We start from the raw sequence: 138,356 nt of genomic DNA, 5'->3' as shown, positions 1-138,356 counted from the left end.
AGACACCCCCTTGACGGGGGAGAGGGACGGGGGTGGACCGAGACTCACGGGTGGGAAGGAGACTACCGGAAATGATTCCTCAGCTGATTTGTGGGCCTTGGGACTCTCCGTGTACAGAGCCCGCTCCACTGGGGTCTCCACTGGGTCCACCCTGACTAGTTGGGGCACCTTTTCAAATGTGACAGGGCCATTCCCCACCCTGGGGTGCAGGCGAGGAATGTACATTGTCAAAAGACTTATATGTGATTTTTTATGTGCCTTTGTGGTTAAGAACCCCTGTGCTTTGAAATAATTTGGTCCGTGTGGTGCCCCTCCTTTTTTTGAAGATGGAACCGGTAGAGGCCTGTGATTTAGGATGGAGCCATGTAGAGTCCGTCACTTTGATGATTTGGAGCCCTTTTTTTTTTTTTTTTTTTTTTTTGAGACAGAGTCTCACTTTGTTGGCCAGGCTAGAGTGAGTGCCATGGTGTCAGCCTAGCTCACAGCAACCTCAAACTCCTGGGCTCAAGCAATCCAATCCTGTCTCAGCCTCCCCAGCAGCTGGGACTACAGGCATGCACTACCATGCCCGGCTATTTTTTTCTATATATATTAGTTGGCCAATTAATTTCTTTCTATTTATAGTAGAGATGGGGTCTCGCTCTTGCTCAGGTTGGTTTCGATCTCCTGAGCTCAAATGATCCTCCCGCCTCGGCCTCCCAGAGTGCTAGGATTACAGGCATGAGCCACTACGCCCGGCCTGGAGCCCAATTTTAAGATTGGAGTTTTAAGCAGGAGAGCATGTAAAGGACCCTCTTCCTGCACCCCAAATGACTACTGGAATGTCAAGAATTTCTTTACAACAGGAGATTGCTAAGCAATAGCTGTAATCTTGATAGAACCTAGAAGCATCACTGTGAAAACATCATAATACAAGGTCAAAGCATTACAAGTAATTCCAGACAGCATTCTTAATAATAGTTCCTGTTACTAGGATGTCGGTTTTGGTTAGACTGAGATTTTAATTAGCTACTGCTCACTAAGGTCTCCATGAAGAAGACTTTCCCTTTTATAGTGTGATACAAGGTAGGAAAAGTAAGTAATTATTTAACAGCTGCACACTACTGCTTGAAGTAATAAAGCGTGTGTAAAATGTTTTATTCTCCCCAATTTTGTGCCTTAAAAGTTGTGTGTGTTAGTGGCAAAACTGATGTTAGGCTCAGGCATTAAAGTGGATAAAATTCAGTTTGTTTTCCAGAGAGACAGCTTAGAAGGGTTAGAGCTCAAGATGGAATTTGGATTGACATACAAGAACATAAGGCTCGGCCAGCGTGGTGGCTCACACCTTTAATCCTAGCTGTCCAGGAGGCCAAGGTGGGCAGAGTGTTTGAGGTCAGGAGTTCGAAACCAACCTGAGCAAGAGCGAGACCCTGTCTCTACTATAAATAGAAAGGAATTAATTGGCCAACTAATATATATTAAAAAAATTAGCCGGGCAAAGTGGCGCATGCCTGTAGTCCCAGCTACTCGGGAGGCTGAGGCAGGAGGATCGCTTGAGGCCAGGAATTTGGGCTTGCTGTGAGCTAGGCTGACACCATGGCACTCACTCTAGCCTGGGCAACAAAGTGAGACTGTCTAAAAAAAAAAAAAAAAAGAACATAAGGCTCGTTTTTCTCCTGTCATCTCTACCTGTCAAAACCATGCTACTAAAGCTCACCACAAATGCCATGTTTTCTACAAGCTCCACATCAGCTGGAAATGATTTTTGTTATGCCATTTGGTTTACAATACTAGCTATAAAACTATAATATTAGTTTCCTAGGGCTGCTGTAACAAAGTACCACAAATTGGGGTTTTTAAAATAACAGAAATTTGTTGTCTCACAGTTCTGGAGGCTAGAAGTCCTAAATCAAGGTGTAGCAAGTCCAAACTCGCTCTGAAACTTACAGGGGAGAATTATTCCTTGCTTCTTTCTCATTTTTGGTGGTGGCCATCAGTCCTTGGCATTCCTTGGCTTGCAGTGGCATCATTCCAATCCATCATCATGTGGCATTCTTGTTTTCCTGTGTCTGTGTCTCTTTCTTGCTTTCCTTTTTTTTTTTTTTTTTTTCCTTAGAGATAGAGTCTCACTCTGCCACCCAGGCTAAAGTACAGTGGTGTCATCTTGGCTCACTGCAACTTCAAACTCCTGGGCTCAAGCGATTCTCCTGCCTCAGCCTCCCAAGTAGCTGGGACAACAGGCGTGTCCCACCATGCGCAGCTAATTTTTTCTGTTTTTAGTAGAGATGTGGTCTCACTTTTGTTTAAGCTGGTCTTGAACTCCTCACCTCAAGGGATCCTCCCACCTCGCGCCCCCCCCCCCAGAGTGCCAGGATTACAGGCATGAACCACCTGACCTACCCAGCCTGTTTTGTTTTTGTTTTTTTTTCTCATATTGGGTTAAGAGTCTGTCGTACTCCAATATGACCTCATCTTAACTAATTACATCTACAAAGATCCTATTTCCAATAAGGTCACATTCTGAATTACTGGGAGTTAAGACTTCAGCATATCTTTTGGGGGGACACAATTTAACACATAATGACATGTATAAGTAGTTTTGATACTAATTGAATAAGTCTCCTTGCCTACTATCTTGTAAGGTTCTTAAAGTTAGAAAGTGGTTCTTAAAAAAAAAAAAAAGAGGCTGGGCGCAGGGGCTCCCACCTGTAATCCTAGCATTCTGGGAGGCTGAGGTGGGAGGATCGTTTGTGCTCAGGAGTTTGAGACCAGCCTGAGCAAGAGCGAGACCCCATCCCTACTAAAAATAGAAAGAAATTAATTGGCCAACTAAAAATGTATAGAAAAAATTAGCCAGGCATGGTGGTGCATGCCTGTAGTCCCAGCTACTCGGGAGGCTGAGACAGGAGGATTGCTTGAGCCCAGGAGTTTGAGGTTGCTTTGAGCTAGGCTGATGCCCCGGCACTCTAGCCCGGGAGACAGAGCAAGACTCTGTCTCAAAAAAAAAAAAAAAAAAAAGAGAATTTCTTGGCCAGGTAGAGTGGCTAACGCCTGTAATTTCAACACTTTGGGAGACTGAGGTGGGAGGATCGCTTTAGGCCAGGGGTTTGAGATCAGACTGGGCAATATAGTGAGACCTCTATCTCTACAAAAAAATTTAAAAATTAGCCAGGCATTGTGCCTCTAGTCCCTACTACTCAGGAGGTTGAGGCAGGAGGATCCCTTGAGCCCAGGAGTTCAAGGTTACAGTGAGCGATGATTATACTACTGGTCTTACACATCCTGTTTTCTCCACAGTGCCTTGCAAGTAGGAAATATTTAGTAACTAATATTAAAAAAAAAAAAAAAAAAACTGGGGTCAGAGTCTCACTATGTTGCCTAAGATGGTCTCCAACTCCTGGGCTCAAGCAATTCCCCGCCTCAGACTCCTGAGTAGCTGGAACTACAGATGAACACCACTACATCCAGCAGTAATTATTGAATGGAAACTTGTAGTTTTTCTATTATTATCCAGCTATTTCCTAACTTTTGGCACCACCAACCAGATCACATTAGTTTCTGATGTCTAAATGACTGCCACATGTTCTAAGAAGATGTTGACTCTTACATGTGAGATCTAGGAAATAGTCCTGATCTATCTCCTTGTCTCAAAGTCATTCCAGTGAGGACACATTTTGAGTAGATAATAACATTTTTATTCTGTTATGGGAATGCTTCTGTCTTAAATGGCTGCAAACATGAACTAGTTAATGTTCTTTCGCCCACAAGCAGTAGGAGGCGGCATATGGCGCGTTGGCAGTTGAGGAAACAGTAGAAACGAGCAGGTCTTTCTGCCCACCCTTCACCCCTGAAGCAGGCCCTGAAGGAATTCTGGCCTTGTCTGAGGTGGGCCACAGACCCTCATTTGAGAGGCGACCTCCCTAGAGCTGGAAGTATGTCCCGGAAGATGTCCAGAGATGCCAAGAAGAGTCCAAACACACAGGCCTCCTCGCTGCGCTGACCGTGAAATCCTTTTGCCTTCCAATCATACTTCTGCATGACTCACAGAAAATTCAAGTTTCCCCTGTTTTCTTTGGGTCTTCGTTTCCGAAGGCTCCCGTGCACGCCCAAAACGTCAGTAAACGCGGATGCTTTTCTCCTGTCAATCTGTCTGTTATCGTAAGTGCCTCAGCCATGAAATCTGCAAGGGTGAGAAATCTTTTCTACCCTCCACTCCCACCCACCACAATGTTCTCCGGGAACTTCGGGAGGGCGGCGTGTTGAGTTGGGGGCTGCTGCCAGTCCACGTCCTTTAGCGGGGTACTGGGCGGGCAGAGGAGGAGCGGGCGCAGGGCCGAGGAGGAGAGCGAGGGGAGCGCGCTGGGGAAGCAGAGGCGCCCCTGCGGCCGTCCTCGCCCGCCCGCGCCGCCCGCTCCACGCGGCCCGTCCTCCGTGCGCCCCGCGCTCGTGCGCAGACGGCTCTGACCCCGGGAACACAGGCGACGGCTGCCTTCGCTCTCCTTTGCTGTTTGCCTGCACACCGCGGCTGGGTGCGTCTTCAGCCGGCCGGATCCGCTCAACACGCTTGCACGGTGTGACTCGTGTGTATCGCGGCGCCAGAGGCCCCGCAGCGCTGCCGCCTTCCCAGCCCGCGCGCCCTGGGCCTGCCCGGCTTCCCTTCTGCTCCCGCAGCCGCTGCACACACCTGCCCGGGGCGTGCTGTTCCACGCGCGCTCCGCTGCAGCCCCGCCCCTCCCTCGGGCCTGGCCTCCTGCGGGGCGAGCAGGTGCGCACCCTCGCACCGGCCAGCCCCCCTCTCCAGACTGCCCTTGAGTGAGGTCGCTCGAACAGCAGAAATACCACCCGCGACAGTTGAGGCAGGTTTCAGCATAAGGTGGCTTCTTCCCCGACCCCCACCCTGCCCCTTTTCTTTTTGAGTCTTTTTATTTTGAAATGATTTTAGATCTACAGAAGACTTAGGAAGATAATACACAGAGTTCCCATCCGCCCTTCTCCCAGCCACCCCCCACCAAGTGTCATGTTACATAACCAGGGTGTCTTTATCAAAACTAAGAAATTCACGTGGGCACAACACTATTAACTCAGCTACAGAGTTGAGTAATTCGAATTTCACCTCGCTTTTTCCAGCAATGTCCTTTTTCTGTTGGGGTGGGGAGGGGGTCTCTTGTGTTTCGTCGTCAGGCCTCAGTCTCTGCCAGTCTCTGGCTGGAGTTTCTTTCCGTGTCTTTCCGTGTTCTGCATGGAAAAGCACTTTCCCAAAGTACTGGTAGGAGGCACAGAAAGACAAATATGGCCTGTCATCACTTGCATGTGGAATCTAAAACAATCAACCTCATAGAAGAGAGTAGAAAGGTGGTTACCATGGGTGATGGGGGGACTGGGGAGATGTTGGTCAGAGCGAACAAAGCTGCAGTGAGTGGGGGGCAATAGGTCTTAGTGATCTATTGTACAACAGCATGCTGCCTTCAGTTCATAAGAGCGTGGTGTACATTTCAAAATTACTGAGGGTCAACTTCAAATGTTCTCACCACAAAGAAAGATAAATCTTCAAGGTGATGGATCTGTAAATTAGCTTCATTTAATTGTTCTACTTTGTAGAGATACATTGTTACATCACTCTGTACCCCATAAAAATACACAATTATAATTTATAAAGATTTGAAGTACCCTTCAAAAGCCAAAGTTTGTTTAGTAAAAAATGCTTTCTTCTGTTATTAAAAAGAATGAGCTGTAATAAAGAACAGTTCCTGGGGAAAAAAAACAGAAAAGTACTGGTTAGGTATTTTGTAGAATGTCCTTCCCTTTGGGTTTGATGTACGTTTTCTGATGATTAGACTGAGGTTATAGACTTTTGGGAAGAAAACCAAAGAGGCGATGTGCTTTTCTCATGGCATTATGTCAGGGTACTTGATATCGACATGACTTCTTACTCATGATGCCAACCTTGATCACTTGGTTAAGATGCTGTCTCCACCGTAAAGTTACAATTTTTCCCTTTCCCTACACTATTCATTAGAAAACAGTAAGTCCATACACACTCAAAAGGAGAGGAATTAAATTCCACTTCCTGGAGAGAAGAATATTGAAGAATCTGTTTAACCATTATAGTAATTAACGAGTATTTAGGGAGGAGGAACTTTGAGGCTATACAAAAATCCTGCTTCTTTGTAGTTTCTAATTTTAGTACTCATCATTGGATCTTGACTGCAGCAAAGTCTTTTTCTTTTTCTTCACTGTGTGGTTGTCCAATGATCTGTTTCCTGACTAATGAGATGTAGCTATTATAAAAGAAATTTGAGAGATTTAGCTGGCAGAGTGGGGTGTTAAATAGATTCCTGACTCTGATTACTAAATGAGTTTCTCATTTGGTTAGATTTCTTATTTGTGCTCTTCTGGAAGTCTGTTGCCGAGAAAGCTTCCTGACTACTTGTTCATGGATCACTGTACCCATGTGTGGTTGACTGCATTTAGGCTACAGGGAAAGTCTGGGTTCAGCTGCTGCCCCTGGGAACACTGATTGACATCACAGGTTACATGGGAGGCAACGAGTTCAATAATCAGAGAAGAGCAGATTTTTACGGAACATTGTGTAGCTGCACAATCCCTACTGCTGTGATATTGCTCTAAGATCACTTTGGCTTGAGAACTGACAAGTTCCGGGTAAAAAAAGGCAGAGTGGACACGCCAGCCTAGAAAGTGAGAAGGGCAGATGCCAAGCTCTTGAGTGTGTTTGTTGGGGGGGAGGGGGCTGCTTTTGGAAAAGCCTTTGTAGTCAGGTAGCACCTCTATGTTAAATCCCTTTATAATGTACTTCAGTAGTTTTATGTATGATGCTTTAATTAAAGACTGTCATTTCCCTTCCACTGTAAGCTTTTTAAAGGACGGGCTAGTTCTGTTTTGCTTACCATTGTGAGCCCAGCACGTTGCCAGGTACATAAAAGGCACCAAATCATACTAATTGAGTGAATGAATGACAAGTAACTTGGAATTTGGAATGTCCATGCTTTCCATACGGTGTTATATTCTCTAGTATTAGAGAATGATTAGAGTAGTGTTATATTTTACTTGAATTATAAGCTAAAAAGACATTTGTGTATTAGCCTAGGGATTGAACTGTAATGTAGAACACAGTTAAGTATAAATTGACTTTGAGGTCTAAACAGATTTAAAGGCATAGGGCAAAAATATAGACTGTGGAGTCAGGGATATTGGATTCAAATCCCAGTTAGCACTTATTAGTTATGTAATATTGTAGAATTTAACTAACCTCCCTGAAACTGTTTCTCCTGTATAAAAGGGATAATAGTATCATTCTCAAAGCATTTGTTATGAGGATTGCATGAAATTTTATATATATATATATGTGTGTGTGTGTATATATAGGTACAGATATTGCATATGTAAAAATAGGCATATGTGTACTTACATGTGTATATATATGTGCACTTATATATACGTATATGCAGATACTCTAATGTGCATCTCTCTCTTTGTGTCATGTATCTATAGTGTCTGGCACTTGGTCATTGTATCAGTCAGGATCCACAGTAAGAATTTCAACAGAGAAAATTTAATAGAAGGGATCGGTTAAACGGGCATCAGAGAGCTGAAGAAGCAGAGGGCACTGTGGGAACACGGAGAAAGGGCAATGAATGCTCGAAGCAGCAGCAGCAGCTACCAGCGCCGGGCCTGGCGCGAAGGGGAGAGGGGGGTGCTAGCATCTAGGAGCTGGGAGGAGGGGCCCACCCCGAGCTCGGGCAGGGGCGCCTGGCGGCTGGTGTTGGTGCCTGGCGCAGCGCAGGGGCGGCGAGAGGGCACAATGAGGCTGGTTTGGGGAGTGTTAAAGAAAAAAGAAAAAAAGGGCCAGAGGCTGGTACCAACCGCTGCCAGGATGAAAGCTGGACCGCGGGAACACAAATAACACGGGGCCCGGAGGAGCAAGGCCCGCTCCCTCCCTGGAGCTCGCGGGCGCTCTCGACTGCCCCCTGTTGGCCGGGCCTAGCACGCCAGCCGCAGGCTGGGGCAACCCGGATTTGCAGGGGCCCGGACCGCCCCGGCATCTCAAAGCCAAGCCTGTACGGGAGGGGGGGACTGGAACCCAGAGACAATAGCTTAGTAAACAGTAGAGTCATGTAGCTCCGTTTATTCCTTCGCAATTTTAACGGATGCCCAGAATTCTGTTATACAACTGTAGCACAGTTTATCCATTGTCACGCTGCTGCACACTCGTGTTGTTTCCAAATTCTTAGTTGTTTCCAAATTCTTATATTTTGAAAAGATGCTGCAGTGAACATTCCTTTAATTCTCTTTGGGTCATAAAATTCTGTAGTTGGGAAGAGCTTGTACGGCATTCTGCAAAGCATAAAGGAGTTGTTAATATTTTCCTCCCAGTACTGAATGTTTAAATGCCATATAAATCCAGGTGTTACAAGCATTTTTTTTTCTTTTAGCTTCTTTCTCTCTTCTAATTATGCAAAGCTGGTGTAAGTATTATAAGCAAATCGTTTTCTCTCATTTCATCCTCCTGGGAAAGAGAACTTTCCTAGAAAAGAAGACCAGCACCTAGCAGAGAGCATGAAATAGTGAACACCAAAGAGAGATTTGGCAGTGATGATGCTGCAGAAACAAGCTGGCCAGTAATAAGGTGTTGCCTAGAGATTCCCAGGATTAATTTCCTTCCTCGCCGAATGTAACCAAACACAAGCAGGGGGTGCTAATGGCAGATGCCGTGCGGCCTTGTGCTCCTAGCTCTACGAGTCCCGTCAACAGTTAGCTGAGTTTTGTCAGTCCAAAGTCTCCCATGGTGCTTCTCCTCAGTAAGCAAGTCATTTTTGAGACATTCTGTGATTTTCGGTATATCTTCCTTATCACGCGCTTGGTTTTTCTGTTAAAGATCATGCTCGGTGGGCAAGGGAGGTAAAAAGACTTTGGAGAAGCAAGGGTGCCATCTTGTGGAATGTTTGTATTTAATTCTTTTATTTTAAATCAACTGTAGCACGACTACAAGTGATTTGTAGGATTCTTTTAATTGCTCTCAGTACGCTTTTCCAACCTGCATTTCATTCTCTTGTCTCATTTATTCCGTGGCACTGGGGTGGTATTAATGTCAGTTTGCACGCCGGCACAGGATTCAGTAACTCACCTGTCCTGCGCTGCCTTCATTTGCATCAAACTCTTGACTTTCTAGTTTGCCTTGTACTTCCCCAAGGAATATCACGGAAAAATTGTAAAGAAAATCCATTTAACGTTACAGTTTAGAGTTAAATATCTGCCACTTAAGAGGCATAGGTGAGGTTAAACAAATCACAGGCGATGATTTGTCTTCAGAAGTCAGGAATGCCTCCTTTGAGCATGGAAACTTCGCTCCCTGACTGGCTCCGAGTTCGGTTCAGCTGTTCAACACATGCACTTAGCGCTGGATCTTTCTTTCTTTGTCCCAGTGTTGGCAGGGGGGCTGGAATCTGGAGAAGTGTTCAAGGCACTAGCACTGCAGGGTGGGCACTGCTGTTTCTTCCTTCTTCTTGCCCTCTCTTTATACATCACTCGGGCAGAGGTGAGGGTGGGAGGAATTGGGGCACTTCTGGGCTCAGACAAGGAAAACCCAGGACTCAAAGGACTGACAGCTAAGGGCCTAGATGGCTCTTCTCTACGTACCCAAATCCCTGTCTCACCACTAGGCCCACAATAAAAGAAAAACATGCCCTAGGAGGAGAAAAAAATGAAATATATGAATTAAGTCAAAAGCTTTTACATAGTTCTTAATTTATTGCATACTGTCAAATGTATTGGTGAAAAAGGCTTAAGTATGTAGATTTTTTTCTAGCAACATGCTCAGTGGTATCCTTTTGTTTTAGCCAAGCAGCCAATACCTTGAAAATTCTCCTGAAATGTTGGCTGAAGCTGGTTTTGAACTCCTTGCTCCAGGCGATCCTCCCACCTCAGCCTCCCAAGCACCTACGCCTACAGACAAGTGCTATCACATGTGGCTTCTTATATGTGACTTTTACCCTGGTCCTTTAGTGTTGAGTATAACTTGCTCTGCATGCCCCTGGAGACACCTAAACTAGTTTTAGCCTATAGAATTTCACATTTCAGAGTAAGAATCTGCTGTGTGTCTGGCCAGCGCCCTTCCCTTCATCTTTTATTTATCTATTTATTTATTTATTTATTTGAGACAGAGTCTCACTCTGTTGCCTGGACTAGAGTGCCGTGGCGTCAGCCTAGCTCACAGCAATCTCAAACTCCTGGGCTCTAGCAATCCTGCCTCAGCCTCCTGAGTAGCTGGGACTACAGGTATGTGCCACCATGCCCAGCTAACTTTTTCTATATATTTTTAGTTGGCCAATTAATTTCTATTTTTTAGTAGAGACAGGGTCTCGCTCTTGCTCAGGCTGGTCTAAAACTCCTGACCTTGAGTGATCCACCCGCCTTGGCCTCCCAGAGTGCTAAGACTACAGGCATGAGCATTTTTTAGAAAATGCTCCTGCCTGCTACCCTCCCATGGAGTGGAGTCTTGGAAGCTGCCATGTTCTTTTAGACCCCACACTCCTGGCCAGAGTGGATTGTTCTGGGATGGAACTTGGTCCAGCTGATCAGCACCTTTCCCAGGGATTTTTGAATTTCAGGGAGAATAAAGTTAGACCTTCTCTGGTGCATATGCAGAAAAAGAGAATGAAATTGCTGCACAGACAGAAGCAGAGAAAAGCATGGGGAGAGTTTTGGTGGTTTCAAGTCTCTGGTTGGAGTTTTCCTACATCCCTGCTGCTCCCCTGACCGCCCCAACGTTGACCATGTGACACACCACTGGACACTTCTAATCAGCTCCTCTTTTGTCTAACCTATTTCAAGATGGTTTCCTACTGCGTGTGCCCAAGAATCTTAATGATCACAAATGGAGAAGACCACATCAAGGTCACAACATGGCCAGGAGAGGCTGGAATACCATAATACATAATAATGTGATCAGAGAGTTGTTCTGTTTACTTCATGTGCTCATCTTTTGACAGGGATAGATCTGTCACGAAAGGAGAATGCTTCATTTCTAGAGCTCCCTTTATCTGGAAATCTTTTCCATGAGCATTGACTGTTTCAGTGGCTTTTTTTTTTTTTTTTTATTGTGAGACAGAGTCTCACTTTGTTGCCCAGGCTAGAGTGCATGCCATGGCGTCAGCCTAGCTCACAGCAACCTCAAACTCCTGGGCTCAAGCGATCCTTCTGCCTCAGCCTCCTGAGTGGCTGGGACTACAGGCATGCGCCACTATGCCTGGCTAATTTTTTCTATATATTTTTAGTTGGCCAATTAATTTCTATTTTTAGTAGAGATGGGGTCTTGCTCTTGCTCAGGCTGGTTTCGAACTCCTGACCTCAAGTGATCCGCCCGCCTCGGCCTCCCAGAGTGCTAGGATTACAGGCGTGAGCCACTGCCCTCGGCCTTCAGTGGCTTCTTTTCTATGCTTTCATGACTGGCCCAAAGCTCTGAGTTATTTATTCAGTTACTCAAAATATTTATTGGGCATCTACTATGTGGCAGGTGTTGTTTCAAGCTTCAAGAACACAGTGGTGAATAAAGAAAAATTCCCTGCTGTCATGGAACTTACATTCTAATAGCATAAACAAATAATACCCAAATTAAAAATATATATATATTTTTAGGTGATGATCAAGTTCTGGTAAGAAAAACAAAATAGAGGAAGAGGATGGAGAGTAATGGGGATTGGTCTGTGACGGTCTGTTTGATAAGGATAACTTCGAGCAGAGACCTCCAGGGTGTGGAAGAGCGAGTCCTATGAAAGACCCACAGTCAGAATATCAGAGGCCAAGTGAATAGCAAGGGCAAAGACCTTGAGGCAGGAGACAGCTCAAGGGGTTCCAGGGAAGACGAGATGGCCATGGCGGCTGCACAAGGAGAGGGAGACATGGGAGGCTGGCAGAGTTGGGGCAGGGGCAGGGAGAGCCTGAGACCAGGGTAAAGGTTTGTATTTTATTCCTGCGAGAAGCCTTGGAAAGTAACCTCAGTAGGTTCTTCACTTTTTTAGTGGTTGCCCTCGAGTTTGCAATATGCATTTATAACTGACCCATGTCCTCCTTCAAATAACACTACAACACCACTCCACAGGGAATGTAGGTGCCTTGTAACAGGGTATCCCCAAGTCCTCTTTCCCGTCCCTTCATTTCACTTGTCCCTAAGCTATAATCACCCAATACAGTGTTGCTGTTATTATTTTGAGCAAACTGTAGTTATAGTAATAAGAAATAAAAAAATTATTTTACCTTAATTTGTTCCTTCTATAATGCTCTTCCTTTACTTACATACAGCCAAGTTTCTGACCTATATAGTTTTCCTTCTTTCTGAAGAATTTCTTTTGACATTTCTTGCAAAGCAGGTATACTGGTGACAAATCCCCTCAATTTTTGTTTGTCAAAGTTTGTTTGACTTTATTCTGAGACTTTTTGTCTCTTGAATTTTGAAGAATTTCATTGGATACAGAATTCTAGGTTGGTGGGTTTTTTTCTTTCTGCTCTTTATATATTTCACTCTATTCTCTTCTTGCTTGCATGGTTTCCAAAGAGAAGTTCCATGTAATTATTATTTTTTTTTTTTGAGACAGGGTCTCATCCTGTTGCCTGGACTAGAGTGCGGTGGCGTCAGCCTAGCTCACAGCAACCTCAAATTCCTGGGCTCAAGCAATCCTCCTGCCTCAGCCTCCTAAGTAGTTGGGATGACAGGCATGAGCCACTATGCCCAGCCTATTTCTCATGTTTTAAACTTAATGTTACCTTTTGGAGATCTATGCATGTTGCTCCAGTTCACAGTTCTAATTCTGACATAGTATGCCACAGCATGTACTCACTACATTTTATTTATGCCTTTCCTCAGTGATGGACATTGGATTCCTCTAACTTCCCACTACTGCAGTCATTACTGGGATGAATATCTTTGTGCATTTCCTCATGAAGACTTGTGCTTATTTCTCTGGAGGCACCTGTCCAAGAGTGAGACGGGGGAACACATACTTAATTTCATTAAAACTGACAGATTGTTCTCTAAACAGCAATTCATAAAGATCCCAATTCTCCAAGTCCACGCTTAAATTTGGTATTATCAGATTTCTATTTTTGCCAGTTTAAGTGTAAATCGTTATCTTGTTTTAATTTGCATTTCTCTGGTTACTAATGAGCTCAAACATTTCTTTCTTAGCCACTCAGATCTGTCTCCTGCCTACTATCTTACCTTTCCCTGGAGAACTACCCAAATCAGTATTATTTAATTTTTATTGAGTTCCTCATTTGTTGTTGTTGATGTTGTATATTCTAAATGGCACTGACCCTAGATGGTGTTTTAGAAATATATAGGGATTTATTCTGGGGGGGTCTTCTAGAAGTGACTGAACATATAATATTGATTACATGTTATTTTAAGCTCCTTTATAATTTATATATGTTAACTTTATATCATTAAAAAATAAGTGTGTAGAAAGGTTGTGTTACCTATGAATTTTATTTCAGGATAGTAAAAAGGATGTTACAAAATGTTTGTTAAAAATGGTGGTGGGGCTGGGCACGGTGGTTCACACCTATAATCTTAGAACTCTGGGAGACCTTATTCTTCAGAAGCTTATTCTTTTTTTTTTTGCTGGGTAATTTTCCATTGATGTATATACCACATTTTGTTTTTTCACTTGTCTGTTGATGGGAACTTGGGCGTTTCCATCTTTTGGCTAAGTGAATAATGATGCAATGAACATTGGCATACAAGTATTGTTCAAATTCCTAGTAGTGAGATTGCTGGATCATATGGTAATTCTATGTTTAGATTTTTTCAGGAACTGCCAAATTGTTTTCCATGAATGGCTGCACTATTTTACATTCTGTCCAGGAATATACAAGGGTTCCGATTTATCTACATCTTTGCCAACACTTAATATTTTCCTTTTTAAAGAAAATAATAGCCATCCTAATGGGTGTGAAGTGGTATCTCATTCTGGTTTTGATTTGGATTTCTCTAATGGCTAATGATGTGCTTAGTTGACATTTGTACATCTTCTTTGGAGAAATATCTATTCGTCATTTGCCTGTTCTAATCATGCTTTTGTTGTGGAGTTTAGAAGTTATTTGTGTATTCTGGATAGTAATTCCTATCAGATATATATATGATTTGTGAATATTTTCTCCTATTCTCTAAGTTGTCTTTTCACTCTCCTGATAGTGCCCTTTGATACACAAAAGTTAATTTTTTTTTTAAGAGGACAACCTCTGTTGTCCAGGCTGGAGTGCAGTGGTACAATCATATAATAGCTCACTGCAGCCTTGAACTGCTGAGCTAAGAGATCCTCCTACCTCAGCCCCTTGAATAGCTGAGACTACAGGTGCACACCACTGTACCTGGCTAATTTTTTAATTTTTTGTAGAGACAGGTTCTTGCTATGTTGTCCAGGCTGGTCTTGAACTCCTGGCCTCAAGTGATGCTCCCACCTCAGCCTCCCAAAGTGTTGGGATTACAGGCGTGAGCCACTGTGCCTAGCCCATAAAAGTTAATTTTGATAAATATCAATTTATATATTTTTTTTCTTGTGTTGCCTGTGTTTTTGGTGTCATAACTAAGAAATCATTGCTAAATTCAATGTCAGGAAGCTTTTCACTTATATTTTAAGAGTTTTATATTTTCAGCTATTTATTTTGAACCATTTTGAGTTAATTTTTATATGTAGTAAAAGGATCCAACTTCACTCTTTTGCATGTGGATATACAGTTGTCCCAGCACTATTTGTTGAAAAAGCAGTTCTTTCTCCATTTAATATTCTTGGCATATAAATTCAGAAGTGACAACTGAAAGGGTAAAGGAAAAAAGATAAAATTAAAAAAAATAATAAGAAAAAAATTAAAAAAAAATTCTTGGCAGCCTTGTTGAAAATCATTTGGCCATATATGTGATGGTCTATTTCTGGCTATTGTATTCCATCGGTTTATGTCTATCTTTATGCCAGTCTCATACTGTTTTGATTACTGTAGTTTTGTTTTACACTGTAACTAAGTTTTTTTTTTTTTTTTTAGAGTGAGAAATGATTTTGCTATGTAACTAAGTTTTGAAATCAGAAAGTGTGAGTCTTCCAACTTTGTCCTTCTTTGCCAAGACTGTTGTGGTTATTCAGGGCTTTTTGACATTCCATATGAATTTTAGGATAGGTTTTTCTATGTTTGCAAAAAATGCCATTGGGATTTTTTTTTTTTTTTGGCATATTATGGGGGTACAGATTTTAAGGTGCCATTGGGATTTTGATAGGGATTACATTAAATCTGTAGATTGCCTTATAGTATTGACATCTTAACTATATTGACTTTGGTATGTTGAATCATTTTTTTTTTTTTTTTTTGAGACAGTTTCACTTTGTTGCCCAGGCTACAGTGAGTGCCGTGGAGTCAGCCTAGCTCACAGCAACCTCAAACTCCTGGGCTCAAGCAATCCTGCTGCCTCAGCCTCCCAAGTAGCTGGGACTACAGGCATGTGCCACCATACCTGGCTAATTTTTTCTATATATATATTAGTTGGCCAATTAATTTCTTTCTATTTATAGTAGAGACGGGGTCTCGCTCTTGCTCAGGCTGGTTTTGAACTCCTGACCTCGAGCAATCCACCCACCTCAGCCTCCCAGAGTGCTAGGATTACAGGCGTGAACCACTGTGCCCGGCCTTGTTGAATCATTCTTGCATTCCAGAAATAAATCTCATTTGGACATGGTGTTATAATCTTTTAAATGTGCTGCTGAATTGTTTGCTAGTTTTTGTTGAAGATTTTGCACCAATATAAGATTTTGGCCTGTAGTTTTCTTTTCTTGTAGTATCTATATCTGGCCTTGGTATCAGGTAATATGTTGGCCTCATAGAATGAGTTTGAAGTGTTCTCTCCTCTTCAGTTTTTGAAAAGTTTGAGGATTAATATTAATTTTTTACATGTTTGGTAGAATTCACTAGTGAAGCCATTTGTTCCTGGGCTTTTTTCATTGTTGGGAGGCTCAATTTCCTTACTAGTTATATGATTATTTAAATTTTCTATTTTTTCATGATTCAGTATTGGTAGGTTATGTGTTTCTAGGAATTTGTCCATTTTATCTAGGCTATTCAATTTGTTGGTATACAATTGTTGATAGTATTCTCTTATAATCCTTATTTCTGTAAAATTAGTTGCAATGTCCCTCTTTCATTTCTGATCTTAGTTGAGTCTTCTCTATTTTTCTTAGTTGATCTAGCTAAAGGACTATCAATTTTGTTTTCAAGGAACCAACTCTTGGTTTCATTGATTTTTTCTATTGTTTTTCTACTTACTATGTCATTTATCTCTGCTCTAATCTTTATTATTTCCTTCCTTCTGCTATTTTTGGGTTTAGTGTGTTCTTCTTTTTCTGGTTTCTTAAGGTATAAAGTTGTTGATTTGAGATCATTGTTTTTTTGTTTAATCAGTCTCATTCTGTTGCCCAGGCTAGAGTGCTATGGTGTCAGCTTAGCTCACCACAACCTCAAATTCCTAGGCTCAAGTGATCCTCCTGCCTCAGCCTCCTGAGTAGCTGGAATTACAGACAAGTACCACCACACCTGGCTAATTTTTTCTATTTTTAGTAGAGATGGGGTACCACTTTTGTGCGGGCTGGTCTTGAACTCCTGACCTCAAGCAATCCTCCTGCCTGGGCCTCCCAAAGTGCTACGATTACAGGCGTGAGTCACCATGCGGGCCCATTATTCTAATATTTATCCCTATAAATTTTTCTCTTAGCACTACTTTTGCTGCATCTTATAGTTTTGTTATGTTGTATTTCCATTTTATGTTGTATTTTCGTTTTTATTTATCTCAATGTATTTTCTAATTTTCCTGTGCTTTCTTTTCTGACCTATTAAGACAGTGTTAATTTCTACGTTTATGAATTTTCTAGCTTTCCTCTGTTATGTTTAATTTCATTCCATTGTGATTAGAAAAGTATCTTTGTATGCTTTTAATCTTTTAAAATTTATCAAGCCTTGTTTTCTGACCTAACGTATGGTTTATATGGTCATATGCACTTGAGAAGAATGTGATTCTGCTATTGTTGGGAGGAATGCTCTATGTCTGTTAGGGCTAATTTGTAGTACTGTTCAAGTCTTCTGTTTCCTCATTGATCTCCTGATTATTCAAGTAATTGTTGAAAGTAGGCTTACTATTAATGTAGAACTCTTTCTTTCAATTCTGTCAAATTTTCCTTTACATATTTTGTGGCTTCATAGGTGTAATTATATCATTGTTATATCTTCTTGTTAATGTCTTTGTCTCTTGTAATCTTTTGTGATTTCAGATCTATTTTGTCTTATAAAATAATATAGCCATCTCAGCTCTCTTTTGGTTCCTATTTGTATAAAATATCTTTTTCATCATTTTACTTTCAATCTTTGTGTTCTTCTATCTAAAGTGAGTCCCTGATGGACAGCATATGAATTCTCTCCCTTTTTTCTGTTTTTAAACCTAGCTACCAATCTCTGTCTTTTAATAAGAGAGTTTAATCCATTTACATTTAAAGTGATTCCTGATAAAGGATTTACTCCTACCATTTAGCTGTTTATTTTCTATGGGTCTTATATGTTTTTTGTTTCTCGATTCCTCCATTTTTATCATTTTTGTATTTAGTCGATTTCTTGTAGAGTATCATTTTGATTTCCTTATTTCCTTTTCTGTATATTTTAATTTTCTTAGTGGTCACTTTGGAAGTTACAATCAACATCTTAAATGTATAACACTCTAGTTTGAATGATACCAACTCAGTTTCAATAGTATATACTCTACTTGTATACATCTCCATCTCTCCCCTTTATTCTGTTATTTCATAGATTACATCTTTATACATTGTAGGTCCATTAACATAGACTTATTGTTTCATATACTTACCTTTTCAAATCATATAGATAAAAGAGAGAAGCTATAATATTGGCTTTTTTTTCTTTTTACAATACTTTGAGTTGCTGTTTTAAAACCAAGAACTTGGTTTGTTTTTTTTTTTGAAACAGGATCTCATTATGTCACCCAGGTTGTAGTACAGAGGTGTGATCATAGCTCACTGTGAACTTGCCTAGAGTCAAGCAAGCTTCCTGCCTCAGCCTCTCAAGGAGCTGGGATTATAGGAACATGCTACCAAGCCCGGATAATTTTTATTATTATTTTTTGTGGAGATGGGATCTTGCTATGTTGCCCAGGCTGGTCTCAAACTCCTGGCCTCAAGCGATCCTCCGATCTCTGCCTCCCAAAGTGTTGGGACTACAGGTGTGAGCTACTGTGCTCTACCATAATATTGGCTTTTATATCTACCTATGAAGTTACCTTTAGTAATATTTTAAATTTTTTCTGACATCTTAGAAATACTGTCTATTGTTTTTCATTTCAGCACTTGCTTTAGCATTTCTTGTAGGGCAGGTACAACTCAGTCTTTATTTGTATATATCTTAATTTCTCCTTCATTCTTGAAGAATAGTTTTGCTGGATATAGAATTCTTGGTTCACAGGTTTTTTTGTTTTTCTTCCCAAGACTTTGAATGTCATCTCTGTGCCTTTTGGCCTCCATAGTTTCTGATAAGAGATCAGCTATCATTCTTATTGAAGATCTCTTGTACGTGATGAGTTACTTCTATCTTGCTACTTTCAAAAAAATTCTCTTTTTGCCTATGAAGTCTGACAATTTGACTATATGTCTCCGTGTGGATCCCTTTGAATTTTTCTCCCTTGGAGTTTGTTAAGTTTCTTGGATGTTTTTAATCAGACCTGGGAAGTTTTTGGCCATTATTTCTTCAAATATTTTTGCTGCCTATTTCTCTATTGCTTCTCTGAGATTCCTATAATGTGTATTTGGTACACTTGATGATGTTCCCTGGGTCCTTCATGTTCTATTTATTTTTTCTTCACTTTTCTTTTGCTTTTCCTCAGACTGGATAATTTCAGAGGTCCTATCTTCTGTTGCTGGAGTTTAGTATTCGCAAATGCTGTGGGGCATGAAGAGTCAGTGCTGGGTAAAGACACAAAACCATCCTAGGTTTTGGATTTTCATGCCCCTAATCTTCACCCATAAGGGCATCTGGGCAGACAGGTGGGTGGAGAGCCAGTTTTTGTGGCTAACAGAGGAAATGGTGGAGGATTCATGCCTATACTTTTTTGCATTGCCTAACTTTTCTCTTAGCTTGGTTTTATAAGGGAGATAACAAATTAGTTATTTTATACATAATTATTTCTAAAACAATAAGTTAGAGCAAATTTTATGTTTTTTAATTAGCAGCAAAATTTTTTTTTTGTAATAAAATAATTGGACAAAAGCTTTTGTCACTTGTTAGTCTCAAACATTAAACAGTAAGGAAGAGTTTTTCCACTTAGCAGATTAACATATTTCAGGGCCTTATTCTCTAACAACCATAAGGGAGAGGTTTCTTCTGCCACATTGATCAATCGATTAGTTGATTCTCAGTGTAAGCTCATGGATTCTTATTTTAAACATTTCCCACAACCCAATATATCCCATGAGACTCTGATTTTGTGATAAATTCTCCCAACTACACTAGTTTTCAAGAACATAAACTAATGAGGTTGACAAGGGATGACAGTATTTATAATTTTTTTAAATTTAGTTTTAAAAAACACATGTAAAATAAAGAGCACCTTCATATTTTCTGTATCTATGTAAATACTTTATTCTGCTTTCAGATAGGATATTGAAATTTACATGTTAAGACAACTAATAAATAGCCAAGCTACTGACACAAAATATACAAGAAATTTATGAGACATAAGACACAGATGAGAAAAATCTGAATTAAGTTTTTAATTTCATTTACCCTATTAGGATCAGCAGGACTTCTGGAATTGATACTGGCCTTGTGTATCAAGCACTTTTCCCCCATAAGTACTTATTTATCCTTTCAGAAAGCACATCATGCTATTGTGTCTAAGAAATCAGTGAATAACTAGGCTTTCCATCTTACCAAAGTATAAAACATTACTTCAAATCTAGGTCTTCTGGCAGAATCTAATTATCTGTTTGGGTAAAAGAATACCTTCTTTTCTTTTTGCTAAGTTCTTTAATCAAGTTATTAAATCAGAAAGCAAATAGAAGGCTTCGGACAAGACCATAGGAGGGGGAAAAAAAGCAAGCAAGTACAAGATATGTTTACATTACAAAGGATCTCACCGAAGACTTAAGAAGATAAACAGCTGATAATTTAAAAAAAAAAAAAATCACAAATTCTGACATTTGGAGCAATATAATTGCCATATTATCTTTTATCAAAAAAGACCTTTTCCAGCTTGTTTCCAGACTTCTTTTACTCCTTTAATGCTTTCTTTCTTCACACATTTCCAGTAGTCTTGTACAGTTGGATTCTGTGGTACCTGTTAACCAAAAGTAAAAATTAAGAGGTCATTCTCTTCAAAGTTAAACATGATTTCATGTGTACTGTTTCTGTTTATTTCCTTCCCACATTTCTCCAAAAGTAGCTGAGGGTGGATTATATTGAAGTGATTGCAACAGAACTGTTAAATAAGGGTAAACGACAAAACGTGTGCCGTGAGACTATTCTTAAGGTACCAAGGAATGGATGCAGACTAAGTATCCATTAGTGGAGTTTCTTCTCTAAGAAGATAATGAAGACTTTGGGGCATCTCTAGCATATACTGGTTTTAAATTTAGGCCAGGTGTGGTGGCTCACGCCTGTAATCCTAGCACTCTGGGAGGCCCAGGAGGGTGGATTGCTCGAGGTCAGGAGTTCGAAACCAGCCTGAGCAAGAGCGAGACCCCATCTCTACTATAAATAGAAAGAAATTGGGCAACTAAAAATATATAGAAAAAATTAGCCGGGCATGGTGGTGCATGCCTGTAGTCCCAGCTACTCAGGAGGCTGAGGCAGGAGGATCGCTTGAGCCCAGGAGTTTGAGGTTGCTGTAAGCTAGGCTGACACCATGGCACTCTAGCCTGGGCAACAGAGCGAGACTGTCTCAAAAATAAATAAATAAATAAAAGTTAATTATATGTTTTCCTTTTATAATATTTTATAATGTTTCCCTTTTTCTGGTGTACTTTAGTTATGTTGAATAAAAATTAAAAGCCTAAAACTTTGATTTTAACCTTGGCTAAAATTTAAAAAAAGAAACGATAGGTCACAACTTATGAGAGGGTTCCAGAAGAAATAATCTAATTCATATAAGTGTTTTGTGAATTATAAATTCTGTGTGGTTATTACTCCTCTCAACAAAAACAAAAAGTAAAGGTTAGAAAAATACTTCGGTCCTGGTGACCACTGGAGCACAGAACTGCGGGAAATCAGCCCAGGGGAAGCAAAAGTCTACTTCAGATTATGTATGTTCCTTTTCCTGTCGTACAGCTCTTCTTTTTAACATTTTCCAAGAAAGGGCAGAGAGTCTCCCAGGTACATTAAATTGTTAACTGCAAAGACTCTTTAATTGGTGATGACTACAAAACTTATAAAACATGTTTGCCAATGAAAATTGTACTTAATTTTTTATAAATCATATTTGTTCCAGAAACCTGAGTTGCTTTTCTAAGTTGTAAACAAACAACTTTGTCCTCATGAGCAGCACCATATTCTCTCTCTCTGACCCCCTCCTTCCCGTCTTCCAACCCAACTACCTACCTACCATGTAGGTTCTCTTTGGACCCTAGCTTTCCCCTTGCAGGCGTCTTTCATGAGAGCACTTCTAGCAGATTATAATCTACACAAAATTGATGTGTACTACAGTTATAGACTAATATGTGGATTTAAGTGAAAAATAACAGCTAACATTGACTTCATGTGTCTCAGCCAGCATACTAAGTATTTTATACTTAATTCTCACACTGATTCTTTCTGGTGGATTCTATTAGTTTCCTCATTATCCAGATAAGGAGGGTGAGACTCAGAAAAATTAAGTGGCTTTGCAAGATTCAGCAGTTAATAAATAGTGGAGCTGGGATCTGAATCTAGATGTATCTAACTACAAAACCCAAAGTCAAATTCTAGGCTATGATTTCTGAGCAGATTAAGACTTTTTAAAAAAAAAGCAAAGAAAAATGTTGACTCTCATTTGTAAAAGATATTTTACTGTTTCAAGCATAGCTTATGATCTATAAATGATAAAAACTCCATGTAATGACTCTGCTCATTTGCCCAAATTCTAGGTTTAATACCATTCAGTTAATTACATGTAAATATGTATTTAAAAACTCAAAATCTGTTACCCATAAACCTCGATGCATCCTGTTTTTTAACACCCCAAGAAACTCTGCGTGACTTAGACACTCATCGCCATCCAAATCAAAGATCTTGAAGACAGTGTCCAAAATATTGTTTGAGAGCTCCTGCCCTGTTGCTACTTTCACGGCTCTCTTAAACTCCGCTAAAAAAAAGAATACACATAAAACTCATCAACAACATGAAATAGTCTAAGTGAAATTAACCTAAATTTTCATTATTTGAGAAGTAAAAACATGCCAAAATTTTTATTATTTGGGAAGTAAAACAAAACCAAAAATACCCATCAAAAATGTATTCAAATCATAAATTTGGTTGAGAAATGTCATGAGAGTAGCCATTAATAGGTACACTATTTTAATTTAATCAATGATTTAAGGCCGGGCGCTGTGGCTCACGCCTGTAATCCTAGCTCTTGGGAGGCCGAGGCGGGCGGATTGCTCAAGGTCAGGAGTTCGAAACCAGCCTGAGCAAGAGCGAGACCCCGTCTCTACTATAAACAGAAAGAAATTAATTGGCCAACTGATATATATATATATATAAAAAAATTAGCCGGGCATAGTGGTGCATGCCTGTAGTCCCAGCTACTCGGGAGGCTGAGGCAGAAGGATCACTCGAGCCCAGGAGTTTGAGGTTGCTGTGAGCTAGGCTGACGCCACGGCACTCACTCTAGCCTGGACAACAAAGTGAGACTCTGTCTCAAAAAAAAAAAAAAAAAAAAAAAAAAAAAAAAAAAAAAAAAAAATGATTTAAACACACATATTTAAATATTTCCTTCTCTTTAGGAAAATGAGAAAATAAAAGCCAATAAAAATATCTGTTAAATAGGAGTGTTGGTGTTATAAATATAGAATAACCACATTGAATTAAAAGGCCAATCAATTATTTTACCGATAATAGGCTCTTTGGTATCATCTAGTTGAAGAATACAAGTGAAATTGTTTATAGGTAATAAAAATTAAATGATTCATATGACTTACCCAGTCTGACGGGGCGATGAGCTAAATTAAACATTTGCATGGCAATAGCAAAGTCTTCCAAGTGGGTTGTAAAATGGCAAAATGACTTGAACTCATCCAAACTAATGCTCTAATAACATAAAGAATTTTTATTACAACTTTGTAAATACATTAAATAATCTTATGACTATAACTGTGAGTCTATCAGAAAGCTTATGAACTTAGAACCCTCTATTCAAGTCCATTAAAAAGTCTGAGACACAGAGTAATAACAGAATTATAGGTTTAGAGATTAGGTGGAATCACAAGAGAGTGACTGGCAGGGCCACTATGCACAGCTATGCAGACTGTCCACGTGTGAACGGGCTCTGGGAGTGGTGCAGTGCAAACTTAGGGGTGCAGCAAGAATGCGCTGTGTGCAAACTCGGGACAGAGGCCTCGCCAACGGGCCCTGCTGGCTACCTTGATCTTGGACTTCCAGTGTACGAGGGGACTATGAGAAATAAATGTCTGTTGTTTAAGCTGCCCAGTCTGTGGTATTTTGTTATGGCAGCCCAGGAGACTAACACACTCTGATAACGGGCCACTTCTGCTACATGTTATCAGTGGATTAGCACTAAGGAAGCACGGGGTTCTGGAGTTAGATGGACCTATGTTGAAATTCTGCCATTTACTATGTGAATGACCGTAGCCTCTCTAAATGCTAGGTAAGTAACCCTTCAGGGGTTAAGTAGTTTGCCCAGGGTCTACCAAATGGGACAATTAGGATTTGAACTTTGGTCCATCTGACTTTAAAGCCTATGAACTTAAAAACAAAACAAACAAAAAATAATTTTAAAAAACCCAAGTTTTTCCATTAAAAAGTAAACAAAGTAGAAAAATTCTTAATTTGAAAGTAAATTCTTTCCTGCCTAAAAAAAGTTTCTCTTTGTAGGGACCTTTAGGATCATGCCTTTTGTACATGTGTGGTCTTATTCAAGTTTCACTGCTTTAAGCTTCTGTGAATTTATGAAATTTTTATTTTTAAAATTGTTTTTGAAAAAGTAATATATGCATGTGGTAAAAAATTCAAATGGTACAAAGGGTGAATGAAAAACTTTTCTTCTTCTTCTGATCCCTAGAATTCCCTTCCCCAGAGGTAAAACACTGTTAGCAATTCCTTTTGTATCCTTCCAGGAATGTTCTGCTCATATAAAAGCATGCACATGCATGTACACAAATCTTGTTTTACACAGTGGGAACATCCTCTTCACACATTTTGATACCTTATTTAATTTTCTTTTTTTTTTTTTTTTTTTTTTTTGAGACAGAGTCTCGCTTTGTTGCCCAGGCTAGAGTGAGTGCCGTGGCGTCAGCCTAGCTCACAGCAACCTCAAACTCCTGGGCTCGAGTGATCCTGCTGCCTCAGCCTCCCGGGTAGCTGGGACTACAGGCATGCGCCACCATGCCCGGCTAATTTTATATATATATATCAGTTGGCCAATTAATTTCTTTCTATTTATAGTAGAGACGGGGTCTCGCTCTTGCTCAGGCTGGTTTTGAACTCCTGACCTTGAGCAATCCGCCCGCCTCGGCCTCCCAAGAGCTAGGATTACAGGCGTGAGCCACAGCGCCCGGCCCCTTATTTAATTTTCTTAATAGTATATTTACAAGATGATAGGTAGAGAAGGGAAAAAAAATAAAAAACCAAGTATATTTATCAGCACAAATATTAATAAAAGAGTGGCTGCTTCTCTATTAACGATCTCAAAGCAAGCACTGGGTGAAACCTTTTTGGTGTTTGCTTTTCTGATAGGTGAAAAATAGTATCTCAGTAATATCTGATTTGTATGTCTTTAATTGTGGATAAAGTTAAACATTTTTCACATTTATTAGTTATTTGTGTATTTTTCTTCTTGTGTCCTTTTTGTCCTTTGCCCAGATTTCTAGTGTGTCTTATTGCAGAAGACAATTCTCCATGGGTCTCATGTTTCTGTATATCTTTCAAACAGAGGCATGAAGTGCCTTTTTGTTCTAGACTATCTTTCCAAGGATCTTTGTATAGTGGACAGCCTTGAATATAGACAGTGTCTTCCTATGACAGCTTTGTTTGCCATCCAGTATAATGAATACAAAATGCCTCCCTCTGAAGCAAAGGTCAAGAAGGCTTGCTTACCGCTCATTATAAAAGATTTGGATTTGCTAAGATGAAGTTCTTCAAGTGTGAAGTGAATCTACTGTGTGGGCAGCATCCACCTGGGCCTCAGCCTCATCCTCATGGGCATGGGAGGCAAGGGGGAACTGACACACGTATGCTGCTCATGCTGTTGATATGTTACGAAAGTCCTTTGTCTCTGACCCAATAGTCTTGTATCTTCTGCCAGCATCCATGAAACTGTGTAGGCTAACTTGGAATTGGATAAAATCTCAGACACTTCTTCATTATTAACATGTTGATTTTCAAGTCTTAATATATATTAAATAGGGAAAAAATCTCAGACCCTTTGAAGTTCTTGCTACCTATTGATTCTTTAAGATCCCATTATAAATTAAGAAAATTGATCTATTACTTGTCAATATCCTTCATTTTGTTAATTTTTTTTCTCTTGGCTTTGATTATAATTTGGGGGAAGGATGAGGAAAGGCAAGAAAATTTTAATTTTTTGGTAGTAATTTTATCAATTTTTCCTTGGAAGTTTCTGGGTTTTCTTAGAAAGGTACAGTAAACATATACTCTACTCTAAAATGATACATTGCTTCTACATTTTCTTCTATACTTACTTAGTTTCATTTTTCTTGCCAACATTTAATTTTATGATCCACCTGGAATTTATTTTAATGAGTAGAGATTTATGTTCATTTTTTCCCCTCAGACAGCAAGTGAATTATCCTAATGTCATTTATCAATAATTCTTCTCTTACCCAACTACTCTGAAATACTACTTTATATGTACTAGTGTATTTGAGTCTATTTCTGGACTCTGTAAAATTCACTGTCAGTAACAAACTGTTTTAGTTACCAAGGTTTGATAATATATTTTAATATGTTGGCATTCTTTTCATATAAACTTTTGAGGCTTGTCTAGTTTCCTCTCAAGAATCCAATGGTATTTTTATTGAAAGCCATTAGTGCTCACTAACACTTGGTTCTTTTCTGATCCTTGCACATCTGAAAGACGGCATTTCTTTGCCCCCTTGCATTCAGGTAGGGTTATGTGATTAGTCTGGCAAGTAGCCAAGTGTCATGTGATGTGTCCAGGCCAAAACATTAATTGCTGGAACGTGACTCCCTCCTTTCTTCTCCTGCCATGGCCTCTGAGGATGGTGCTTCCTCCAGATGATGAGATTGGAGAGTCTGGATCCCTGAGCAACAGTGGGGACAGAGCCTCCTACCAGCCCACAATGAAAATATGGCACCTCTGAGAAAGAAACCTTTGTTGTCGGCCAGGCACGGTGGCTCACGCCTGTAATCCTAGCTCTCTGGGAGGCCGAGGCGGGCGGATTGCTCGAGGTCAGGAGTTCGAAACCAGCCTGAGCAAGAGCGAGACCCCGTCTCTACTATAAATAGAAAGAAATTAATTGGCCAAATAATATATATAGAAAAAATTAGCCGGGCATGGTGGCGCATGCCTGTAGTCCCAGCCACTTGGGAGGCTGAGGCAGAAGGATTGCTTGAGCCCAGGAGTTTGAGGTTGCTGTGAGCTAGGCTGATGCCACGGCACTCATTCTAGCCTGGGCAACAAAGCGAGATTCTGTCTCAAAAAAAAAAAAAGAAACCTTTGTTGTGTTAGCCAGGGGGATTTCAGGGTTACTTTGTAACTGCTACAAACTTAGGCTGTGCTGACTAATATAACTAATAATGTAACTTAAAGACTAACTGAAGTCAGAACTGCTCTGTTTATAATTCTAAGACTTCCTATTGAATAACAGAGGATGCCTCTATAATTAAGTTTTCTTTCATATCCATCAAGGGTATAAAGTTGTATTCATTATTTTTTTGTTAAATTTCTTTCTTTTTTTTTTTTTTCTATTTCAGCATATTATGGGGGTACAAATGTTAAGGTTACGTATATTGCCCTTGCACCCCTCCCCCCTCAAGTCAGAGGTTAAATTTCTAATTGTTATTAGATTATTTTTCCATTGTTATTAGATTATTATTAATGTCTGATGTCCTTAAGTACTAAGTTTGACAGTTTATATCTCTGACATTTCACTTTGACACTTCTTGTTTTATTTTTATTGTGAAGGTACATCCTCAGTCTTACAAGTGCATCATTTGGCTTATGATTATCTTTCAAATATTTTTTTAGAGCAATTTTTGTGAAACCATAGATAAATCAAAAATTCATGTTATTTTCAAATATGAGTTCCATTGTGGAACTAGTGCAGCACAGACAGCTCTAAATATCAATGAAGTGTTTGGGAAGGATGTGGCTAATGAACACACAGTATGTCAATGGTTTGAGAAATTCTGGTAATTTTAATCCTGAAAATGAGCCACGTGGATAACCTGAAGGTGAGGGTGATATTGGACCATCTGAAACACATGGGCAAGGTAAAGAAGCTGGATAGAGGGGTACCACATGAATTAAATGACTGTCAGAAGAGAAATTGTTTCAAAGCTTGCCTTTCTCTGCCTATCACCCCATAAAGGCAAACAATTGCTACATGTGAAAAATGGTTTCTTTTAAAAACATGTCCAACTTATTTTGTCTTATCACATACACACAAAAATGGTATACCAACCTCTCCTGCTGACAACTTCTCTCTCACATTTTTCCAATAAATGTCTTTATTATCAGTGTTAGTGAAAAAAAGTAGCCACTCTGCAAAGTCTTCTTTTCTCATGAAACTCAAACCTTTAGAAAACTGGAGGAATTCCATTTCTTGAATCTCTGTTTGTAAATTTTCCATAAATCTAAATGTTAAAATACAAAATTGGTATAAATAACTAGTGGCATTCAACCTTCATACTGTAAAGGGGACTGCAAAGTGTCTTCACTGTTAAGCTCCTGAGTGGGCTCTTGCCGTGGTGAGCAGGGCGAAGTGTGAGTGCTGTGCAGAGGGGGCAGGGACAGGGAGGATGCAGAGAAGCTGATAAAGTCCAATGCTTGCTTCGACCTGTGATGCTCTATACTCAGTTTGTAGAAATTATACCTGACAAACTACATTTTGATAAACTTAAAGACTAAAATTTAGGTGGGATACTGCTTTTAGGATGTTAAAATAATGAATAGTTCCTAATACTTTCTAGATATCAACGCCGATAGATGTAATCAATGGCTTTGCATCAAAAGCTTAGATCTACCTAAAAATATTTACAATCTTTCAGATGATAACCTGTGTCTATATGACTCGACATTCCTTTCCTATAAAAACAACATGGTACTTTGATCTAACTGTCATCAAGAGCTTCTTGAGAAAGGTGCAAGCCGAAAGGATATCAGGTTAAAATATATTTTCTTTGAACAAGAACCCAGAAATACTATACTTGATTTATTTATAACCTAAATCATGTGAAAAGTATTATGATCCCCACAAGTTTTAATATGTTGCAGATCCCTTTAGTCACTTTTCCACATGTTAAAAGATCTGTATTATCTGTCATGTCACAATTTAAATGAAAATATACATGGGGTGAAAAAAGAGGTACATTCTAGTTCAATGGGAGAAAAACTGCCACTGTTAAAAAAAACTACTTGCTTGAGGTTCTACATTTATCCCTTAAACCTTAAAAGCAGGAAGGATGAGTTTGATCTTAGGCTTCTATGTATGTGGTAGGCAAGAGTCTGCTGCCTGCATTGTTCGAGTGTTTTGCATACACAGATGTATCAATGCCATGCTTCTTTCTGGTCAAAGCAGAACTTTATCCAAACTTCAAGCGTGGACTGACACATCAACAAAGTATTTTACTGACATACTTTGCCTTTTGTTTTACTGAGTTTTATTGTATTGTGATGACATTCAATTGGCTCTTATTAGGATTGTTAAAGCATACTTTACTTTCAGATGAGTGTACAGTGAATTAGGGCAGCGGAAAATACAATCTAAAAACATTCCTTTCCTTTTTCTTTTTCTTCAGGCTCTATCTGAGCCTCTAGATAAGCCACCAGACACATTCTAAACAAATTGTTATGTTTTTTATTTTATAAAATTTTATTTTATTTTTTAACCCTTTGCACCCGGATGTCGAGTGTGACTCGACACGGTTAGCATAGGTAGCAGCTTGTATGTCGAGTCACACACGACTTGACACGTAGTTTCACCATGGGGGGAAGAAGGATTTTTGTCTATTTTTCCAGTATCTTTTCTTGTTTTCATTAGCATGAAAGGACAAGTAAAATGTAAATGCAGAGATGGTACACTAACTTCCAGGGGTGGATTATTATCCACTAACTTAGAGCAACGTTTAGATGGAAAGCTCCATATAATCACACCTCACCCTAACAAAAAACACAGATTGCGTTTGTTCTAACAGAAAAATCAGAGGAAGAAGACAGACGATTTATATTTGTGAAACATGTGAATATAAACCAGGTCTTCATGTGGGTGAATGTTTCAAAAAATATCACATCATGAAAAATTATAGAGATTAAAAATTACTCTTTAAATGTATCAATAATTTGAAATATAAAAAAATCTAAATAAATTTGTATGAAAAGAAACTCCAGTTTTTTATTCTACCGCTGCACTTTGTAAAATCTAGGGTATTTAAAAAATTAAATCCCGAGTAGAATAAAGAAATCGAGAAAAAAGCAAGCAAGTGCAAAGGGTTAATAGGAAGGGGGTAGTGAGAAGGGGGTTCAAGTTCCATTTTTTTTTTTTTTTTTTTTTGAGGCAGAGTCTCACTCTGTTGCCCCAGGCTAGAGTATAGTAGCTTCATCATAGCTCACTGCAACCTCCAACTCCTGGGATCATGTGATCTTCCCCCGCCTCAGCCTCCCGAGTAGCTGGGACTATAGGTGCATGCCACCACACCTGGGTGATTTTTATATTTTTAGTAGAAATGGGGTCTTGTTCTTGCTCAGGCTGGTCTCAAATTCCTAGCCTCAAGCAATTCTCTCACCTTGGCCTCCCAGAGGGCTAGGATTATAGGTGTGAGCCACTGTGCCCAGCTCAATATAATTTTAACTTAATTTTTTTTTAGAGACAAGGTCTTGCTCTGTAACCCAGGCTAGAGTATGGCCAGATCATAGCTTATTGTAACCTCCAATACCTGTGTTCAAGCAATTACCTGGATAATTTTAAAAAACCTTTTATTTTGTAGAGATGGGGTCGTGTTGTGTTGCCCAGGCTGGTCTTGAACATCTTGCCTCAAGTGCTTCTCCTGCCTTGGCCTCCCAAAGTACTTGTAAGAGTGAGCTATACAAGTGAGCTATAATGCCCAACCTAATTATAATTTTAACTTTAGGGATACCTTACTTTATCTAAGAGATAAGTTCCTGAAAAATTGCATTTAAAGTATTTTTTTTGTTAATTAGATCTTTTTAAAAAAATTTACATGATGGTATGACAAATTTCACAGGGCCCATTATTTATAGAAAAATTAATTTTTAAAATAGTTTAAAGTAAGACTTCTAAAATAAAATCATTCCCGTTAAAGGAAATTAAAGTTAGGAGCAACCTTAAAAATTAACTAGTTAGGGAATCTTAAAGTGAAGTGAGGTGACGTATTAGTACCTGTGGGAATACAGTTTGAAAAAGTACCATTAATTTGATAATGACTTTGCCTTGTTTTAAATCATGATACTTTATTTGGAAACTTCAAGAAACACTGAGAGAGTGATATTTTGAGTAGATAAGAAGAGATATGGCTTAAAATTCTGTTGAGAAAAATTGTTCTAGAGAGGTTGAATGACTCACCCAAGTTTTGCTATTAGGTAACAGCAAGGGAGATTAGGATATAATTCAGAAATTTGGATCTTCATGGATTCTTCCTCGTTCCTCAAATCTAATCAATCACTAAGCCCTCCAGTTTTATTTCCTAATTGTGTCTGGAAATCTCTCCCATCTTAAAATCCTTATTGCCACTATACTAGTTCAAGGCTCTTATCATTTCTTTTCTAGACTATTTGGATGGTTTTCTCTCTCAGAAGATCTATCCTTCACTGGCAGAGTGCTGGCACATCTGACAAGTATCCTACATGTATCACTCTTCAGGGTCTCCTGTTGCTGATTTAAATGAACAAGTTCTGTCTCACGGCAAGTATAACCTTCCGCAGGTAAGTACATACTCCCCAGCCTCCATTCTCACCACTTGATGTTTACTACTCTATCTAGTCCCAGTTGCGCGTAATTCTCATCACAAACTATACATTTTTATGCCTTTAAGTCCGTGCTCCTGCTGTTCTCTTGCCCTCAAATACCTCCCTGCCCCAAACACTTCTGCCTGTTAATTCCTGCTCATCTTTCAGGACTCATCTTAGGTGCTACTTCTTCAAGAAAGCTTCCCCTGATCACCTACTCCCAACCTTCAGTACAGGGGACACTAAGTGATCTTCTGTATGACCAAAATACCCTGTTATCTATGAAAGCACTGACTGCAATGCATGTAAATGTTTTTCTACATGTTTATTAGATAGTCTCCAGAAGGGACTATAGCTAGTGTCTGAGACAGAACTTGATACATAATAGCATATAGTATGCACTCAAACAGATCTTTATTAAACTAAGCTGAACAAGATGCAGGTCTTCTGCCTCCCAAATCAGAATTTTTTCCTACCATTCTCTAACTCTTTCTGATATTTGTGTTAAGACTTTGGTTATTAAGTAGCATAGGGAGGAACACTGTTTCATTTTGCATGGAGTTATTCTCCTTGGGAAGAAGGTATTATTAATAAAAACAGGACACTTAATTTTAATGTTTACAATAGTCACATAATGTAAGTATTATTATTCCCATTTTACAGATAAAGAAATGAGCTCAGGGAGGTTAAATAGGCTGCTTAAAATTAATGTTAATGTAAAGCTTTATTGGAACATGGGCATGTTCATTTGTTAGCGTACTGTTTGCTACAGCTGCTTTCACACTACACCCACAGATTTGTGTAGTTGTGATACAGACCATATTTACTAATTGTCTCTTTGCAGAAAAAGTTTGCCAACCTTTGTTCTAGAGAATCGGATTAAGTGGAACAGAGCTGAGTTGTCCCAGCTGAGGCCATCATGGAAAAGAGAGCTGCCAGCCAGCCCATCTGGGTCAGCATCAGCTGATTCTGGCCCATCAGAACTGCCCAACTGACCCAAGGACTCTTATAAATAATAAATGGCTGTTGTTTTAAGTTAAATTGGGCTTGTTTGCTTTGCATTAAGAACAGACTGATACTAGGGGCTTGTCTCTTAGATGCAAACTTTGTTATCAAAAAGGATTATTGTTTTCTATAAAACAGATATTACTTTTTATAATAGGTTAGAATATTTTGAGGATAGTAACTTTATGTTTTATAGGTTTAGTTCTCAGAGATAAATAAGACATAGATCCAATAAATAGTACTTAGTTTTATGGTATGTAGTTATTGGAAATAAAAATGTTTAGTTTCTTCATTTCTTATTCATAAAATTTGCCCAAATGAATATAAGTATTTGCATTTACCTTCGAAATTGTTTATAATGAAGTTTTCTTTCTCCTCTTTTTCCAAAGAAATGTATCTGAAGGGTGGTCTTAATTTCAGGTTCTTTTGCTGTTGGTTCCTATAAAAAAAATCATGCAATTTTAAATAACTATAAATAAGAATAAAAATGGAACCTATAGAGCAGAACTCTTAGAACAATATCCAGAAATGATTCTTGGAGGGGAAAAAAGAGGGAAAAAAAAAAAAAACGGTAGAAAAGAGGGATGTAGCCATTCTTTCTGTTACTTTGCATAACACTATTCTATAATCATCCTTGTTCAAGCAAGAGGAAAACAATAAGGGCTAAAATACTCAAGGTAGAGTTTAACAGTAAACAAAATCTTAGATTAGGCCAAAAAGGGAGCTTAGAATAGTGAAACAAATGTTATTTCATATTTTCTAATGAAGCAACACTGAGAGAAATCAAAGCAGTGAAGTGTTTGAGTTCTTGCAGAATGTTAGACATACATGCAAAACATTTTTCCTAATTATAAAATTAACAGGTGAGAATTCTATTAAAGGTAATGAGCAAGACAGATTCTTCTTTCTTTAATTCTTTAGTCAAATAAGCAGTAAAAAGAATAACAAAATTGGCAAAAAAAAAAAAAAAGTTAGCAGCAGCAAACAACAAAAGTGAGTATAAATTTAAGCCAAATATTTTGAAAAAGGGCAGTCAGAGAAAGAAATAATAGATTCAGGTGTGGTATGGTCCATCAGGTCTCCTAATCCTATCCCTAACCCTGCTTCTAAGAAGCCGAAGGGGTATGCAAGATTATTGCATTGGGAGTTCATTAAAACCTTCAATTCAGTGATAAGTAGATTAACGGAGGGAGATAACCCTGAGACGAGTTGTGGAAAATCCCCTTGCAGAAGCTCCTCCTTGGAGCTGTGGTGGGACTTGAGTGGAGTGAGGAAGGGCTTTAAGGGCTCACCATCTTCCAGAGCACTATGTTAAACTGAGGGAACAATCAGAAGCCCATGGGTGGGATATACCTTGGAAAGGAGGAGTGGGCTGTGGTCTAGAGTCTAGAACATTTAATAGGATCAGAGAGAGCACAGAACATAGGACGACCTCCAGCAAGGGCTGCATTCAGCCCAGGGAACTCCTCTCTCTTGTCACTATCCCTCCAGTCTACAGAATAGTGGATCGATATGTAGTACCTGCAGCTCAGGGGGAAAAAAGATAAATTAGTTCCAGATAAGGTGGTAACAGTATTAAGGAGAATCTCATTCATGTTCTACCAGAGCAAAGAGAAAGTCTGGACAAAACATGAGCATAAGGAAAAGATATGGCATGACAACTACACAAAGGGACTGTAGTAAGAAATAGAAAAAGAAAAAATCAGGCAAAAGGCACAAAAACTCTGTCTAGAAGAACACATAACTCAAGGAACAAATGTATACAAATGCATATTCCCCATGAGCCCCCCCCCCGCCTTTGTTTTTTTAAAAAAACCAACTTTTCATTTTGAGATAATTATGGATTTGCATGCAATTGTAAGAAACAATACAAAAAGATCCCTGGTTCCCTTTACTCATTATTCCATAATGGCAACAACTTGCAAAACACAGTATATCACAACTTGACACAGTCAACAGGGAACATTTTCTTCACCACAAGGATCCCTCATGTTGCTCTTTTACAGCCACACCAATTTCCCTCCTGCTCAATTCTATTTCTATAATTTTGTGCTTTCAAAAACGTTATATAAATGGAATCATACAGTACATAGCCTCTTTAGGTATTGGCCTTTATTTGCTCAGCAAAATTCGCTGGAGATTCACCCAGGTTGTTGTAACTGTTGCTGTTTCAATTGTCTGTTTCTTTTTATTGCTGAGTTGCATTTCATGGTATGGATTACCACAGTTTAGGTATTTGCCTGCTGAAGGACATCTGGGTTGTTTCCAGTTTTGGCTATTACAAATAAAGCTGCTAAAAATATTTGTGTACAGGTTTTTGTGTAAACACAGGTTTTCTCTGAGGTAGATGCCCAGGAGTGCAATTACTGTTTTCCAGAGTGGCGGTTTTACATCCCCACTAGGAATAAATGAGTGCTCCACTTTCTCTGCATTCTTGCAATCATTTGGTGTTGTCAGTGTTTTTTAATTTTAGTCATTTGGATAGATGTGTTGTGATACGTCACTATGATTTTAATTTGTAATGACTAATGGTGTTTAGTATCTTTTCATGTGTGTGTTGGTTGTTTGTATATCTTTATTTCTATTTTTTAAATTTTTATTTACATATTTTTTTCCCTATTACATGCTAGTGAAGAAGGTTGTTTGTATATCTTCTTTGGAGAAAGTCCTTTGCCCAGTTTTTAATTCAGTTGTTCATTTTCTTGTTGTTGAGCTGTAAGAGTTCTTTATGTATTCTGATAGTAGACCCTTATCAGATACAGGACTCGCAAGTATCTTCTCTCATTCTGTTGGTTATCTTTCTCCCCTCTTGATAGTGTTTTCTAATGAACACGAGTTTTTAATTTTGATGAACTCCAATGTATCTATTCTTTCTTCTGTTGCTTTTGTTTTTATTGTCATATCTAAGAAATCATTGCCATATCCAATGTCATGAAACTTTCACTTTATATTTTCTTCTAAGAGTTCTATAGCTTTAGCTCTTACATTTAGGTCTTTGATCCATTTGAGTTAATTTTTATATGCCAGTGTAAGAAGGGAGTCCGACTTTACTGTTTTGCATATAGATATCCAGTTGTACCAGCAACATTTGCAGAGGAGACTTCATTACTTTTCAAAATTGTGAATTGTATTTTAAATTTTGGTATCTGGGTATTCACTGCTAATATATACATACGTGATTGATTTTTGAAATTTTATCTTATATCCTGTGACCTTCCTAAGGTCAATTATTAGTTTTAGAAGTTTTTTTCCCTCCAGATTCCTTGGGAGTCTTTTTTTTTTTTGAGACAGAGTCTCACTTTGTTGCCCGGGCTATAGTGCCATGGCGTCAGCCTAGCTCACAGCAACCTCAAACTCCTGGGCTCAAGCAACCCTTCTGCCTCAGCCTCCCGAGTAGCTGGGACTACAGGCATGTGCCACCATGCCCAGCTAATTTTTTCTTATAATTTAGTTGGGCAATTAATTTTTTTCTATTTTTTTAGTAGAGATGGGGTCTGGCTCTTGCTCAGGCTGGTTTCCAACTCCTGACCTTGAGCGATCCACCCACCTCAGCCTCCCAGAGTGCTAGGATTACAGGCATGGGCCACTGCACCTGGCCTCCTTGGGAGTTTTGACAAAGACAATGCCATCTGCAAGTAGGAACTGTTTCCTTTTTTACTTTCCAATCAGTAGGCCTTTTATTTCCTTGTCTTGCCTTATTACAGAGGCTAGAACTTCCAGCACTATGTTGAATAAGAGTAGTGACAATAAACATCCTTGCTTTACTTCTGATCTTAGGAAAACAGTATTCAGTCTTTCTTCATTAAATGTGTAAACTGTAGGCTTTTGTGGATATTCTTTATCACATTGAATACCTCCCTCCCTGCCTCATTTCTATTTTAATAAGTGCTTTTTAAAAAAAATGTTTTGGTTTTTTTGTCAAATGCAATTTTGTCAAATCCTTTTTCTACATTGATATGATAATGCGATTTTTCTTCTACAATCTATTAATAATGCTGGATTACATTGACTGCTTTGGGAATACTAAACCATTCTTAGAATAAACCCTACGTGGTCATGACATAATTTTTTTCCAAAATTTTATCTAGACAATATAATTTCTTTAGTTGGTCTTAAATCTTTCTACTTTGGAGCAGAAAAATCAACCAGCAGAAAAAGTGAAATCTGGTCACTCAAGAATTATAATTTCTCTATTCTACAGGTGTCCCAAAAGTCTCCGTACAAAGAAAACAATTTTGTAACATTTTGTAATGAATATTTTTTAAATAAAAGTACACTTAGCTACAATTTCCCATTTTCCTATGCATATAGCAACTTTTGGGACACCCAGCATTTCTAGGCTTCTCGAGCAATAATTATTTGACTACATTCCCTTATAGACCATGGGCTGGGCTGGGCTGGGCTGGGCTGGGCTGGCCTGAGAGTTTTGGACAAACTAAGGTGTTGTACTTCACAGCCTTGAGCAAGTATGTTAACAGGTTTAATGTTCTCCTGTTGATCAAGAAGAGTTTCCCAGATAGGGCATCCCCTGGTCAAATGATAAATTATAAAAACACTCACCCAGATGATACCTCCCACAGTGCTGCAGAAATTCTTCCTTATTCCTACCAAAAAAAAAAAAAGCCTATACCGTCTTAAACCATTCGGGCTAGTGATTCTAGTGCCAAGCCTCAGATACGTGGGCTGCTCCTTCTCTCCTCCCTGCCTCCCCACATCCTACCCTTCCTTCACAGCGAGTTTAAGCTCTTCCAATGGAATGTCCCCAGTCCAAAATGGCATCTGATTATTTATTTATTTATTTACTTTTTGAGACAGAGTGTCACTCTGTTGCCCGGGCTAGAATGCCGTGGTGTCAGCCTAACTCACAGCAACCTCAAACTCCTGGGCTCAAGCGATCCTCCTGCCTCAGCCTCCCCAGTAGCTAGGACTACAGGCATGCACCACCATGCCTGGCTAATTTTATATATATATATATAATTTTTTTTTAGTTGTTCAGCTAATTTCTTTCTATTTTTAGTAGAGACAGGGGACTCGCTCTTGCTCAGGCTGGTCTCAAACTCCTGAGCTCAAACAATCCACCTGCCTCAGCCTCCCAGAGTGCTACGATTACCCCTTATTGTCCTTTTGATGGCTACAGGGTCTGTAGTGATAGCTCCAGTTATTTTTGATATTGGCAGTATATGTACTCTTTTTTTCTTTGTCAGTCTTGTCAGAGGGTTGCCAATATTAATCTCTTCAAAGAACCAGCTGTTTCGTTGATTTTCCCCACTGCTTCTCTGTTTTCAATTTCATTGACTTCTGATCTTATCACTATTATTTTCCCACTTCTGTTTGCTTTGGGTTTTTGTCTCCTTTTTCTAGGTTCTTGAGGTGGGAGTTTAGATTATTACTTTGAGTCTTTTCCTTTTCTCTAACATACGGATTTCATGCTACAAGTTTTCCTGTCGGTAGTACTTTGACTCTATCCCATAAATTTTGATACGTTGTATTTTCATTTTTGTTCAGTTAGATATATTTTTTGGTTCCCTGGAGATTTTCTATGTGACCTAGGGATTATTTAGAAGTATGTTTAGTTTCTAAGTGTTTGGAGAGTTTCCTGTTACTGATTTCTAGTTTGATTCCATGAGGTGAGAGAACACATTCTGTATGATTTTAATTCTTTTAAATTTGTTGAGATTTGTTCAGTGGCCTGGGATATGGTATGTCTTGGTATGTTCCTCGTACACTCAGAAAGAGTATTCTATAAATATCGATTAGATCCTGTTGGTTGATGATGTTCTGTTCTTGCTGATTTTCTGTCTAGTTGTTCTATCAATTGTTGAACAACAGAGTGTTAAACAGAGTGCTGTTTAAATCTCCAATTGTAATGGTAGATTTGTCTATTTCTCTTTTCAGTTCTGTCAGTTTTGGCATCACATATTTTCCAGCTTTGTTGTTTGGTGTGTACACATTAAGGATTACTATGTTGTGTTGGTGGGTTGACGCTTCTACTATTATATTAAGTCCCTTTCTATCTCTGGTAATTTGCGTTGCTCTGAGGTTAGCTTTATCTGACATTAGCCACTCCTGTTTTCTTTTGATTAATGTTTTCATCCTTTTGCTTTCTAGGTGACTATATCTTTATATCTGTATTTTATCATAGCATATAGTGGAGTCATATCTTTTAATCTACTCTGCCAGTCTTTGTCTTTTAATTGGTACATTTAGACTTCATATTTAACATAAATGTTGGTATGTCAGGGTTTAAGTCTGTGATTTTAGTTTTTGTTTTCTGTTTATTCTGTTTTTTTGTGTCTGTTTTCTTTCGCCTTTTGTGTTACTTAAAAATCTTTTAGAATTTACTTTTGATTATATAGTGCTTTTGAGAGTAACTTTTTGTGTAAGCTTTTCGTGGTTGCTCTAGGTGTTACATTCTATAGAAATAAATTAATATAATCTACTGGTATCACGTTAACAGTCTGAGTGAAGTATAGAAATCTTACATCCTTTTAAGTTTCTTTACTTTCTATGTTTATAATGGTCTTAAATATTTCTCCTACAAACATTTACCACCTCAATTATTTTTGCTTCAATCTCAGGAGGAGAAATCTAGTGTATTTACCCACATCTTTGTTCAATGTGTTCTTCTTGATGTTCCAAGTGTTCTTTTATCGTTATCTTTTTGCTTAGTGGACTTTGTTTAGCCATTCATGTAGTGTAGGTCTGGTGACAAATTGAATTTGGTGACAAATTCTCTTAGTTTTCCTTCATCTGAGAATGTCTTGATTTCCCTCTCATCCTTTTTTTTTTTTTTGAGACAGAGTCTTGCTCTATTGTTAGGGCTACAGTGCCATGGCGTCAGTCTAGCTCACAGCAACCTCCAACTCCTGGGCTCAAGCGATCTTCCTGCCCTAGCCTCCCAAGTAGCTGGGACTACTCCCATGCTCCATCACACCCAGTTGCCTAATTTTTCTATTTTTAGGAGAGACAGAGGTCTCACTCTTGCTCAAGCTGGTCTTGAACTCCTGACCTCAAGTGATCCTCTTGCCTCGGACTCCCAGAGTGCTAAGATTACAGGTGTGAGCCACCATGCCTGGCCAATTTCTAATAGCAAATATTTGGAAACAATCTTAATCACCAATTAACAGGTTGGTTAAATGGTTAAATATGTTAGGTCAATGGGTAATGTTAGGTCTATCTGCTATTTGTTCTTTCATTAAAAATTATTAACTGAGCATGTAGTGCATGCCTGGTGTTTCACTGTGTGAACATCACAGAGTGTACTTACACAAACCTAGATGGGATAGCTTACTACACACTAGGTTGTAAGTTATGGCCTATTGCTCTGACAGTTGAATATGGAGTCTATTGTTGACAGCAAAATTGTTATGAGGCACAGGAGTATTATTAAAAAAATTAAGTTACTGATAAATCTATTGGTAACTATCTGGGAATATTTGAACAAACAGAATAGAGCAGCTATTATAAATATCATTTGTTTGGAAATATGTAGTTTATTTGTACATACCTGATATTCTGTTTCATTGGTTTTCACTGTCAGCAAGTCTTCTTGTTTACTTATGATTTTCTGCAGCTAAAAAGATTGCAAACATGAGTTTACCTTTGTGCCTACTGGAGTTTTCAAAACAACCTAAAAAACAGATGCTAAATTGTTATTATAAAATATATACCAGTTATTTGTCAAATATTAACTTAAATTCTTTCTGCAGCATAACTCCTAATATTACCATTTTTCTTAGACCATGTAAAAATTCAAAGGAGAAAATAGATAATGAAGTATTAACATTATTATTACACTTTTCTACTAAGAAAGCTGGCTTACTTAATAGATACATGTTCCAAAGGCAGCACTCTATAAAAACATGATTACTCTGTCCTTCTTTCAACAGAATTTTTATTTGTAATAAAGTTTTTTATATTACTGATAATTTATGGCATTTTAAAGTATATAGCTCTTAAATAGCTATTTATATCATACACATGTTCGTCTTTTTCCTTTATGCATTTACAAAGCATTAAAATAATTTAAATACTTATATTTCTGCTAATTAGAACATTGTAAATAGTATCTTGAAACTGAGTACATTAAAAAACCTACCTACCTTTCAAAGTCACTTGTATCAATCCTCATATGGAAAGCAAATTTAAAAAAAAAACAAGGATTTTAAAAGAATCAGGTGTAGACAAAATCTCAAACTATGGATTCAAATCAATCAGGAGACAAATCTCCACCCAGTTTTTTTCTAGGCTATTTCTTTACTAGTTTGAAAATTACTGCAATTATAAATTCCAAATTAATCATTTCAAATTTAGCTACTTCTATTATGTTTGTGTTAGGCAAATGGTTTTGCTCTAGTTTTCTAAATCTCTCAGCCAGTTTTCAATGCTTCTTCCCCACCCCCCAATTAGGGAAAAAAAAGTTGATAAACTTTATTTGTTTTACTTTTTATTTCTTAAGTTGACAATCACACAGTGTAACACCAAGTTCAATATCCAAACGTGTCTCTCTTTGTTTATTCTTCCCCTACTTCAAAAATTTTTATTATAGAAAATTGCAAACATAAGTGAACAGAATTCTATAATAAACTACCATATAAAGATTACTCATCTTCAATGATCATCAGTATTCTGCCAATCTTGGCTCGTATGCTTCTACCAGTTCCCTTTTCCCCTCCCAATTATTATTTGCAGCTCTTCAGGAAAAAAGTACATACATTGAAATGCAAAAATCTTAGCCATACAATTCTGACAAAGTTTCTCTGTGTCTCTTCCTAGTTAATCCTTTCTCCTTACATCCCCACAGAAGCCACAGTTCTGACTTTCCCCCTACTTAAATTAGTTTCACCTAGTTTAGAAATTTAAATAAATGGAATTGAATACTAAGTATTCTTTTGCGTTGTCCTTCTTTTCACTCAGCATAATGATTCACCCAGGTTTGCATATCAGTAGTTTGTTCCTATTTATAGTTGAGTTTTATTCCACTCTACGAATATACCACTATTTATTTATCCATTCACCTGCTGATAGATGTTTGCATGTTTTTTGTTTTTGGCCATTGTGAATCAAGATGACACAAACATTCTTATCCCATTTTTGTGGACATAGGTTTTATTTTTATTTATTTATTTTTTTGGAGACAGAGTCTCATTTTGTTACCCAGGCTAGAGTGAGTGCCATGGCGTCAGCCTAGCTCACAGCAACCTCAAACTCCTGGGCTCAAGCAATCCTCTCGTCTCAGCCTCCCAAGTAGCTGGGACTACAGGCATTCGCCACCATGCCCGGCTAATTTTTTCTATATATATTAGTTGGCCAATTAATTTCTTTCTATTTATAGTAGAGACGGGATCTCGCTCTTGCTCAGGCTGGTTTCGAACTCCTGATCTTGAGCAATCTGCCCGCCTTGACCTCCCAAAGTGCTAGGATTACAGGTGTGAGCCACCTCACCCAGTCATACTGACATGATCTTATTGGTTTCTCTTTTATTTATTTATTTTTTGAGAGAGAGGGTCTTGTTCTGTTCCTCAGGCTGGAATGCAGTGGTGTTATCACAGCTCACTAACCTCCAACTCCTGGGCTCAAGTGATCCTCCTGCCTCAGCCTCCTAAGTAGCTAGGACTATAGGCATGTGCCACTAGGCCTGGCCAAGTTTGAAAATTTTTTGTAGAGATGGAGTTTTGCTGTGTTGCTCAGGCTGGTCTTGAACTCCTAACCTCAAGTGATCCTCCTGCTTCAGCCTCCCAAAATGCTGGGATTACAGGTGTGAGCGATGGTGCCTGGCTTGGTTTCTCTTTTATTTTGTAAAATATTTTGTAATATTGCACTAATTTATCAACATTAAGCTCATTTTCTATTCCTTTGATAAATCTCACCTGGGTATTATTTTATATCAGTGGTCCCCAACCTTTTTGGTACCAGGGACTGGTTTCATAGCAGACAATTTTTCCACAGATGGGGATGGGAGTCGGATCTGGGTGGGTGGAGAGAGAACTCCGGGCTTAGTTCCTAACAGGCTGTAGACTAGTAGCTGCTATGTGCCCAGTTCCTAAGTTTCAGTTGTAATGTCTCCTTTCTCATTTCTGATTGTATTTATTTGGATCTTCTCTCTTCTTGGTTAGTCTGGCTAGTAGTTTATCAATTTTATCTTTTCAAAGAACTAACTTTTCGTTTCATTGATCATTTGTATTGTTCATTGGCCTTTATTTTATTTAACTCTCCTCTGATCTTTGTTATTTCTTTTATTCTGGTAACTTTGGGTTTGGTTTGTTCTTGTTTTTCTATTTCCTTGAGGTGTGATGTTAGGTTATTAATTTGTGATCTTTCTATGTTTTTGAAGTAGGCATTTAATGCTATAAACTTCCCTCTTAGCACTGCTTGTTTGTATCCCACAATTTTCTTCCTTAAGCTAACTTTAATTTCCTTCCATAATGATCACATATCTCAAAAGAATTATTTTTTGTCTACTGCTATCAGTTTTGAACATCCTATTCACTCCTCTTCAGCCTTTGCTCAGTGTTGTCAGTCCCTACCACTCTTTTGAAACTGCTCTGTAACAGTTCCTACTGACCTACATTGCAGGGGCTCTCTTCTCTACTTAGTCCCTATCCTACTTGCCCACCTTTAAAAAAGTTTGGTATTAAACACTCCATCATTATTCTTTTGTTCCATGATTTTACTTCATTACACTGTGTTCTCTGGGCTTTCTTAATTCTCTAGCACTCTGCTTACTGCTCTGTTCCTTCTCATTCCTTGACTTTTCAACTTTAGCTTGACCTCAATATGAAACTGCTCTCCAAGACTCTGGTCCTACCCCTTTTCACCTACATTCTCCCCCTTTGAGGTCACACATTGTCAGGACTTAATTATCACCTCTATGAGGATGTTCCCTATTCCTGGCTATATTCTTATTTTCTAGATAGTTGCCTACTATACTTGTCTGTCTCTATAGGGATGTCCTATCCATTGAGCAAACCCAGTATTTTGAAGCTCAGAGTCAAGATCTTTCTCAAGCATCCTATGAATTCTCCTTCAAATGAGGAAGGCTGACACTGAGAAAAAAGAAGGGCTTTAGAATTGGATGGACTTGGAATCAGATCATGGCTGTAATACCACCTGCATATTACCACCAACATTTTGGAAACAAAGTGAAATTTATTTGTTGGGTCTCCTAGAGTTGTTTCAGGAAATACCATTTAAACATATTTTCAGCTTTTCAAATATCAGCCTTTGCAGACTCCTGGAAAATCTGCACCAATTTAACCAATTGTGGCCTTTCCATTTTTTTCCTATTCTTTTTTTTTTTTTTTTTTGAGACAGAGTCTCGATTTGTTGCCCAGGCTAGAGTGAGTGCCGTGGCGTCAGCCTAGCTCACAGCAACCTCAAACTCCTGGGCTCGAGCGATCCTTCTGTCTCAGCCTCCCGAGTAGCTGGGACTACAGGCATGCGCCACCATGCCCGGCTAATTTTTTTTTTTTTATATATATATCAGTTGGCCAATTAGTTTCTTTCTATTTATAGTAGAGACGGGGTCTCGCTCTTGCTCAGGCTGGTTTTGAACTCCTGACCTTGAGCAATCCGCTCGCCTCGGCCTCCCAGAGAGCTAGGATTACAGGCGTGAGCCACCGCGCCTGGCCATTTTTTTCCTATTCTTTATGAAGGCTTAAGTTTCTATTATGTCTATTCCTTTTATGGTATAAGAATAATTTTTAACATATCTTTAACACATATTCTTTAAACTATACATATCCTATGAAGCCCCTTTTTCTGTAATATTATTTGCTGAAATCATAATAAAACCCTGCAAAATGCTTAAGCTTATTTCTCCTTGTAGAATCTTATGTTTTGGTCAGGCGTGGTGGCTCACGCCTGTAATCCTAGCACTTTGGGAGGCCAAGGCGGGAGGATTGCTCAAGGTCAGCAGTTCGAAACCAGCCTGAGCAAGAGTGAGACCCTGTCTCTACTAAAAATAGAAAAAAATTGACCAACTAAAAATATATATACATATAAAAAACTAGCTGGGCATGGTGGTGCATGCCTGTAGTTCCAGCTACTTCGGAGGCTGAGGCAGTAGAATAGCTTGAGCCCAGGAGATTGAGGTTGCTGTGAGCTAGGCTGATGAAATGGCACTCACTATAGCCTGGGCAACAAAGTGAGACTCTGTCTCAAAAAAAAAAAAAAAAAAAGAATCTTATGTTTTGTATACTTACTGGTTTCCTCAATGATATAATATAGACAATTTAATATTTTTGAATATACAAATTTCTTTGCAGTTCATATGTAAACAGTGACTATAATTTTGATTTTTGTAAAATTATCACACAAACATCCAGGTGTTTTATGATAAACCTAAAATAATTTACTTACCTTAAAAAATTCCTTTTTTTCAATCATCTCATTACCATCTGCATCCAGCATTTTAAAAGCAACATGAAACCCAGAATGGGGCTCTGTAATGAAGTGAAAATGAATAATTATTTAAATATTGGTGAAAAGAAAATTATTTGCAGATAGGTAAGTCTTCAAATTTAAATAAACCAGCAGAAACTATATGAGTAAAAGTGCCTAAACAAAAAAACAGTAATGATATCTTCTTGTAACAATTTCCAAATGTTCATATTTGGTGCTAAGACTTTGACTCCTGCCTTTTCCAACACCTTTTCCAGGAGTGTGGCTGTTCTGCTAGTAGGTGTTCTGTCTTTCAATGCAACATTAATTTGAGAATTTAATTTATTTCTTTAGCTCTACTAGGGACTTTCCTGTATTTTTACAGTACCCTGGCTATTTTCACATTGATGATTACTTTTTACTTCCCTTCCCCAGAGTAAGAGTTTTTTTAAAAAAAAATTTTTATTTTGCTATCATTTTAGACTTATAAGGATTTTTAATATTTCTAAGGAAAGGCTAATTCTATGATTACACTGTTCAACAAGACTTCTATTACGGAGACAAAGTACTAGGGCGTCAGTGTGCACAGGAGGTAGAAGAGACCTAAAGGGATAATCTAACCAATATTATCATTTTGTAGATACAGAACTAAGGTACCAATAATATTTTTAACGATAGAGACGTAAATACCAAACTTCCAAAATCCTGTTTGGTAAGAACAGACAATTCCACATAATCACTGAGAAAAAATGTGGGATACTTACTAGTGAGGATTGTAAGCAAGAAAAGATACTCGGTATATGAAATTAGCCCTGAAAGAGATAAAATAAAAACATACCAAAAAATAAGTGTTAGATGGTTTAGAAGTAACTACATAGAGATATTAATATTAGAACTTCACCTAATTTAAAAAGCACATTTTCTTTATCTTACTTTTTGAGAGACAGAGCCTCATTCAGGCTGGAGTGAAGAGTGCTATCATAGCTCCCTGCAGCCTCTAATTTGTGGGCTCAGGCAATCCTCCCCCCTTCCCTCTGCCCAGTAGCTGGGATTACAAGCATGAGCCACCATGCCTGGCCCTAAAAACACATTTTTACTTTAAATTACCTCTCTTTGTTACAGTGGAAAATTTTTGTAGTAGAGAGTTGCAGTACAGTCCTAAAACTTAAAGACACTACGTTTCATTAGGTTACTATATTACTAGTAAGGAGGGTGTGGTGCTAAATTTTAAGTGTCAATCTGACTGGGCCATAAACATTTTCAGTGCCCAGAATAAACACTATTTCTGGGTGTATCTGTGATGGTATTTCCAGTTGAGATTAATATGTGAATTGGTAGACTCCATAAAGTAGGATGTCCTACCCAACACAGGTGGGCATTATGCAATCTGTTGAACAAAAAGTGGGAGAGGGAGGAACTCACTCCTCCCTTTTTTCCTGTCTCACTGCTAGAGATGGGATATCTTATCTCTTCTTCTCCTGCTCTCAGACTGGGATTGATACCACCAGCTCCCCTGGGTCTCCAGCTTGCAAGATGGCAGATGATGGGACTTTGGAACCTCCATAAAAATGTGAGCCAATTCCTCATAATTAATCTCTCTCTTTATCTCCTGTGGGTTCTGTTTCTCTGGAGAACAGTGACTAAGAGAAGAGGAAGGGATGCTGGCTAGCAAATAACAGGTATCCACTAGAAGTTGTATTAATATTTGCATGGCACTTTATGTAATTCCTACTTAAATTTTACTGTACAATAACATCAGGTAAAGCAAATATATTAATTCCGTAGAGTAACAGAGATTTGGATAAACCAAGAGTCAAATGATATTGTTTAAAATGTAATAATCAAATCGTTGTAGCAGTAACTTGATTTTCCTTTGGGAAATCATTCTTCCCCATTCTCAAACATGCAGCTTGGGTAGGATGACCCCATCTTCACCTCTGGAGGTAGATTATCATTGGCGTAAGCCAATCACTATACTTCTGTGGAACTGATGAGGGGACTGGCAGGTAACTCAGGCCCAAGCTACTAAGCAGGGTGCATCAGTCTGGTTCCAGGGACTAGTTCAGGGACGGGCCATGACCTAAATTGGGCTACTCAGAGTGGTACCCTAGGATTTCTGTTGTGAACGCTGGACCGCTGACTGATTTTTTTTGAGTGTGTGTGCTTGGCTTTGATTATATGCAAATGTTATCCTTGGGAATGTGAGGCTACAGTGCTTGGAACTGCCAGAAGGCCAGTATTTAGAGCCTGAGAGTATGGTCAATCTTTAATTGGCAGGCCTAAAAAATGAATACTGGTGATTTTTGAGCCCTAGATTAAGTTGGGTTTGAAGTTAACTCTATGTCTAGTCACTAAAGAAACTTTTTTTCCTGTTTAACTATACTGTGTCAGGTTTTATGTTGCCTGCAATGAAAAAAATTACATTAAATACAGAAAGAGTATCTTAAACAATCATGGCTCCCTAAGCTAAAATTTTTTTTCCCTCTGAATCAAAAGATTGGTATAATAGCAAAGAGCACAATTAACAATTAAATGCTTTTTTATCATGAAAAACTTTAATCAATACAAAAGTAGAAAGAATAATATGATGAATATATATTATCTTAAATAATAACACGATGAAACTCAGTTCCAATAATTATCAACTGAGTGGTCTTGTTTTCTCTCTACCCCTTCTTACTCCTGACTTCCCACTAGATTATTTTGAAACAAATCCCATATATCATATCATTTCATAGTAAAAAAATTCAGGCTGTACCTCTAAAAAAAACCTGTTGCCTTTTATGCCAAATACAATTATCACACCTAAGAAATTATCAATAATTCCTTAACATCTTTAAATTTCAATCAGTATTACTAACTTCTTGTTTCAGAAATTTTTTTTCAAGTGTTCTCAAATGAGGAGACTAAAAGGTGTCTGCACTGTACTTAGTAGATAGGTCTCTTATGTCATCTTATTGTGGTAAAATAACATAAAATTTACTATTTTAACCATTTTTGAATGTACAGTTCAGTGGCATTAAGTACATTCACATTGTCATACAACTGTCATTAGAGCTCTTTCATCACCCTAAAATGAAACACTCTACATGTTAAACACTAACTCCTGAATCTCCCCTCCCTCCAGAGCTCTATCACTGCATTCTGCGTCTGTTCAGGAAATGCAGCAACCAACGTTGCCAACCACTGTCTGAGATTAAGTGGATGAAACAGCCCATGATATTCATAGTTGAGGTGGGAAAGGAAACAAAGTTGGGGTGTATTTCTTTATATATTCTGGACAATGATCCCTTGTCGTATATATGATTTGAAAATTTTTTCCCATTCTGAGGGTTGCTTTTTGACTCTTGATTGTGATTTGTTTTGTGATTTGATTTGTTGCCCAGGTTGGAGTGCAGTGGTGACTAGCTCACTGTACCCCTGAACTACTGGGCTCTAGTGATTCTCCTGCCTCAGTCTCCCAAAGTGCTGGGATTTCAGGCATGAGCCACCATATACAGCCAATAATTATCTTTATGAGTCTAAGTATAGAATACATGATTTGAGATATAGACTCTTATAATCAATAGTAAAGCAGTACAATTTAAAAAAATCACATTTGTGTTTAGTACTTTTAATTCAATCAACATGGATGTTTTAATAATTTATCTGTAATTACTCACAGAGTTTGAAAGTTACCCCCTGCTCAATGAGTATTTTGTGATGTTTCAAAAACACTTATTAAATAACATGGTACACATCTCATACCTTAATTTCTTAATAATACTTTGGTTAAATAAAAAACATAATTAGAAACTTAACAAATCAAAATTACCTTTATCACCAAGGTCTCTAAAAAAAGTTGATCCACAACCAGATGTTTGGATTCCTCCAAGTGCATCTTCGATATCCTTTGAATACACACGTTAAAATCTTTCAATTTAACTTCCAAAAAATTATTTTCTATCTTACAAAAAACAAAGAACCCCTATACACTGCTTACCTTTTTTGTTAGCTTCTTGACTGAAGTTTTACCTATAGTAAAGAAGAAACATTATTTAGTACCCATATTCCTTGATAAAACTCAACTTGCACTGAGTCATTTAAAAAGACAAAACAAACAACTAAATATTTGTAAAAAATAAAGGCTTACAATTTTAGCCAATATCCTGAAACCAAAATTACGAGTCAGAGAATTCTAAGATGAAAGGGGTATAGTTTTTTACAAGATCTATTTTCAATTTCACTCATCCTATTTCATACATATGAAATCTTATGACTGTCTTTGACTTATCCTAGTTGTCTGCAGCATAAATTAATTCTTGCCAAACATGATTTCTTTTTCACATGATTATTAAAATCAGGCTCTTTTTACTTTCACTGATTAAAAAAAATTCATGATTTATAAAGCTACCCTTTTTTGAACCCTGGGAATTCCTCTTTTCCTTTTTTTTTTTTTTTTTTTTTTGAGACAGAGTCTCTCTCGGTTGTCCCAAGTAGGTACAGTGGCATCATCACAGCTTACCACAACCTCAAACTCCTGGGTTCAAGCAATCCTGCTGCCTCAGCCTCCCACGTAGCTGGGACTACAGGCGCATGCCATAATACCCAGCTAATTTTTCTATGTTTAGTAGTGACAGGGTCTTGCTATTGCTCAGGCTGGTCTTGCACTCCTGAGCTCAAGCCATCCTCCCGCTCTGGCCTCCCAGAGTGCTAGGATTACAGGCGTGAGCAACTGAGCCCGGCCCCCTATTTTCTCTCTTAATAAGTCATGTGTATCACAAACTTTCATTTCTTACTCTCAAAATTATCTTATCTGTGAAGTTCCTTTAGTACAATTACATGTCTGTGAAAATTCAAGTGATACATTAAAAAAAAAATGAGTGCTTTCAGATGTGCCTTTCTGTAGTTTGGGCTGCCTAATTTGAACTATAAATCCACTGGGGGCAAGTTGTACTATTTGGTAGTATAAACTGTCAAGATTTTATTTTTATATTATTAATCAAAACATGAGTTGTGAATATGACATGACACTTTTTAGAACATTTATGATCATGCTTGTAAGCTTACGTATTACTATTCTGGAATAATTTTTATTCATTGAGAAACTATTATATGCCAGTCAATGACAAAGAACTCTAGATTCTAACGTTAGATGCTATATCATGAGATCCTTAAATAGAGAAAAGTTACCATTTAATTTACAAATCTAAGAGTCTGTGTGAATGTGTATATGAAAATTGGTAGTAACATAAAGCTGATGATGAACTCCAGAAAACTGTGTAATACATGTATTTTATTTTTATATATTTAGCTTAAAATAATTTGACTGTGATTCATATGTCTTATAATGCTTTTCTTAAAATTATGTCATAAATTATTATCATGTACACTTTTATCTTTAGACAATAAAGGCTAGCCTCCTCAGTTTTTATTTTTTTTTATGTTTTTTTTTTTTTTTTTGAGACTGAGTCTCGCTTTGTTGCTCAGGCTAGAGTGAGTGCCGTGGCGTCAGCCTAGCTCACAGCAACCTCAAACTCCTGGGCTCAAGCAATTCTGCTGCTTCAGCCTTGAGTAGCTGGGACTACAGGCATGCGCCACCACACCCAGCTAATTTTTTCTATATATATTAGTTGGCCAATTAATTTCTTTCTATTTATAGTAGAGACGGGGTCTCGCTCTTGCTCAGGCTGGTTTCGAACTCCTGACCTCAAGCAATCCACCCACCTCGGCCTCCCAGAGTGCTAGGATTACAGGCGTCAGCCACCACGCCAGGCCTCCCTCCTCAGTTTTTAAAGAAGAGATTAATCCTTACACTCAACTCAGAAAGTACCCTAGGAAGCCATTTTGACATTTTGAAGGTAGAATTTGAGATGGCAATGTGGATGGTTTCTAGAAGTTTCTTAGAAATAAGATTTCTAAGGGGTCTTACTGACATGAAAGTTAGGTTCCATTTTGGTCTTTTAAATATCTTTGTGCTTGAAAACAAAAAAATTTAGTCTTTTAATTGGGGATACTGATTTTAACCTATAGCAGTTGCAGGCTTTCTCATGTTCTCTAATGGAATTGTCCTAACAACACTATGATGTAGATATTATTGTTTTATAGACCTAGAAACAGGTCAGGCAGCTTACCCAAGGTCACAGTGGGGCTAGGGAAGTGGTAGAGACAGCCTCGTCCCCAGGTCTTGTTGCCTCTAATATGCCTTCACCACTATTACAGTGACACCCAGCATCCCAAGGCCCCTTCACATATGTTTAAATATTTCTCAAACTTGTTTGATCAAAACAATCACCTGGAGGGTACTTGTTAAAAATATAGGAATATAAGATACAGGTGGATAGAGGGAGGGGGTGTAATAGATTGATTCTATGCCCCTATCTCAGACCTTGAGTCAAAATCTCCCAGCGTGGGAGTGGGGGGAAGATAAGACTTGAGAATTTATTTTTCCTAACCACTAGACCACCAGGGAAGGACTTGAGATTTCTTTAACAAGTCTCCCAAGTGAATTTCCCTTTTTTTTTTTTTTTTAAATAAGATCACCCCATCTGATCTAACCTTTTTTTTTTTGTTGTTGTTGTTGTTAAAAAAAACAAACAGAGACAGGGTCTCATTCTGTTGCCCAGGTTGGAGTGTAGTGGTGTGATCATAGCTCACTGCAGCATGGGAACCTCTGGGCTCAAGCATTCCTCCTGCCTCACTCCAGCCACGAATCTCCTACCAAGCAAGTTGGGAAATTCCGTGTTTCACATTTAATAACTGATACTCAATTTTACTGAGCAAGAAGCGATCTCAGACAGCTATAGTATAAAGTGACAAAGACAATAACTACAAATTCTAACCACACTAATTTTTCAATTTAAGATTCAGAAGCCCAAGATAAATAAACAAAGACATGGGCTCACACGAGCAACTTTGGAACATGCACTACAATAAATTCTATGGTCACCCCAATGTTAATGCCAACTGAATTTGGCATTTGGTTAATCTGAATTTGCCTGTCTGGCTTGGTTATTCATCCATTTCTTTATTATTTACTTATTTTTTTTCAACAAAAGCTCCTATGTTGCTAAGTAAAAACAAGGGCATGCAGTATACAGGTGCAAGGAACAGTTAAGACCAGAATAGGGCAAAATTCCTGTGGTGTCTTTCTAAAGGGCTAACTTCTCTCTTCCCAGACACTCTGGCATCCGTTCTGCAACCCATTTTTGCTTACACCTGGCTAGATATTAAGAGGTTAATAAATAGAAGTTCATAAGCAGTGACCTCACTGTCAGGGGATTTATATTATGAAGGGGTTCCTACATGTGTAAAAAAACCCTTCAAGGAATTTAAGCTAAAATCATAGCCCAACAAGTGGTAGAACACATATTTTTAGAGGGTAAGGGGTAGCACTGTCTTAGTTTTCCCTTAAATACTACTAATGGTGATTGTAAAGTTTAGCTGCATACACAGGAGCTACAAACATCTGCTTGTTCTACCCAAGGAAAGAGTTAAGGCAAAACTCACTTTATCATCTCGACCCAGATACTTCTGGTTTTATAAAACTGCATAAATTCATTAACTTTTGGTTTTTAGTTTCAACTTGAACTGAGTTACACTTAAAAACACTTCTTGTAGAGACCTCTCAATTACGGGAATGATAACACTCATTGTAATGTAAGGGCCTGTCTGAAGTGAGAGTCTGCCTCTATTAACCTATAAGTTACAGCTCAATGCTGCTGGCTTACTTGTGCAAACCAGAGATAACAGAAAACTGGCCCAGGGGAGGGGTAATCGGCTTCTGAGAACTACCTGCTTGGGGCCCAAGGGTGGAGCAATCGGCTAACCGCATACTTCTGCTTCTAGAAATCGCTTGCTTGCAGCTAGGCACGTAGGCATGGCGCCAAATAAGAAAAGGAGGCTCCTTGCCTCCGGTGGGCTACCAGTCCACCAATCATTTTAAAGGCTAAAACACGTAATCAGCTTGAGCGTCGCGGGTGCCCGGAAGAGAGGGGGGATAAAAGGGCAGCCCCAGCCTCGGTCGGGGTCCTTGCCCGAGAGACCTCTGCGTAGGTACTCTACGGCCTGGACCCTGGCTTGCCAGACAATAAAGCTCCTCTTGAGTGATTGCATACTCCATGTCTTTGTCCTTCTGTCCAGCAGGGTGCGGGAGGCCAGTCCCTAACAGTAAAATCTTTGAAAGATACAGAAAATATTTTTTTAAAAACCCTAAGACCACTCATAATTGAAGAATTCAGTATAACTGCCAATATTTTTGCATTTTCCTTAGTAAGAATGACAGTTATATAATAGTAGCCAAAGTTTCAGAGCTTCCTATGTGCCAGGCACTCTGTGCGTTATTTGTATGGCATTATTGGATCTTTGCAACAATGCTGTGGGCAGGTACTATTAGAGTTCCCATTTTACTGATGAGAAAACCTAGGCTGAAGAGCTCCTATAACTTTGCCCACAGACACACTACTACTAAGTGGTAGAGCCAGTATTCACTTTCTGTCCTACTCCAGGACCTGTACTCTCAACTATGCCATAATGTCGGCCGGGTGAGATGGCTCATGCCTGTAGTCCTAGCACCCTGGGAGGCCGAGGTGGGAGGATCATTTTAGTTCAGGAGTTTGAGACCAGCCTGAGTAAGAGCGAGACCCCATCTCTACTAAAAATAGAAAGAAATTAATTGGACAACTAAAAATACATAGAAAATATTAGCTGGGCATGGTGGCGCATGCCTGTAGTCCCAGCTACTTGGGAGGCTGAGGCAGCAGGATTGCTTGAGCCCAGGAGTTTGAGGTTGCTGTGAGCTAGGCTGATGCCACGGCACTCCAGCCCAGGCAACAAAGTGAGACTCTGTCACAAACAAACAAACAAACAAACAAACCTAAACCATAATGGCCACTGTTCTTTTGTTCCTCACTCATGTATGCTGACTACACCATCTTTTGATCCCACTGGGCCCTCCAACCTATTTGATACTGCTGGCTTTTCATTATTCCTCACCTGCTTGTGTCCTAACGTCTCACCTGGCTCAGCTTCCGTGGACAACCTTTACAATCATTCCCTTGTATACACATGAACTCCCTTGCCTGTCTGTCATGTTGTCTGTCATATAAGTTCCTGGCCAACCTCAACCCTGGTGAGATCCAACTCTCTGCCTATGCTATACCAGCACTTCTACAGCCAAACACGGTGGAGAAAAATAACCATAATCATGCTCAACAGACTCTAAATTTTAAATTCATAATTAATAACCTCAACTGGGATTTTAATACGGCCATTGGCAATCAGATTTTTTCTCAAGTCATCAACTCTCTTACTGTTTTAGAAGGCTATTTCTGTATACCTACAATACTTTCCCCCTCTTCACTCTCAGGTGAGGACTTGGCTTCCTAATTCACTGAGAAAAGTAGAGACAGATGACAAGCCACTTCCACAAGCTTCCATCAGGTATCCTTGTGGTGTACCTTTTCTCTGGCTATTATGAAGGGGCTCTCTGTGCTCCTCTCTAATCCAAGCTTTCACTGTGCCTCACACTCTTTGCCCTCTTGTCTTCTAAAGGACCTCGTCCCAAAAATTCTTCCCTCTCCTTCCTGTATGGCCAAGTTCCCCTGACATCTGACAACACATATATTGTTTTTCCCATTAAAAAATCCTCGACTGCATTTCCACCTCCACCTTCTGCTTTGTCTCTCCCCTTCCCTTTATGGCAAGCCACTCCAGGGTCTATTTTAGGTTTTCTCTATTTTCTCTTTTCCCATTTTTTCTTAAACATACTCCAGTCTCAGGCTTTTGCTGTCACATCACCCCACCAAAACTGTTTTTGTAAAGGTCACTGATAACCCTCATGCTGTCAAATTCAATGGTCAATTCTTAGTCTTCATTTAACCTGATTTCTCAATGGCATTTGTGAGGGGTCGAGACATTGCATACCTGCAAGGCCCACACCCCCAGTGAAGCCAGAACCAACATCCGGCTTCTGGAAACTGTTGCTTGCTTGCCATGGAAACCGTTGCTTGCTTGCTTGTTTGCACCAACTTTGCATTGTTTGAACCCCTGTATAGTGGGGCTACCAGCCAACCAATCATGTTAAAGGTCTATGCATGATCCACGCGTGATCAGCCACTGCATAGTGTATGCACCATAGGGATAAAAGGCACGCTGCAACCCCAGTCGGGGTCCTTGCCTGCAAGAGTGGCCACTGCATTGGTGCTCTAGGGCTTGGACCCTGGCTAGCCAGAAAATAAACCTCCTCTTGTGTAATTACATCCTCGATGTCTCTGCTTTTCTGTCCGGTGGGGCTGTGGAAGGTCGGTCCCTAACACATTTTCATAGTTGATTATTGCTTCCTCCTTTAATCTCACAACATTCTACTTTCCTGGTTCTTCTATTTTTTTAGCTGATCCTTCTCACTTTCCTCTGGATTCTTCTCATCTTTCCAACCTCCAAGTGCTAGAATACCTCAAGTCTCAGTCCTCTAACTTATCTTTGCTATCTAAACTCACCTTTGAGATCTCATGAAGTATCTTAGCTTTCAATAGCACTTACATGCTGAAGACTCAAATTTACATCTCTAATGTCTAAGGATTTTTCAGGATAGCAAAGACATGAGACTATCTGTAAGTTTCAAAGAATGAGACAGTAGAGAGAAAAGGAAACAATGGAACTAGAAGAAAGGGTGGAATCAGCCTCAGTAGAGTGAAGGGCACGACACTAATTAGAAAGGTTACGAAGGGTGTAGACAGGTTCTCAGGCAGTGAGAAAGGGATGTGAAGCACTCCTTGGCTTACGGCCTTAACTGGCTCAGTTAAAAATAGGTAAAACATAGCATAAAAGTAAAGGAAGGTTATGAAAAAACAAAAAGTTTGAAAAAAGAAAAAAAAGTTCAGAAGAGCTGATTAAGGAACTGGGAGAAAGCTAATTCATGTGTAAGATGATTTTGAGAATTTAGGTAAAGTTGGAGACTATGAATTTAGTGGCTCTTGGTTGGGCATAGTGCCTCACGCCTGCAATCCTAGCACTCTAGGAGGCCAAGGTACGAGCGGAGCGGATCACTTGGGGCCAAGGGTGTCAGACCCTGTCTCTACAAAAAAATAGAAAAATAAGCTGGGTGTGGTGGCACATGCCTGTAGTCCCAGCTACTTGGGCGGCTAAGGCAGGAGGATCACTTGAGCCCAGGAGTTTGAAGTTGCTGTGAGCTATGATGATGCCACTGCCCTCTACCTGGGGCTACCTCTGAGATTCTGTTTCCAAAAAAAAAAAATTTAGTGGCTCCAATCTGCACAATCCTTTGATTTTCTCTAACAGTTCACAGCAGGCTGAGTTCAACAAGAACAAAGGGGTAAGATATCTGCGAATGGTTATTAAAGAGTGACACAATGACAAACCCTGTAGCTGCAGGGAAGGAAGAAGATCCAGAGGAGTGAAAAGCCTGGGAATAATGGAATAGTTGAGACTAGAAGCTTTTTTGAGGTCAGTGAATAGGTGTACTGGGTATTAGAAAGTAGGTAATGTGGAAGGATAATTAATAAGTTACTACGAGTGGGATACTGAAATCTGAGATTTAAAACCTGGAGCAATTCCAGGTAATGGACATAGGAAATGAATGGTAAGAATGTAGGTCACCGTATTGAGAACTAAAGAACTACAAGGTTAATGGAATTTAGTAGAAAAGAACTTAAAGAAGGGAAAATGGTGTTTCGGCTAGATCACCTAAGTCTCAAAGGAATATGTTTCATGGTTTTAGAGTGCACACGAGGATGACACTCATGTCCCCCAAGCCCACCACGGGTACAACGGAGAATGAGCGTCCACTTCAAAGAGGCATGAGAAGATGGTTTATATAAGCCTCATCAACCACTATTAATAAAGTGTATTATTTGCAAAGAATTCAAAAAGGTAAATACCAGGGAAAAATGAGTTTGGGATATAATAAATCTTAGATTGTTTTATATCTTTCTGTTAATACATGGAGACCATGGGTCAGTGGCTAGGCCCTGCTTTTCCTTGTTTTGCTGTTCACCATGATCTGTAGGAATGCAACCAAGATTATTATTCTTCTTATCCATGATGAAAAATGAAGGTGAAGTACATCATATGTATAAAGGGTGTATTATTTGGCCTGCAAAATTACTGAATTCTTGCTTCAGCTAAATGCCTTCTGATAGTTTAATTGCATTCCAATGAATAATAAAAGTGAAAATGTTATAATCTTTAATCATAGTTTACTGTAGTTCTTTGAACATATAATGGCTATTCTAAAGTATTTTTCTGCTAAATGGGATATCTGGTTGCAATCACAAGCAGTTTCTGTGGCCTGCTTTGTCCAGTGGGGTCATACTTTCCTATTTCTTTGCATGTCTCATAATTTTTTCTTGGAAACTGGACATTTCAGATTATATATTGCAGCAATTCTTTTTTTTATTTCAGCATATTATGGGGGTACAAAGATTATGTATAATGCCCCTGATATTGCAGCAATTCTAAGTCCTAACTGCCCTCTCCCCTGGCTTGCTATTGTTATTTGCTTGTTTGTTTGTTTAGTGCCTGGCAGCAGTGCTTTAGTGAAGACTATCCCCACATCTCCAGTGTTAAGCCTGAAGGTGCTCCTCAGGGAGTCACAGCTTTGGGTATGAACACAGTCACCCCTGGGATGACAGTTTTGGCAGCTCCCTAGGTCTTTCTTCTTGACCATCCCAAATATTAAAGCCCCACTAGACACCAGCGGATTGCGCTACTATTCTCAAGAATGCCCTGGGACATAAATTGCTCTAGAGATGATCCAATCAAACTGGGGCTCCTCTGAAGGAATAATTCCCACGATCAATGTTTAATATTTGTTATGACTCCTGGAGAGCTCCTCACGGCTATTTCCCGGCTCTCTTCCACAAAGCAGCCAGCCTACAGTTTGTCTTGTTATCTTCACTGCCTCTGTCAATGTCCTCCCAATTACCTTCTGCACCACAACTGACTCACCTGTTTTCGAGTGTCCCTTAGGCCTGAACTTCTCCATTTTCTGTTGAAAACGAAGTCAGTTTCTTTGGGAAGAGAAGGAGGAGCTATTTGTTTATTTGTTTTACCTGCTTTAGCCACCCCCACGCCCCTGTAGAAACTTCTGGGCCAGGGCTCTGGAGCTGGGAGTGGGGCAATGGCATACCTCTCTCTGAGTGCTGAGAGACACCTCCACTCAGGTGGGTGGCGGTAACCTCATGTCTTCTTGACTTGCCTCTCTTAGTGTGAAACCACTTCTCTCAGTGTGAAACCACTGTCTTACAAGCTGGGACAAGAGCATTCAGGGGCCCAGTATTCTCAGCATTCTTGGACACAGAGCCCAAGGTAGACCCTCCATCTCAAAAGTGAGGGGTGGAGTGGAAGAAGAGTACTCCCTCCTTTCAGCCACACTCCCCAGAACTTAGCCTCAGCAGCAAGTAGCTGGGGGCAGGATGAGAAATGCTGATGTCCTATTCCTCCTTGGAAGAAAGCCCTCTGACTGGGAGCTGGGAGGGAGAGGAAATACTTTGATCTTGGTTGCTGAAGTATGGAAGGAGTTTCCATCTCAACAAGCTGGGACACAGGGTGGGGAGGCATTCTAAGTTCAAATACCCCAGACTCACTTTTCTTATCCAATTTTAGTAGATTTTCTTAAACAGATGTTTCTTAATTTGCTGTGTGACTTTAGGACTATTTTCAGAGACTTGAAAGGATGGTCTTTAAAAATTTTCACTAGTTTCAACGTGAAATAGGCCCATGGTGCTACTCATGCTGCATGATAGAAGTCGATCTCCTCAGTTTGTTCACTTTTAGTAAGTAAAATTCCACTGTGTGAATATACGGCACCATGATGTATTTATCTGTCTCTCAGTAATGGATATTTGGGTTGTTCTCAGCTTTCTTGCTAACATAACACTGCTACGATAAACAGTTCTTATACATATACCCTACTGTGTATGTATGGGCAAGTGTTCCTGTTGGGTATATAGTATACATAAGAATGGGATTTGTAGGTCAAAAGTTATATTAACTTTATAAGAATAGCTCCAAATTTTGTTTTCCAAAGTAGCAGTTTCAATTGACATTTCCAACTAACAATGTATAAGAGTCCTTGCTGATCCTCATCCTATTCAACCTTGTTATTAACAGATATAATTGGTACTAATCAAATAGGTACAAAATCATTTTATTTTAGTCACTAATAAGGGTAAACATGTTTATATTCATTGTTCTTAAATGTTTTCTCTTCTGTGAATGCCTATTTCTTTTGCCCATTTTTTTGATTGGGATGCTTATCTTTTTCTTACTGATTTGTACTTTTGTATATAGCCTAAATATATTAAGTCTTATCAAATACATGAGTTGTAAATAAATTTCACCAGTTTTTGGCTGACTTTTGATAAACAGAAGTTCTAATTTTAATATGGCTGAATTTTATCAATCTTTTATATTAGTGCTTTTTGTGTCTTGCTTAGGAAAATATTTCTCTAACCCAAGGAGACAGATTTTTTAATCTTTGAAAATTTTAAAGCATGGCTTTTTTTCTACATGACTAATTGTACTGTATCATTTATTGAGCAGTCAGTCCCTCTTTTCCCCACTGACTCACAATGCCACCTCTAACATATATTAAAAGTTTCATTTATGCACATATGTTTCTGGGCCCTCTATTCTGTTCCACTGGTCAATTTGTCTATTCCTGTACCAATGCCACTTGATCTTAATTAGTATAGCGTTATAATGAGGCTTACTATCTGATAGGGCAACTTCCCCATTTTTATTTTCTTTTGGAGTGTCTTAGTTCAGGCTGCTTGTTTTTCCATGTAAATTTTCAAATCAGCTTGTTAAAAAACATGAACACAAACACATACCACACACCCACCCTATTGGGATTATTGGAATTGCTCTGAATCTATAGATTAGTGGTTATAAACTGGGGTCTACAGGCTCAATTATGCTTGTAGAAATATCTAGCTGAGTAGCAGAGTATTTTGTAAAAATTTTCAATTTCAGTGCTTGTAATAAAGCTAGACTCCCCAGTTAGTCACATAACCTGCCCCACCAATTATATTATATTACATCTACTTAATTCACACACTACTTTTTTTGGCCTGGTCCTACAAGTTTTTAAATTTTCCACTTGGTTTTCTAGACCATTCCTTCCTAGGGTTCTCTTTTAGGAATCTAATCCTCTTCTGAAGATGTCAGCTGACAGCTTCAAAATTCCTATTTCCTTATTACGTGGAAAAAATTAACTCATCTATGCCTAACTCTCTATGTCTTTGGCTATATCCAAAGTATATTTCTTTTCATAACTAGATAGGATCCCTTAAGGTATTTTCTTCAAATAAAAGAACAATTTTACCTAAAAGAAATTTGAAAAACTTAAGGTTACTTACTTGAAAATAGCCAATTTTTAAAATAATTTATTCTTTTCTTTCATAGGCTTCTTACAGAGTAGGAATCATAAATACAATATATATTCCCCCAACCTTTTGTTTGGCTAGAGGTTTATCAATTTTATTGATGTTCCTAAAGAATTAGCTTTTGGTTTCATTAATTTTTTTCCATTAACTTCCTTTTAAATGTTCTCGATTTCTGTTTTAATTTTTTTTCCTTTTTTAATAGATTTAGGGGGTACAAGTTGAATTCTGTTACATGGATAGTTAATTTTAATAATCTTAGATTACTGATTTTTGATCCCTCATTTTCAAATATATATATTTAACATTTAATGTTAATAACTTCCCCATATGCTCTGCTTTCATTGTATCCCACAAGTTTTGGTAAGCTGTATTTTTATTCTCATTAGTTCAAAATATTTTTTTTTGAACTCCTGACCTCGAGCAATCCTCCTGCCTCAGCCTCCCAGAGTGCTAGGATTACAGGCGTGAGCCACCAAGCCTGGCCTTTTTTTTTTAATATTATTAAAAAAAATTTTTTTAGAGACAGGGTCTTGCTCTGTCACACAGGCTGGAGTGCAGTGACATGAACATAGGTTACTGCAGCCTCCAACTCCTGGGTTCAAGAGATCCTCCTGGCTCAGCCTCCTGAATAGCTAGGACTACAGACATGCGTCACTACACCCGGCTAATTTTTAAATTTTTTGTAGAGATGAAGTCTTGCTATGTTGCCCTGACTGGTCTCAAACTCCCGCTTTAGCTTCACAAAGTGCTGGGATTGCAAGTATGAGCCATCACACCTGGCCTCAAAATACTTTAAAATTCCTTTTGAGATCTCTTCTTTGACCCATGTGTTATTTAGAAGTGTCTCAATCTCCAAATATTTTGAGATTTTTTCAGCTATCTTTCTGTAACTGATTTCTAGTTTAAGTCCACTGTGGTCTGAGAGCATACTTTATATGATTTCTGTTCTTGTAAAGTTTTTTAGGTGTGTTTTATGACCTGAGGTCTAGTATATTTTGGTGACTGGTTCCAGGTTAGCTTGAGAATGTATATTCTGCTATTTTGGATGAAGTACTGTATAAGTGTCAATTGGATCCAGTTCATTGATGGTGCTATTCTGTTCAGCTATATCCTTATTGGTTTTCTGCCTGCTGGATCTGTCAATTAATGATAGAAGGCTCTTGAAGTCTCCTAGTATAACAGTCTCCAAGAATATGTCTATTTCTCCTTGCAGTTCTAGCAGTTTTTGTCTCATGTATTTTGGTCCTCTATTGTTAGTACACACATTAAAGATTGTATCTTCTTGGAAAACTGATCCCTTTTTTTAAAAATCATTATGCAATGCCTATTTTTATCCCTGATCATTTCCCTCACTCTAAAATCTTGTTTATCTGAAATCAAATAGCTACTCCAGACTTCTTTTGATTAGTGTTAGCATGGTATCTTTCTCCATCCCTTTGCTTTTACTATATCTATATCTTTATATTTAAAGTGGGTTTCTTATAGACAACATGCATAAAATACATCTTTTAATTGCTGTATGTAGACCATATCTAAAGTGATTGTTTATATAGTTGGATTGATATATTTACCATATCTGTTTTCTATTCAGTGCCCTTGTTTTTTGTTTCTTTTTCTTTTTTTGTTCTCCACTCTTTTTCTCGCTTCTCTAGTTTTAATTTAGCATTTTATATAATTTGATTTTCTTTCCTCTCTTAGAATGTCAATTGTATTTCTTAAAAAAAATTTTTTTGTAGTTCTCCTAAAGTTGGCAATATCCATTTACAATTAATCTAAGTCCAATTTCAGATAACACTGTATCACTTCACGGATAGTATGAGCACCTTATAACAGAGTATTCCCAATTCCTCCCTCCTGTCCCTTACCATTACTGTCCCACATTTGACTTATCCATAAGATTCGATCATCCAATATTTTTGTTGCTATTGTTTTGATTAAGCTGTTGTTAGATTTGTTAAGAATAAAAAAAATGAATGATTTAATTTTATATTTATGTATTCCTTCTCTAACTCTCTTCTTCATGTAGATCCAAGTTTCTGACATATTTTTTAATTCTCTTGAAGGGAAAGAATTTTTACCATGCTTGTGAAGCAAATCTATTGGTGACAAATGCCTTCAATTTTCGTTTGTCTGAGAATGTATTTCTCCTTCCCTTCTGAAGAATAATTTCACTGAATATAGAATTCTAGGTTGGTAGATTTTTATTTCACAATTTTAAATATTATATCCACTCTCTTCTTGATTACATGATTTATGAAGGGAGGTATGATATAATTCTTATCATTGTTCCTCTATAGATAAGGTGTTTTTTCCCCTTTGGCTTTTTCCAAGATTTTCTCTTTTCTTTTGATTTTCTGCAATTTGAATATGATCTCCCTAGGTCTTTTTTGGTATTTATTTTGCTTAGTGGTCTGTGAACTTTTTGAATTTGTAGCTTGATGTTTGTTAATTTTGGAAAATTCTCAGCCATTATTACTTCAAATAGTTCTTCTGTTCCTTTTTCTCTTTCTTTTCCTTCTGGTATTCCCATTACCTATATGTTACACCTTTTGTAATAGACCCACAATTCCTGAATATTTTGTTTTTCTCATTTTTTTTTTCCTCTTTGCTTTTCAATTTGGGAAGTTTTATTGACATATCTTCAAACTCACTAATTCTTTCCTTGGTCAGGTCTACTATAATGACGAGCCATCAAATGCATTTTTCATTTCTGTTATAGTGCTTTTTTTTTTTTTTTTTTTTTTTGAGACAGAGTCTCGCTTTGTTGCCCAGGCTAGAGTGAGTGCCATGGCGTCAGCCTAGCTCACAGCAACCTCAAACTCCTGGGCTCGAGTGATCCTTCTGCCTCAGCCTCCCGGGTAGCTGGGACTACAGGCATGCGCCACCATGCCCGGCTAATTTTTTATAGATATATCAGTTGGCCAATTAATTTCTTTCTATTTATAGTAGAGACGGGGTCTCGCTCTTGCTCAGGCTGGTTTCGAACTCCTGACCTTGAGCAATCCGCCCGCCTCGGCCTCCCAAGAGCTAGGATTACAGGGGTGAGCCACAGCGCCCGGCCTGTTATAGTGCTTTTGATTCCTAGCATTTACTTTTGAGTTGTTCTAAGAATTTCTCCCTCTCTGTTCTTAAATACTATACACCTTTTCCATTAGAGTCCTCAGCATATTAATCATGGTTATTTTAAATTCCCAGTCTGATAATTCTAAAATGTCTGCCATATATAAATCTGGTACTGATGCTTGCCTTGATTATGCCTTTTCTTGTAGCACGGCTCGTGACTTTTTTTGTTGAAAGCTAGGCATGATATTTTGGGTAAAAGTTATAGAGGGACATAGGCCTTTTTATGTTTATAGGATTAGGTTGTGTTTATTGTTTGCTGTAGCTATCAGAGGGTACAATTTTCTCTGGTGCCTTTGTTTTGTTTTTTTTCCTCCACTGTTGCCTTTTTGTTTTGCTAGAGATTTCCCTTCAAAGAAGATCTAAAAGCTGTGATCATGGCCAAGTGCTTACGGTGTCAGACTCAAAGATCCGAGAGGTGAGTTCTTTCAGTTGTGTGCCTGCTAGACAGGGGCCCTGTGGATGTGGTGGCAAGGTGTGGGGGAGGTAAGTATCATACCGTCAGACTGTGCCCTTCACAGTGCTTCTCAGTTTTTGGTTTTTCTTCCTTAATTTTGTAGGTGAGACAAGAGGCTAGAGAGGGCTGGAGTAGGGAATTTCCATTCCCCCAGGTTGGCTGGGCTCCAGTAAAATATTAAATAGTTTCCTTTCTGTGCAGGCCTTTGTGAAGGAGCAAATGCTCCGGGAGTATTTAAAAATGACTACTTTTCCCCTGCCCCTGAGAGAAGGAAGAGATTTTTCTTATCTCTTCACTGTGAGAACCTGGCAGGGCTCCTCACGGTTAAACTTACAACAGTGCATGGGCTTTTCCACGGCTGGGTCTTCAGGAGATTTTCTCTCTCAAACGAGTGCACACTTAATTCTAACAACCAGTCAATTGCCCTTTGAACATTACTATCTGATGCTGGTTACAGTGGTGGGTTCTGAGTGGTCCTGCTGTGGGTAAGCTCTGAGTCTCAGGATCTGCCTGCCTCCAGTTTTCAGGCCAGTGACCTCAATTCTCTGATGGCTCTAGAGTTGTCAACTGTTAATTTGTCAGCTTTTTTTTTTTTTCCTGTGAGGACAGGAGTCATGATGCCTAAGTTCTTCATGTGTCAGAGGTTAAACTACTTTTTGAAAGAAATCTTTTTGCATATTTTTGATTATTTACTTACTGAAGTTAACTGCATCAATGCAGGTATTTTTAAGGTTTTTGATACAAATTGCCAAACTTCCCTCCAAAGAAGCTGTACTAAAACAATCTAAACATATTTTTACCACCTTATTTTCCTGCTCACAAACTTTCAATGATCCCCTGCTGATTCAGGATGAAGTCTACCCATTCCTCCCAAATACACATTCATCTGGTGGTTGAATAGGCTCACTGAAATCTTCTATATAATCTGACCCTTATTTGTTTTTCAATTTTATCTCTCACTATTGCCCAAAGTAATCTTTTGGTTTTAGTGATTGGTGAACTTATTGTCTCTAGAGTACAGCATGATCATTTTGTTTTTGTTCAAGTCATCCCTGAATACTCATAATGCCTTCCCAAGTCCTCTCAGTCTCTTCCAATTCAATCTGTACTTCTCTACTGTTCACCTTGCCCTCGTCCACTTGAGCTGTTGCACATATAGCTATTTATAGGGAGTACTCCAGCATACCTTTGAAGGTGTCAGGAAGCCAAGAAGTTTTCATAGACTACTTCTGCAATATGGGCAAAGAGGACGGGGCAAACTCAACTTCTATACAAAGTGAAAAAGACTAGTTTAGGTATATAAAACTAAGAATTTCTGACATGATTTGGAATAAATGTGAGCTGGCTGTTTATCAGAAAATTATGTGATTATAGTCTTTGAATTTTTGCTTATTATATTTTTTCCACATTTTCTCCCTAAAGTATGACTGCATTAAGTTGCTCTCATAACCTATAGTCTTGATTCTTTTTTTTTTCTCAATTAAAACATTAATACCGCCCAAAATGAATTTGTTCTGGACAAATTAATTATTAACAACATATTACTAGAATTTAAAAACTTAACCTATTCTTTTCTCTGTCTCTTTAGAAAAATCTATATACAAAATAACTATTTCCATGATAGATAAATATAAAATTTAACTACACTTGTGTCATAAGGAATGAAATGTATGGTACAAAAAAGATGATAATAAAAATTAAGAAAAGCTGTTACCAATCCAGAAAAACAGGCTGATTTTCAGCCCTAAAGTCTGATTTTTTAACTTAAAAACAAAAATAACTCACGTTTCACTTGCTCGAACATTACTGAAAAGAGGAAGTCTCGTGGTGTCATATAATACTCTCCTTCGTGTTCCAGGGAAGAAAACTGCATGAAACGCTGTTTACGAAGAGACAATTTTTCTATTATTCCAGGGTCAGCATTTTTCTAAAACAAAAAGAAATTAAAATTTTAGAGTTTTTCAGTATTATTTCTTTTTATTTTTGAGACAGAGTCTCACTTTGTTACCCAGGCTAGAGTGAGTGCCCTGGCATCAGCCTAGCTCATAGCAACCTCAATCTCCTGGGCTCAAGCAATCCTTCTGCCTAAGCCTCCCGAGTAGCTGGGACTACAGGTATGTGCCACTATGCCCGGCTAATGTTTTGTATATATATTTTTAGTTGGTCAATTAATTTCTTTCTAGTTTTAGTGGAGACGGAGTCTCGCTCAGGCTGGTTTCGAACTCCTGACCTTGAGCAATCCGTCAGTCTCGGCCTCCCAGTTTCACTATTATTTCTAAACGTAGCCACTTCTAGAATAATTTCATTTTTACTGGAAATTCTATTACCTTCTAATCAAGTAATCTTTAAAGAGTAATTTTCATGTTTAGATCTGACAACCCTGAAGTTTTAAATCATTCACTTAACAAATATTAACTGAGTACCTACTTTGCACTGTTTTAGGCACTGAAGATATAGCAGTGGATAAGACTAAAGTGAGGAAGTTATCATTCCAGAAAGGGAGAATGACAATTAATAAGTAAATGTATAAAATAATGCAAGATGGTGAGAAGTACCACAAAGAAATATAAAGCAGAATAAGACAGTGATAAGGGGTATATTTTAGATAGGGTAGTCAGGGAAGGTCTTTTTGAAGAGGGAACATTTATGTAGACTAAATGAGGCGGAGTTAGTGAGTCACAGGGCTCTCTGGAGGAAGAGGGTTCTAAACAAGACCAAAGTCCACGGGTGGGAATAAGCTTGGTGTGTTTAAGGAACAGTAGGAAGCCAGTGTTACCAGAGTGACAGAGGAAAGAGGAGAGTGGCAGAGGATAAGATCAGAGAGATAGGCAGGCAACAGATCACACAAAGTTGTGCTTTCATAAAAATATACCACTATTTGACAAAGCTCTACTTTCAGAAATATAAGTGAGAGAACCATGGGTACAAAGAGATAAAAGAATGGGTAAAATACTGTTAGTGGAAGAGTTAGTATCTCAGGCAGTAGGACCTAGACCTTGACTAACTGCTGGTAGAGACAATATTGAAATTTTTTTTTTTTTTTTTTTTTTTTTTTTGAGACAGAGTCTCACTTTGTTGTCCAGGCTAGAGTGAGTGCCGTGGCGTCAGCCTAGCTCACAGCAACCTCAAACTCCTGGGCTTGAGTGATCCTTTCTGCCTCAGCCTCCCGAGTAGCTGGGACTACAGGCATGTGCCACCATGCCCGGCTAATTTTTTATATATATATCAGTTGGCCAATTAAATTCTTTCTATTTATAGTAGAGACGGGGTCTCGCTCTTGCTCAGGCTGGTTTTGAACTCCTGACCTTGAGCAATCCGCCCGCCTCGGCCTCCCAAGAGCTAGGATTACAGGCGTGAGCCACAGCGCCCGGCCTAATATTGAAATTTTTATTGCTAACCTTTCATTGAGCATTCTCTATGTGCTCTAGTTAAGCACCTTACATAGATTATTTAGTTAGTGCTCACAGTAACTCCGAGCAATAGATACCACTACAGTAGACATGGAAACTGAAAAGTAAATGACAGAACCAGGTCTGTCTGACTCAAAGGGTTTTAATCTCTTCACTACCACACCATCTCCTACATAGGACTGGGTGTTGTGGACCAGGCAGACTGGAGGAAAATGACACAGTAGTTACACAGACACCTATGTAAATGCAGGAATCTTGACACAAGAATGTATTTTCTGTGGAATCCAACAGCAGCAGGCTTTCATCTTGGATTGCTTCCCAGAGCACTGCCCTGACTTGGACCCACAGTATCCTTCCTGGACACATCACCTACTTTCATACTTAGTACTGATCCTGCGACTTACCCGGACACACAGGCAGTGTTCAGTGACTGCTGACTTGAATGGAAATGGGCAAAACATGAATATTAGCTGCTAAATCTCTCCAAATCCAAAGCCAGAAACAGATTCTGTTTGGCTGATCTCAGTTCTCTGACTGATATTAATTCTCTACCCTCAAGTAGACAATAGGTTTCCTTGAGCAGTTAGTTTTATACCTCTTTTGTGTTCTGTACAGTGCCTACCAGAGTACTGGACATATACAGAATGCCCCATAATACTGGAATGATTGGTACCCCTATCTTCTCTACATCTTTCCTTTTTTTTTTTCACCTTAAATTAACTACTATAAAAATAACTCAACGGGCATGCTTCAATTATGTAAGTCCATATTCATCCTACTAATCAGAAAACTAAATTATCATTATTATTAATGCTTTCTGAACATTTTATACATGGGGCAATATATACACACATACATAAAAACATCAATAGCTATACATAGCAACATTTAGATCATTTTATTTAAGAAACTGTTACTGAGCATCTGTAGGAAAACAGTGCTAAAAAGGATAAACATAATTTCTATCAGAAAGTATTAAGTGCTTTGGCAATGAATTTACACAAAGTATATGGCTGAGATATGGAAGAGAAGGGGGGTAAGAGTATTCTCAGTGAAGGTTGCAGCATTTACAAAGTCTTGGAGGTGAGAGAATACAGCATATCAGAACTGAAAGAAGCTGAACATGGGCCTATACATCATCAGAGAATTTTTATATTTATTGTACTAATGTTAACATATATAGTCTATTAAGAGAATGACAAAATTAAATATACAGAAAAAAAGTATATTCTCAAATTCTTAAATGAATGTTGGCTCTTTCATACTTCCTAATATCTAAGTTGTTTATGACTGGTTAAAAAAGTACTTTGTAACTGACAACTTAATCCTTTTTGTATAAATAAATTAATCTATTTTGTATAAATAAATTAATTCTTCTTTCCAAACCTCAACTAACTAAAAGGGGTCAACTACTCACTCATCCCCCTCCTCTACAGGTCTCATAACAAGATGGACCATCAACTCTATGTTTCTTCTGGTTTTCATGTTGCCATCTACCTTGGAGCGATCTTATTCCTCCCTGGTCCTAACTAATATTCAACCTCACCAAGAAGTAAAAGCACAAACCTCCCACTCTCTCACAACAAGATATGAAAACTATTTGCAAAGAAATCCTTTTTTTTTTTTCTTCTAGGAGGTTCACACTGTCCAAATTCTTCTATCCTATGGTTACCATTTTTTAGATACCTATGTGTGTCTATAATTCACATAGGATAACATTTCTGTAGAGTCTTGAGAAAAGTCAATTTTATTCAGGGAAGTGCCATTTTATTGAGTTGGATGACAGTTTGTCATTCCTTTCAATTTTGGTTAAATATCCTTTCTAGTGAACAAGAAAAGGTAGAGGAGGTAAAACTAAATCGCCCTTTCTTTCACAGGCTCATTTCTGAGCTTAAAGCCATCATCGAATTGCAGATTATGAATTTAGAAGGTCACTCAAATCTGTCCCACCACCACAACTCCACCAGTATATAGTGTGGTATAAAACCTTCCAACAAATCTTCTATCAACATCCTCCAAACTCAATTTGGTATGGTGGCCTTTCCTTCTTGCTACTCCATGGAATAAATAAACCTATTCTACTACCCCGAAACATTTCAACTCCCACTGCCAGCACTAACAGAGTCTCTCCTTTTCCTAATCCTCTCCACTACCTCTCACACTCTGCTTATTGAGGATTCAACAATCACTTGGAGGTCATCACCACTGTAGATTCTAATCCTACCATTTCCCTTACGAAAGACACAGTGGAACCCTCGCATCACCATCTCTTACTACTAGAGTCTTTCCCTTCAACCTAACCCCCACCTCCTCTGAAGTAAACACTTAATTGAACATTTACTAATTTGAGGATACTTTAGCAAGACAGGAAGAAACAGAACATGTAAGAATGAAGGGGGCAATTGTATAGTAGTAAATACTAACCATACCTAATGTTTATTAAGTATGTAGTATATGTAAGGCAGGATGCTAAACATCTTTACACACATGTTCCCATTTAACCCTCACAAAACCCCTAATAGTATACAACATTTTTATCATCCTCATTTTACAAAAGAAAAACGTAAGGCTTATCAAGGTTAAACAGCCTGCCTAGATGAACAGAGCAGGTAAGTGATATAGGCAGTACGACATTAACCCCAAAGTCTCAACCACTATCCTAACCCTAGTTCCTGTTAGAATTATAAAAATTAGGAAAACAGAGAAGAGTAGGCTTTAAGTTAGGTTCTAGAGAACAAATAACAAAGAACATAACTAGAATTAGCCATCCTTTAGACCCTGGGCTAAGTGTTGTCCATGTCCTAAATCAATCAAAATTAAAGTAAGTAGGATATACTGATTATGTTTCTTTGCTACAGCAAAATCTATGTAGAGGAGAAAATGTGTTATTCTGAAATTATCAGAATCTTTCTTATACCAAGTTGATGAACCAACATAATTTTATTTGTCATCTTTATCATACAGTAGGATTTTAAAAATATGTTTTAAAGGATCACTAATATAATGAACAGGTATTATGTATTTATGCTTATTTTATAGAATTTAGAAAATTTGCCAAGGCCATTTTTAATCTTTTATTTATCTGTCAGGCTTATCTTGTTTTACTCCATTTTTATAATTATCTTGATCAAATCTTAGACTTATCAGATGGATTTAATGGTCAAGAATGCAATAATCAACCCTAATATTGTTCCTAAGAGGAAACAGGGGCTTTATTATATATCATTTCCAGGAATGTACTGTAATAAAAACCAAGTTGTCTGTTTTTTGTCTAACTTTTCAACTAAACTGTAAACTCTTGAAGGCTAAGTTTTATCCTTGTTTCACGATATCGTGCAAAGCATTTACCCTGGTGCTTTACACATAGTGGAAATAACTCATATTCATGGCATACAATTTTCAGAGTTAAAAAGGGACCGAGAGATCATCTAGTCCAACCCCTCTGTGCAAGGGACCAAAAGTCAGATCTTTTGAGTCCCATACCAAGTGTGGTTAAATAGTTTGCTTGTTAACTACTTCTAATAAATGTTGGGAATAAGTAGCTAATTTCCAAATGCTGTTAATTTATAGCTTAGGATAATGCATGCCAAATTATCTTTTATTATCTTCAACAATTGTATAGTTTACAACAAGCCTTTGATGAAAAATGTAAATTATCTCCTATCCTGTGCTTTTTCTTTCTTTATTCATTTCTTCCTTCACTCCTTCCTTGCACCTGTATGGTCTTCCTAATCACATGTGTGCATGACCTCTCCCCAGTTTTCTTTGTTTCTTTCCCTCCTACCCTCATAGGTTTCAGGTGGCTTTTGTTGTTGTTGCTATTTTCAAATTTCCTAAACTAACCGTATTGTTTCAGGTACTCAATTACTTTTCTCTAATCTCTCCCTTCTCTTTTTCTCTGTGGCCTATCTGTAGTAGGGTGGGCTTGGTAAAGGGAGCTATGGCAAAGAAAATGGCTTGTAGACTTAAATTAGTACGGTTAGAAGATCAGTTTGGATGCAGAGGAGGATGAAGTATAATAAACATCAAAATATCAAAGTTATATCTGAAAATAACAATACAAATAGAAATGCCCAGCTTAGTATTATTTACATTTTAGGCAGTGAAAAAGTTGATTAATTCAAACATTTAAGAACCTGTTAAATGTCATTGTTCTGGGGACATATAGAGGGATACTATGGAGTCTCAGCCTTAAGGAGCTTACAAAGGGGAATGGATACCAAATAAACAGTTAAGAGCTCTAAAGTCAAACAGCTTGGGATTCAAAATCCAGTTCTGTCCCTTACTAGTTATGTGATCTTGGGCCAATTACCTCTCTGCATCTCAGCTGACTCATATGAAAAATGAATTGGAATCAAACTGCTTACACATAAACCCCAGCTCTGTCACTTGGGCAAGTTACACTACCCTTCAGTTAACTGATCTGTAAAATGGAGAGAATAATAGCACCTACCTCAAAGGTTTTTTTTTTTTTTTCCCAAATGAGCATTCAAAGGAATAATACACATAAAACACTTAGCATAATGCCCAGCACATATTAAGTGTTCTAGAAGGTTAGTCATTACTATTATGATAATCATAATTTAAACAAATGCTCTAGAAGAAATACATTAGAAAATTCTATGAGAAGACAGAGAGAGAACCAATTAACTGCCCTGTAGACTTAAGAGCAGGAGAAATTTGAACTGGATCTCAAAGAATGAGTAGGAGTTTGCCAAGATGGTGAACAACAGTGGAGCAAACTACACTAAAGCTGGTTCTGAGATCTGGGCAGCCAGATCCATGGATGCAGAAGGTCTTTGAGGCACATGACAATAATGAACAGAAAAAGAGAATAGCAGACATACTATATCACAAAGATCATCATGGATTCTGACATTTTCTTTTGTTAATGTATACAATAGCCATCATATATGTAAGACACTGGAGCCTATATGGAAATGTAGAATATAGAATATCTCACACCATGAGTCAGCACTTACTCTTAAGTTATATATCAATCTAATAAACTTGGTTATTTAGTTTCAAAACCCCACCATATTAAAAACATTAAATTCTAAGTGCTATTAATAGATTCAAGTACACTAATGGCAGAAGGGAGATATAATAGCCTGACAGTAAGGCAGGAGAGAAAAATAATGCAAAACAGATATTGCTGCAATAGTCTGGACCAGGGGTCCTCAAAGTTTTTAAACAGGGGGCCAGTTCACTGTCCCTCAGACCATTGGAGGGCCGGACTATAGTTTAAAAAAAAACTATGAACAAATTCCTATGCACACTGCACATATCTTATTTTAAAGTAAAAAAAAAAAAGGGGGGGCAAAAACACCCGCATGTGGCCCAAGGGCCATAGTTTGAGGATGCCTGGTCTGGATCAATCAACGTTACTGCCAATCAACAGCCTCTAGGTCTACTCATGGTGATGATTGTCAGTCAATGAGAAACTAATTATGTAGGGAATATTCTCTTCAAAATGTAGGAAAGTCTGAAATATAGTTTAGCTATGTTTTTTTTTTTTGAGACAGGGTCTCGCTTTGTTGCCCAGGCTAGAGTGAGTGTTGTGGCATCAGCCTAGCTCACAGCAACCTCAAACTCCTGGGCTCAAGCGATCCTTCTGCCTCAGCCTTCCGAGTAGCTGGGACTACAGGCATGCGCCACCATGCTCGGCTAATTTTTTCTATATATATTAGTTGGCCAATTAATTTCTTTCTATTTATAGTAGAGACGGGGTCTCACTCTCACTCAGGCTGGTTTCGAACTCCTGACCTCGAGCAATCCACCCGCCTCGGCCTCCCAGAGTGCTAGGATTACAGGCGTGAGCCACCACGCCCAGCTAGTTTAGCTATTTTTTTTTTTTTTTTTTGAGACAGAGTCTCGCTTGTTGCCCAGGCTAGAGTGAGTGCCGTGACGTCAGCCTAGCTCACAGCAACCTCAATCTCCTGGGCTCAAGCAATCCTTCTGCCTCAGCCTCCCAAGAAGCTGGGACTACAGGCATGCACCACCATGCCCGGCTAATTTTATATATATATACAGGCCAATTAATTTCTTTCTATTTATAGTAGAGACGGGGTCTCGCTCTTGCTCAGGCTGGTTTCGAACTCCTGACCTTGAGCAATCCGCCCGCCTTGGCTTCCCAGAGAGCTAGGATTACAGGCGTGAGCCACCGCGCCCAGCCTAGTTTAGCTATTTTTAATGTAAATCTTTCATAAGAAAAAGTATTTTCTTGCTTATAAGGGTAATTTTAGTTATCTGAAAGATTCATTTACATGGCACACCTCGCACTCCACTGATACTGTGTAAATTCTGCATTACTGTTTGATTTACTATATATCTAAAGTTCTTTGTAGACTGTATGATATATAAAAACACCAGGACTAGGTTTATATAAACTGAAAATGATTACAGCTGTGAGTGAAAGCATGTCTTTCAGAAAAATACGAGTAGACATAGTTTGGGGTTGTCAAATACTGTTACATGTCAAATAAAATTAGAATACAATATGCAAATGCTTTCCTCTTTACAATATGTTAACATATACTTTTAAGAGAGCTTACCAGTAGTTTATTCTTAGTCATGATGAAGTATTACTTACAGGAAAAGCGTCTATATGAGTAACAATTCAGTATCATGCTGACATACAGGTTTGGGGATTTTAGGACATCAAGAGAAATGTGACATTATCTCCCAGGACTAAACCAATTCCTTGCAAAGACAAAACGTATGATAAGGCAAACTATAATTTTAAACAATTTATTTAGGATATAAATTGCAGTATAAATGTTGCTGCTCATGTCTAAAATCCTTGTAAGTGCTGAGGATTATTTCAAGGCTACAGAGAGCCTTTTAGTACTGGAGGAAGTTGGAATCTCCAGGTATTACAGGATCTGCTGCATAAACCAAGTTTTAAATTTCTTTTTTTCCCTTGGATTTTGTTTTTTACTCACAATTTATATAAGAATACACTTGAAAATAAAATCTGGGAAGGTCCTTTCTCTATGCGAGTTTTCTAAAAAAAAAAAAAAACAAACACAAAAGTACCTTCCTGAGAGTTAACTCTTAATGAAAATCAAAAGGTTATTACTACAAATTGATGAGAAAGTGGTAAGTGAAAGTTCTTAAAACTGTCTGCCTCTTCTCCCACAATAAAAAAAAAAAAAAAAAAAGGAAGTAGACATGGCCATGCTGAAGCAAGTTCTTGACCTCCCACTTTAAACTTATTTTAGAGGATCTTGTGGATACTGAAAATTGGACCAAACTGTAAGACAACACCAGGACCGAAAACCAGTTTCTCCCTGGGAGCACAGTGTGGTATAATGGAACCAGAAGATGAAATTCTGAACTACTCCACTGGTTAGGGCTGCCATTGCAGAGCTGTGTGCACTGCATCATTCTATGGAGCACAAATCACGTTGTCTTCGGCATACAGTTGTCTAGCAAATGGCAATAAGGTGTACTGAGGGAGGCATGTCTTTCCAATATGCACAAAGGTACCATATGAGGCTAGGGTTAGTGCTGTCAACAATATTTCCAAATTTGCAGGGACTCTGCAAACCAGAGAAAAGTACAGACTATCCCACTGAAGCTCCTAACACTCAGTGCACTCACTAAAGGCATAACTCTTGCCTTTTGTTCCCTCCTGTGTCCTGTTAAAGGTGGGACCAGCATCAGCAAGTTACGGTTTTGTTGGGCAGAGGAAAATACTGTATTCATGGCTATACTAAACTGAAACCTACAAACTGTGAGGATGTTTCCCTAAATTGGCAGGCACCCCAAAATGGGGTAACAAAGTGAAACCAAAAGGCTACTCCTACTGGATGGGAAAAACTCCAACTGTGCAGAAAGGGCAGAACTTCCAGAGTAAAGTCAGCTCTCCATATTCAGAAAAATAAAATAAATTAAAAAATAACAGTACAACAAGCACTAAAAAAAACAAAAACTATACAGTATAACAACTATTTGTATCACATTTACACTGTATCCGGTATTATGCCTTTTTATATAAGGGACTTGAGTTGGTATCTGTGATGGGGGGTGGGGAGGTACGGTTGGTCCTGGAACCAATCCCCTGGGCATACTGAGGGACAACTGTAGATCTAGGACATAGACATGTTCCCAACTGCAACAGTTCATTGCTCAGCTCTTTCTCAAATCTCTCAAGCAGCTGAATGACTGCACAGTTGACAGTATCTATTAACATTCCGTTCTTTAGCTAATACTTTAATGGAAAGATAAAAAGAATACTTAGATCAAGATGGAAAGGATATACATTAGCATTGGTTTTGGCAAATAACATACCTGGCTAGAACGTTTGTTTAAAACCTAATGTGAGGCCTTTGCAAAATTATGTGGGAAAAATGAAGGCAAGAGCAACAGGAAACAAATAACAATGAAAATCACATTCTGAAGAAAACAGAAAAACATTTATAGAAAATTTAAGAGGTAATGGACTTTATAATATCAGAGAATAAAGATACAAGACAATAGAAATATCTGAAAAGGAAGCTGGTTGAGCTAAATAAAAGAAACAGAGGAGAAAAATACCATTATAAAAATTTAAATAAAGCCTTAAGAACAATAAAGATTAGAATCAACACTGCAGAAAATATATGAACTGAATGAAAATATACAGACTATAAAAAAGCCACATAGAAAGCAGAAGAATAGCACAAAAAAAAGCAATTAGGAAAAACAATATCTAAATGAATGACAGACACCAAAGATTCAATCTATGAGTAACTGCTGTGCTTCAGGAAGAAAAAGAGCAAAGCAAATCAGATATCTATTTAAATAATATAGTGGGGAAAAAAAAACTTTATTGAAACAAAGACTTGAATTTGCTACTCTATTTGCCACTGCCTTATGTGTACGCATAGGTACGCATAGATACGCGTACACTCTAGGTTTGAATAATCGTAGAATATTTCAGGGGAGACTGATTAGTTTTAGTCTCTTTCAGAAAATGTCAATGAGGTTAGAACCATGATGCCCTTATTGCTGGATTCAACCTTTTAAAAACCGTTGTCTAAAGAGTTAATACCAAAAAAAGACACAATAGGGGAATAGACATAATTAAGATTAATCTTACAAGGCACATATTGCCCTTAATATATTATGTGGGGAAATAAAAGTAGTGTGGGTGGGGGTGGTAACAGCATTGAAGCTATTCAACCTGGAAGACCAGACAGAATTCTTTGTCCCTCCCCATGCCAACCTGTCTATTGTAAACAGTTTATTAAACAGAACTATTCCATTATTTGAATGAGATTTCATAACACACTTCTACAAATCTACTCTGTTGGCCAGTGTATACAGTTACATATAAATAACCAATGGCTTGGCATGAGAAGCAGCTGCCCGAGGAACTAGCTCATCAGGGAGAGGAGAAGGGTGTGGAATGCAGCCTGGGAGATCAAAGAGCTGCTCAGGGCCTGCTAGGGGCTCTGTTATCCTACACCTACAGAAACTGAATTTAGCGTCTTGTCTTCATAGGTGCAAAGTGGTGGCAGTGATGGATGCATTCCTTCTACTAACACAACGATTTGCTTCTCAAACCTGAATCTAACACTAAATATATGGGAAAGGAGGAGAAGAAATGCTAGGATTTGAGGCCATACTGAACATGTGAGAACCATCCACATGGTTCTAGTTATATATAAAATGCTCCGTGGATTTCAAGGATTACTTGTAATGCAGTAAAAAATGTGACAAAGGAATTAAAAGCAATGAGTGATGTGAAGTGGATAAAAGAGATCTTTGAAAGCTGATGACTTCTGTTAAAACATTTCACTAGTTTATTGCCTTTAAAGCAACAGGTGCTTCACCATTCTGTCTCTACTTTTTATCCACGAAGTGACACATTAGAAAAAGTTAGTTCTCTGTTCTTTGTTGAACATTCTTTGGTTTCTGCATTTCTCAGGAAGAAAGGGGGAAAAGAGCCTTCCTTACAGCTTTCGATACATCCAATACATATACATTACATTAGACAAAATACAGTGAGACCTATTCATTTGGGGCCCTTATTTTGGAATTTGTAATAAACTGGATAAAATATAATTGCTTTGTTGTCTTTGAATTTTCTGTGGCGTAACTGAAAAAAATATCTTTTCTTCTTAAAGGAAATCTTTACAATTGGACATTTTCACTCATTAGATAAGACTTTTCCATTTTGTCCTGAATTAGGGAGATTTTATTGTATATGTAACAAAATACTGCCAGACTAAATTAGAATATTCACTGCATAAGCTATACTTCATAATAAATTCAACATGACAGGGTATTAGTCAAAGAGACAAAAGTCATTCCTGGGACACCTGGAATCTCTGCAAACTACTCTCTCTGGCTTCTGAATATCATCTGATCTAGTGATGGTCTAGTCTAGACTTCTTCCCAGAGGCTGGAAGAAAGCAAGCATGGCTTTTTGTATATGAGCATGGTAAAATGAAATGGTATATGCTTATATACATTGTTTTTTAAAAACCCCCATAGATTTCTATCTGGAGAAGAGTGGTCATTGTCAGGAGATGCTAATGAGTAAAGAAATAAGCATCTTCTCTTATTGTAACAGCTTTCTCTTTCCTGATTAAATTACTGAACAGAACATTCATTTTCCCTTCATCCATAATTACTGTCCAGGACATACATCATAACTATGTATATTTTTGCTTATGTTCAAGATGGAAAGTTTAAATTAGGTTTTGAAAGACTAGAGCCTTAATTTAACATCTCAATACCCCCTCCAAAGTATCATCAATATTATTAATTGCAGCCATAACTATGTAACCTTTTTCTTAAGAAATGACTGAGCTACATTATTTCCCTATATAGAGGAAAGTAAAATACTACTTTGTGAACTCTTTCTACAACTATTCACCATCAACTTATTTCATAAATATGCGTCTCCTGTGACCAAGCATTGCATAGAGATAAAATGACAGCTGAAGAGGCACTCATTTCCTCATGGGGGAGGCATAATAGAAGGCGGAGTTAGAGAAGAAATATGAAAGGAACAACCAGTGCTTACCAAATGTACATGTTCCACAAGAATAAATTTCTAATTCTGTTAAGTATATTTCCCACATTATTTATCAACCATGGCATTTTCATTTCTTTTCACCATGACATATGTGCCAGACTAATATTTTTCAAGATTATATAATTAAATTTAAATAGAAAACTAGTAACAGGTCTGGTACCAGTCAATTTATCTGGATTATGATCTCTCTTTTTGGGCAGGTGAGAAGTAGATGCAGAGCAGTAATAGGAACTTCTGGGATATAAGCTCTGATCTAATTTCAGGAACCTTACATACCCATGCAAAAAGGTCTCCTGGAACCCTAGAACTTCAAGTAAGTGCTGCTGTCAGAGGGCTGAGTCATAAATGGAGGCTACCGCTTAGGAAGACAATATCTAAGATATTGTATCCTACAATATGTGACACAGTATGAAGCAAAGAAGAAATGGATTAAAGGCTCTCTCTCTCCTTCCTCCCATCCCTTCTTGGGGAACAGCTGCAGCCTGCAGATATAAATATTTTATAGTTTGGGACTGCAGAAGGAGAGTGATTCATTCATATAGTATTTTGCCCTTGCTTTCCCCTATGCTCCCACGTTCTCTGTGACCCACTCAGACTTCCATATCCCAGCCCCCAGCAAATGGCTGTCACCTCCATTTGCTTCCTCAGCTTATAGGAGACTTATAGTGAGGTTGGCTTTTTAAAGCTTGTGGCTGAATACTGATGGCAAGTCCTACATCCTAATCCTACACAAAATTTGGTTAAAGATTGGAATTATTTAAAATGGAACAGAATTTTAAGACAATTTCAGGTAAATGGAAAGATAATGAAGGTTTGAATGCAGAGGCAGATTTGTAATTTCTTGTTTAAACAAAAACTTTAAAAAAATTCCAACAAAATAATAGAAATATATTTAACCAAGGATGTGAAAGATCTCTACAAAGAAAACTACAAAACACCAATGAAAGAAACTGTAGATGATACAAACAAATGGAGAAACATGCCATGCTTATGGATTAGAAGAATCAATATTGTTAAAAGGACCATACTGCCCAAAGCATTAAATCTACAGATTCAATGCAATTCCTATCAAAATACCAACATCATTTTTTCACAGAATTAGAAAAAACAATCGTAAAATTCATATTTTGGATCAAAAGAGAGTCCAAATAGTCAAAGCAATCCCAAGAAAAAAGAACAAAACTACAAGCATCACATAACCTGATTTCAAATTATACTATAAGGCATTAGTAACCCAAACAGCATGGTTTTGGTATAAAAGTAGATACACAAAAAGCAATGGAACAGAATGGATAACCCAGAACTAAAGCCATATACCTACAACCAACTGATCTTTGATAAAGCAGACAAAAACATACACTGGGGAAAGGACACTGTAGTCAATAAACAGTGCTGGGAAACTTGGATAACCATATGCAGAATAATGAAACTGGATCCCTATCTCTCACCATATACAAAAATTAACTTGAAATGGATTAAAGATTCAAATGTAAGATCTAAAACCATAAAAATTCTAGAAGAAAACTCTAGTAAAAACTCTTCTGGACATGGTCAAGGCAAAGAATTTATGACTAAGACCCCAAAAGCAAATGCAACAAAACCAGAAATAAATGGAACTTAATTAAACTAAAAAGCTTATTATGGGCCGGGCGCTGTGGCTCACGCCTGTAATCCTAGCTCTTGGGAGGCCGAGGCGGGCGGATTGCTCAAGGTCAGGAGTTCAAAACCAGCCTGAGCAAGAGCGAGACCCCGTCTCTACTATAAATAGAAAGAAATTAATTGGCCAACTGATATATATATAAAAAATTAGCCGGGCATGGTGGCGCATGCCTGTAGTCCCAGCTACCCGGGAGGCTGAGGCAGAAGGATCGCTCGAGCCCAGGAGTTTGAGGTTGCTGTGAGCTAGGCTGACGCCACGGCACTCACTCTAGCCTGGACAACAAAGTGAGACTCTGTCTCAAAAAAAAAAAAAAAAAAAAAAAAAAAAAAAAAAAAGCTTATTATGCACAGCAGTAGAAATAATCAAGAGAGTAAATAGACAACCTACAGAATGGGAGAAAATATTCACAAACTATGTGTCCTACAAAGGACTATTATCCAGAATCCACAAAGAATTCAACTCAGCAAGAAAAAAACCACCCCATTAAAAAGTGGGCAAATGCCATGATGAGGCATTTTTTAGAAGATATAAATGGCCAACAAACAGTATGAAAAAATGCTCAACGTTGCTAATCAGAGAAATGCAAATGAAAACCGCATTGAGATCCATCTTACTTCAATAGAATGGCCATGATTAAAAAGTAAAAAAACAATAGATATTAGAATTGATAGGGTGAAAAGGGAACACGAGATACTGTTGTTGGAAGTGCACACAGTACAACCTTTATGGAGATCAGTATGGAGATTTCTCAAAGAACTAAAAGTAGATCTACCATTCAATCCTGCAATGCCAGTACTGGGTACCCAAGGGAAAATAAATCATTGTATCATAAAAGACACCTGCACTTATATGTTTATCAAAGTACAATTCACAGTTCTAAAGATATGGAATGAACTTTAAGTGCCCATCAACCAATGAGTGGCTACAGAAATGTAGTGTATATATATGTGTGTATATATGTAGTGTATATATATGTATACACACACACACACACACATATACATACTATGGAAGAGTACTCAACAATAAGAAAGAATGAATTTCTTCTGTAGCAAATTGGGGGAAAATGGTGGTCATTATCCTAAGTGAAGTAACTCAGGAATGGAAAAAGAAATGCTGCATGTTCTCTTTGGGAACTAAATTATTGATATGCAAGGACATACAGAGTGGTATAATGGACAATGGAGACGCAAAAGGGGTGAAAAATGACCCGTGGGGTACAGGTGGTGGGTACACTACAGGCCCAGACTTTACCACTGTGCAACATGTAACAAACTCACCTGTGTAGCAATCCTTCACTTGTACTCACTGAATCTATTAAAATAAAATTTTAAAAAATTCTCAAAAAAAAATTACAAACTTCCATTGATAGTATTCTTTTTTGGAATTGGTCTTTTTTTTTTTTTTTTTTTTTTGAGACAGAGTCTCGCTTTGTTGCCCAGGCTAGAGTGAGTGCCGTGGCGTCAGCCTAGCTCACAGCAACCTCAAACTCCTGGGCTCCAGTGATCCTTCTGCCTCAGCCTCCCGGGTAGCTGGGACTACAGGCATGCGCCACCATGCCCGGCTAATTTTTTTTTTTTATATATATATATCAGTTGGCCAATTAATTTCTTTCTATTTATAGTAGAGACGGGGTCTCGCTCTTGCTCAGGCTGGTTTTGAACTCCTGACCTTGAGCAATCCGCCCGCCTCGGCCTCCCAAGAGCTAGGATTACAGGCGTGAGCCACAGCGCCCGGCCTTGGAATTGGTCTTTGTACAAAATGAATCTTGTACTTATTCAAATGTCAACTTTAGTTTTGATCACTGCTAACAAGATTGTCCTAAAACTGTTTTGACTTGCTAGGGTGTCCTTAGCTTCAGTATTCACTTGGCTGCCTTGGATCAACTTCAGTAAACCTTTCCAGAAGACAAGTAAATAACCACTTACTTGCTTTTGATTATAATTAAAATCCTTCACAAAGCAAGGCATGTACTAAATCTCCCCTTTTTCCTTTGGCTCACTTATTTGTTAAGAATTAATTCCGGTAGTTACCTCCTCTAGGGTCCTTCCGGGAGTGCCTATTTTGGGTTGGGTGTCTTCCCTTTGTGAGCATACAGAACACCAAGTAAATTTTTATCAAAGCCCTAGTAACCCTGTACTGGAATTGCCTGTTCTCCACTCCAGTGGAGTCCTCAAGAACAGAAAGTATCTTTATTTCTCTGTAGCCTCAAACCTAGCACATGGTTAACATCACTAAATGCTAAAAGTGTGCCACGAATGAATGGGTCTTTATGAATGGGAATCAATTCCAAACTCAAAGTGTGACATTAAAAAATTTTTTTGAAATAGATTTCAGTCTTTGAACCAGTCTGCATAAATATAGTTTTTATGCTTATATATTTTAAACCTTAATTTATTAAAATATCTTTAGATAGCTAGGTATATACTCTGCCACGTGCAATTTCACAAAGTATGCACACAAACAGAAATAAAGGCCCTTTGTTTCCTTTTATTATAACCACAAATTACTGAATATTGCTAATTACTTTAGATTTAAAAAATGCCTTCATAACAAGAGGAAAGAGTAAAGCCATCAACAGGTGGTAGCACTGTTAATTGTACCAAATCGTATTGCCTAATTTTTTGCCTAGCATGGAAACCATGGAATCTCAGAAACAGAATGCTCTGAAACTGGATTACACCAGCTGCTTCACACTTTCCTTCTGTAAATCTGAATTAATGGCTTGATGGATTTCAGGCCTTATACCATGGTTGGTTTAGGTTTTAATGGAATTCTTCAGCTTTATCTCAGAGTTCATTGGCAGACTGCAAAACAATTATTTCGAAGACAAAATTTTGCTATTAAAATGCATTTGTAAAAATTGAGCAGAGGGTAAGTCAGACATTTTACCAAACCAGGTCGTATAGCAAAGATGTATGCCAATCATATTTCTCTTGGTGTTTATAAGCTAAATCCCCACTAAAGTAATACATAAATTATACAATATAGATAAATACACAATGCAAAGAGTAAAGTAATGCAGATGTAATTAAATATTTTGGCAAATTAATTTACTGTTTGAGCAAAGCTCTGCTCTGTATCTATTATGTACAAATGTAGAGCAAGTCATTTCAGATCTGGGAAGAATTTGCCAAAACTTCCCTTTCCACTTTTACCTTATTCTTTTTGACATATTTCATGATAAGATATAAGATATCCATACTCTCATTTAGTAATTTCTAAAGATACTTTAACAGTGAAGATTTTTAACAATTCCACAACAGAACTTGCTCTTTAATGACGGAAAAACCACACAAGTTTTTTGTTTTTTTCTTTTTTGGTTTAAGGTAGTACCAAGTATAACTAAACTACTACTAAATAAGCAGTAAAGAATTTCCCGCTTAGTACTTCAGTTGTCACCTACTAGTACCCAGAGTGCCCTTTCTCCTTCAACTGCCTCTACCCTTTTATGTCTTTTACAACGGTTGGTATCAAATGGAGAAATCTCAGTGCTACATCTTAACCTCAAGTAGAAGAAAGAAGCAGTATAAAACTGTCAGTGAATCAAATACTAAGTTAGTGGAATTGTTAGCATTTGAGCGGGTAGCAGTGAGTTCTGTACCAAATATAAAGTTCTCTGGGCACATGTCAAAGAGATATCCTCATCTTGACCCCTTAGAATTTCAGAATCTTATGTGAGAAAAAAAAAAGTGAAAACTTGTAGTTTATAAGTTGTTACACATATACTTTAAGGGTAAGCATGGACAGAGCCAGCATTTGAGTAACCTTCCCTTTTAAAATTTATTTGGTGAATCTATTCCTGTGCTCTTTATAATCAAGAGAATAATCGTAGTTAACATTTTGGGAAGAGAGTAGAACAGATATTTGTAGCCTAGAATAGACATAGTCTGATGTTCTGAAATGATTCAAGCAACCCAAAATCTCCAAACTTGAATTGCTAGTGGAATATTTAAGAGTAACTCTGAATATCTGGAAGCCTGAACAGATTTTGTCATTAGTTTCTAAATATTTATGGGCTATTGCTTAGATATTCTCTTAATTTACAATCTTTATAAAATCTTATATAACCTATATTATTACCAGAATTAATAATATTCCCATGAATTCACAGGTAGACTTCTTAGGCTATGAGAACTTGAATAACCCAGCTCACAGGCTGGAGGGCAAACAGAATAAACTTGAAGAAGCTCTCTTGGACAATGAAGGCTGGTTGCAGACAAATGTCAGTTCCATTTATAAAGGTGTAAACAGGATAAGCTAGTAAAACAGGGCTAATAGATGTACACTGGGCTAGAATCTGCAGGATCAGAAAAGAAGAACTGGTAAAGAATAAGAGACAGTCATAAATTACCTGATCTAAAGGTAACAGCAAGTAAAAGGAGTAATACAGTGACACGATCAAAGCAGTGTAGTGGAAAATAATTTTAGATATATTTGAAGTATTTTATAATGTGAAGAAGGATGAAGATTAAGAACCAGGAAGGGATAAGGATGCAACCTAAAAATTTAGAGCAGACGTGTTAACCTCACACAACATGATCTTATTTCTGGTGCTCACAATTCCCTGAAATCTGTGTGAAACATGTGTGCACATATTTTGGTAGAGAGCGTACATAACTTTTACCACATTCTCAAACTGATTCACAACCTATTCAAAGATCAAGAAAAATGACAAAGATGAATCAGCAAACATAACTGATAACATGGTAAAATACAATAATGATTAGTAAAATAAAATGCCTCCATTTTAAGTACTGCATATATTAGAACAGTGTACAGTTAATGAGTTGTATTAATACATGCGAAGAATATTTGACTCAACCCCTTTTCAACATACAGCAGTAGAGGTTCCTTTTAGAATTTAAAAGAAAAGAGGTTTCCAAATATGTTTAAGTATGAAATATGAAATCTATTAATTCTGGGTTCTCTAAAAATGTCAACAGCTAAAGCAGCAGATTAATGAAACAATACACATAATTGCTAACTAGTCAGGATAAAGCAAAGTACTAAAGGAAATCATTCCTACACAAAAATTTCAAGTAAAAGCTTGGTCTTAACAAAATTTTACATGCATATCTGCATAATTCTCATTTTTGTTTTCACTATGCCTTTTCTCTTATGTGAAAAGCCACTGTAGGCTTCCTTCTCTATATAAGGAAGCAGCCATTACAGTAAGTATGATAAATATTTACAGTCTTTAGCAGAGAAACAACTACAGAGAAATACAGGTGAGAAGAGACTGAAGAGTAAGGACACAGAGGCAAGGGACAGACTTCCAAAGTGCCTGGATAGCTCATTGTCACTATAATGACATTATCTGGAACCACTTTAATCATTTCTTAGCTTCAGAACTAATAGCTTGATTTCTTTTTCTTTCTTTCTTTTTTTTTTTTTTTTTGAGACAGAGTCTCACTCTGTCACCCGCTAGAGTACTGTGGCCTCAGCCTAGCTCACAGCTTCAACTCCTGGGCTCAAGCAATCCTCCCGCCTCAGCCTCCCAAGTAGCTGGGACTACAGGCATGTGCCACCATGCTCGGCTAATTTTTCTATATATTTTTAGTTGGCCAATTAATTTCTTTCTATTAGTAGAGGCGGGAGTCTCACTCTTGCTCAGGTTGGTTTTGAACTCCTGACCTTGAGCGATCCTCCCGCCTTGGCCTCCCAGAGTGCTAGGATTATAGCTGTGAGCCACTGTGCCGGGTCTGATTTCTATAATATGAAAGAATAATACTTTGTTAATATATTAATATTGCCTTACAAAGTTTTAAATAAGTTTTTTGAAAAAACCTTTCTAATCAAGACATAATGGTCAAAACTTTCACAGTAGTCTTTTTAAGTCAAAATGGGAGGAAGATGGTTTTTACATATTTCTTTTTGACTTTTCCTCTAAATTTTCCATAATATACACACAATTCAGTAAGAAAAAAAGCCAACAAAAATAATTTTGAAAAAAAGAATTGAGAAACAAACAGCTCCAGCTTCCTTCCTAACAATTTCAAGGAATTTCAGCACTCATGATAAAATATTATTTCTTTAGTGTTTTAAGAATCTTTTCATGACTATCATTTAAGATGGATTTAATCATTGCCTAACAGTCAACCTACTAATGAAACAGAAAAGTCTTAATTTAAAAACAAAAAGTTACAGTATTAAATAAATAAGTTGAGCTTCAATCACTGATGAAATATAATTAGTTCATATTCAGTTTTTGAAAAAAAAGTGTCTCTCTAGAACACATTATACTGTGAATAGTCCTCTTTCTATTGCTATGGTTTCCTGGTTAAACCCCAATGCTTCCTTATAATCACTCTTTACTGATTTGTCATTAAAGTATATTACACTTGGTATGTCTGAGAGTAAGAACTGCTAGAAGAGAGAAATCTTTCCTATAGTATTCAACATATGTAGGAGGCTGGATCAGTTATCCTTTGCTAATTACAACAGCCTTTAGGAGATGCTCAGCTGTTTACTGTTTTTCCCTTGCTGTGGGGCAGTCACAGCGCCACCTATGGGGCACCCACTGAAGCAACATTCAAAGTAATACCACAACCACCAAAAGAGCAGTCCCTGACCTGGACTTCAATCCTGGAGCAATTCCAAGCATTCCAGACCTCCCCAGGACTGTGGGTTTGAATAGAGGCAGAAGCCATATTAGTGATCCGCTTCTGATTTCTGCTGGTTTCTTAATTGGGCAATTATGACCAAATTAAACTGAAAAAGATTTGTCTTTAAAATACTCGAGTATGATTTAATCTGTTGACATTTACATTGCACACACAGAAACACAGAAATCAACCCATGTATTGCTTCTTGCTGTGTATAATCTTCTAATTGTATATACTAGAGAATGAGAAAAAAGACATGATTATCCCAAACAGAAAATATGCTAAGTCATTCATATTTTCCTTTGGAATATCTAGACCAGTTTATGGAAACACATTGCGTTTTCATATTTAAGGTTCATTTTTCCTAATTTAAAAAATGGGGCCCGGTATGGTGGCTCAATCCTAGTCCTTTGGGAGGATCCCATGAGGTCAGGAGTTTGAGACCAACCTGAGCAAGAGCAAGACCCCGTCTCTACTAAAAACAGAAAAAATTAGCCGAGTGTTGTGGTATGTGCCTGTACTCCCAGCTATTCAGAAGGCTGAGGTGGGAGGATCTCTTGAGCCCAAGAATTTGTGACCTAGGCTGATGCCACGGGACTCTAGCCTGGGCAACAGAGTGAGACTCTGTCTCAAAAAAAAAAAAAAAAAAAAAAAGGTTTGCATTTTCAGGGTACATACCAGCTAAATGATGAGGGACTGAGGACAAAGAAGCCAGGCATCTGAAGGTATAAAATTTCTAGTACATAACACGTAAAGCAAATAATACACATGTGGATAAATGTAAAATTTTATAAGGTCTTATTCCCTAATTAATAATAATTACAACTTTTACTCTACACACCACACATCCATGGAACTTTCATAGATGTCAATGATAATTTTAAGACAAAGATATACTTAAAAAATTATGGTTCGTTAAATATGATTTCTATATTGAAATTATTTATAATCTGAAATATTTAAAAATCATCTTATTTATGGAGAGTAGGTTATTAAGAGAATATATTCATTATTGGTTTACTTTACCAAACATTTACCACTTTTCAAACTATAATTATAACTTTTAAATTTGTATACTGTTACTATTAGTGGCTTAGGGTATGTTTATGCACTGTTGTAATTCATACAACTCCAAAATTCACAGTTACAAAAACATTAATTTGTATACATTATCTACTAGAACACATGGTTTATAGAATAAGAGCAAACAGTAATATTTTTTTACTTGGGTTCAGCTAAACAATATAATTGTAAAAGGAAAGATTAAAATACGCCTCTGTTTTTATATTACAATTTGTTTTTCTTTCCTTCTGGCCCCCCAGAAAAATACCTCCACAGATTTACAGTAGGATATATTAAGTACTGTCCTATTATACAAGGAAGGGGAGTAAGACAACCTCTCATTCATGCAGGACAAATAGCTATGCCAAAAGCACAAATTACATCTAATTACAGGGTATAACTTTGTCATCTTTCTTTTCATAATCTAGCCATTTACACACTTTGATTTTTGACTTCCATTTGGGTTTATAAACATCAAAGCTTTGTCATCACTAATCTGTTTCTATAGACATTTTTACCTGAGGCAATAAAGTATAAAAACTTCTTTGCATTCTTGCTTTACTGTTGCAAAAAAGCTTTAGTCTTCATTGAGATTACAATGTATTATGGTTATTAAACTTCTGTACGTTCCTCTAAAGTTTATTGCCCTTGGCATACCAATTTTAAATGTACTGTCATTAAACCCAATGCCCTGCACACAAATACACTAGCAGCACACTCCAGTTAAGTTCCAGCTTTACCCATTGTTAACGTTTTATTAACATTTTTTCCCTTTTTCATAAAAATAATCACCACAAGTCAGACAGTTTGAAATAGAAGAAGGCAATGCAGATTTAATTTTGTGAATTGTTTAGGGATCTTCTAGGAAATTAAAACAGCTTCATCTTAATTACATTGAGGTTTTCTTTTTTCTGAGATACAGTCTTACTCTGTTGCCCTGGGTAGAGTGCAGTGATTTCCTTGTAGCTCACTGCAACCTCAAACTCCTGGGCTCAAGTGATCCTCCTGCCTAAGCCTCCTGAGTAGCTGACTACAGGCAAACCACGATGCCTGGCTAATTTTTCTACTTTAAGTAGAGACAGGGTCTCACTCTTGCTCAGGTTGGTCTCAAACTCCTGAGCTCAAGTAATCCTCCCGCCTCAGCCTCCAAGAGTGCTAGGATTGATTACAGGTGTGAGCTATCTCACTCAGCCTTAATTACATTGAGTTTTTAAAATATTCACTGACATGCAATAGAAAAAAAGATTCTCCATCTAATAAAACTTGCAAAATCACTTCCTAAATTAATATATTTCTGTTTGGCTGTTTAAACATGATGGCTACATTCCTTGCTTTTATTTAAAATTTGTGACCATCTGTTTTAGACAGGTTGAACTCACAAAATACAAAATATGAGTTCAAAATATGAATTTAAATAATACCAAAGAAAAAACATTTTGGTATTCTCTTACTATTTTAGTATTTTAATAATTTTTAAATTTAATGATTAGATTCAATGTTACTTCTATTAAACTCAAATACTAATGTTAGGTAGATAGGGATTTCTGGTCTCTTAGGAACAAAGTGGGTGCCCCCATCTTGGTCCTGCCCCATCCTAATCCTGCCCTGAGTTACTGCCGTACCTGGGGAAGGAGGGAAGACCTTACATGTCTGCCAGTCAAAACTTAGTGTGCCAGCTGCAAAAGAATGCAGAGGACTCTCTAGCCCATAGGTACCACAGAGTCTGGAAACTGACCTAGAAAATTCACATGTGTAGTAATGCAACTCCCAACTGTCCAATCAAAGTGGTTCCATGGTGACATCTAAGCCACTAGGGAGGTCCCAATCCAGGCACTATAAAACAAGATGCAGATCATAACCAAGTTCCTTTTGCTCCCTTCCTTTTGCTCTCCCTTTACTGCCACAATGGGTCCGCATCATCTGGAGCGTATGTACTATGCTCCGTAAACCTGTATCTTGCTCTTGCCCTATAATTCTATCTTTCTCTCCTCAATAAACCTCATTTTCGTGCTTGCTTTACTTTGGTGTGTCAGGTCATTCTTTGGCCATGAGCACACTAATAACCAACATTTTCATATTGAAACCTGACACAAAGGCTTATGAAAAATAATTTGTTAGATAATATAATATTTTAACATTTAAAAACCCCAATTAGCTGACTCACCAAAAGAAAGCCAGTAGAAATTTATGGCAACTGGTCCTAAATTCATCATAATTGCTGCACCTAAGCTCTCACGGTTCATGAACTCTGTTTAAGTCATCCCTCTCCCCTCAACTCTTTGGGTTACTCTCTCTAGTAGCAGTCAAGATAGACCCCTCTGACATGGCCCAGATTTCCCTAATTCTACCTCCTTATTTTTCAGAGCACTTCACAATTAGGTTCTTTTGCCTTTTGTTTTTTAAATAGAAGGAAAGCATGGAATTAGTCTATAGCCAGCTTTGAGGATTAACCACACCCTCTGCTTTCATTCCTGTTACAATGGAAGAAATATTGCTACTATGGAAATCCATCCATTCTTTCTTCTTGTGACCTCCTTTCTTAAAGAAGGTAACCTATAATTATTTCCCTCAGATGTGTAACAATTTTTGCCTCCTTATTACATCATTCAATCAGTATTCAAACATACTCTATTGACTCTCATGTTAAAACAAAAACAAAACGTGTCCTTGGTCTCATGTCTCCTGCCCACTCATGCCTTTTTAAATACCCTTTACAGTAACACTTTTAGAAAGAAGTATCTTGACTTACTTTCTTTGCTTCCTTACTTCACAATCTCTCCTCAACACATTTCAATATTCTTCTCTTGTCAAAGGTCACCAACAACTTCCCTACCACCACACTCAAAGCTCAATTTTCTATTCCCTTCCTGTTAGCAGCAACAGACCTAAGTGAGCACTTCCTCACCTTGAAATGTTTTCTCAAGACTATGTGGTAATGTTAAGTACATCATTGTGCTGCTTCTCTAATGCTTTCTGGTTATGCAAATGTCCTACTTTAAGAGAGTTAAGAAACTGCCATACTTCTTGCTATATTTTATATAAGAATGCCACAGTATCCTCCTTAGAAACAGGACAAAAAACTGTTTTATTCACAGAATTGGTTACGCTTCTGGAGCTACTGGCTACTATGAAGCATGTAACTGGCCTGTTCTCCTCTTTGAACTGGCTAAGTTTAAAAATCAAACTTTCAACTCCAAGTATAACACAGGCTCTTACAGCATATATTTTAATCCTTATGGCTTATGTTTATCATTCTCATTTTCCCATTTTCTCCATTTAAAAATTATTACTTGAAGTAGCATTTTTCTAACCATTTAAAATATTTCCAGTACCCAGGTCAGCATAAATATACAATCATTTAAATATAGTACAATAAAAATGGCAGCATTAAAGTTGGGGGATGATGCCTACTTCTGTCTTCCTAGAAGCTGCTCTTCTAGGCATCTTCTCCCCTCTTTCTCATTATTTGTTTGACATTTTAGAGAATATAATTTACCATATCGTAGGCAAATTATCTTGTCATTGTGTGTACCTAAGCTAAAAGCTTTTTTTTCTCAGATTAGTTAATCAAGACTTGGCTGCATCCTCTTCTTCTCTCCTTCCTCTTTGCCAGGCACCAAGGGAAGACGCCAGGGTGTGTCCAGGGCACAGCTTTCAGGAGATTGGCCACGTATGGGGAGACTGAGCATCAAAATAAATTCCATCGGTAATGGATTGAAACCTTTTGAGTAAAATAGGAATCCATAAGTCCAAACAGATATAAATGAATGAATAAACGGACAGTGCAGAACAGAAAGCCCTATGAAGCCTCAAAATATCTTCCACAAAATACTTAATAAGTATAAAGTACTTATTAATTTTTCAATGAAGAAATCTGGCAGATACCTTCTTACTGAATGGTAAAAGTAAACACGACCAGTAGAAATCTACATCGTGTGCCTCCTAATATGGTGCACTGAAAAGAACACAAGGTGACTTTAGTGGTATTCCTGACAAAAATGCATAAGTCATGAGGAAACAACCAAACCTAAATTAAGGAACATTTTATAAAATAACTAGCCACTACTCGGTGTTAGGTGAAAATGCTTTAAAACTGCAAGTATCTATAGGAACAATACAGACAGATTGAAACTTAGAGGGCAAGGCACACTGATTTTGACTGAATTGAGCCATTTTAAGCACAGCTTTAGCTGGATACTCTCCACTCATTCTCTTATCCACTCATTTAACAATTAGTTATTGAGTACCGCCTGTGAACCGGGAACCATACTAAGAAGTATTAGTAAAATGACAAATAAAAGCTAAATAGTAAGGTATAGGTACTTTAGAATGGTAGTTGTAAGATACTAATAACTAAATATGGGCTTAAAGTAGATGGAATTTCAGTGAGTCCTGAATCTTGATTTTTCTTTTTTGATAGAGTCAAAGAAGTCAGACTTAGAACTTCACAGTCAGAAGCATTTTGGTTTCTCCCAACATGAAGACATCTAACTCAAATTTATTAATTAATTTCAAATTTAGCATTTATAATAAATTTCTATAACAGAATTAACTATATAAATGATCATATAAAAATAAATCTAAGCCGGGCCTGGTGGCTCACGCCTGTAATCCTAGCTCTCTGGGAGGCTGAGGCGGGCGGATTGCTCAAGGTCAGGAGTTCGAAACCAGCCTGAGCAAGAGTGAGACCCCGTCTCTACCATAAATAGAAAGAAATTAATTGGCCAACTAATATATATACAAAAAATTAGCCGGGCATGGTGGCGAATGCCTGTAGTCCCAGCTACTTGGGAGGCTGAGGCAGCAGGATTGCTTGAGCCAGGAGTTTGAGGTTGCTGTGAGCTAGGCTGACGCCATGGCACTCACTCTAGCCTGGGCAACAAAGCGAGACTCTGTCTCAAAAAAAAAAAAAAAAAAATCTAAACATGTCAACTAGGCTTTATGAGACAGTGACTGGAATACAATATTCTGCCATATTTTTTTTCCTTGACAAAAGCTTCAAATTCAAATTCCAGGCAGGCTATAGAAATAAATATAAAAAGAGTTAAGATTTTTAAGCCAGTCTTGATATTTATTCAGAAAAACCCCTACTACTATTTGTTAATTTTCAAACTATGTTAGTGTATTTACCATGATTTGATCACAGTAACAAAACTGCATCTTGTCTTGAGAACTCTTAGTCTGCTCTTCCTTTCTTGCTCTAGAGCACTGGGGAGACCACTTTCTGACCTGAGGGAACCATTTTCTCGCTATGTTTCTTTGAGAGCTACTTCTATGCCCATGATTTCCCCTCTCCTAATGATTAAGGTTTTGTTAAAAAATGCATACCTGTCAACTGAAGTGATGAAATGTGATTGAATTCTCATATTTTCAGGCAATGACAACTAGGTCATGCCTGCCTCCTGGCTAAAAAGGACTGTAAAACACCAATGACTTACTATAAGATGTGTACTGATTTCAGAGATGCTAAAATGTGGGTAAAAAAAGGTATCCTAGAATGAATAAAATAAGATTTAGTAAGGATTTTTTTAAGTTATTTGAACTTTAAACAAATTTTATTTAAATACTCAGCAAAATGCTATGAATCAGAATGTAAAAAACAGTTTCTGATTCCAAATGCCCAAGAGATAGATTAAAAAAACAAACAAGCAAAAAAATAGTTGCTGAGCTTAAAAGGTAATAATGCTAGAGAGACTAGATGTGCTCATAAGAAAATGCAAATGCAATTAATGGCACAAACCAAAACATTACGAAAAGTTAAAGAAAGGAGATATTAAAGTAGGCTTCATGGAGATCATCTCCACGGATATAATTAAGATGGTCAGAAGGAGACTATGACACTCCTTACAGAGGGCTGATTAGCAAGAATAACAGAAATAACAGTTTTATCTGTTAATATTAGATAATAACAGAAAATGATAGCATAGATGTTTAAATTTTAAAATTAAATGCATGAAAAACTAGGTTGTTGTGAGATGAAAACATTCGAAAGTTTGTAAGGGCTAATGCTGTTTTGTAATACAAGTCTCCAATAGATCATCTAATATTGTTTTATCTGTCTTAAACTCATTAAAAATGTTCAATCATAGCCAGGCGCGGTGGCTCACGCCTGTAATCCTAGCACTCTGGGAGGCTGAGGTGGGCGGATTGCTCGAGGTCAGGAGTTCGAAACCAGCCTGAGCAAGAGCGAGACCCCGTCTCTACTATAAATAGAAAGAAATTAATTGGCCAACTAATATATATATAAAATTAGCCGGGCATGGTGGCACATGCCTGTAGTCCCAGCTACTCGGGAGGCTGAGGCAGCAGGATTGCTTGAGCCCAGGAGTTTGAGGTTGCTGTGAGCTAGGCTGATGCCACGGCACTCACTCTAGCCTGGGCAACAAGCGAGACTCTGTCTCAAAAAAAAAAAAAAAAAAAAGTTCAATCATAATCTAAGGTGGCAAAATATCAGTTTAAAGTATGGGTCATGAAGGTTACTATATGGGATAGAAATACAAAACTACAACAATACACATACATTATTTCTAAGATAAATTTATATGTAAGGCATTTTATCATGCATACAAGATATTTACATGAATCCATCTTAAAAGTGTTTTTCCTCTAATTTCTTAAATAAAAGCAAGCAAAATTAAAACATCAAGAGAGATAAAAACATTTATAAAATGTCAATAAAGATTAGATGAGAAATCATTAAAATTAGACTTAACAACTAAATTAAAATCAAAATTACACAAGAAAGTAATTTTATGTACTCAGAAACCAACACATTACCTCAATTTACGCAGTAACTTTCCTCTTCAGATCACGGATGCTCACACACTGAGCCGCATTTTCATAAGGTATGAAAATGTAAGTTTCATTAAGTAGGGTTTTAAAATATGTTTTCCAAAGTGCAATACAATTTCTGGTCACCATAAGACTAGTTTTCATATTGGTAATTCACTAAATTTTCTCACTAAAAATAAGTTTTACTGGAAAATTCAAAAGCATTATAATACCTAATGTGTATTGAACTCTTAAGATAAACATGACTAATTTACAAATCTAAGATTATTTTCAAATTTTAGTAGCATTTCCTATATATAAAACAGATAAAAGATGGGCTCTCTCAAAGGCTGTCCATTTGTTTCTTCTCAATTTTGAGAAGCCTCTTTGATAGAACACAGCTAGATACCATGGCTCTATAAGACTCAATACCAAATACTGACTGTATTAGTTCCCTAGGGCTGCCATAAGAAAGTACCACAACCTAAGTGGTTTATTTTTTTATTTTTTTATTTTTTGAGACAGAGTCTAACTCTGTTGCCCAGGCTAGAGTGCCACTGCATCAGCCTAGCTCACAGCAACCTCAAACTCCTGGGCTCAAGTGATTCTCCTGCCTCAGCCTCCCGAGTAGCTGGGACTACAGGCATGCACCACCATGCCTGGCTAATTTTTCTATATATTTTCAGCTGTCCAGCTACCTTCTTTCTATTTTTAGTAGAGACGGGGTCTTGCTCTTGCTCAGGCTGGTCTTGAACTCCTGAGCTCAAACAATCTATCTGCCTCGGCCTCCCAGAGTCATAAGTCACCACACCGGGCCAACCTAAGTGGTTTACACAACACAAATTTACTGTTTCACAGTTCTGGAGGCTAGAAGTGCAAGATCAAGGTGTCCTCAGGACCATGCTCTCTCTGAAGGCCCTAAGGAAAGATCTGTTTTAGGCCTCGCTCCTAGCTTCTCGTAGTCATTGGCTGTGGCAGCGTAATTCCAGTCTTTTTTTTTTATATTTTTATTTTTAACATTAACTCATTCTACAAAGGAGATAATTCCAGTTTTTACATGGTGTTCTCCCTGTGTGCGCCTCTCTAAGTCTAAATTTGCTCTTTATATAAGGACACCTATTCCAGTATGACCTTACCTTCACTAACACATCTGCAATGACCTTATCACTTATTTGTGACCAAATAAGGTCACATTCTGAAGTAATGGGGGTTAAGACTTCAACATATGAATTTTGAGGAGGACACAACTCGTAACGGTCTACCCTCTGCCCTACCCCCAATTCATGTCTTTCTCACATGCAAAATATATTTGTCCCATCCCAACAACATCTCCAAAAGTCTTAATCATTCCAGCATCAACTCTAAGTCCAAAAATCTTATTTAAACATTATCAACTAAGTACCAAATCTGATAGTCTAAATCATCCAAATCAGTTATGGGTGAAATTCTACTCCTTCTGGAAACCGATGAAACCAGACAAGTTATCTACTTCCAATGGTGAAACATGCATAGGATAGACATTCCTATTTCAAAAGGAAGAAAAAAACTGAAAGGAAAAAAAGGGATCATAGGTCCTAAACAAGTCTGAAACCCAGCAGGGAAAATTCCATTAGATTTTAAGGCTTAAGAATACAGATATTCCTCAACTGATTATGTGGTTAAGTCCTATAAAGCCATCACAAATTAAAAATATTGTAAGTTGAAATGCATTTAATACACCTAATTTACCAAACATTATAGCTTAGCCTAGCCTACCTTAAACATGCTCAAAACACATTAGCCTACAGTTAGGCAAAATCATCTGGCAATACAGAACACTGTAGAACATCAATTGTTGACCCTCGGGATAGTACATCTGACTGGGAGCTGCCACTCACTGCTGCTCAGCATCTCAAGAGTATTGTACAACATATTGCTAGCCTGGGAAAAGGTCAACACTTAAAGTATGGTTTCTACTGACTGTGTATTACTTTTGCACCATGGCAAAGTCGAAACTCATTAAGTAGGACAGTCTGTAATCCTTTGTGGCTTGATGCTCATCCTCTGGGCCCACTGGGTGGTTGGCCACCCTCAAGGTCACTCTTCTCTTCCCTTCAAAGATAACAGCCAGATGCTTCTATTGGCTTGTGGAATCCCAGAAGTCTGACAACCTTCTTCCATTTCATACCTTCTGTGGCCCTCTGCATTTCTGCTGAGATGATTGATCCGTGAGTCACATACTTAATCTCTTTCTAAACAGCCATCCAAACACACCCTTTGTGTCTTCCACACAGCACACAGTCTTATTTTTTGCAATATGGACAGGCCAAGAATTTTCCAAATCTTAAGTTCTGATTCCTTTTTGTGGAACAATTCCTTCTTTATTTCTCTCCACTCACATTTTTCTATGTGTAGCAAGGAAAAATAAGGCCATGCCTTCAACACTTTGCTTAGAATTTAATTACCTCTGCTAAATATCTAATTTCATCATTGACAAGTACTACTTTCCACAAAACAACCAAATACAATTCAGCCAAGTTCTCTACCACTTTATAACAAGGATTATCTTTCTTCCAGTTTCTAATAAAATGTTCTTCATTTCCATCTGAGACCTCACCATAAGTACCTTTAACAATTCTTATCTCTAGTAGCAGTTTATGAAAGGCAATCCAGGCTTTCCCTAAATTACGCACCTCAAAACGCTTTCAGCCTCTACCCCTTTACTCAATCCCAAAGCTACTTCCACATTTTTAGGTGTCTGTTACAGCAGCACACCACTTCCCAGTACCAAAATCTGTATCAGTCAGGGTTCTCCAGAGAAACAGAACCAATAAGAGATTATATACATATTTATGTTTATGTAAATATATATCTTCCTCTACTCGTCCCCTCCCCTCATAAAAAAATATATATATTTATACATATATATATATATATTTTTTTCCCTCCCCAAGTAGGGAGTGGGGGAGAAGGAGAAAGAGATATTTAAGGAATTGGTTCATACAATTGTGGGGGTTGACAAGTCCAAAATCCATGGGGCAGACTAGCAGACTAGAATTTGGCTAAGAGTTGATGTTGCAGTCTTGAGTCTAAAATCTGCAGGGCCAGCAGGGAGGCTGGGAATTCAGCCATAGTTTCTGCATTGCAGTCTAGAGGCCAAATTCCTTCTTTCTCAGTCTTTGCTCTTAAGGCCTTCCACTGACTGGATGAGACCTATCCATATTATGGAGGATTGTCTGCTTAACTCGAAGTTTACTAATTTAAATATTAATCACTTCTAGAAAATACCTTCACAGTTACATCTAAACTGGTGATTGACCATACAACTGGGCACCATAGCCTAGCCAAGCTGACACATAAAATTAACCATCACACTGACCTCATTGACTTTTCTGCCATCATTAATGATTTCCCTCTCAAAAGTATAAAAATTATAATTTTAACAGTATAACCATACCCTAAACCTCAATTTCTATACCAAATTATTAGAAATTTTATAAAGGGTAATAGTAAGTAATACCAGGCAAAATCTTCAGTGGGGGTGGGACTATTCAAACAATGTAAATGTCTACCCAACAAACATTTATCAAGTACTAAGTGGCAGGCTCTCATTCAGTGCTAGAGAGACAATACTAAATAAAAGCTCATTTTATTGAGTTTTAAAATTTTTTGATAACTGCAAAAACAAAAGAGACAAGTTGGACCATATCAAGTTTCCACATATTCTTAGCACTGCATATAATGCAAATATGAAAATCTTTGCCTTGTACCGTTTGTTACAAGGCAATGGGCAGTTTCCCTGTCTCTTGAAAACTGGGTGAAGCTCTCTTGAACTATATACCAGTTATCAATTTATTGTCTCCCAGCTTCTAATCTACCCTGCTTTGTGATTCTGGAGCTGGACTTTGTAAACTCTTCTCCTTTGCCAGCTGGAACAACTCTCTCAAGTTCTTAATTCCTTTACTGTCCACTCTCTCTCCCTTGGCCTAGAGGTAGCAGCTACTATTTGGCACCTGCTACATCTGGACCCCTTTGAGTCCTCTTTCATTCCTTGTAATAACAAAATACAATAAAAGCCACTTTCATTATTGAAATTCCTGCAGGAAAGAAATAATTTTGCTCTTGCACTCTAAAATTCCCTAGCTATTAACTCCCTACCCCAAATAATTTTTATAATATTTTTAATATATAAAGGGTTATTTAGAATACAGCTATCCTTTTATAGGAGATTAGAACAACAGAATAATATTGCCTCTGCCTTTCCATCATTTCTTATCTGATTTTACTATACCTGAATCAAATACAATATTATAATAGGATTAATATTAAAATCTTAGAACAGTTTTCAAATCTTCTTTCATGTTTTAGAAGAAGCAGTTTACATAGAATTAACTGATATGCTGACATGCTCTAAGGCAAGTTCCACTAAGAATTTCTTTGGGCTGGGTGTGGTGGCTCATGCCTGTAATCCTAGCATTCTGGGAGGCAGGTGGATTGCTCAAGGTCAGGAGTTTGAAACCAGCCTGAGCAAGAATGAGACCCGTCTCTACTATAAATAGAAAGAAATTAATAGAAAGAAATTAATATATATATACAGAAAAAAATTAGCTGGGCATGCCTGTAGTCCCAGCTACTTGGGAAGCTGAGGCAGTAGGATTGCTTGAGCCTAGGAATTTGAGGTTGCTGTGAGCTAGGCTGACGTCATGGCACTTACTCTAGCCTGGGCAACAAAGTGAGACTCTGTCTCAAAAAAAAAAAAAAAAAATTTTTTTCTTTGTAGGAGGCATTATTTTTGTTGCCCAGTTGTGATCAATATACATTTTTTGAACAATACATTTTACATAACACTTTTGCAATTCAGACTCTTTACAAATCTTTTAAATGTATTTCAAATTCATCCACTAATTTATCCATCACTTCTCTCCAGAATTACTGTAATAGCTCCCTAACTCCAGTTTTCAATGCACTCTTTACTAAGGTCTCGATACTATTTCCAATGGTCAAAATCAAATTTGTGATATAGTAATACAAGTACTTTTTGAGGCATTAAATAACATGATATGGTGGCAGGTTTAATAAGTAATTTTGAGTAAGTAATACTTTGTGATAACTACAACAACTATAATATAGTAGGAAAATATCTGAGATATCTGTTGATGACAAAGTCAGTTACAATACTACTACTATAGCTTGTTGCCTACATTCATAATTGAAGAAAATGTTAAATTATGGGTCAGTAGAAACAAAAATGTAATCTTTTTTTAAGTTCATATTTTCTAAATTCTATGCCCAGATCCCTGGGGATCCATGAGGGTTAAGTATCCCTGCAGTGGCTCCCTGCTGTCCTTAAGATAAAAATTCGTGTCACACTGGAACAAGGGGCACTTCATGATCTGAATCCCAGCCACTGCTCATGCCCAGTTTTGGACCTAATCTTTTGCAGCTCACATGCTGAGTCAGACTCTTACTTCCAGATTTCTGTAAAGCTATTCCCTTTGCCTACAACACTCTTCACCTTGTCTTTGCCTAGCAAACTCCCAGTCACCCCTCAGTGTCATTCTATAGATCATTCCTTCATGAAACCAAGACTGTATTAGGTGCTCTTCCAGGATGCTCCCTCAGCACCCAGCACTTACACCTACCACAGCATTTATCACACTGCATTAAAATTGCTCTTTCCCATTAAACTGTAACCACATAACCTCTGTCTTTAATCCCCACTTCTTGCATACTGCCTGGCAGAGCAGCATTTCACTAATTAAGGAAGGAAGAAAGGGGAGAAAAAAAGAGATTCCAATTTATCTGCAGTTTCATGACTTGGACTTCTACCCTTAATTCCCGATTGACCCTCACAAATGCAAGACGTTGGTCACAACGGGAACCAGAAAAGTTCTGGACTCCATCAACATAAGTTCACTGATTTTACTGGAAAAATCATTTAGTGTAATGATTAAAAAATGAAGGACATTATTACTATTACAGATCCACATCAGGAAGATTTTACTATCTTGGGATACTAAGTAAAATCACTATAACAATACATAAAATAAAACTGTATCAAGAGATGAAAGATTAATCACAAGCCAAAATTCTGGTATATATCTATCTCAACTACGGCCACTTGCCCCCAAAGTAGTGGTGGTAGAAGTGAGGATTAACAGCCTCACTTCTTAGAAAAATGTATCAAAAGCACTGAGGTGAAGAGTTTTCAAGCTGTAGGGCCCCTCAATCCCTCCTGTATGCAGGCACTGAAGATAAAAGGAATGTCCACTGTGATAGTAAAAGGATGAGAAGCACTGTCTTGGTTTAACAGTAGACCAAACACATGCTGTTTCCATAGACCTTACAAAACAATTGATAATAAAATGGTTTCTGTATTACTTTAAGTAGGCTGAAAGTTACAAAGTTGTGGGGAGGACTGGGAGTTAGGGAGAGAATCCAAAATACTGCACTAGTGTGAAGTTGTTAAGAGTCAAGTCAGGAATTTAAAACGTGAATAGGCTAGGGTGGGCCAGAAAAAAACCAATGAGATGGGTAAGTGAAATCAGAGTCTACACATTGCTGCTGGAGGTAGGTGGGAATTAAGTCACATTCTAGAGACAGTGAGTGAATCACTTTGGTAGGAAGGTGTCTGAGTAGTGATAGGTCAGAGTGTGACAATGAAGGGCTCTGAGTGACAAAGTTTAAAGATGTGGATTTGATTCTGGGCAGAATGAGCATGCATTAATAGTTTCTGAAGAACGGTATACTGTGTGGTTAAAGTGATATTCTGGGGAAGATTAGCCTAAGGGTCCTAAACAGGATGAATTAAGGGGAGAGAAATTGAAGGTGAATAATAAATCGAATTCCTTGACACAAGACTAACAAAAATGCTATAGAACACTAGAACCTAGTTCTTTCCATTACATATACATTATAGTAATATTATAACTATAGTATAATTTCTATTATGTATTATCTATTTATTAATACAAATATCATTTGCCAATATCTAATTTTAATTCACAAAGCCTACTTTGCTCTCTCTTTTGTTGTATCTGAATGTTCCTTGAGCTTTTCTTTAGAAAAGGATGATGTAAATCTAACAAAGAAAAAGAATACTACTTTTAGTTTTCAAAAGAGTTCACAAAAAAACTTATTAAAATTAAAATGACTGTAAAATATTTTAAAAGTAGTACTCACTTTCAAATTTTCAAATGTTTTACATGGCAATATTATTTATCCTGAAGCAGGGAAACTGATTTTTTAAAAATTGAGGTTTTCGAAAAAATGGGTTTTTTTTGCTTAGTACTTACGGGCCACTCAAGCTTTAAAGGTTTATAAACACGTAATGATGTTTCTTACAGTTGATAAGAAAAATGTGGAAATTATCAACCGGTTAATTTTTATGGTTGGCATTTTCATGACATCTATTAGAACAACTTCACCACGCTATACAAAAAGAGGTGGTAAGACCGCTTTAGTTAGGCTGACAAAGTGAGAAATGAGCGAGAAATTCTGAATTAACACACGCCCACACTCGACCCCACCAAATCTGTGCGGTGGTTTGGTGTCCCTGGTGTTCGGCTACCGTGGGGTTCCCCGGCGGGAGGCTGAATCTCCGGCCACTGGCCTGCGGTGCCGTCGGGGCGTGGTGGGGGCCGCGTCCAGAGGGGAGCACTTTCCCCCGGCTGGGGTCTCCCGCGGCGGCGCCCAAACCCCTCGAGCGGACTGCAGGCTGCGCGCGCAGCTCCGCACCCCTCCCCACCCAGGCGCGCACGAGGAGGGAGGAGCTTGGCTGGGGAACCCAGAAAGTGCCCGTCCCATACCTGAGCTAGGACGCCGAGGCTGCCCTCGCGAGCCGCGACTTTCACGCGGCTGTGGTGCCAGGCAGCTGCTGCTCCTGCCAGGGCGGCGCCGGCCACTGCCGCCGCCAAGGGGCCAGGGCTCGGCACGGCCCGTCGGCCGGCGGCGAGCCCGCGCCGCAGTCGTCCGCCCCAGACCGCCAGGCGAGCGCCACCGCCCGCAGCCGCCGCCATCTTTGCGGAAGCGCCGTGCCCCTACGACCTGAGAACTCCCGCGCGGCAGCGGCTCTCGCGAGATCCGGCTGGCCGTCGTCCCGTCTCCCGGGCGGGCGCGTTGTGTGCGGCTGCCGAGGCGACGCTCGGTTCAGGGGCTTCCCTCTGAGGCAGTGGGGATGGGATAACTGGGAAGTGTGGAAACGACTCAGACAGGCCTTCCCAATCCAAGACAAGATAATGCCTTCTGCCGCGTAGGACGATCCCACCCTTTCCACAAGGGGAAGTGTGTCGTCCTACTGGTCGCGCAGAGGGAACAGCGTTTGGCGGGCACTTGGCGGGCGCTGGGAGAAAAGTGCCTCAGGTGCGAGGCAGGCGCTTCTAACAATAAAGGACGTTAATTGTGATAAATTGAGTCCTTCACCTTTTCGATGGCCGTGATCTTAAGGGTGGAATCCATGCCCGAAGTGGTTGGGGTGTGGAACTGCAAAGTTATGCGTTTTCCACAACCATCATCACCGTCCATCTCCACAACTTTTTTCATCTTGCAAAACCGGCAAACGTATTTTAAAATAATCTCTTCCCCATCTGTCTTGTTCATTCTTTCCTATGCTCATAGTTCTTTCTTTTCTGGTACATCATATCCTAACCCAGCCTTCTAACTTAGGTTTTCTTAATTGTCTGACAAAACCACTCTCTTTATCTCAGGCAATCGCTGTTTGCTGAATGTTGACTTTAAATTCTGTTTCCACAAAGTGTTTGTTGGTAGCTTTTATACCACCAGGAACAAAAAGTAAGAAGCAGCAGCACACCACCCCTCTCTCTGTCCCTGTCAACAGCGACCCAGGTATTTCCCCTAGTGCAGGCTTGGAGCAATACCTCAGTTCAGGTTGTTCCACAGGTGATAAGAAATGGTTTAGCTGAGGCAGAAGACTAAGGTTTATTTCATAGCCTCTGATCCTGCATTCTTTGGTCTTTGATTTTCCTGAGTAAACTTATTTAATGCATTCTTTGTTCAGCCACTAAAATGTCCTTAGCTATTAGAAGCTTTACTTGGACATGCAATAACGGAGCCAACGTCAAAGGTGCCAAGACTCCTGATTGTATAATCGCTGTCATCTTGAAGTTTTGCAAAATAAAAATAATAAACAACAACAACCAAAAAAAACCCCACAACTGCCATGCTAAATCTAATTCGATCACTCAATGCAAGTTTCTTGGATCATTTTGTTATTATCCGCCCTTCATCTTTGTTCCCTGTCTCTTAGCCAGCTTGTCTAAATTAATCTACAGTCAAAGCTTCCACACTTTCCCGCAGCAGCTGAAATCACTTTCAATGTGCCTTTCCAGGCAGGAAGCAAGTAGATGAGACTCACTGTGCACAGACTTTTAGGCCAGACCTCAAGGTTTGAATTCTGGCTCTACTAGGAAGATCACTGTGATTTGGGGCAAGTTATTTAATCTTTCTGAATCTCAATTTTCTCATCTGTAAACAACTTTCTCACGGTTTGGGAGATGATCACTGTGATTTGGGGTAAGGTATTTAATCTCTCTGAATCTCAATTTTCTCATCTGCTAACAACTCTCTTCTAGTTTGGGGTGGGGGATTAAGAGAGATGTTTTATATAAAGTGACTATCCAAATGCCTGGCACATGGTACGCTCATGACAGAGAGGAGTTTACCTTCTTCAAGATCTGGCTTACTCCTGACCTGTGATCCCAAATAAACTTGACCAAAGGTCTGTGATTCCAGATCACTAGCCCGTCTTTACCCCAAGACTTTCCTGCTTTTTCATTTCTAGCCTGACCTTGTAGATTGCTGGTGTGTTTTTCGCCTCTGCTAATGTTGCTAGTTCTTGGCAGGGGTCCTGCTTTTCTGGATTATTGACATCTAGCTTGTTTCTGTCACCTGATGATTATAGGATTTCTAGGATATGTTTGGACACCCTGGATGTCTTACCTTGTAGCTTATTCTTGATTTCCAGAAACCATAGTCTTTACTTGTCTGCTTCCAACTGCCTAATTCACACAATTTTTATACCTATTTAATGAAACCCATTTATTACTCAGTCATGGCCCTACACCCAAGATAGGTATATATTCCTGTTAAAGCATTTGTCATTTTTAAAAACATTGCATTTCTCCCACAGTTTGACATCCTTGTGGATGAGGATGTCCTATTTTTCTGTTTCCCCAATAGTTAGTACAATGCACAACACATATTGACAATCAGTGAATGAGTATATGAATAAGTGAATAAATAAATGGCACAGATGAGACTATGGGATGCCTATTTCTATGCTTTGGGCATCAAAAATACAGAAATGTATTATTCCTGTGGTGCAATTTTTTTTAAAGACAAAAGTCTCCTTTTAAATTATTTTCTTTTGCTGAAAACTTTTGAACTCACTTGGAAAACAGTGCTTTGTAATTAATTTTTTAAAAATTATTATGTGCCCAGGCTTCTAGAACTTTCACTTAAGATTTAATGTGTTCAAACTTTTCTTTTGCAGAGGAAACAAATTCTTATAATAGAACCAATCTCTAGCCGACCAACCATTCTAAGTATGAAATCTTCCCTGGCAGCTGCTGACATTTGTCTAAGCACATCAACTATATTGGTCTTTTTGGGCTCCAGCTTTGTTCATTTCTTCATCACCAGCTGTAGAGAAAGTCCTGGGCTGTGATGTATTTTCAACCATGCAGTTTATAAACCAATCCCCAAATAAGGACCTGCTTCTAAAGCTTTAAGAGCTATGCTGTTTTAAATGATAACTGGAAAAAAAATAGAATGGAAACACTAATAGTTTCAAAATATCATTCTTAATTCACTTACTCTGCTCTTTTTCTGAAGGAAGAGCAAAAGTGAAATGCATAAAAATCACCCTCAAGAAGTTTTATTTTCACTGGAGAAGCTAGGCCTGAATTTCAAAACAATGCAAGATGGTTTTTAACTTTTTTTTTTCCTGAGTCAGAGTCTCACTCTATTGCCCGGGCTAGAGTGCCATGGCTTCAGCTTAACTCACAGCAACCTCAAACTCCTGGGCTCAAGCGATCCTTCTGCCTCAGCCTCCGAGTAGCTCAGACTACAAGCATGCACCATCATGTTTGGCTAATTTTTTCTATATATTTTTAGTTGGCCAATTAGTTTCTTTCTATTTTTAGTAGACATGGGGTCTCACTCTTGTTCAGGCTGGTCTTGAACTCCTGACCTTTAGCAATCCTCCCGCCTCGGCTTCCCAGAGTGTTAGGATTATAGGCATGAGCCACCGTGCCTGGCTAGTTTTCAACTATTGTACTTTGTAGAGGGGCAAAGGCGTGGTGGGCTGGCAGGGCCAGGCAATGATGTCCATAGTCTATGGACAAGTGGTCAGCCCCTCACCTCTCTGCACAATTTGTCAGGGGATATTCATGCCTCCTTTCCAGGGCCCCTGCCCATCTTGTGGCTGATCTCTTCTGAATCGCAGACACTCCACCCAGTGTCTGTCTTCTGCCTGCCCAGACTTTATCCTGGCCTTTCTTACCCATGATCCTCGGGCTTCTCCAAATTATTTTCCTTCCTACTGACAACCAAAACTTTGATTCTCTCTGGATTGCTCGTCTTGAATGAAAGAGGTCAACTGTTTGTTTGTTGTTTTTTTTTCTTACTGAAGGCATTTATTCTATTGCATTTTCATTGTAAAAGAAATTATTAACTCAAATGCATGCTTGATCTTAGCATGTATGTGAAAGATAAAAATTGCTATCTGATTCTGAAAGATTGTTCATTGTTGTGTTATAGAATAATGTGCATTGAGATTGATTATCTTAGGGAAAGGAGAAAAAAACATGGAGGATCTTAAAAACTGAGTTAAAGAGGTTGGACTCAGTGCTATAGTGATGGAGTAAAAGGCATGCAGACGGACATTATAAAGAGCCATTGCTTGGAATAGACAGAGGTTGAACTATATTTGTGGTGGATAATTGTGTAGTGGAGGGTATGAATCACTCTCAGAGGCCCTAGATGAGTCAAAAGAATTGCTAATTATGTCTTTTTGTGCAGTTCGGGGCCATGGGTAAAAATATCTGGGTATCATGATTGATACCAGCATGTGTAGAAATAGGTCACAATGAAATCTTACTGACAGTGAGAAAGCACTGCCCAGAGGAGCGTTTTCTGTGTCTTTCAGATCCTTCTCTGCTTCTCATCCCTTCCCATCCTCCCAGGGTGCGCTCTCATTACCTCTTGCTGTGATGATTGCAGTCGTCTCTTAACACGTGCTTTTGCTTATGGTCTTTTTCTTCTCGGAAGCATCCGATAGATCTATGTCAGATCAATCTTCCTAAAACATTCCTTTCACCACACATCCATTAGCTCTGTGATTTAACCTGCCTAAGCCTCTGTCTCCTTGATGGAAAACGAGGAGATGGGTTTCAGTTTATTTTTCCAGTTCTAAAATTCTTATTCTATGCCACTCCAAAGTGGCCTTTTTTTTTTATTATTATTATTTGACAAACTATATTGAGTGTGAAATATGTGCCAGGCATGGTGCCACAGGCTGGAGATCCAAGGACAAGTAAGGCAGAGCCCCTCGGTGCCCATTGTGGGCCGTGGTCTCACACACTGGATCGTGCCCTCATGTTTAAAACCTTTAAACGCAAGTAGCCCCCGTTTATGTGTGTTCATTCATTTCTTAAATCTACACATTTACAACTAAACGTTAAAATACACACAGGAAAAATTCAAATGGTGAGATAGCATTTACAAAATTAAATTTCAATTTTATTTTTAAAGATGTAAGGAATGTTTTGTTCTCTCTAAAAAGATTAATGATGTTTTAGTGAGATCAATGTGATTAAACTGGCTCCATTAGTTTGGAAAATCTCGATTTAAGTTTTATGAGATTGAGATACAAAGGCCTGGTATTATGTTTAGCTAATTTAGATACTAGTTTTTAATGACTGTCATCGCTCAAAAAGGGTACCTTGCAAAAACATATATATATGTATATATATTTTACTTTTGAAAAGTCCTTTTAATTACTTTTTTTTCAGCATATTATGGGGCTACAAATGTTAAAGTTGCATACATTGCCCTTGCCTACCCTCTCACCTCAAGTAAGAGCTTGGAGCGTGTGCATCCCCTAGTTGGTACACATCACACTCATTATATATGTATATACCCTCCCCTCTGCAAAAACATATTAATCCAAATGGAAGGAGCGACTATATTATTAGCTAAAGTAATGAAATCATGACACATGTGTCTTTTGCAACTTTTTATTATGAAAAAATTTAAATACATAATTAGAGAGACTAAAATGATAAGCTTCCATGTGCATCCAACCTAACTTCCACAATTACCAACTCATGGCCAAACTTGTTTCATGTATACCTTCTCCTTTTCCCTCAACTAGATTATGTTGAACCAACCCCCAGGCTCATATAATTTTATTCTACATTTTCATTATGTATTTTTAAAAGATGAGCACTCATAAGAAGAAAACCCACATACCAATTATTTGCTTTTGCTTAATAATGCCTGTAATTCAATGGACACAAACTTCACTGAAGAAAAAAAAGTTGTGTAACTTGTGTAAAATGCTAGGAAAGGGCTGGGGGACACCAAGGTAATGGGAATAAAATTGAAAAGTCCATTGTACAAGTGTTGTGTGACATTTCCACTTCTCGGGGACAGGGGTCTGTGTTATAGTAAAGGACGCTTACAAAAATGAGTGATAGCACAATGTTTGAAAAGATTATTTTCAGAAAATACATTTTTGGAACAGATTGTGTACATCAGGAGAATTTGATCAGTATTTTCTAGTCAGTTATAATATCTCTAAAGTTCTATGCAGCCCACAAAGAAAGAAAATTGACTCTCTCCTTTGCTCCTTTTCAACTACAAAATGTACATCTCAAGCACATCAAAGATGGTGACCAGAGAAGAGTTAAGAAAGACAGATGAGCAAGGGGAGGGAGGGGACAGGAGCTAATAAATCTAACGACATGCCCTTTGATCCCAAGATTGTGGCAGAAATTTTCAAGTCCAATATATTCATGTGCAGTAAGACGTCCAGAATATCATAGCTTGTCCTTAACTGTGCAAAAGGCCAAGTCGCTAAGTTAGCGCAAAAGGTTTGGGGTTTTTACTGTTTCTTTAAAAACAAAATAAAGAACGTCAATTTCATTATTCGTTCTTTTCCCCCAAAAGCAGATCCAGAGGTTAGCTGACTAGGCTCCCACACTGTGGGAACATGTGGTGGCCGTGCCGCCACCCAGAGGTGATTTGCCTGACTGAGGCCAGCGGGGCAGGAGGCTGGTCACCTGGCAGCAGAATCTCAGTTCCCTTCGGAAATGAGTTGGGAATTTCTCCAATTGCCAGGGCTGTCCCAAGTTTGTGTTGTGCTTCAGAGACTCAGAAAAATACACTGAGGTGGTTGCCATTCAGTGGCTTTCACGAAGATGATGATGCTCATGAGGTGGCCAGAGATGTTGGGGGCAAGGTGTCACAGGTGACCCTCCAGCAACTTACAGGGCGGGCAGGTCTGCACCTTGTACTCGAGCAAACTGATGGCTGGGGGTGTCAGTGATCGTCACCACCTGCGTGGCCTGCAGGTAGGTGACGTAGGTAGCTTCGACTCATTCTGGCTCACCATATCCTCTGGCCATGACCACAGTGGCCTCTTCCATTTGTGGGGCCTTCAGTGGCAACCTCTGTGTGTTGAGGGGCTGAGGGCGGGGTGTGATGCTTAGGATGAAGACAAAGACCGGTGGGTTAGGATGTTGTTGGCAGAAACAAAAGGGAGCTGCACGGGAGCTCTGTCGCTCCTGAGAGCCAGCACCTCCTGCCGCGTGATGGGGACTTCAGGGGTTCAGCCGGGCACGCTGCCTGGGAAGTCAAGCCCAGAGCAGCATCTTGCAGGGGCCTCAGCATGGGGTTTCCCATATACAGGATGGCCAGTGCAGCTGGAGCGAAGGGGCTACTGCCACAGAAGTCTTTAAGAAGACAGCCCCAGGGTGGGGAAGGAGGTCTGCCTCCACCTACTCCTTCTGAACTTTGGGCGGCGGCTCAAGAGGTCAATAGCTACACTGCGGAGGTCCAGCGAATTGAGACGGCACTAGGAACCGGAGGGTGCGAGCACTGAGCCTGGGCGTGGAAGGGATGGCCTGGCCAGGGGCTGCGCAGCCCTGTGGCTATTGTCGTGGTCAGGGTGAGGATGGCTGCTACCACAGGGCTGCTGGCCCAGTGTGTTCCCGGGAGTGTTGGTAGCCCTGAGCTGCTTGCAGGCAGCCCGCCCACGTGGACCTGGGCAGGAACCTGGGCAGGGACCAGGCAGGGTGAGGACAGTGTTGCTGGCAGGACTGGCACTCTGACTACAAGCCTGAAATACCATCATGATATTTCTGTTAGAGTTCCATCCACCAGTCAGGAGATGTTCTTGTTGGAGTTTCACTCCTGATTCTTCCATGTCATTCACTTGTTCTTTCAGACTGATTAGATTAAACTTCACCAAAAAATCTTCCTTCCAAAGATTTTCCAAACCAGTTTGAAAATCTGGTGTTCAGGTTTTGTAAATATAAAAGTGTTTCTGGCTGGGCGCGGTCGCTCACGCATGTAATCCTAGCACTCTGGGAGGCCGAGGCAGGTGGATTGCTCAAGGTCGGGAGTTTGAAACCAGCCTGAGTGAGAGCCTGTCTCTACTATAAATAGGAAGAAATTAATTGGCCAACTAATATATATAGAAAAAATTAGCCGGGCATGGTGGTGCATGCCTGTAGTCCCAGCTACTCGGGAGGCTGAGGCAGTAGGATCACTTGAGCCCAGGAGATTGAGGTTGCTGTGAGCTAGGATGCACTCACTCTAGCCTGGGCAACAAAGTGAGACTCTGTCTCCAAAAAAAAAAAAAAAAAAAAAGTGTTTCTATGTCATGAGCTTACATCGGTTTTTTGGCAACAAAACCACACAGGGATGCAAGTATCTCCCAATATTAGTTCCAGAATGTACTCTCCAAGCACAAGTTTCTGTCAAAAACCTGTAACTTTCTTAGCCATTGTTAAAACATCATCTTTGCCTTGAAGAGATAGAGTCCATATTTTTAAAAATAAGTATATTACTAACAGCCGCTTGTCATAGACATGGGCAAGAAATATGGGGCTTGTCATTTTGCAAAAGAAAGTCACATAACTCACTTTTCCATGGGACAGTTGTTCAATTACTTTGCCTGAATTGACTAGCAGACCACTGTGTGGTCCAACAGAGCTTCATGGTCACCATTCTATCTCATTCCACTCTTACATCTCTGCACATTGCAAAGATCCTGCAAATACTATCTTATTCTTATACAATGAAGCATTGGTGGTTTCTCAGTCTCAGCACTTTTGACACTTTGGGCCAGATAATTTTTCCTTGTGGAGGGCTGTTTCTGCCATGCAGGGTGTTTAGCAGCAACCTTGCCTCTACCCCGCCCCACCCTGCCCCAGCTAGAAAAAGTGAAAGTGTCTCCAATTGTAGCCAAATGGCCCCCAGGGAGCAAAATCGCTCCCAGTTGAGAACCGCTGTGCTAGAATGTCAGCTCCAGGAGGGCCGTACATGTTTCCTGTTTTCTGCACCCCTAAATCCTCCATGCCTAAAATAGTGCATAACTCATGGTAGGCATTCAGTAACTATTTCTTAAATGAATGAATGTTCAGTTTTCATTCTATGGCAGGAAAAACAGTGTTTTCTCAATGGGGTGTTGGGCTTTTTTGTCTTTGTGATCAAGTAACAGATCTCTAAAGAAGCTTGTGAGTACTTATCTTTAAATTCAGTGAAATTTTTTCAAGTACCAGATTAATATCTCATGGCTCAATGTGCATTTACGATTAGGATTATTATTAATGATAGTGGATATAAATCCATTTTTTTTTCAAATAACTGTCTTGGTAATTATTTTTTTGACTGATTCCATCTGATTAGATTATTATTATTATTATCATCCCATAATAAAGCCAGGGCATTGAAGCATGATGAGCCCTGCTTGTCATTTGGTATTTTAATATTTTGGTGTCATCTTCTGTCTGTGGTGTTTTTTTCAGGACTCTTTTAAAGCCAGGTATCCATTCTTGTCAGGCTTATTTTCATTAACACCAGGTCATGTGACCAGTAAATCCACCTAACTGAAACTGAAACACCTGACAAGGTACCGAATGCTCAGGATCAAGTGAGGACACCACTGTCAACTCCTTCAGCTTGCAGAACTGTTGCCTCTTTGTCAGGATACCTTGCATATGGTGACATGAGGCCATCTTATGTAGGGGCTAGATTTGTATATATATTTTATATACACACACACATATATTTTGTTGTTGTTGGATTAAATTATAACAATACACAGAAGTTGTCATATTTTGTTCTCGTATTACCCGGTGCAGCCGGCATGGTATGCGCCCTCCCCTTTGGAAACCACAGGGCCAGTATGTTTTGGGTCGTGACCAATCTCCTCAGCCTGGCTTTCTCAGTTGTGGCAGAGAGAATGTTATAAGTCCACTAAATCCCATTTTATTTTCTTAATCCAGGGCGCAGGGGAAGTTATATTACCCAGCTTCCTTTGCAGCATGGCGAGGCCACGTCCTTGCGTTTTGGCCGGCGGCCCGTGGGGAGAGTTGACTCGTGTCCATTCTGAGCCGAGGCAGTTAAAAGCCAGGGTACCTTCCTCCATGCTCCGCCTGCGCGGCAACTCAGGGGCCACACATGCCAGAGGGATGGCTGGCACAGACAGAAGTCACCCTTTGGAGGAGAGCTGCCAAGGAGAAACGCACAACCTACATTTCACTGGTTTTTCTCGTGCTGAGAGACTGAGACTTTGGTTGGTTGTTACGGCAGCGGCAGTGAGTTACGGTAATATGCTGGTTGTCTGTTAATGTTCCCTCTCTAAATTCTTCCATGTAGCTCTCAATTACTTACTGCCTCCCATTGCCATCACACTGGAGAATGTTGCACAGCAAAATGAAACTCAATATTACAATATGGAAAGACCCTTGTTGAGGTTGTAGCTCAATTGAGTCGTATTATATCCCCTGATAAGAATCCATAACGGAAATTTCTCCTAGTTCTAGTAATAATAAAAGCTCCCTCAATTGTGTACCTGGGCTGCTCTTATGTCATGGACACCGTGCACCTGGTAACTGGTCGTGTTTTCATCAGTGCCACCTTTGTGGCTCACGTGTTCTGACTTCCTACTTTTATTTTCCCGTGTCAACAAATTATCTTACTAAAAAATAAAAACAAATCCCCTTTAAAATGTTTAAGTGCCTCAAATATTTTTGGTAAAGAAACCGATATAGATAAGTTAAAAACATGTAGACTTTTACTGTTTAATGATTTGTCATATTTTTCAATTAGGATATAAACTCCTTGGGAGTTTGTGACATGTCTGCTAGATTTTTGGTAGCTCTCCTCATAACATTTAAGAAATATTTCTTGGTCAGTCGATTAATGAAGATATTAGTATATGCGTTGATTGAAGGTGTTAAACTTAAAATGGAATTAGGTGAAACAAATGGAACTTGAGAACTTAGGAAAAGGGCCATTATGATACTAAACAACTAGAGATCAGAAACAAACCTGTAAGTGCATTTATATGGTGCACACATCTTTTGTTACATATAACCTTCTCTACATTTCAGCTCAAAGGATCTCAGAGCCATGTTGCATTCTTTTTGTAAGAAACATTGTATTTCTTACTCCAATGTAGACATTGAGAAGCATAACAACCTAAGTCATTATTTGGGCAGAGCATAGTGTTTACAAACTTCATTAAAAATCTTTTAATAAAGTCAAAGGAGAAAAGCAGTGAGATAGTAAGTACATGGGACATTTTTTATTAGTGTAAGAATTATCTAAGCATATTTTTTCTTAGTGCGAATACCGAGATGGTCATGGCTGCAGAGAACAGATACTGAGATACTGTACTGTGATTTTTTTTTGAAGATGATGGCAATGATGGATGGCACAGCACTGAGAGTGCAGATAAGACTGTGGCGTTAGCCTATCTGAAGTCTGCCAACGCTAGATGGGACGGCACTTCCTCCTCTCAAAGGCCACCAGTCCAGACAGAAGACGCTGAGGCCATTTCCATACCTCTCTAGAGATCTGGGGTGTTCCCCTGGGACAGACTTTGAAAAATTACCATGGCTCTGGGTCCTTATTAACCAGTGACTCCTCAAAAAGCTGTCTACAGCTTCAGAAAGATAGATCCTTTTCTGAAAACATGGTCTTTTTGGGTGGATAGTCAGAATAGGTAAATATCGGTTACTATGTATCTGTATGTGTGTTACATTTACTTATTTGTGAACGAATAAATGTTTATTTGAATTTGTTTGTGTAAAGTAGCTTTTTGTCTATGGAAATATGATGTGTCCAGAAAGGTGTAAAATTCAGGAATAAGAGAAAGTATACTACTCATTCATATATAATGCTGTATATAAAGTATTAAATTGTATAATATAGATCTGAAGCATTTTTGGTTAAAAAAAAAAAGGGTAGTCCTTTGTTAAAATTTGGCAGTGCTTCTTACTTTCTTAAGCTTTATCAAAGTTCTAAATCCTTTTTTCTGGCATGTGTGAGACACTTCAAAAATACTTTCTTCCGAGATCAAAATTCTAACTTTCAGATTGGGTTAAATACATTTTATAATTCGTCCCGCAGCTGTTGGAGCTATAAGAAAGTAAAATGAGAATTGCCTTTTAGGGTGTATTTCTCAACAGAGCAGTTTTGAAAATGAAACCAAATCTTCATGCTCCACTTGACATTGGAATTTAAAGTTATTTTTACAGGGTCCCCGGCAGTCACTAAGTGAAACATTTAAAACGTATTAAATATAGTAAGTTAATAGTTAAAACAATTTTTCTTCCAACAGCTTGTTCAGTAAGTAAAAAATGGGAATACAAATGGTATCCTATCACCTTCCACGGTTTTACATATTTATGCTTAAGCCAAATAACACATTTTCTTATGCAAAATGTTTCCTCCCTTTTAATTACAGCCAGTTTTGCTGCATCGGCTTCTATTAACTGGAAAGTGTGTTTGGCGTAAGCAGGGGATGTGGAAGCAAACCCTTTAACGAAGATCACATTTTCTCTGAAATGTAGTGTGGTGTCTAAATACACCCTTTACCAAGTCCCCAGGACACTGAGGGACTGGAAAAACTTCAGGTATCTCTAATGGAGACAGATCTGCATTCAGTTTTACAAAACAGTGACTATATGGAGTTGCTGAAGTCAAACAGAATGAAAAGGCTTCCTATTCTTAGTAAAGCCCAAGAAAGAAATAAACTGAACAAAAGTGTGAGCAAAGGGAAAACTGTGTCTACCTTTTTTGCCTGTCATTGGCTGGAAGGGCCTTTGGCCCCAAGCAATGCCGTGGAGTGGATCACCTTTGCTTTTTGTTGTATTCCACTTCTCCTCTCCTTCCATCCCCTGCAAGGATGCTGTGTATCATTCTTGGAGGGACTTGCCCAGGGCTGACGACTAATCCCCGGTGGGGTCTGTATAAAAGGCTCTTTTCAGAGAAGGGGGACTTGCTCTTCCTAATCTCCTCTGACTGCCAGGATTCTGGCTCACACGACAGTTTAAAGATTGAAGGATTTAGGTCCGTCTGCATTCAAGACTGTTGAATATCGGTTCCATATTAATTACGGAAGTCTTTAAAAATGAGAGAATTTCTCATGTGTCTGAGACAGCTTAAATCTTGACTTTAATCTGGGGAAGCAAGGAAGATGTGGTAGCTAAGGAAAAAATTCCGGGTAACCTTATCATGGTTAAATGAATGATTCCAATGTTAGCCTTCTTAATATACAAAAAAAAATTGTTTGAGGTCCTATTACTCCTTTGTGAAATTCTAAAGAGCGGTGGGCCCCAGTTTGGGAGTAACTAGAAAACCCTTGTTTTATATATTTAAATGCATAGTAGTTAAAAAACAAACAAACAAAAAAATAACTGAAGCCAAACAAAATTAATGGCTTGCCCAAAGTTATTTCAACAGGCAATGACAGAGCCAAAAATATTATAGAAATTTCAGGTTTTCTAGTCTCAATTTAGCACCCTCTCCACCAAAATATGCTACCTCTCAAATTTAAGTTACAATCAATTAGCTAATTGATGAGCTTTTTACAAATAATTTAAATATCCCATAAAATATAGAAGCAGCTGAAGACAAGCCTATTATTATCTTTCCAACAAGCCCACATATTTACTGGAATGAGTGTAGACAATATTGAATAGTTTAGATCAGTGCTTTTCAATACTGTAATAAGAAAACAAATGACTTGGGCATCTTGCAAGTTTGGGTCCTGTAGGAATGAGGTGCAGCTTGCAGTTCTAAGGAGCTTCCTGATGCTGCTGATCTGAGGACCCCTGTAAGCAACAAGGGTTTAGACTGAGAATGGAAGATTCTCTGTAGCCTAGAAAAGGCATGGTTTTTGCCTCTAAGCAGCCTTTGGTATACAGTAGGAGATGAAATAAATATGCAAAAGTAAGATGACAAATAAATATATCCTGAACTTTCCATTTTGATATGTATATTTTTGCTTGTGAATGACAGCTTTTTCCCCCTTGGATGGAAGCACCTATTTTACTTTTTTAGAGCGTGTCTAAGAAACCAACCTGTATGTAGAGAACCTGTTAAGAAATGCTGACTGAGGCTGGGCATGGTGGCTCATGCCTGTAATCCTAGCACTCTTGGAGCCTGAGGCGGGCGGATTGCTCGAGGTCAGGGGTTCGAAACCAGCCTGAGCAAGAGCGAGACCCCTGTCTCTACTAAAAATAGAAAGAAATTACTTGGCCAACTAAAAATATATAGGAAAAAAATTTAGCCGGGCATGGTGGTGTGTGCCTGTCATCCCAGCTACTCGGGAGGCTGAGGCAGGAGGATTGCTGGAGCCCAGGAGTTGGAGGTTGCTGTGAGCTAGGCTGACGCCACGGCACTCACTCTAGCCTGGGCAACACAGTGAGACTCTGTCTCAAAAAAAGAAAGAAAGAAAGAAAGAAAGAAAGAAAGAAAGAAAGAAAGAAAGAAAGAAAGAAAGAAAGAAAGAAAGAAAGAAACGCTGACTGGCTGACGTAATCATAGGTCACAGGAAATATCAGAAGAAAATTCCAGGTGGAGCTGGGTTAATTCATTCTTGTGATAAAATTCCTTTCAGTGATGAATTATCCAAATGGCTGGATGGTGGGTTTCTTTGCAACTTCAAAGTCCCCAAGTATTTGCTGCTTCATGGGCAGAGGTGAGCAGGCAATCTCTTTGATGCCCTGGAGGTTCTGCGGATTTCAAGGCCAGTGGACAAGGTATCTGTAGATGGACGGCCGTGGGCTGTTTCTGGTTAGACCAGCGTCTGAGGGTAAGGACACAGCAGGAGACACAGGCAATGAAAAAGACCAAGGGTTCCTCAAAAATAGCCTAGAGCTGTGCTGTCCAGTATAGCAGGCACTAGCCACTTGTGCTGTTTAAATATAAATTAATTAAAATTAAATTAAAAGTCAACCTTTATAGCTGCACTGGCTACCTTTTAAGTGCTCAATAACCACATGTGACTGGTGCCTCCTGCATGAGGCACCAGTCACAGAACACTTCCGTCACCGCGGAAAGGAAAGTTCTCCGGGACAGCACTGCTGCTCAAGGGGCACAGGAAGGAGGCGCGCTTGATCCGAGAGGTGGCTGGAAATTACCGAAGAGCGTTTACCTGGACAGTGCTTGCTCTGATGACAGCCTTTAAACTGGAGTAGAAAGGTAACGGGATGGGCAGGTTCAGGGGCTGCAGGGGTCTTTGGGTACAGGGCAGGGATTCTCGGGGACTGCGGGGAGGCGGATGAGTGGCCCAGCGTCTCACACGGAGCCTTCTGACAACGGATACTCTCGCCTTCGGGAGGCAGAGTACGTGCTGGAGAGGTGAAGCGTGTGTGTGGGGAAACACAGAAAGATGCGACGTGAGTTGTTCCCATCTTAACCAATTCATTTTTTACGAGCAGTAGGTACGCACTGCATCACCCACCGATCCATCCTAGAGCCCAGACACTTAGGAGAACGTTTTATTCACGTGAGCACGTGGTGCTTTCCGCAATGCTGTAGTAGATTGCTTGACACGTGTCTTATGTCAGGGGCACCACCCTTGACTTTCGTGGGTGACGTATGCTTTTGGCTACTCAGCCCCGACTGCGAAGTCTCCTCACTCTGGCGCTCAGGGAGCAGGATCAGAGTTTCTGCTTTTATGTCTCATGACATTTTCCGATCATTCTGTTTCCATGCATTCATGCAACAAGTATTTTTATTAAACACCTACTAGATGCCAGACATTTGCCGACTCCTCCACTTTCTTCTCGTCCTCGGTGACAGCTTCTTTGTTCTGGCTGAGATTTGAAACATTAATAAAACGAAATTGCAAAGCCAGAACTTAATATTACAAAATATTTTCTAAGTAGAGCAAACCGCATTGTTTAGAGATCTGGGCCAAATGGATTAGCTTCTATCTCAGGAGGAGAGAAGTTTTATAGTTTTCTTCTCTGCTCTAAGATCTCCTCGGATTACTCAACGCCCTTAACTCTCTGTTTCAATTTCCTAGGGCTGCCGTACAAATTACCACAAACTGGGTGGCTTAAAACAACAGGTATGTGTTCACTCGCAGTCCTGGAGGCTACCAGTCTGAAACCAGAGTGCCGGCAGAGCCACGCTCTGGGGAAGGATCCCTCCTTCTTCCTCCTGCCTCACATGGTTGTCTTTCCCCCTTGTGTGTCTGTGTCCAAATCTCCTTCGCCTTTCTCTTACAAAGATACCAGTCACTAGACCAGGGTCCACTTTAATCCAGTGTGACCTCATCTTAACCTGATTATATTAGCAAACTTGGCTTATACAGCTGACCATTTCCAAAGAAGGTCCCATTCCCTGGTCCTGGGGCTTATGACTTGAACATAATCTTTTTGGAGGACACAATTGAATCCACGACAGTCCCCTCCAAAATACACACACACATACGTACAAAGGCAGGTCATTGATTTCAGCCCTGGTAAAAGCAGTGAGGAAGCAGGATTGCAGAGAGAGTATGAGGCTGAACAAGAGAAGAAATAACATCACTCTGACCCTTGGTCCTTCTAGGTCCTCCAGGCAGCAGATGGGCCGAGCCGTGAGAAAGATCAAAGACAGCCCCGGACCAGAGGGCAGAGCGATGAGCATACTGGACACCAAACGGGTTATAAATCACTTCTGGTCCTTTTAAGTTGCTCCATGTGCCTTGTGTTTTCTCCCACCGCTCTTCCCTACCACTTGCTTCCCTTCCCTCTGCCCCCACCCTTCCATTTTCCATTCCGTCTTCTCTGTCATCCTCATCCTTTGAGCCCCAAAGCAAGGAAGAAATATATTATGTGATCAAAGACCTTCCAAAGGATATTTGCATATCCCCATTAGGTTATCAGTTCCTTACCAAAATTTCATCATTTACAAACAAAGCAACCCGAATCCAGCATTCTCAGGACAAATTGCAGAGCAGGGTTTGTTGAGTTCTTTACGCTTGATGTCAACAAAGTTTTGCTAGAACAAATTTTCTCAGATCCTCCACCCTGTCTTGTTTATTTCCATGGCTCGTGGTAGCAGTGTACAGCATCTTATTAATTGCTACATAGGTGTAAAAACAAGTTAAAAAAATGGAAAGGCCATCTTCTCTTAACATTTCCTAAGGAGTTGGCTCGTGTGATTGGTTACTCCGATTTCAATGGAACTTTTGTTTATTCCTATTACAAATATATATGAACAAAGGATTTTGCTAGAATATGTGGATGATACAGAAATAAATAAGACACAGTCCCTGCTTCCAAGAAGCGTGCAGTATAGTGGGAGAAAGACTCATATATAAATAACTCTGATATAAGATAAAATGGGATAAATACTGCAATAGAGGTTCAAAGTGTTTGGGGAGTATTTGAGAAGGGAGGGATTAATTGGGACTGGGAGTGCTCTTACAAGAGGTAACAGAGTTTGTGCTGGGAATTCAAGAGTGGCAAGTTCTCCAGCTAGGAGATATTTCTTGAAGGACGTTACCATCGGTGCTACTGAGCAAAGGTGCTGAGGTATGACAGAGGGAACAAGAACACCAACAACTGCAGGGTATGGTTCAAGGGATGTGCCATGGAAAATAAAGCTGAGAAGAAGTTTAAAGATTCAAGAGTGAAGGGTTTTGCTTTGAATGCTGGGTTGAAGTGTTTGGACTTTATTCTATATTTAATAGAGAATCATCCAAGTTTCTTGTATTGGAGGACTATCAATAGATCAGTGAGAAAGTTAGTGATATTGTACAATGGTCAGGAAATAAAGACCTGACCGAGGACAGGAGCAGAGGATGTGGGGTCAGGGGACTTTGAGGAAGGAACAGGTAGAGGTGGGATCAAGAGGTCCTGGCAGGCGATAGGACGTTGAAGAGGAGGGAAAACATGGAGGCATTGCCCTAAGGAAGACAGGGACAGCTAAGGAGAGACTCCCACAGCGAGAAGAGATGGTGTGAAGAGAGGAGTAACGGTTCTCTTTTGGTCTTGTGATATTTGAGGGATTTTTGAAACACTGATGTAGGGGAGTCCAGCAGCGAGTGAAAATGCATGTTGCAGATTTTGAAGAGCAGTCAGGGCTAGCTTCTCAAGCTCAGAGACAAAGATTGTGGTTCTATCATTTGATAGTCTTTTTTTTAAATTTTATTTTATCATATTATGGGGGTACAAATATTGTTAGAGTTACACATATTGCCCCTGCCATTCCTCCCCCCGCCCCCCGCCTTACCAAAACATCAAGCGTGTCCTACCCTCCCAGGTGGTGTGCCTCTCACCTATTTTGTAAGTATATATCCTTCCCCTCCTCCCCCTTCCCATCTGCCCACCACCCGATAATAGTTTTTTTTTTCTTTTTTTGACCTTTGGGTTGCATTGTATATCTTTGCCTTTCCCTACAAAGGGTTAGAGGTATTCCCTCCCCCCACCCCCACAATGTTCGCCACAACCCTAAGAAGTGAATATTAGTTCAATTTGTGTCTCAATGGTGTCATATTCACCTCTACTTTCCCAACAATAGGTGGCACTAGCACTCAGCATCTCACCTGTATTCTACCCAACATAAATCAAGAGTAGAAGGGAAATATAAGACATTCAAAGGGCTGGAGGGCCAGGAATTCAATTCTGATGAACACAGACATGTTGGGAGGTAAGAGTTGCTCTGAAGCAGGAAGACACTTCAAACCATGCGCATAAATGCCTAAATGTATGAGGCAGTCTGGTCCTTTGTTGAGGAGAACGACTATAAAAACCAGCTCTCCTGGAGAATGTCTAACCAAAAAATCTATTTTAATTTCTCAAAATACATGATAAAGGATGGAGGATGCCAAAGGTGATAGCTGTGCATCTCTGCAACACTGGTGGAGGTAGACGCTTGTGAAAGGGAGTGGGGGAGGGAAAAAAGAGAGAAGCTTAGGAATAGTCTTGTTCTGTCACTCAGGCTACCAGGCAATGGTGTCAGCCTAGCTCACAGCAACCTCAAACTCCTGGGCTCAAGCGATCCTCCTGCCTCAGCCTCCCGAGTAGCTTGGACTATAGGTGTGTGCCGATTTTTTCTATTTTTGGTAGAGGTGGAGTCTTGCTGTTGCTCAGGCTGGTATCGGAACTCCTGACATCAGGCGATCCTCCCACATCAGCCTCCCAAAGTGTTAGGATTACAGGCGTGAGCCACCATGCTCAGCCTTTCTTTGCTTTTAAACGTTCTGTGGCCCACATACTTTAGGTCTGATTTTTGTGAACAGTATGTGGCTGCATTTTTCCTGTTTTTTTTTTTTTATTGGACAATTTAGTCCACTTTTATTGTGATTAAAGATATATTTCAGAGCAACGCATGGCATATTAGCAACCCATGACATATTCCACTAGTGAAGGCCAATGAGTATTTTCTATGGGCAAGGTGGTATGTTAGGGCTATCTGCCCTATCTTAAAAAAAAAAAAAGTATTACTAAAATAACACTTTTTGTAATAAAGTTTGAAAGATAAACAAAAGATATATTTCAATTTGTTTCTATCTGTAATCTCACATTCACAACCTGTGGATATGAAAGGCTGACTGTACTAACTTTACCAACATTTCAAGTTACTATTTCAAGCCCCTTTTGAACACTCTAGCACCGATCACTTTCTCCCAGATTACACATTACTTTTATCCAGTATTTTCATTCCATCTTTTTTCTTATCTTTACAAATCAGACATTGCTATTGATTCAAGAAACAAATGTTTCCTTAGATTTTTCTAAAGTTTAAACAAGTTATGTGTCCACCATTTCTTCCCACATTTCAGCCCTCTTGCTAAAATCATTTTTCTTTTTTCCGGATACATTTTTTAGAAGTTCCTCTACTTGTGGTAAGTATCCTCAGTTTTTATTTTATCAGAACACTTCTTTATTTTGAACTTTTTCTAAAAAGATAATGTTTCTGGACAAAGAGTTCTAGATTGATAATTATTTAGTCTCAGCATCTTGCAAATATTTGACTGCCTTCTTGCTTCCATGATTGCTGCTGAGATTTCCACTTGCAATCCAGCTGTTGATTCTTAGTGATCTTTTTGCTCTTAAGATATTCACTTTATCTGTGGTGAATAGTAGTTTACTAAAATGTGTCTGTGTGTGGATTTATTCTTCAATGTGGTGTTTCCAGTATCTGTGAATTCATGCCTTTCTTTAGATTTGGAAAGTTTTCAGTCATTATATTTTCAACTACTCTCTCTTCTCCATTTAATTTTCTCCGTCTATTAGACTTTTACTTTTCATTCTCTTATATCTAATTAATGCCTCTTTCAAAATTTCTACTTTATTGCCCCTCTATGCTTCATTCTTAGTAATTTCTTCAGAGCAGCCTTCCAGTTCACTGATTTTCTGTTCAGCTATATTTTCTGTTGTTTAATCCAACAACAATTTTTATTTCAATAATTGCCATTTTTCACCTATAAATTATAAACATTTTATTTTTGATGATTTTCTATTGTTTGTTAATTTTTGTGATTCCATTAAACATTATATACATAAGTATTTTATAGTCTATGAGTGGTAATTTAAAATATGAAGTTCCTGAGCATCCAATTCTGTTATCGTTATTTTTTGTTGACTCGTGATGATTTATCTTCTCTTTTTTGTTTTGTGATTTTTTGATTGGGAGCTCATATATGGTTGATTTTAGTATGTAGAAAACATGGGGACCTAAATTGAAGTTGTTTCTTTCTACTGGAAGCCAGGGGTATCACTGAGCCCTTGTAGAGTCTCTGCCTAAATCCTTGTATCTTAATTCAACTTCCCTCCCTTTGTGATAGCTAGGTTAATATTAACATTTATCTCCAGGGCAATGCTGCCCTTTACCTATGCTTATAGCTCACTGCCTATTTTTTCTCCTTGTAGGTTTCCACTATGAATCAACTAAAATAGGCTAGGCTACATTATTTTGATAACCAATTCTGAAAATCTCAGTGATTTAAAATAGCAACAGTTGAATTCACACTCCTACAGGCCAGCATCAGGTCTGAGTATCTGCATCTACAATGTATCTGTCTTCTATACTGTGACCAACCTGTCTAGGTTACTTTGTTCTTGTGGCTCCTCTACCTCACTGTGAGGCCTATGCTTTCATGGCATAAATGGGAGAAAGAGTATAGAGAATTATATATGAAACCTTCACTATGTCAACTTAAGAGTGATGCACGTCATCCCATTCATATTTAACTGGACAGAACTAGTTATGTGACTTCTTAAGCTGTAAGGGACCTGGGAGGTACAGTCTGCCACGTGCCCAAGAAAGAAAGGAGAACCAGGTATTGGTGAGTTCTTGTAATGACTGTTGCATCTTAATTACCGTAAGCCCAGCGATGCAGCAAAAATTGCATTTTTTGCCCAATTTATTTGTTCCACTGTGAGAGGGCCCCTTACATATCTAGCCTATCACTCTGCTGGATTGGAAGTTTGCAGATTGTTCTTTTTTAAAAAAATTTTTAATTTACTTGTTTTTTATTTCAAAATATTAAGAGGGTACAAATGGTTTTGTTACATGGCTTGAGTCAGGGCTATAAATATTCTCATTACCCAAATACTGTTCATTATACCCATTAGGTGAGTTTTTGCCTCTCCCCTCCTACCCTCTCCTCTCTGCTTGATTTCCAAAGACTTTTACTTTCCTCTGTGCACAGTTAGTTCCAATTTATTAGAGAGTATGTGTGGTGTTTGTTTTTCTATTCCTGAGATACTTCACTTAGGATAATGATCTCCAATTCCTTCCAAATTGCTGCAAGAGGCAGTTTGCAATTCATCTTTTTTATGGCTGAGTAGTACTCCATGATATACACATACCATGTTTTATTGATCCACTCATGATTGATGGGCACTTGGGTTGATTCCAGACCTTTGCTATTGTGAATTGTGCTGCAATAAACATTCACGTGCAGATGTCTTTTTGATAAAATGACTTATTTTCCTTTGGGTAGATACCCAGTAGTGGGATTGCTGGATCAAATGGTAGTTCTACTTTTATTACTTTGAGAAATCTCCACATTGTTTTCATAGGGGTTGTACTAATTTGCAGTCCCACCAACAGTGGATAAGTGATCCTTTCTGCATCCATGCCAGCATCTATTGTTTTTGGACTTTTAAATAAAAGCCATTCTAACATCAGTAAGATGATATCTTATTGTGGTTTTAATTTGCATTTCCCTGATGATGAGTGATGTTGAGCATTTTTTCATATATTTGCTGGCTATTTGTTTATCTTCTTTTGAAAAACTTCTGTTCATGTCTTTTGTCCACTTTTTAATAGGGTTGTTTGTTTTTTTCTTGCTGAGTTGTTTGAGTTCTTTGTAGATTCTGGATATTAGTCTTTTATTGTCTGTGTAGATTATGAATATTTTCTCCCATTCTATAGGCTATCTATTTGTTCTGTTGATTATTTCCTTAGATGTGCAGAAACCTTTTAATTTAATCAAGTCCTATTTATTTATTTTTGTTGTTGCTATAGTTGCCATTGGAGTCTTAGTCATAAATTCTTTACTTAGAAGGATACCTAGAAGAGTTTCTAGATATTCATTTCTTCTAGAATTCTTACATTTTCTTCTAGAATTCTTATGGTTCATGCCTTATACTTAAGTCTTTTATCCATCTTGAATTAATTTTTGTGAGTGGTAAAAGATAGGGGTCCTGTTTCATTCTTCTGCATGTGTCTATCCAGTTTTCCCAGCATTGTTTATTGAATAGAGATTCTTTTCCTCAGTATATGTTGTCTGTATGTCAAAGACCAGTTGGTTGTAAGTAGATGGTTTTATATCTGGGTTTTCTGTTCTGTTCCTTTGGTCTATGTCTCTATTTTGTACCAATACCATGCTTTTGGTTACTATAACAGATCATTCTTATGTTGCACTAAGATTTGAGAACCAATAGATGTCACAAATCCTACTTTGATTTTTAAAACACTTGATTGACTGATTTTTCTGAGATGTATGAAATAAGGAGATATTATCTAATTTTCTTTACCCAAAAGCAGATACTTATATTCTTTAAATTTAATAAATGAAATATAGTGGACATGAGTTTGGATGGAGGCAGTACAGAGTAGCACATATAAACATAAAGAAAGATATTTGAAAAAATATGAGTCAAGCAAGATTGGGAAAAGTAAATAATTTTTGGAAACATTTATAAATGTGTTATCATTCACCATGAATCCTTTGAAGCAGATGAGGATTTTCAGATTCCTCTCTGATAAGGATCAATAATGGTATTCAGGTGAAATTATTAACTTTAGAAGATTTGGGATATGTTACAGTAGTAGAATTATTTATTTTAATTCTTATTAAAATTATTCATCTTGTTATTTCTTTTATTGATTTTTAAAAAACGTGTTATAAAAGTTTATATATATTTCCCTCTGTGCTCTGAGATAAGCTGAATTAAGAAGCATGATAAAACATGTCAAGTTAATTGATATATTTTACTCCAAACTCTGGTAAGGTTTATTAGGATCTCTGTCTCTAAGTCTAATGTGAGTTACAGAGGTCTGAATAATTGCTATGTATGCAGCTGGAAGAAACAACTTAAACAGGAAAGAAATCTATTACGTCACAACACTGTTAAGGAAACAAATATAGAATTACTAGTGTTTAAATCTATTTTCAGTATTTTAAAATTATATGTTGCATGAAAATGTTAAACTCAAAGAAGCTTATTGAGTCTCTAGTTCCATTGTCTGAGCAGCTGCCAAGAGCTAATGATTATAATTAGTATTATTATTGCTAATAATAATAATAATTAATAGTAAAGTCTATCTTAAAATGTGATGCTTTTAAAAATAATATTAAAGATGAAAAAGTATATAATTTTTTCCCTCAATAAAGTTGAAGGTTGTAAAACTACATCATAATTATTGTTTCCTACAAAACACATTGTAGTTTAACAGGTATTATATTCTCTAGTTAAGATATTTAAAGAAAATACTTGTGAAAAATACATCAAATTCTTTGGGAGAAGAGGTGCTATTTGAATAGAGGCAAAGGTGCTATTATTCTAATATTTGTACCAAGGATGAAAGAGAAGTACCTGTTTGTCTATTATATGCATTAATATGAATGTTTGAATTCTCTATAAGTTCATTTTATTTTTGAATGGCTATTTAATTGACTTAAAAGTTTTAAGATACTCTTTAGCATGATACATTTTGGAATAGGGTTCTGAAAATTTCTTAAATACTGACCACAAAAAGCTTTTTTCCTAGCACGTAAGTGTGGTGTAATAATAGCTAACATAATTGATGCCACTCACCTGGCATTGACACAGGGCTTGCGTGTATGGGCTCATTTAATCTTCCCAGCAGCCCTAGAGGAAGTCGCTGCGTTCGTTATCCCGCTGAGGATGCGGGCTCTGGGAAGCTGGGTAAGTTGCCCAGGGCAGGCAGGTTCCGGTCTTCTTTCTTAACTCCAGCCTGGTGCTACCTTTCATTGAGCTACGCCATGAACCCATGGTCCTTATTAACGCTGACCCTCCACCTCAACTCAGGAATTTTTTAAGGGATAATTGGTCAAATTTGAAATTTCTTTCCCAAATTTTAAAGGAATTATGTAATTCTAGATCTGGAGGAGAGCTTTGAAATTATTTATTAATTCTCATTTCACAAAGGAAGTAAAATGAACTCAGAGACTTGAAGTTTTTGTGCTGGATCCCAAAATAGAACCCAGGTCTACTCACTCCTAATTAAGTACTTTCTTCCAGAGGAAGATTTTACTTTTTTTTTTTTAACATCAACTCGTTATTAGGCTTCAATAACTTAACATTCTGTAAGATAGACTAGTGAAAACAAAGCCTGCCATGTTAGATTGTTAGAGACGAAGGCCCTGTTTACTTCTTACCAAATAATCAGGAAGCTACATTTCCTACTTTTAACACTTTCTTTTTTCTTACTTTACTGATTAATTCTTTAATTGTCTTTAATTAATCAGTCTTTACTGATTAATTCTTATATTATGTGCTTGTATCCAGTTTCTCTAAACAGTGACCAGAACAGTGACCCAGCTGCTTTGGATTGATGATAAAAAGTAATGATGTAAAAACAAATGCTCTACATGTGCCTGAAAATGTCTTCAGAAAATACTTTACCTGCTGGGCACTGTCTTGGGAGGCAGAGGAAGACCAGTGCCATAGCGGGCGGTCCCCAGCCTGATGCCATGGTTCCGGGGGCAGTCTGTACCTCACACCTCTGGGTCGATTTATTCCGTAGTGGCGTCACTTCTCTGGGCTGTAACGTGTCTAGGTTCTCAACCTGACCATTGCCCCACCTTCAGCACCTCTCTGGATCTACCTTTCCCCGGTTCTGTTCTAACTCACCCGTGGCAGCAACAGCAGCCCTGTGATTTGACACCTACTGCGAAGGCAGCAATATCAGCCGTGCTCCACGGGAAAAGGCCCAGCTGTGAGCACAGACATAGCACTGACATCACTAACATGTGGACCCATTATTTCCAGTGGCTTCTTAGTCGTGGGATAGCGGGAAGACAAGCAGCTTTTTTTTTTTTTTTTTTTTTTTTCCTGAGCCAGAGTCTTACTCTGTTGCCCTGGGTAGAGTGCTGAGGCGTTGTCATAGCTCACTGCAACCTCAAACTCCTGGGCTCAAGTGATCCTCCTGTCTCAGCCTCCCAGGTAGCTGGGACTATGGGTGCAAGGTACTGCGCCCAGCTAATTTTTCTATTTTTAGTAGAGAAGAGGTCTCGCTCTTGCTCAGGCTGGTCTTGAACTCCTGAGTTCAATCAATCCTCCCACCTTGGGCTCCCAGAGTGCTAGGATTACAGGTGTGAGCCACTGCGCCCGGCTTCAACAGCTTTGGTAGGAGAGGACCGGGGCGAAGAGAGGGAAATTGACGTGCATGAGGTGCCTACCACTCAGTGCTGGTAGGCGATGTGCTGCGGTCTATGTCTATTATCCCCTTCAATTATTCTGTCTAGATTTATAACCTCCATGTTGTAGAATGGAAAATTCCATTTCCCAGAGATCAGGTAACTTGCCCGAGGTTGTCCAGTTTACGTGGACAGACCTGGGATTCCAGTTCTGGGCCTGCCCCTGCTCAGGTCCTCGCTGCTCTGTGGAGCCTGCCAGGGTGCTCCTCCCAAGCTCCCAGGTCGGCTTTTGCATTCATTTGGCTAAAAGAAGGCTGTGGTAGGAGCTCAGCAGGAAGGGGAAGCCAGCAAATCTCTCCTCACCTCCTTCTCTCTGCCATGGCTCTGCCAGGCCCACCACGGGGCCCAGGGGCACTGCCTCCCATCTTAGTTCAGGCTTGGTGGCAGTTTCCTGTTCTTGCCGATGCCTGAATTGCTCTTCCATCACCTCTGTAACCCAGCTGCTGCATCAAACTCTCCGAGAGGTTTCCTAGTCAGACCCTGACTTCAATTCCAAGTTTATTTAACTCTAAAGTTGATATTTTAAGAGAAATTATCTGATTTAAGTCCAAGGGCTGCCAATTATTACCTGATTTATCTTCCCAAAAATTGAGCTAATTTTTCTGCTTTCCCTTTCTCCCGGGACTGTGTGAAGCTCCAATGAGATAAGGTAGGGGAAATCTTTATAGTAAGGAGATGTGTTGGTATTATATGTTCCTGTCGCTGAAGTCAATAACCTATGTTGGCATAGGGTCCCGGACTTCAGCAAAGCCTTTCTGTCTATGAAGTCTTTTTCCCGGGGAAGCTTTAAAAATTGCTACTTGCCTGGGTGTCTACTGCAGAGATTCTGATTCCAGCTGTCTTGGATGTGGTCTGGGCAACCCAACTTCTCAGAAGTCTACAGGTGGGTCTGTATGTGCTGGCAGGGTGAGAACCAAGCATTGCTTTATGTCAGTGGTTCTCAAAGTGTGGTCTGTAGGCCAACAGCATCAGTGTCACCTGGAGACTTGGTAGGGACTCACATTCTTGGGCTGTATGCCAGACCTACTGCATCAGAGACTGTAGGGTGGCGCCCAGCAGCCTGCATTTAACAAACCCTCCCAAGGAGTGTGAGGGCCACTGAAGTTTGGATGTGGTGGTGTCAGGTGAGTGTGTCACACTTCAGCCTTGGAGGTTCAGCCACCCCTGGCGTTCCTCTGCATGCTTCCCCGGCTCCTCTCCTCCCCCCTGGATGGCAAAGGGGAGGCTTCTGGCGACTTCAGTCACGACTCCTCTTAGCACTTGCTGCTCCCACATGCACATTACTACCCACGTGGCTGTCTTGACGGCCGCTTCCAGCAAGGCAAGTTTGGATGTTGAAATGGGATTTATTTGTGCAGCACCTAGTCATTAAGTGCCTACTGTGTACCAGAAACGGGGTGAGGCCCCGAGAGTGCAGTAGTCAAAAGAGGAGATGGTCTCTGACTTCACAGTGCTTGCTGAGGAGAGACAGACCTGCAGCCCAGCAATCCAAGTAGAGCATAACAAACGCTCCGAAAGAGCACTCGCCCTGGCTTGTTTTCCAAACCTAAGGACGGCATTATTATTGCTCTAAAGACAATGATGGCAAGATTTATTGATAGTGGGTTTTCTTTTTCACATGACGAAGATAAAATTAAGATACAACGTTTGATAAACGGAAGGACCAGGTCATTAGACGTGCAGTGACAGGGTTACGATGACTTCAGTGTGTCCCAAAAGGGGCAGGTCTCAAAACGAGACCCACAGGAGTCTCTAGGAGCCAACGAGCCAGGCTGGCCCCAGGTCTTGACTGAAATTCCAGCAGAGGAGGCACTATGGTAACTCACAGAGGGGTCTGCTAAGTTAACCCAAGGACTGGAATTTGGGATGTAAGGCCTCTGATTGCAGAGCAAATGAAACTATGATGCCCTTGCCTAGAAGGGCAAATATTCACCTGAGAGATAATTGGGAAGGCTAGTGTCTTTAAAAATAAATATATAATTTAGGTAAACTAAAGACAGTAAAATAATTAAAAAAAATAAGTACGATTTGGGATGTGGATTTGGAGAAAGCCAGCAATTTTGAAGCGGTAGTGTTGGCTCTCTCCACAAGAGGGCGCCTATATCCTTTGCTTTTATTTTCTATCTGGAAGCGACAATTTATGTTTTCAAACTGGTACAGAATAAACAGAGGAGTGACTTATGTTTCGCTGTTTGAAGAGCTGCTTTTATGTAATTTTGACAGTTCTATTACATTCCAAACAGTTACAGTTTTTTCCTTTGGCACTTTGAGATGAGGGTAGGACATCAGAAATGAATGGGCTACGGCTCTCTGAACAGCATCTTTGTAATACATAAGCTCTATGCTATTTGGATTATCTGTAAAAGCATCTCCCTCATTAGTGCCTATGAACAAGCTCTGTCAGTAAAACAGTCGCCTCCAAAATATGCTTCTGCATATTTGAAAGAATATTTACATAACACTGAAAACAACTGGTGGATTCATTTAAAGGAGTGAAACAATGGAACGATACATTTTCTCACTACAACACTATTGCGCCTAACAAGTTCAGACAAGTAACACGACACTTTTTCAGATCGCACCCAGGAATAAGGAAGGGGCCGTCTGTCCCAGAGGTGGGCCTGGGCGTGAGGCAGACGCAGGTAAGGGAGGGGGTGGAGAAGTCTGAAAACCAAAAAGCGGCCGCGTTTGAACTGAGTGTGAAATTGCCACAGAAATAATGAACATAGCAGATAGGAGCATGGAAGCAGAAGTGAAATTTTAATAGCACTGGAGGAAAGTACGTGAAAGCCAGTCCCTGCGGCCCGGGCTCTGTTATGTCTGGTGGTGAAGTACATCGGCGCGTGGGGGCGAAGACACGATTGTTAGAGCAGAGTTTTGCGATTTTCTGCTTTTCAGGGAAATGATCCCCTTTCTCTCTCCCAGCCCCCAACCCCACACTGCGCCTCCATTCTGCTCCTGAGCTAACATGACTTGGGGAGAGGGGGTATCCGGTATCTGGGTTAGGGTTTAAGTTCTCTACGGTGTTCTACAGTGTTCTCTACAGTGTTCAGAGACAGTAAAACGTCCGAGACGAATGATTTTGCTTCACTTTGTTGTGAGAATTTCTTTCCTTGCGAGAGGAAGAGGAGTTGGGAAAGACAGCTTTCCACGGCGCTCTATCGCGTCCAGTCTTTCCTCTGAGGTCTCGTCTGCGGGTGAGAGCGTGCAGCCCTAACTCAGCGTGACCCGGCGCTCACACGGCCGGTTGTGTGAGCGGGCCTGGCCGTGTGAGGATTCGGGGGTCTGGGGTTTGTTTCTGTGGACGCAATCAGCAGAGATCACAGTCAGGGGAAGGGCGGTGGGGCTCTGAGAGTTTCCAGTGTGCTCCTCGTTTTGTCATTATCCCAGGGTAATTGGAGTTGAGAGGGAAGGGCCTCTAATGAGCGCGTCTGTCCCCTAATGGGTGGGAGAGTGGAAATTAGTGTAGCTCCTGCTGTTCTACATGAGTGAACCGGCCTGCCCGAGCCTCCGGCGGGTCCCTCCAGGAAGTTTTAGGCAACTGCCTAATGGCAGCCTCGCTAATGGCAACAATTACAGGACGGCCTTTTCAATCAGACCCGTGTGCATCGGTTAGAGGCTAATCTCACTGGGCAACGGCAGGCCTGCGACAAGTCCCCTCGGTGACTAGCGCTTCAGCGTTGCCGGCCGGAGGTGGTTTGCACGTCTCCTGTGGGCCGAGAAGCTCCTGAGAAGGCCCAAACACGTATAACACGACAGGAGCCTGTGCCCGTCTGCAAAAACCGAGCTGGAATAGCGAGTGAAAAAAAGATGCATGCTTCTCTCAAACCCTGCCTGCTGCAAGGCTCGACCCTTTCCTGTTTCAGGCGTCGCAGAAACTGTCATTTGCCTTTCCCCAGGCTCTGGCCTCACTGTGACAAACGGCCACACTCGGGCATGAGAAATGGAGGGACGAGGGACGGAAGAGGGCTCTGGTGGTGGGAATCCACGAGCGCGTGGAGCCACTCCGGGCGTGAGTGGGGCTGTTCAGTGTCATTTGGCACAATGGACAGGCTACATCCCAGGTTTTAGCACCGCAAGTGGGACGACACAGGTGCTCTGCCCGTGAGAACTCTCGTTTTCAGGGCACAGGACGGACATGGCTTTGCCCAGTCGTGGCAGCATTGGCTGGACCAGAGGACCGGGGAGAGCAGAGTGAGGGCCCCACTGCAGAATAGTAAGGAGGGCTCCCGCTCAGGATCGCCGGGTCACAGGCTCAGCTCCTGGCGGGCAGGGCCTCTTACGGTTTGTATCAGGGACATCTCTGCACCCTCGTCCTGGCCCTGAGAGGAATCACTTAGTTTTAGTCACGAAAACTCTTTCTCTAAATGACACGAGTAATTGATTTTTAATGGACTCAATACATTGCTAAGCTTGGCATAATATGGACACAGGCTGTATGTTCTGTGTGTAAAGACATAGGTGTTCAGTGGGTTGTAAAATATTTTTAATATAAGAGAATAAAAGACAACAACTGAACAGATTTAAAGATAAACTAAGTCTTTTTTGCTACAATTATTTTTTCCTTGACTCATGTCTGGTCATTTTTTTTTTTTCAGAAAAGAAAAGTGAGAAACTGTGGATTTTTTTTTTTTTTTTACATTTTTAAAGTTTGTATGATAGCTGTTGATTTATGATCTTTTTGTCATTTTTAGGGTTACAAATTTGTCTCAGCTATAGCATGCAGACACAAAAATTTCTCATAAAATATAATTTCACTAGAAGATCATCCCTTATTCAGTTAAAATGAGGAGCCAGTGCTGAATTCAGCTCACAAGTGACCGACTTAACTTACATTATTTGTGCATAAAAATAATTGTGGGTGCAAAAACGGAGGGAGCTGCTGAGCCACTGGCCTTAGGTACGCGCAGGCTGCCGAGAGTCCCCCTCTGCTTTGGCTCCTGACATTTCAGTGACTGAACCCGCAGACCTATCCTTATGTAAAAGAAGTGCTTCCTCTTTTCAATGCAGAATTCAGAGATGCGAGCAGCTCTCAAAGCACCTATTTCTGGTTTCAAATACAAGTTGTGGTTTCCCATTCCTTAAACATTTGCTGTATTTTTAAGACCCTTTGCCTAAGAGTTGACAAAGTTCTTGTAAAGTTATGGTTGTGAGGGGAGTTCCAAAATTTCCCAGGGAACTGATTTTTTGTTGTTATTCTCCAAATAGAATGGGGGTTTGCTTAAGAGGGCAGTGATTACCTGCGGTGATTTCTAAATCAGAAGTGGATGTAAGTGGATGTAGGAGATGCAGTCGTGTTTGTGTGTGATCTTTGTGATAAGCAAATTCCTCGCTTTGAAGGCCCAGCTGAATCCTTTCCTTTAGAGAAATAGAACAAAAATCGAATGGACTTGATAATCATTCTTGTCCCACCCTGACCCAAGCCACACTACAGGACTGATCTGTGACTTAGCAGTACCAGTGTGAGGGGGTGGGGGTATGTACATTCCTTGGTCCACAGAAAACCTCCAGTGTGTGAGCAGAGTGGGGACTCTGGCAGCCACAGGGCGTTCAGGACAACATGCCAGTTCCTGGGGAAAACAAGCAGCTGGCAGTCTCTACACCCCCATCAGGAGATATGAAAAGCAGAGTGCATACATTTTTTAATTTAGTGCATTTTTGCTGCTCAATAAATGTATAATAATAATAATCATCACGTTTTTATTAGACACTGTGCATTTATGAGCAAGCTTGGTGGTCTCTTTGGGCCTCTGCCAAAGTCTAATGGAGCCTTCATAGTTGTTCAGATTCCTCTTTTTTAGGTTTTCCTCTTCTTTTTGCATAATCTATGGAATAACAGCAAACCCACCTAGAATAAAGAAAAAGTGGAGAAAGTAGTTTTTATTTTATCTGAGTGTCAATCTACCCCAGCTTTTCCAAGCCAAGGACATTCTTATAGAAATCACAGTGCTCTATAACAAAAGTTGAACAGAAGATAAGTACTCACAAAGGAAAAGAAAAACGTGATTAGCCTTTTGTTCAAAAATTGGTTTCTGATCCAAGTCTCGATATTCATTGACCTATGATGCCAAATAGTTTGCTTACTTATCAATAATTGCGCAGCTGGGACTTGGCACAGAAACACCACATGGCTTTTTGGAAACCGGAGGTGAAACATGCTTGAAGGCAAAGGCAATGTTGTAACATCAAGGCTAATGAATATAAAATACTTTGAGTAAATGATGCAAATTTGGAAAGTAGCACAAAAATTATTTTATAGAACTCAAAAATATCTTCCCTTATATTCAAGTGGATGGCTATAAGGTGTAATTAAACATCCTGATAACCAGCACAATGGCATCAGGAGAGGAGAATTCAATTTTTTAGTGTATCACCTTAATCAGTACCTTGTCAGATATAACCAGACTGGGAACATAGAAGGCTGAGACGGGGACATTCATTCAGACAGGCAACAATCTTTATTGGCACTTAATATGGACTAGCACCCATTCTTAAGACCTGCATGTCTCAGGGAACAGGGCAGAGATCTTGGCCTTTGCAGAGTTCACACTTGGGTGTATATGGGGGGGGGCATAGCTCATTGAATAGAAAGCTCAGAGGAAACCTAAAGTATAGTGTAAGTCTGCAAGTGAAGAAAATGAAAATGAAATAAGGAAACCAGCGTTACTTAGCTTGGGAAGACATGATGGAAATGAGACTTATTGATCGTATTAAAAAATACACAGAATTGTTATGCGGGTGATTATCTCCATTTGAGGATAGTACAGAATGAACTGAGCCAAGTGCTAGGGAAGAAATCTCAACTCGAAGGTGTGGAAAAATGACAACAAGAACCGGAATGCAATGTCAGTGGAAGGAAGAACAATGAGATATTTTACATGCACGCTTCCCGAAACCAGCAGAAAGAAGGCTGGGTTCTCCAGAGAAGCAGGAATCTATCATGCAAAGAGACTTTCTACAATGAATTGGCTCATGTGATTATGAGAAGTCCCAAGACCTTCAGCTGGCAAGATGGGGACCCGAGAAAGACCAAGGTGTAGTTCCAGTCTGAGTCTGAAGGCTCCAGACCCAGGAGAGCTGACGGTGTCTGAGTTTCAGTCCTGAGGCAGAGGACCAATGTCCCAACGCGAAGGCAGTCAGGCGGGCAGAGAGGCTCTTCCTTACCCAGCCTCTGTGTCCATTCAGACGTCCAGCGGATTGAATGAGACCCACCCACCTCAGGGAGGGTCATCTGCTTTACTCAGCTCGGCCATTCACACGCTAATCTCATCCAGGAACACCCTCCTCGACACACCAGAAATAATGTTGGCCCGAACATCTGGGCACTGCGAGGCCCAGTCAAGTTGACACGTAAGATTAACCATCACAGTCATGAAGTATCGCCAAGCTTTATTTGTTCTGTCTTTAAAACCTGAAACAGCTGTAAGCTTATTTGCATAAATAAAAATACGGAATCATCGTTTTAGAGAAATAAACACCAAATAGCAGATGCACACAGTTCCGTGCATCTAGAGCGCACACGCGTGTTGAGTCTCACGTGTAGTGGCTGGGGGGGAGGAAAATTTTCTTCATTCTGAGGAGGCGAGTATCGTAACATCCCCGCACAAGGCAGGTTTACCACTTCTAGGTGTGTTGTATGCACACACACGTAGTGTATATATATGTGTGTGTGACATATAATTTTTTTGTCAAGATGTCCAGGCAACATATCTCCTAGAGGAGAAATGTTTGAGATGTTCTTAGAGTGATTCCATTGCTTGAGATCTGGGCAGGTACTGAGACAGCCTCGAGGTCAGTCCAGGAACATAATTAGTAAAGTTTAAGCACAGGCTCAGAACAGGGCCTGGTGAGGCGCCAACTCTGCCCCCCTTTGCACTGCGTCCCCATCATTAGGTCATGTGACACAGCGTGGTGAGCTGCGTAGGGGTGGAGGCCGGATCCCACGCAGTGTGGGTTCCCTGGCTGAGAGGTCAGCGGGAGTCAGCCTGAGATTCTCCGTCTGAGCCGAATGGTATAAGCAGGTAAGGAGCCTCCTCTGGAAGCACTGCAAGAACAAGGACTGTGCCAAAGGAGCTGTCACTTTGTCCAGGTCTCTCCGCTCTGCCCCAGGGCGTGTCTTTTGCCTTCTTGCAGCACCACTTCCTGCAGTTGTGCAAAGAGGGGTACCCACCTCAGTTTTAACAGGTGTTCATCATGTTCAACTGTTGACAATCCAGACATCCACCAATAGGGGAAAATTGTTAAATCTTGGTACACGGACACTCTGGAAAACGAAGTGGCCGTTAACAAAGAATGAGGCAAGTCGAGTATTCCGAATAGGGTATGGTGTTGATTTTAGAAAGCAAGCTGCATGTCAATATGTATAATTTATTCTCATATGAAGGAACAGCCCTATGCATACATGTCAGTACTTAGAGAAATGTCTGAGGCCGGGCGCGGTGGCTCACGCCTGTAATCCTAGCACTCTGGGAGACCAAGGTGGGAGGATCGCTTGAGGTTAGGTGTTCAAGATCAGCCTGAGCAAGAGCGAGACCCAGTCTCTACAGAAAATAAAAAAATTAGCTGGACAGGGTGGTGTGCACCTGTAGGCTGAGGCAGGAGGATTGCTTGAACCCAGGAATTTGAGGTTGCTGTAAGCTATGATCATGCCATGGTATTCTAGCCCAGGTGACAGAACAAGACTGTGTCTCACACACAAAAAAAGAAAACTGTCTAGAAGGATACACACCAAGTCCTAGTGAGTGCTTCTGAGAGGATGAGTGGGATTGTTTATTTTTACTCCCTACACTCCTGCATTGTTTGAGTGCATTACAAAGTGTGCATTACTTTCACAATATCCTATATATTACGTATATATACATATATGTTACTATAAAAGGAGGGTTCCTCTCTGATGTGTTTTGGTAACCAAGAATAAATATATAAATGCATTTGTTAAATATTTATTTACTAAATACTTATTTGTGAATTAGGTAACCATTTCTTTTTGGCGACCTAAAGCAGAAGAGTTCTCTCGAGGGAGCAGGACTCTTTATACTGGGAGGAATATCCCATTTTCTATGACCGAAAGCCCTATTATTTGACTGGCCTTGGATTTCTTTTGGTGGGGAGTCAGAGGCCCAAAAAGGGCCCTTTTGGGATTGTGTGCAGGATGGGAGGCTTCGGTGCAGAAGGACCTCTTTCTGTTTAGCGAGAAAGTCCAAGTCCTTAATCCCTATGATCTTTTTGTTCCCAGGAGTTGGGGGCTTGGCTGTGGGCAACTCAACAGGAGGTTTGCTCAGGTGCTCACAACTTGGTGATGAGGCTGGCTGAGCAGTCCAGCTAAAGTTTTGCAGACCACTGGCTACACCCTCCGAGTAGACCTTCACCTGGGAGCTTTATAGAAATGCATGGAAGTAGGCTCCCTCTGGACCAATTTACTCAGAATCTTTGAAGATAGAGCCTACCTCCAAGGTGATTCCAACACTCAGCCAAGTTTATGAACCACTGCATTAAGAAGAAAACCAGGTAAGAGAATGCAAATCAATCGGCAAAAATCATAACAGGTGAAACAAGTCAAAGGCTACACTATATTGCAGAGTTTCCACAGGTGTGTGTTCCCTGATCACCATTCAGGAATGTGCATTTTAAACAAGGATCCCAGGTGATTTCCAGGTAAAGTTCTAGAACCCTTTGTCTGCAGACAGTGGTTCAGTGGCAGCATCTTTGGATTAAGAAGAATGTATTCATCAACCTTTCCAATAGAGGTAGTGTATTTCAGTAACTGATTTTGCAAAACTAAAGACAAACTTTCTGATTATATTGATTATGCTGTGGCTTCAGAGTTCATGTTTATGTGGTGCCTTTTATCCAAGGATCTTAATGTATTTTACAGGCATTCTTCTTGTAATGGTTCTGTTGGCGTTTGTACCGCCCTCACTTTTCAATACAAGGATAACAGATTCATAATGAAAAGTCACATCCTGGAAATAAGAACCAGTATTTCTTTGGACTTTATTGTAGTTCACACACCACGTGGTACAAGAAGAATATTTTTGTCATTAATATCAGAGCGGTAGACTCTAATGGGGTGGCATTTAAACATTTCAGTATTGCTTACAGATAGATGTGCTGTAAATTTACAACTGAATTCTGAAAGGCTGGTCCCAGACATTAAGTTAAAAATCAATCCTCTGTATTTCTACTTTTTGGTGATTAACTTCAGAAATGACCTTAGTAAGACTTTCTCTGATCCAGAACTTCATTTTAGAGGTGGAGAAAAGTAGTTGTGAAAATATTGCTTCTAAAATTATAGGCCTTTTTTTTTTAAAATCATAATTTGCATGTCCGATATTCTTCCCCTCCCCCGCCCCCCCCCTGCTTTTTGCTTTGGCATGTCTAAATAAAGCAAACCAAAAGTTTAAGTAAAATTCCAGATCAGCGTTCGCAACCGAAGGGGAGGGGAATGCTAGCAGTGAGCTGAGATGGGTCCCACGCAGCTGTAATCTCACAGCAGCCCACACACGATCCTGACGGGGAGCCAGGACCTCGTCCACTCCGGGGCTCCCTTCGGTGGTCACAGACTCCTCAAGTGCCAGTCGAGCGCCTCTGCAATCTTTCAGAAACAGGAGAAACAGCGACACATCATTTCACCAATGCAAGTTT

The 138,356-nt window shown here is 39.1% G+C and overlaps 1 protein-coding gene across 1 annotated transcript; it reads right to left on the bottom strand.

Moving 5' to 3' along the window:
* Positions 1 to 19,775: 19,775 nt before the first annotated feature.
* Positions 19,776 to 102,318, bottom strand: MICU2 (mitochondrial calcium uptake 2). The gene is made up of 12 exons (XM_012778688.3): positions 102,085 to 102,318; positions 65,540 to 65,681; positions 48,774 to 48,805; positions 48,606 to 48,681; positions 45,556 to 45,603; positions 44,771 to 44,853; positions 39,918 to 39,983; positions 32,752 to 32,849; positions 27,906 to 28,077; positions 23,202 to 23,310; positions 22,209 to 22,366; positions 19,776 to 20,365 (listed from the first exon to the last, which is right to left on the bottom strand). Exons 1-12 carry the CDS (start codon positions 102,292 to 102,294, stop codon positions 20,261 to 20,263), a joined length of 1,299 nt encoding a protein of 432 aa, XP_012634142.1. The 5' UTR covers positions 102,295 to 102,318; the 3' UTR covers positions 19,776 to 20,260.
* Between the last annotated feature and the right edge of the window lie 36,038 nt (positions 102,319 to 138,356).

This window comes from Microcebus murinus, chromosome 13 (assembly GCF_040939455.1).
Source record: "Microcebus murinus isolate Inina chromosome 13, M.murinus_Inina_mat1.0, whole genome shotgun sequence".
NCBI lineage: Eukaryota > Metazoa > Chordata > Mammalia > Primates > Cheirogaleidae > Microcebus > Microcebus murinus.
Note: the sequence above shows the minus strand (reverse complement) of the source record. Positions and strands in the feature narration are given on the sequence as shown.

What these genes read in the sequence shown, in the direction of transcription:
- MICU2 (XM_012778688.3), bottom strand. Translation starts at nt 102,294, where the DNA reads ATGGCGGCGGCTGCGGGCGGTGGCGCTCGCCTGGCGGTCTGGGGCGGA. An exon ending in CCAATGAAACAGAATATCAG is followed by an intron (nt 32,850 to 39,917) that starts GTATGTACAAAT and finishes TTTTTTTTATAG; the next exon opens with GAACCAACAGCAAAAGAACC. An exon ending in TCATCGCCCCGTCAGACTGG is followed by an intron (nt 22,367 to 23,201) that starts GTAAGTCATATG and finishes TCTTTTTTTTAG; the next exon opens with CGGAGTTTAAGAGAGCCGTG.